At 38.5% G+C, this 127,221-nt stretch overlaps 1 protein-coding gene across 6 annotated transcripts; it reads right to left on the bottom strand.

The window, feature by feature from the left end:
* Positions 1 to 5,664: 5,664 nt before the first annotated feature.
* SLC12A2 (solute carrier family 12 member 2) lies at positions 5,665 to 69,069 on the bottom strand. 6 transcript variants are annotated; one of them, XM_061377837.1, is made up of 27 exons: positions 68,487 to 69,069; positions 50,328 to 50,447; positions 48,028 to 48,103; positions 47,348 to 47,443; positions 45,376 to 45,515; positions 43,530 to 43,640; positions 40,551 to 40,659; positions 39,962 to 40,089; positions 39,789 to 39,873; positions 35,230 to 35,378; positions 31,557 to 31,664; positions 30,464 to 30,587; positions 28,973 to 29,074; positions 27,584 to 27,739; positions 26,162 to 26,261; positions 25,133 to 25,244; positions 22,350 to 22,490; positions 22,061 to 22,167; positions 20,052 to 20,131; positions 18,428 to 18,568; positions 15,267 to 15,314; positions 13,906 to 14,028; positions 13,625 to 13,736; positions 13,178 to 13,264; positions 10,942 to 11,077; positions 9,592 to 9,659; positions 5,665 to 8,585 (listed from the first exon to the last, which is right to left on the bottom strand). In XM_061377837.1, exons 1-27 carry the CDS (start codon positions 69,060 to 69,062, stop codon positions 8,450 to 8,452), a joined length of 3,471 nt encoding a protein of 1,156 aa, XP_061233821.1. In that variant the 5' UTR covers positions 69,063 to 69,069; the 3' UTR covers positions 5,665 to 8,449. The 6 variants fall into 6 exon arrangements, with proteins under 6 accessions (XP_061233821.1, XP_061233909.1, XP_061233500.1 ...); XM_061377925.1 differs by having other exon boundaries at positions 18,434 to 18,568; XM_061377516.1 differs by lacking the exon at positions 15,267 to 15,314.
* Positions 69,070 to 127,221: the final 58,152 nt, after the last annotated feature.

The raw sequence follows: 127,221 nt of genomic DNA, 5'->3' as shown, positions 1-127,221 counted from the left end.
CCCCATCCTGTCGCTGGGCACCAGTGGAAAGAGTCTGACACCATCCTCTTGGCACCCGCCTTTGAGGTACTTATATGCATTAAATAAGATCCTCTCTCAGTCTTCTCTTCTGCAAACAGGTTCAGCTCCTACAGTCTATCCTCATAAGACTGATGCTCCAGAATCCTGGTCATCTTTATGGCCCTCCAGTACCTCCTTGTCTTTCTTGTGCTGAGGAGCCCAGAACTGGACACAGTACTCCATATGTGGCCTCACCAGGGTTGGTAGAGGGGGAGGATCACCTCCCTTGACCTGCTGGCCACAAGGGTACACTGCCAGCTCACAGTCAACTGATCATTCACCAATACTCCCAGGTCCGACTCAGCTGAACTGCTCTCTAGAGGTCAGCCCCCAACCTGTACTGGTACTTGTGGTTCTTTATCCCCAGGTGCAGTACCCTACACTTGTCCCTGTTGAACCTCCTTATGTTTCTCTCTGCCCAATTCTACAGCCTATCAAGCTCCAACACAGCCTTCAGGTGTACCAGGCACTTCTCCCAGCCTTGTATGTTATGGACTGGAAAGGAAAAAGCTGTGTTACAGATTTGATTTTTCTTTATCAGTAAGAATTATGCCACAACATGTTTTAATGTTTGAAAGTTAGAAGTAATTATAAATGATCAATTTAAAAGTGCTTCACATTAAAAGGAAGAAAGACTTCCTAGTATTCTCTCCAGCAAAACCTTTAAATAAAGACCTTTAAAATTAACACACTCAACTATGCAATCAAAAGTAAAATGAAATTCTATATGAGGTTAGCTAAAAACCCATGTGAAAGCCCACACTATTCTGTGGCTAGCCTTGATTTCACATGTTAATACTGTAAATAGCTGTTATTGGTTGACTCCATAAAGAGTAATTTCCTTTGAGGTGCAAGCTCCTCTTGGCAGGCACTATGCTTTGACCTCCTAAAATTTCTAGGTTCCCAGTGCTTAAAATGCTTTGTTTTATTACAAGCAATAACGTTTAACTTTAGTGCTTATATTTTTGCACTGTTTTGTTTTTTTGCCCCCCCCTTTTTTTTTTTTTTTTTGTATTACCTCCAATGCTCATCAGAGCTGAGTTACATTAAATTGACCAAAATATTTATAAAACATATAGGCTAACACTGTATTATCTGGCATATTCTTTTGTACATGTATCCCATCCACTGCTTCCTGTATAATATTTTTAAAAACTGACTGTTCAAATGGTAGTCTAGGTAATCAGCAACAGCACAACAAAGATGTTTGAGGATCCTTTTGATTTTCAACACTATGGTTAAACCAACCAGCCAGGCAGCTCAATCTGAAAGAACGAATGACCATACAGGCCTGGGAGTGTGGATGTTTCAAAGCTCATCCCAGCTCTCTAAATTTCAGCCAAAGCCTGTGGAAATCCTTTTCTTCTGACTCCATTTTACCACCTGTTTGGCAGAGATAAATTTCATTGCAGAAAGCTGTTCCAAGATTTAGTTATTAGTTGTAAAACACTTCAACAGAGTGATAAAGTTATTCTCAAGCTTAATAAGCTTGAAAATGCTTAGTGCTATACTGTTCCATTCCACCAATATTTAAAATAGACAGCATCTGAATATTTGGGGATTACATAAAACTTTTATCATCTTGCTGCTACCCCTGTACTTGCAGAAGGTGGTGGAAGCTTGTTCGGTATGAAGCAAAAATACCTTACTGAAATTTTATGGATCACTCTGAAACTAGAGGGGAGATGTTGGTCTGTTTTGTTTTCTGATGTTTATTCTCTCTCTGCCTGCAGCATTTATCCTTCTGCTTTCTAGGGTTAACACAGATGGAAATAGCCACTGAGTGAGCATCACTCGGTGCTTTATGAAATGGTAGTTACTAGGTAGCAAAAAGGCTGTTTGAACTCAAGAGGCTGGATCAGTACAGATACTGTCAATATTGCTGTCAACATGGACAGTGGGATTGAGTGCACCCTCAGCAAGTTTGCTGGTGACACCAAGCTGTGTGGTTTAGTTGATACACTGGAGGGAAGGAGGGACCTTGACACGCTTGTAAGGTGAGCTGATGCCAGCCTCATGAAGTTCAACCAAACCAAGTGCAAGGTCCTGTACTTGGGTCGAAGCGATCCCAGGCACAGCTACAGGTTGGGCAGAGAAGAGATTCAGAGCAGCCCTGTGGAGAAGGACTTGGGAGTGTTGGTCGATGAGAAACTGAACATGAGCTGGCTTCAGTGTGCGCTTGCAGCCCAGAAACCTACTGTACCCTGGGCTGCATCAAAACGAGCATGACTAGCAGGTCCAAGGAGGTGATCCTGACCCTCTGCTCCCGTGAGACCCCACTTGGAGCACTGTGTGCAGTTCTGGTGTCCTCAACATAAGAAGGATATGGAGCTGTTTAAGCAAGTCCAGAAGAGGGCCATGAGGATGATTCCCATATGAAGGCAGGCTGAGAAAGTTGGGACTGTTCAGCCTGGAGAAGAGAAGGCTGCGTGGAGACCTCATAGCAGCCTTCCAGTATCTGAAGGGAGCCTACAAGGATGCTGGGGAGGGACTATTCGTTAGGGACTGTAGTGATAGGACAAGGGGTAATGGGTTAAAAATGAAACAGGGGAAGTTCAGGTTAGATATAAGAAAGAAGTTCTTTCCTGTTAGGGTGGTGAGGCACTGGAACAGGTTGTCCAAAAAGCGTTGGGCCACACGGTTTAGTGTGAGCCCCATAGCAGGGGGGGTTGGAAACTGATGATCTTAAGGTCCTTTCTAACTCTAACCATTCTATCATTCTTTGCATGGATGTTCCTGCATCTTTTATTAAAAAAAAAAACCAACAGAGTATTTTTCCCATAAATGGAGGGGGGGGGAGCAGGAGGGTTGGGAAAGGCAACTAAAATTTTCTCCAGTCCAGAGTAAAAATTATGCAAAAAAAAAAAAAAAAAAAAAAAGCCATAGAAAAAATCAAAACAAAACAAAAAAGTCCCCACGAAAGAATACTATTATGCTGATATGCGTTGTTCAAGTCACTAAATCGCCCATGAAACAGACGAACAGCCAAGACGAGTGTGTTTTGACAATTCAGTTTCCTGCATTACCTGGACTGTCGAAAGGCAATAGTGCCACCTGGCGTTACTATTTTAATTCCTAGTAACTGTCAGGAGAATGCATTTCCTATTTCCTTCACTACAAATCATGTTTTTAAAACAGGAATTTGTAATTATTACTGTGGCAGGACCCAACGGACTATGAAGATGAGGTACCAAGACCCAGAACATCACACTAGAGTTTGCTTTGGCTAGTTAGAGAATCATGGAATAGTTAGGGCTGGAAAGGACCTTAAGATCATCTAGTTCCACCCCCCCTGCCATGGGCAAGGACACCTCACACTAAACCATGTCACCCAAGGCTCTGTCCAACCTAGCCTTGAACACCGCCAGGGATGGCGCGTTCACAGCTTCCCTAAGCAACCCATTCCTGTGCCTCACCACCCTCACAGTAAACTTCTTCTGCATGTCTAACCTGAACTTCCTCTGTTTAAACGTTATCTCCTGTCCTATCGCTGCAGACCCGCTGAAGAGTCCCTCCCCAGCACCGCCGTTCAGCTGTGTGGATCAGTCTTCCCCAATCCCCACAGGGTGGGAGCACTGCTGTGAGGCCCTTCTCTCACATTCAAGTGCTACTGCCATTAGCTTCGTCTTAACGGTGTCCTTTGCAAGATTTCACTGAAACGCAATAAAACACGTTTCCAGCACCACGCATAAACACCAGCGCTCCACAAACGCATAGGCTCACCGCCACTGCAGCTCTTCCCGAGCGCTTCCGCCGGCCCGGGCCTCGCTCCCCCGGTTTAAGGACGTGACAGGAGAAGCGTCCCGATCCCCGGATCAGCCAATAAGAGGACGAGGGAGACGCCTGCAGCCAACGGAGCTGTGCGAGGGTGAGGCCATGGGCGGTGCGGGAAAAGGGCGGCAGGGCCGCGATGGGGCCCGTTCTCTTGGGAGGATGGTGGTTAAAAAGCCACGTGTAGCGCTGTCTGACATGTAAAATTCCCAGCGATTCCGTTTCCCCTCCCCGCTATACTGTGACGTGCTGATAAGCGTGACTGCACAGGCTTGCACCAGCAGTGCAGGAGGGAAGGGCGGCAGGCTGGCAGAGGGGAAAGCAGATAGCCGGAACTACAGCGCCACCCTTTTTGGACAGAGCGAGCAGACGAAGGGCGAGACTAGCAAGCAAACTGTGCTCGGAGTGCCTCGTAAACTCTCAGTTCTGAGCCTGCTGATAGCAGTAAGAACAGGGGTGTAGGCAGTCAGCTTGGGCTTGAGTTATCCTCATGAACAGGTGTAACTTCTGGGTGGGCGCCTCCTCAGAAAGTTTGATGTATATAGCCCCAGTGAATGTGAGGTTTCTCTGGCATTCTGAGATAGGCCTCTGGGTGTACATGAAATGTCTTCCCTGCTTCCGTTTGGGGAATGTGCATGCGACTGCCTTAACATTTACTCCTCGAGTTCAAAAGTGATTTCCCCCATCTTGTTTCCCCCTCTCTTAAATGCAGGCATTGGCTGCCGTCAACCTAACCTGCACTCTGAATTCTGAAAAACCTGTTCCACACCATGCTACTGAGAAGCAGAGTAGCAAGATCTGATGATACACTGGTAAGAACCCAGTTTTCACCTTGCACCGAAGGGAAGCACAGCAGTGATACTAAAGCAGAACACCATTTACTGTCTCTCTCATCCCACAGACCTGAAGCCTAGCACCTATTACAGCTGCACATAATCCTTTAGCAAATAAAAGGATCTAGGAAAACTGCTACATGCCCCCCCTTCTGCTTCTTTACAAACAGCTTACAGCCAATGCCATAGAAGTTGGCAGTGTAGTTTTTAACAAGCATTTCTTGTCCCTGATTTCCAGATCTCACTCTTGAGATTTAAATGCATGGACAAATTTAACAAATATTTAGTGAATTAAGAATGCACTAAATTAAGAATTAAACAGGGTCTGAATTCATTAGATGTTAATTTTAAAATAAAGTATCTCCTTTACCCAGCTACACTGGGAAATACCAAATGGATGAGGTTGAAAAGTTACTCAATGCTTCCAGCTACCATTTGATATCAGAAAACAACTTGCTAGAATTCATTATGATAGATTTTGCAACTAGTTGAATGTACACTAGTGGAGTTAATGCCAAATGTGGCTTACTCACAAGCATCTGAGGCTTACAAGTAATTTTCCCAACATACTTCCTCATACCCAGCGGACTACAATTTTCCAGAAGAACAGTCCACTGTATTCAGGCCAACACAGATTTTGTATGTCATAGGTACCAAAGTTTGAGATACTAACATTCCAGCTTAAGCATACCACATGTTGTGGACTGGTCTGCACTGTTTTGCAGGTCATGAGAAATTTTAAGACAGCTAAACAAGGTGTAATTCTGTTATGCAAAACAACTGCTGTTCCTAGCCCAGCAGCAGCAAACCCCCTCCCTGAGAACAAAACACTTGTCTCCTTTTAAGTTCTGCATGGTCCTAAGCAAATTCCACAATAAACCTACGTACAGATGCATACAATAAGCATATTCACCTATCAAGAACTATTTTCAGTATTAATGTTACTATAGACAGTATTCCTTATCCCCACCAATAAAAAAGGCTTTGTAAGACAAGACAGTTGTATTGAATTCACTTCCTTTTATTGCAGTGACATCCCCCTGGTACAAAGTATTAACTGCAATAATCACGTTAAACATTAGAAAAGCATTGTGTGTGACAGTTACAGTACAGTATCAAATCTTACCTCTTCAAACCAAGTGGGCCATTACCCACTAATGCTCAGATCTTTAAATTATTTTCAGTTATTTTTAAATATGCAATGTCAGAAAAAGCATATAAAAAGAATGTATATGTAAAAGGAAACCTAAATACAAGTGAACAAATAAATAATTGATTTGCTCCCGCTACAACTGTCTTTCTAAACCCATATAAAGAAATCTAATCTACAGAAGGTATGAATTGCCATGTGTAAGTGATTTCATTTTTCAAGTAATTAATGATTGGAACATACCTAATTTTGACATCAAAATCAAAAGAAGAAGTTTGGAGTGACTGCCACTAACTGACATCTTGCAAACAATTACCGTTAACTATTGAAATTTTAGTGTAGGAAATAATCTTGAAGCTTGACCCCGTGCCTAGCATTAGTGGACTTCTGAGAGTGCATGTGAAAAGCATCCTACATTACTTCACAGACTACTTTAACTATCCCCATATGCATATTTAGATATATTTTATATAATTTTTATACACATATATGCATGTATACACACACTTCATTTGGTTTCTGTGTTATAGATCACAAGCAATGTTTTCCTGAATGGGCAAAAAAAAAAAAAAAAATCTTTAAAGTAAGTGTACCTGTGCATGTATTTATTTATTTATTTTTTTTTTAAAGATAGCAGCACTAAGTCCATGCCTTACTGTCCCATCTGTTCAAAAGAATGTGACCCACAAAACAAGAAGAAACACAGCAATGATTCCACACTCACAATGTGACATCCCTTTCCCCAAAAAAACACTGTAAAACCTGTAATAGATACACTGGTAAATTTGTTCCCCACCCCCTCAACCTGGAAGGAAATAGCACTTTTACTGCAGTCTTGTCTTACAATGGCTATCGTAACAAGCTGGGTTCATGCTGGCATCAGTTATCTCACACTTAGCAGCAAAACACTTACTTGTTTTTATTATTTTTTTTTAATAAATGAAGTCATTCAATAATCTCAAATCCAACTGAAACAGCCAAAATAAAGATTTTTTGCAGTTTATCAAGAAGTTGACAACATTGTAAACTGCACTGTGTAGAGTATTTCTATCTTTAATCACAACAACTTGAAGCTCTGCTTTACCACACAACAATTACACTTTGTCCTTCAAAAGGAAGTTATATTTCAATTTGATCTTGTATTTAGCATAAAAATACACCTTTCTGTGCATCCTTAAGTGAAAGTAACTCCACCACTGGTAAACTGATCCAGTAGCATGCCCAATGCTAATATCAAAAGCTTGTGAAATGTTTTTAGGTAATCCTTTCTATCCAAAATATATTAGGAATTTAAAAAATAGTTCACATTAGGACCTTTATACAAAGGCTTAAGTGAATTTTCTTGTGTAGGTGTTCATAGTAGACTAAATTATAAAGTTTTTAAAATATGCAATGAAAAGGGCATACAAGATTGGCAGTTTCTTTAGTGAACATAGAAAATGTATAAAGTGGGATGTATGGAAGAGACCTAAATGGCTAGACAATCAAACCTGAGTATTATTTAATAAAAATAAATGTATTTTCTGACAACTGAACGAATTGACCTAAAAACATCTCCCCTAGTAACTAGTGGTCCTTTTAACCATTTGTTGAAAAATGCGAGAACTGTAGCTTTTACATTTTATATTGGATAGCAAGTTTTCACATAGTGTTTACTGTTTTCTGTTAGATAGCATCACATTGCTTATATTATCCCCATTCAAGCCTTAAATTTTGTTTCAAAGTAAGTTTGAAAGTGACACCAAAACACAATAGGCCAAGAAGTAGGACAGGTCTTTTTCTTCTACTTTGTACTAAGAGCCTCAGACAGCAAGATGAATTTGGCTTCACACTGGAGCTACAAAGCTCTAGACACACCTTTGCCAAAGTAGCTAATGTTAGCCATATATCTCAGTAGTACACATTGTCAAATTTGAGAAAAGGATTCTCTGCTAGTAGGAACTAATTTTATTTTAACACTTACAAAATTTAGTAGCACAAAGTCTTGACAATCACATCATAAAATTGTGTTAATACAACTGACCTGCCCTAATTCTGACCTTTAAATCTAACAGATATCATAATAAAAACAAAAAAAAAAATCTGACAATAGAAAACATACAGTATTAAGAACTAATATCTTGATGGAAGACTGAAAAGCAGCATTCAGTTTTATCGTAATATGGAAGAGACTAGAAACTAAAGGAAGTCTGATCTGAACTCTTAGCTGAAGGCAGATTTTTGACATTCTATATAAATTTACAAAATACAATGTATGGATGAGATTTGGTTAATTTCAGAAGGCACCTCAAGGCTAAAAGGCTTTTATAAATCTATAATACTTTTATTGATCAAAAATAAAACATTTTATTGCTGCTATTCAAATAGCAAACAAAAAGCTTGTCTTGTTCTTCAGTCTAACAAGGAATCCTCCCCCATTAAGCAAGATTACAGAAAATACAGAATAAAACTGAAGATGTCACACCTTTAGAAATACAGCAACTTCCCTTGTGTGCTTTCAAGTCAGTGAAATAGTGAAAGAAGAGTCACTTTTTGCCTTTGTGATGTCAATAAACTATAGATCATATATATGTAAGTCACTCTCCACTGTACACTGAAGTACCATTTCATCATAGCTGTCCCATGTGCAGAACTCTTAGGAATAGAAGGTAAGAACACTCTGATGATTCCCACGAACAAGAAGAATTGGTGGCAGATCCTTAGACAGTGCTTCCAACCAGGCCATGTACAGCGCACTAGAAACTGCACCTTTTCGTGCAACTGGCAAACTCCTACAATTCACAAAGAAAAAAAGCATTCAACAATTAGAGAAACCTGGTGGAGTACAAGTCATGCCACGTAAACATAAAAGTATGACTGTGCAAAGAGGGAGATGCAAAATTAAATTTCCTAACCTTTTCAGTTTTTCTTTTACTTCCCCTCCCCCTGCCCCAGAATTCAGTTAATGGGTTGAGAGCTCCTATCCTAAGCACCACAGGCCTTTACATCTAATTACCCCTCACTTACGGCCTCTTACCACCATTTTATATTCAGGAAGTTCATGGAAAATTCTCCTCAGTTAAAGACATTTTCTTGAAAAACTCATCAAAATTTTAAAAACTAGCCGTATTATTTTTTTTTTTTCCCTGCCGTGTTGGTGCAATCTAACATTCTTTCTCACAGCCCTTCCAAAACATGCATACATTTCTCTTAAAAAAACCCTACTGTTTATTTGCCCTACTCAAACTTCACTTGTAATACTACTTCATGAAGTGATGATCCTGAAGAAAAACACAGCAAGGATTTTATTTATAATAACATTTTAGTGTGAGGTGTCCCTGCACATGGCAGGGGGTTGGAACTAGGTGATCTTAAGGTCCTTTCCAATCTTAACTATTCTGTGATTCTAAGGAAACCTAACAATCTTCATTCTGCTTGTTTACACCAAAAACAATTCCATGAAAATCCATCAGCAGGATGAAATTTAACTTTTAACTAGACAGATTTCCTAGAAAAAAAATCTGAATGGAAGGACAGGAAAGAAAGGGGAATATCTGGCATGCAGAAGAGGAATGTAAGAATCCTGACCACCCACTATAAATGTGGAGTTAATCTAAAACTACACAGGCCATTTTTCAGTTATTAGTATAGTATCTCCATATGTCTAACAAATATTTCCAGCACTGAAACCTTGAGTATTTCTGTACTTTAGTGTCAAGGCACCAGTTTTTTCCTAACCTATATTTACACATTACAGTTCTGTATCAATTAGGATAACAGTACACATCATTTACTTACATGACAATTATGTTAGCTGTACTTGAATGCTCTTGTAGCAACTCATTTAGCCTAATCTGGCGGTAAGTCTGTAATTAAAATGAAACTTGTTAAGAAGATCTTTTATATAAAAGTACAAGAATTTTATTTATTCAAAAAAAAAAGAAAAACAGTTATGATGAATTGGTACGAGTCACTTGGAGGAAGCATGTACTTCCACCTCAGTCTGGCAACCTGTCCACTGTTCCAAACCACCTATGACTGCAAGGCTGGGAGGAAAGAAAGCAGTAAGCTTAAACTTTGGAAATAAGCCAAGTACTGTGAAAGTCTAAAGTAGTTACTCTAATAATGGTACCACCCTCCATAGCTCCTGTAAGCAAGAACCCCTTATATACTCTCTTTAAGGTTCTTTTAACTGTATCCTGGAAGCTTACAGTTACAGAAACTTAGAGAAGTGAAGTCCTGATTCCATCTCCATGGTAGGCCTACCCTGTCTTAACATTTCAGGTAGCTTCCTCAGTAGTGTTCTGCTCTTATGTCAACTAACTTCCTAGCGAAAACTTTGAGGTAACCATTTCTAATAGTTCTTTTATTCTCAAATAAGCTGAAGTCTAGTTAGCCTGCGGCTAGTGTCTGAGGAAACAATTAAGCTATTAGCAGACAGAATAAATCACTTCAGTTACTCACTGAAATTAGTTTTGGCAGTGTTTATAGACATGAGGAACAACAAAGCATCGAGCAGGTCATTAACCATAAATTAACTGTACTTCATAAAATTCCCACTCTCCCCCAACCCCTTGGTAATTTGCAGTTAAGAGATTCCCATTTCCTCTCTACTGCAAATCCTCACAGAAGTTGTAAAACCCATACAGGAAAGAAAAAAGATGTGTGGAATATATTCAAAACCATCTTGAAGATACTGAGATTACTGAAACTTTAACCAGTCTTTTTTTTCAGTTACCTGTCTGTATCTGAATCCTGTTACAAAATGCTACCCGAGTCTCCTCTACAGATGCAATTTAAAAGGAGTACCTCTGATGCCTCTACAGTGCATGACTACTTGGGGAAAATGGCAAACTTTTAATTGCTCGTTAACACCACAACCAGATGTGGTATGTTTGGTTAAAAAAAAAAAGAAAAGAAAAAGTCAGGTGAATATAAACTATTATACTAAATAAAGGCATTTAGACCTTCCCCTTCCCAGAAGGCAGAAATGATTCTTTTTCTTTTTTTGCAAAGCACATAAATGGTTTTAAATGCCGCTTTCCATCAGCTATGCGTAAAAACAACTATGGAATAGATAATTACAAGCATGAACTCACTGATTTTACACCCACAAATGAAGTAGGATAAAAAAATTAAATACAGAACCTTTGTTTTATAAAGCTCAAGTTCATTATCTGTTATCCTCCATGGTTCATCCTCCTTCATTTTATCTGCAACTTCTTGTTCTTTATCATCTTCATGAAGTCTGAAGGGCTCTATCATTTCTTCAAAAGCTGCAATACTGGAACGAGTAAGTTGAACCATATTAGAACAGATATGAGTCTGTGTCAGCGATGACTTTCATGGCATCGGGAAGTTTTATTACCATGTAAAAATAAAGTGAACTGAAATCTGTTCATTGCCAACTGCAATTAGAACATCAATCAGGTATTTATATATGCACACATAATTCAACAATTAGGGACATCTGTAGGAGCTTTCACTCTTCATCATGCAATAAAAAGTTTTATCCAGTTTAAAAATAAAAAACCCAAACAACTTTTGGTAAAGAGTTTTACTGCAATTTTGAAAATTGAGGACTTGAGTAGCAGTAGCTTCAGAATTAAATTTGAAAGATAAGTTTACATGTCACACTAAAAAGAAATAGCTATCAAGTTTCATGCTAGTGCCATTAGGATTTTGGCTTTGATGTTTTTATTCTGTTTTTTAACCTTTGCAATACAGTCCTAGAGCCACACTCAAATGCAACCAACCACAGCCATCTTGTTTTCCTGCTGCAGTTGTTAGAATATGAGATGCTACTTTGACTTTACTTGAACTTTAGCAAAAACTTTGGAAGAAAACCTTACGAAGACTGAAGAGGCATTTGTTTCTACTAGAAAGAACAACTTACCTTACTTTCTCTACCAACATTAAGATACTTGAACAGCAAACAAGGCTGCCACACGTTATGGAAGTAACTTTTCTTTCAATAGACCCAGCATGTGAGATGTGAGAAAAACAAGATTTTTACCTATACATAATGAAATGTACGTTTTGCATCCAATGAAGTAACTGCATTTTGATGCTATCTGAATGGGGTTTTCTTATATAGATGACAAGGTATTGCCAGTGTTCTGTGTTTGCAAATTACAGTGTGGCAAGTTTAACAGACATTAAAGAACACTTCTTAGGATAAATTGTAATACCAGTATGTGTAACATGTTAGCTTCTGTCTAGTTAAACACTCCCCACATGCCCATTTTGTGAGGTGTTCCTGCTCCTCCAGGAAACCCCACACACTGCTTAAAAAAAAATATTTTTTTTCTACGCTTGGTGCTCTTTACTGAATTTACGGTGACTTCACCTTCATTAAAAGGGAAAAAACAAATGTGATCTGCTATTTTTTGCCTGAACAAAAAGGAAAAGTAGTGACAATATCCTATTACATAACATTGCAACCTAAATCATCTTCCTCTGCTTTCCTTACAGCTATTATTTATGCCAACTAGCATCTTACACAGGTTTTGGATATATTGTGGGGAATGTACCCACAGAGATAGAAAAAATGCTCTGAGAAGAAATAACTTATGGATCACCTCTACGAAATAAAAATAACAACATGTAATTCTACTAGCTCAACTTTTTATGCATAAATATGTGCTACCTTGTAAGTTTTTCACACTGAAAAATAGCAGGCTCCCAAGAGCTAAGACATCCCAAAAGCATCAGAGTGGCAGGAGTAGTCTAGTGTTCTAATTGATTGATATACTCTATACACTTAAGAAAAAGGACTGAAAGCAGAGTAAAAAAGAATGCATACTAGCCTTTACCATTCACATAAGTTGCAAACAAGTATTTTCTAATTTGCATGACGAGAAATTATTCAGTCATATGCAAATCCACATAAAAGATAGTTTTACAGCTTCAACGCAATAAAGATGACTTGAATGGAAAGGAGGATAATATTTTTTCATCTCACATATGCTGTTACATGTTTGTACTGAAAGCCATCTGTAATTTAATGTTTCTTAAAGTTGAAAATCAGAAATATCACATAGCTATTTGAAGACCAAGCTTTTTTACATTAAAACTATGGCTCCAAGTAAGATAAAGGCCATTTAATTTTTTTGTGAGCATTTCTCTTTCACTACAGACAAACTGGATTCTTGTAACTGTATTTTTCTAATTTTAGTATTACAGTCTAAGGGCCAGAGAATTTAAAAAATACAAAATTCTTTGTTCTTGGATGTTGGGTTTATTTCCCTTGTTTTTGTGAACTACTGCATGTCACAGGAACTACTCTGATCAAAACTGACACGTATGAAAGAATGAAGTAATCAAAATTCATGAATGAATCAAGTATTCAGGAAACAAAGAAGCTGAATTTTCCGAGACTTACTTTTCTTTCTTTGGCTTAGTATTAATATCCCCAAGAACCATAATGTCCGAGAAGTCTATCCGAAACTTGCTGAGCAAAGTAGCCATCCTGTATCAAGAAAACAAGCCTTTATGTATGATCAGAGTTTTAATTATTTCACAGGGTTAAATAAATAGGTGTTTGGTTGTAAAAATTAAGAGCTCTTCCTTAAAAGACAAATTCAGAAAATATTTGAAAAAGAGAACGTTAATGTCAGACAGTGCTGCTGCAAATAAATTACTTTAACTTGACATTTCTCATTTCAAAACAATCTGTGGGAAAACAAACTTTTTTTTGGAAAAAGGGAACAGAATATGATTACAACTCAGCTAAAGAACAACTGAAAGAAGGCTACTAGGCACAGAAAGCCATGTCCTACGTAACATGATCTATTAGCATTATGAATTAAAATTTTAAAGGTAAACTTACGCTCTTCTGTCATGATCAATCCTGTTTATTTTTCCACCAATGAACACTCTGATCCTACAGTCTTTCCACTTCTTCTTGGTTGTAAGAAGATATGGAATCAACAATGTCAAACCTGCAGTTTGACCAGAATTTGGGAATGATTCAGGAAACATTGCATTGTGTTTAATAGCACAAATTTCTAATTTATGTATGAACTGATTGAAAGATATCTATTAGCAATTAATTAAAAGGTAACTTCAGTAATTTTTTAACATTTATTTTTAAAGTAGAAAGCACATTACCTCCATCGTCAAAGAGCCACCAGACATCTATATTGCTTTTGCCTTGTTTCTTCTGGAATTGAGTACTAGCATCAAGAAGTCTTTGGTCAGTCAGATTTAAAGGAGAAGACTGGATCTTTGAATCTGGCAAAAAAAAGTATGATAAAATTGAAGTGTTTTACTTAGTCACTCAGAAATTCATCAAATGCAACTTCTGAGTATTTTGTGGTATCTCTGAGTTTAAGTAGTAACTTTCTTCCCCCCCCCCCAACTTGAATCCAAATTTTCATTGAATGGATATATATTGAACTGCATTTAGGAAACTTGCAAAATCGTAACAGTAGCTGAAGATGTAAATCCAAGGTCATTTAGCAGACATTTGACAAATAAAGGCTCTGTAAGTTACACTCATCTGCCTGCACAATTTAACTAACTTTTCATACCTATTTCAGAGTATTAAGTCATGCACTGTTTCTACCTCTTGAATATGATGAAACTTGTAAAACCATGTAGATACTAATTTACATGTAAATACCATGTCTTAAGCACTTATCTTCCTTCTTTAAATTCATTTTTCTTCAATCATATGGTGAAACAAAAGCTAGTTCTGCATATTGGAATTCTGTCTTTTGCAACAAGTACTGTTTTGCATCTGGCAAGATCATGAACCACGATATAAACTATTTTGCATAGCAAAGTTATTGGATTTGATAAGAACAAGACAACAGTGGCATTCTGAATTAGATTAATACAGGTACATATATTTTTTAAGAAACTAAAGGAAAAAATTAACCCCTTTCTCTTAAATAAAACTTGAGTTTGAACAAGAGCCAGGAGCTTGATACTCATCTCAGTCATTACTTTATTGGGAATTTTTAAATTTACATCTGTGACTGATTTATGTTTACTTTACTGCATACTGGGACTTCTTCCAAACTCCATCTGCATTTTGTGCTTCAAGATGTAATCTCACTTTACATCATTAAAACCCAACAGCTTCTAGCTGTTGAAATAGTGAAGAAAATAACAAAAAAGTTATTAACAAAAAAGCTCCTCAATACATTTCAAATGTTACTTAACAACAGAAGTTCAAAATCTTAAGATATAAGCAAAATTCTTTCTCAGTAAGTAGCAACTCCATCTGGGAATTACCACAAAGTTGCATTTTTTCACAGTCAAATCCCAAAAGACGAAGCATATTCCACAGCAGACATGAAGAAATAATATTGCAAAGTTGATATTTTCCTCTCTTTCATTTAGGTATATATATGTATTTATTTTTATATACATATGTGTGTGTGTATAGAAAGGAATACAAAAGGAAAACTGAAATTAATAATGCAAAAGAATGATTTAACACAAAAAAGGTGGAAAATGCCTGCCTTTTTTCAACAGAGGTTGTGCTGGAGTCTTTCCATCCTCGTCCTCCTCTGGAAGATTTTTAAAGATACAAAATAAAAATGTTAATTTTGATGTTAGTGAAAGCGCTACTAATGTACACAAAAAACAGAAAATAAAGATGTAGAATGAAATGGATTTTCATACAAAGAAAATAACACAAATGCAGACTACCAGATCCTCAGATTTATTTGTACTCACACTGCTCATTTAACTACTATGGAATCATAGAATACTTAAGGTTGGAAAGGACCTTAAGATCATCTAGTTCCAACACCCCTGGCATGGGCAGAGACACCTCCCACTAAACCATGTCACCCAAGGCTCTGTTCAACCTCGCCTTGAACACCACCAGGGTTGGAGCATTCATCATTTCCCTGGGCAACCCATTCCAGTGCCTCACCACCTTTGCAGTAAAGAACTTCCTCCTTATATCCAATCTAAACTTCTCCTGTTTAAGTTTTAACTCATTACCCTTGTCCTATCACTACAGTCCCTACTGAAGTCCCTCCCAACCCCAGCATTCTTATTAGACCCCTTCAGATACTGGAAGGCTGCTATAAGGTCTCCACACACTCTTCTATTCTCCAGGTTGGACAGGCCCAACATTCTCAGCCTGTCTACATAGGGGAGGTGATCCAGTCCCCAGATCATCCTCATGGCCCTCCTCTGGACTTGTCCCAACAGTTCCCTGTTCTTTTTATGCTGAGGACACCACAACTGTACACAGTACTCCCAAGTGAGGTCTCACAAGAGCAGAGTAAAGGGGCAGGATCACCTCCTTTGACCTGCTGGTCACGATCCATTTGACGCAGCCCAGGATACAGTTGGCTTTCTGGGCTCCAAATGCACACTGAAGCCAGCTCATGTTCATTTTCTCATTGACCAACACCCCCAAGTCCTTCTCTGCAGGGCTGCTCTGAATCTCTTCTCCCCTCAACCTGTAGCTGTGCCTGGGATTTCCCAGACCCAGGTGTAGGACCTTGCACTTGCCATGGTTAAAATTCATAAGGTTGGCATCAGCCCACCTCACAAGCGTGTCAAGGTCCCTCTGGATGGCATTCCTTCACTCCAGTATATCAACCAAACCACACAGCTTGGTGTCATAGGCAAACTTGCTGAGGGCACATTCAATCCCACTGTCCATGTCAGCGACAAAGATGCTGAACAAGACCGTTCCCAACACGATCCCTGAGGGACACCACTCATGACTGGTCTCCAGCTAGACACTGAGCCATTGACCACAACTCTTTGCATGAGGCCATCCAGGCGGTTCTTTATCCACCAAGTGTTCCACCTACCAAACTGATGTCTCTCCAATCTAGAGACAAGGATGTCGTGTGGGACAGTGTCAAACGCCCTGTACAAGTCCACGTAGATGACATCAACCGCTCTACCCCGTCCATCAGTTCTGCAGCCCCATCACAGAAGGCCACCAAATTGGTCAGGCATGACTGCCACTTAGTGAAGCCGTGCTGGCTGTCACCAAGCACCTTGTTGGTTTTCATGTGCCTTAGCATGCCTTCCAGGAGAATCTGCTCCAAGATTTTGCCAGGCACAGAGGTGAGACTGACTGGTCTGTAATTCCCTGGGTCATCCATTTTCCCCTTCTTGAAAATGGGGGTTATATTTCCCTTTTTCCAGTCGTCGGGAACTTCACCTGACTGCCATGATTTTTCAAATATGATGGCCAGTGGCTTAGCAACTTCATTTGCCAGCTCCTTCAGGACCCGTGGATGGATTTCATCAGGTCCCATGGACTTGTGCACATTCAGGTTCTTAAGATGGTCTCGAACCAGATCCTCTCCTACAGTGGGCCTAAGGTCTTCATTCTCACAGTCCCTGCATCTGCCTTCCAAGACTTGGGTGGTGTGGTCAGAGCTTTTCCCAGTGACAAATGAGGCAAAGAAGTCATTCAGAACCTCAGCCTTCTCCAAATCCAGGGTAGCCAGTTCTCCTGATAGCTTCCAGAGAGGGCTCACATTGTCCCTAGTCTATCTTTTATTCACCACGTACCTATAGAATCCCTTCCTGTTATCCTTAACATCCCTAGTGAAGTTTAATTCTAACTGGGCCTTAGCTTTCCTAACCTGGTCCCTAGCTTCCCGGACAACATCCCTGTGTTCTTCCCAGGCCACTTGTCCTTGCTTCCACCTTTTATAAGCCTCTTTTTCCCCCCTTTAAGTTTCCTCAGCAGCATCTTATCCTTCCAAGGAGGTCTCCTGGCCCTTCTGCCATGCTTCCTTATAGTTAGGACACAAGACTCCTGAGCTTGCAGTATCAACCTTTAACATCAACAAAGAGTCTTGGGCCCCCCTGGCCTCTAGGGCTATTATCACATGGAACCTTAGTAAGCAGGTTCCTGAAGAGGCCAAAGTCTGCTCTCCTGAAGTCCAGGTCAGTGAGCTTGCTGCATGCTCTTGTCGCTGTCCTGAGGATCTTGAACTCAACCATCTCATGATCGCTACAACCAAGGCTGCCCTGAAGCTTCATTATTTCAAATCAGCCCTTCTCTGTTGGTGAGCACAAGGTCAAGCATGGCAGTTCTCCTTGCTGGCTCCTCTGAAGTAACTATTAAGTCACTCTGAGCTTTTATTTTAAAAATAAGAGGAAAATTAGTTATTGTCATGTCAAAATATCGCAAATTGTATGTGTCAGCTATCATGGGTATAATACTCTGGCCTAAGGTGAAAAAATCTTCATAAATTTATCAGTCTTCAAATCACACTTAAATGTACAGATGTGTAGCATGATTCTCAAGCAATTTTTAATGCTTAACTCATTAACAAAGAAAAACTATGGCATGTCATTGTCTACTCCCTGTTTTATTTAAGGGACAAGATGTAGATTTATTCTACACACTAGAAGCTCTGAACCAAAGAACTTTAGTGCTTAGATATCATAGAATCATAGAATAGTAAGGGTTGGAAAGGACCCTAAGATCATCTAGTTCCAGCCCCCCTGCCATGGGGAGGGACACCTCTCACTGAACCATGTCGTATCAACAGCTAGAAAAGCATGACACTTCTATTCCACACAGAAAACTGCCTTAAATAGTTCCCTGGTGAGGGGATAGAGAACCTGAAGACAGAATGAAAGAGAGAAACGGTGAGAATTGAAAATTCATTGCTAACTAGCAAGTTACCTTTACGTGAAGTGGAAGTTCTTTCACTAAATGATGGAGCAAAAGCTATAGAAGTGTCTGTCTCTGCCTTCTTGCTATAATCCACTTTTACTATGACATCCTTGGTACATGGAGATTTTTCTTGGGATGACAGCAATTCTTCTTTGAGAAAGCACAGAGATACATTTTAAACAATTTAATTTTCCAAATGGTATCATTACAGGTGTGAGACAATACAGAGATACTTCACAGTGGGTTAACCTCTACTGCAATTCTTATACCTTGGCAAAGAAAGGCAAAGAAAAATTTTAAAAAGGCAGAAAACCACCAGAAAGTCTTGTGTGAACTGCTTCAGAGTACAGACAGACTCCTCCTCTGAGCAAAGTTGTAATTTCCTGCTACTTTCTTCCCAGATTTTTTGCTACTGATTGCATTACCACAGGCTGAACATAAACCAGAGCTAGGTAATACCAAAAAAATATAACCAGGAGGAAAAAAAATTACTTGCAAAATATTTTCCATTTCTACTCTAACTCCAAGAGGAAGATGAACCTCAGACAAGGCCCAGACCAAGTATGTTCACACAGCTAAGATTTTTTTCCAGGTTTGGCTTCAGTGGAGCTACTTGTTAGCTGTCACATTTAAAGCAAACTCACAGTCCCCAGAGGATGTTAAGAAGCTTCTGACATCTTGGTGCTTCATTCCTCAATGTTCTCAGCACTGTTGTTTTCACACTAAGCTCTTTGCCATTTTGTCATACCTATGCCCTACTGCACAGAGTGGCAGGCTCTCTGGTTCTCTCCAAATCCTAAGACATTTGTGTACTTCCAATGAAGGAACAACTCTCCCCTCTTTCGAGAGGATGCCCCCCTACAGAGCTTGTGTCACAAGTGTTCTTCATTGTGCAGCGCTGTAGGGAGCAAGCTACAAACAAATTAGATACTATCAATTCAGCAGACAGTTGCTGCCAAAGCTCACAGGCTGTCTCCATTATTCTGCTTGAAATTTTACTAAAATTATATCATTTGCCTTCAGATCACTACTACGAAACATAACCAAGGCTTCTATATGGAAAACAAAGCCTTTCCAAACTTGAAAATGGACTACTGCTGAGGCTTCTCTCCTAGTGCATGTAGGGGTTGGCAACCTACACCAGACCCACAGCACTCTTGGATCATGCAACATTTGTGATTTTCATCGTTGTCAGACTCGAGTCCAAATACTTCATATCAATTTGCCAGCCTGTTTGTTTCAGTAAATTGTAAATATTTGGGAAGAAACTATATGCAGCTTATGAATACAGAAATTTGAAACACATCGAAAACAAAGTTCTGTCACTATACGCGGGCAGTTTTACATGCCTTTTACATTTCTAGCTTGCTTCTTTCAATGATTTTTACTCTGTAAAGACAACTGTTGTTTTAGTTTCTTGTGTATTTTTTTTTTTTGGATGGGTTTTTTTTGTTGTGTGGTGTTTTTTTTAGGGGGGGTGTTTACCTAATGCTGTGTTCATTTTCGTGTGGTCTTCTGTTTTGGGTCTTGTTTTGTTGGGTTTTTTTTATTTATTTACTTATTTTCATTTAGTATTTTCAGAAAGCAGTATTAAAAAGCTAATTAGAAGCAGAGGAAACAAAATAAATCTTACCTTGGCCCTGAAGGTGAGAAATGTCCAGGCCCTCCTTTAGGCGGATGACAACTACCCCATACTGAATGTCAAAGGCATCACTGAACAAAAGGAACAAAAATAAAGCATTTTCACCTTTTTCTTTTACAAAAAGCTACTTTACACACCCTCTCTGAAGAAACTCCAGTGATTAAATACTGCCATTTAAACTACCAAATCATAAATGTGTGTTACAATCTCAGTTTACATTCCAGACTATCAACTGCATTAGTGAACTGAATCCCATATCCTGAAAAGCAAGGCAGATCAATTCCCTCTCCATCTCTCCCCTGTAAACAGCAATTCAATAAAAGAAACGCTAACAGGGCAATCAAGTTCTTAATGAAGGATGACCAGATACACTGAGAAATCTAAACTTCTCTCTCCCCATAAAAAAGAGACATATTTTGACTAGATCTTATTGATCTGAGAATTAAAACTTTAACACGAGTTTCCAAAACATTTGGGTATTAAACACACTTACAAAGTTGTAATACAGAATCAAAGTAGCTATAATATGCCTATTCCCATTATATCCAATGGGAAAGGAACTTGCCCCTTTAAAAAAATAAAATAAAAGAAAATATTATTACCTTATAAAACAGCAAAAAGCCTGAACAAATCACTGAGTGAAAATGGAGCAAAATGAAGAACAAAAAAACCCTCAAGAAACACAACAGAAAAACATGAACTTAACCATATCATACAGTCTGCAAGTTATCAATCATCAGTCCTTTAAATACAAATACCTTATTACAAACAATAAATCAGAGAACTTCCTCCCATGTCATTTCCACAGACAGAAATTTCACAAGATTTCACTCATTTAGAAGTAGTAAGACTTGATTAGAAATGTTCAAAGTGTCAATATATTCTATTATGCAAGAAAATTTGAGGTTGATAATAAAAGAATGTTTTGTCCATTAGTGAACATTTAAAATTAATTAATTAATTTGTTAAATCTGTACAGATTAGATGTGTTTAGTTGTCTATTGTGTGCTTTAGGAACTTAAAATTTTCCAGAGATTCTCCAGAAACATGCTTGACCTACAGTTATTACCTCCTGAGGTTTCTCTTTTGGGATGTGGAGAACCACATGACTTGTTGGCCTTAATACGTCTTTCAGCACAAGCCATTCCAAAATAAAATAAGAAAAAAAAAGAAAAACCAAGAACTAACCAACATGTTTCCTTATTTTTCACTGCATTTGATGCTCTGGCTTCTCCCAAGGAACAGGTATGATTCTTTTCTCTTAACGAATTTAAGGAATTATTTGCTTTTCTTTTCTAATCTCTCCCTATAATCCCTCCATCCTGTTTCTTTCAAACGCACAGTAAGTGAAAATTGTAAAGCACAAATGAAGCAGGTTAAGCAGCATTTAAGGAAAAACAAAAAAGTCTTTTGTGTAAGCACAGGAAGCAAGCTTTGGTTTTCTTAAGTGTTTGTAGTACATATTATTCTTGAAGTTTTTCAGCCAGAACTGGTATTTCAGTACTGTCAAATTACACTAGGACTTCCTTCCCCATCTCCCTTTTGGCTACTGTATTATTTTGTGAGTCAGTGCTTGTAAGTAGAATATTTCTTGTATGTGACAGCAAGGGTTTAATAAAGATAAGGGCTTCAGCATAAGAACTGATTTATTTTTCACTACACTTAATTTGTACAGAAGTAGTGTAGGAAAAACCCTGCTTTAAAACCATGCTTCAAAGACTGGCGCATAAGATAATAGGTTCATCTGTGCAGATTCTTAAACCTCAGACCACTGCTGCAACACTTTCTAAACACAAAAAGTTATTATATAGAAATAGAATCTTTTTGGAGTATAAAAACTTACTAATTTCTGTATCAGAAGAAAACAAAGTATTGGAGGCTGCTAGATCAGCAATATGGAAAATCTGAGTCTACATGGGACTTCACACAACTGAGATCACCTCATTACTGAACGTACTGAAATGAAACATAAGAGCTACAGCTCCACATTCTCTGCTTACTGGAATAAATTGATGTAGGTTTCAACATCTCTCATGTCACTTTGTCTCCAGTTTTTCTTAAATCCAACAACAAGGGTGTTAGGTCTCATCCTACCCAGGCCAGCAGCCTAAGAAGAATAAAAATAAAGGTTCTATTATTTTCTTAAACTGAAAAAAGTGTTTTTATTATACATGTACTTATTATATAATTATGAAAAATGAAAATACTTCTAAGTATGAAAACACTTCAAATTTTGATTTTCATCACTTCCTTTAAAAAAAATAATTAAAAATTGAAGGAGAGGTGTACCTGCATTAAGTACTGTCCTCCATCCCGCAAGTCCTCTGCATGCACTGGAGCATAGAAGGCCTTCATCTTGTTTTTAATTAGCCATCGCTGATATTTAGCCAAGTCAGTTGACAGTTCTTTCATGGCTTGCCTCCGAGGACCCTTTGAAATAAGGAAATAAAAATGAGAGAGAACAAGAATTACAAGTAGTAATAAAGCCCCACCCCACCAGAATCCAATTCAAGCTTGAAGAAACTCAGAACATGTTTCCAGACTATAAAAAAACCCAACAAAAAAATAACAAACAAAAAAAAAAAACCCACAAACCAACAAAAAAACACAAAAAAAAATATTAAAAATTAGTCATTAGCAGCAGCAGAGTGAAACAGATTCTGATTTTCAGGAGGAGGGTTGCTGAAACTTGCCCAATCTTGTTCCTGCAGGACACAGCCCATTTCCTTAGCAGGTGGCACAAGCTTGTTCACTCACACCCTCCTCCTTAATCCCACCCTCCCCAGGCAGGACGGGTAGGAGAACTGAAAGAATGTAAATCCCACAGGTTGAGATAAAAGGCTAAAAAGCCCTTGGCCAGGGTAAGCACTGCTCAGTAGCAACTAAAGCAGTGGTGTGTTTCAGCATTGTTCTCTGACTAAAGCCAAAACACAGCATTGTACCAGCTACTAGAAAAAAAAACAAACTTTATCCCAGTAAAAACGAGGACAGTCCTCCACAGTGTAACAGTTTTAAAAACAAATGGCTTTGTAATGAAATATACACATATATAGCATGATTTAATATTAAGCTTTATGGGGATATTTGTTTTAAGCTGTACAAGCATGCCTCTGTGTGTAAATAATCCTAATCAGAAAGCCTTTGTCACAGGAGTGTCACTTCTGCAGTTTTATGTTGCAGTCAAAGTAATCTCCTCATTAAGTACTTTCTTTTTATTACTTCCATCAGGATGAATCATTGTGCTCCTCCTATACATCAAAATCCAGAATGAGGTATAATCAAGAACAGAGTAGCCCAGTTCTTGCAGTAAGATAGAGTTTACAAGAGGATAAAGACTGAACAAATGGTCAGCAGCCCTGAGGAGAAAGACTTTGGGGCACTGGTTGATGAGAAGCTCAACATGACCCAGCATGTGCGCTTGCAGTCCAGAAAGCCAACCGTATGCTGGGCTACATTCAAAGGAGCATGGCCAGCAGGTCAAGGGAAGTTATTCTCCCCTCGCTTGGCTCTCATGAGACTGCCCCCGGAATACTGCGTACAGTAGTTCTGGTATCCCCAACACAAGAGGAATGTGAACCAAATGGCTAGTGAAGAATGAGATAGTGTCTCCCTTTGTGTAAGAAAGCAATTTTAAATAAAGATAGCATATCTTCCCAGAAAATCTTAAATTTCTTTCCTACAAGAAGGGTAATGATAGCTTATTCTTTTGAAAGCCAGTAATTCCATCTACGGTAGCTTACCTCTCTAGTATTACTCAAGTTTCTGGCCTTCACACTCACTGAAATTTTAAGTTTGTACAGTTAGGAATTAAAAATAATTGATTTTTCTAAAGACAAAACAGGACCATAGTTGCCTCACAAAATGCAGGTTCTGTATATTGCATTAACTTGATTTGGCCTTATCTGTTCATTAGGTCATAAGCAAGTCAGATTTAACAAGTGTGGTTAAATTTTGATGTATTTAAGCGTAACCAATCCTTTCATTTAAAGTTACACTTGCTTAAATGTTCTTAGTGATTTGACAGAAATTAGGTCTTAAGATAGGAAGCTAAACTACACATTCCAAAATTTATCAGAAATCCAACAGCCTTTCTGTAACTAACCGAAAATTTGGTACAGAACATGCTAGGACAGCCACCTTGTATCACAGTTCAGACAACTCATAACAAGCGCAACACTGAAGAGCATTTACTCGAAGCTTGCTTCCTTTTCCCCACCCCAAAACCTCTACAGGCTGCTGTAGAAGATAAGTCTTTTTTAAAGTAGTAAAAACTGCTAAAATTACATCCTTGCACAACACCCCTCACAAACCTCAACCCCCAAAACCCCACACCTCATAACCTGAGAAAGAACAGGGGAAGTCAGTTAAATACTAAAGGCTGGGCAGAAAGGTAATAGGAAAAGAAATACCTGTTGGCATTACTGTTTCACCTGCCAATGAAATGAATCTGGTAATGAAGGAATAAAAATCTACATGAAATGTTGAGAGCTAATCTGCTGGCTGAGCTAGTTGAATTTCCTGCTCAATTAAGTTTATTTTAGCCCTGGATTTTTAAGAAACCTATAGAGATTATCAATTTCCTTGAAATGGTAACACCGAGAGGAAATCTAGCTGTATACTGCACATCATTTTGACCAACTGTTCTGTTCAAAGAATGAAAGAGAACATGAGACTGTATTACACAAGGACAGAAAGACACTCAGGCTGTAATCTAATGTTCACTTTACTCCTATAAAGCTTTCTAAGCATTTAAGCATCAAATGACCAAAGGTACTAATTTTGCAAAGTTTCCCCTGTGGTATACTAACTGGAATAGTGATAACCCATACATGAGTGGATCGTACCACAGTATATCTGGTTTTGCACTTCTCCATATTTAAGACACTTTCTTCTAAAAAACCAACCAACGAACCAACCAAAATAATACCCCAAACACAACCAAACAAACAAAAAAAAAATTCACCAAAAAACCCCACACAAACAAGAACCACAAACAGGTTAAAAAAAAAAAAGCCAGAAAAAAAAAAACCCTACACAAAACCATAAATAAAGTACAGATGGAATAGACTTACCATATGTACATGGCCACAGATCATCAAACCCACATTCTTGGTGAAAGCATGGACAAGGTGAAGCAAAGCTGGACGTGCACTTGGAGCACCTGTCATAATTAAGCACTGAGGTCTAGAATTGTGAATAGAGAAGGAAAAATAAAATGTTGCAATTCATTTCGTCTGGAGTTGTGGGTTTTTTTATTAACAGAATGAAGTTTCTTCTAAATATAGGCCATATGAACATAACTGTCACTGGAAAGGCAGCAACCTCATCTACTTTTACAATACTGTATTAAGTAAAGATTGATTAAAGTTGGGTCTAACTTTCCAGCTAGATCTATGGTGTGTCCAGTCAGGGACTGGACAAGACCACATGATAAGGTCACATTCAGTCTATGATTCTATTTAATTGGAGAAATTAGTTTAAGTCAATACTTTTTGTTAAATTTTTTGGAAGCATCTTTCTTCTACAATAGCTTAATTCCAGAAAAGTGGTGTAAATATTATAGGATTGAAAACTGCCTCCTTCAGTAGGACCTTCCTGAGTACCCAAGCTGGCAAGACAACAAATCAGTTTTCCAGTTGTGTGAAAAACACTTGCATAGCCTATTTACCCTTACTGGAGTGCCATGAGAGAATACGCGTAATGTGAAATAGCTGGTGTTGAGGACAATGCATGCAGCATACACATTTTGGGAATTTTACATTAGATTGTTTTTATACCAAGCATGTAGACTGTACGCTCACGAGCAGTTTGGAGCATTAGCTCACAATTCATCAAAGAAGAATGTGGTTCATGGTTCATGATATGAAGCATGAGGCATCTGACAGTAAGCACACATCACACATAGACTTGCTTCTGACAGGCATTCTTAATCAGAAATAAACTACTAATGTAAATACGTTCAGCAGATGTCCATGGTGATAAAATTTAAAGCTGTTATAACCCACAGGAGATGAAGAGGCATATAATGGAAGCCATGACAGCAAACACTGTGATAGTACCCCACTGAATACATTTCGTATGTCTCTAATATTAACTGTTACCTAAAGTTTTTCACATGATCTTCCACTCCTGAGAGCCGAATAGAATGCTGTAGTGCATTCAAGTAAGTCAAAGCTTGGGTTGAGGATCCCCAGTTCACATCTGTTGGAAGATTTGAAGTTCCAGTAACTTAAAACTGTTAAATGTGAAACTGTATGATCACAAAATCTGTCAAATACCAACTAAAACCACAGAATAATTAAGCTATACCGTATATTCTACACAATATTAGTGAACAAGCCCTACAGCTAAGTAGAAAGTTCTATTTAAAGATAACATTTCTGTAGAAGTTTTAGCAAACAAGCTGGAGTTTGCTATTTTATAATTATAAGAAGAAAGAATTGAGGTTTCCCTCCCACAGCATTTCAAAGACTGTGTCAACTTTAGAGTCAAAAAATCCACAAAGAAACAACCGCCCCAAAAAACCCCAACCCCCTGGAGAAAAATAAGCAAAGAAAAAAAAAAAAACCAAAAAACAAAAAACCCAAAAAACAACAACAAACAACAAAACAAAACAAACAAACAAAACAAACAAAAAAAAAAAAAAAAAACAAAAGAAAAAAATGCTCCTCCCTCCTCCCCTCCCCCCAAAAAAACCCAACACAACAAAACCAAACAACAACAAAAACCCCACACTTCAGGGAAAAAAATGACGTGCTCAGTTGTTTTATATTGCATCAAAGGGAAAAGTAATTGCAAAACTCTGCCTAAACAAAGTCACATACTTTCAGTGAAAAACTGCTAATCAGTTCTGCAAGATTAATTCTACAAGGAAAGCAAAGATCCCAGTATCCTTTCTGTTTGTTCCCATATACATCTCTGAGAGCTACAATGAATTTGTCATCCAAGTACTTAATAATCTTCATAGCCCAGGATGTAGCATTTTCCTTATTTTCAAACTCAGGAACACTTTCTGGTTCCATCCTGCTCCATCTTGCACTTATGATAATACAGTGTTATTAGAAGAGGGAAGGAAGTGTAAGGATTTGTTGTTTATAGCTATAGGAAGAGTTTACTGAAAATAAAAAACAAAACCCCACGACCTCTCAAATCCCTTTTCAGTCTGGATTGATAAAGCATTCTCTTTCATTTCCTTACAAAACATAACATGCTTTCCTAGTGCCTTTGTTGCTGCAACCCAAGCTCTTTCCATATGTACCTTTTCCTCCAATTTTCATTCAAATGTTTACATCTGAGCTTATGCACCTTGATAACTTGAAGCAGGGGGAACAATAACAGTGACTATACAGGCATAATTATGTTTCATTACAACTAAAAAGCCTGAAACAGAAGTTTGAACTAGTCAGCCAAACAGTTTTCCAGTTCTCCCTCCTCTCTGACACTAAATACCTTTTTTTTTTTCCCGTCCTTTCTTCTACATCTCTCTTTTCCCCATCACAACCAAAAGAAACCCATATACACACCTGGTTTCTTGTATGTGACATAAATGTAGAGTCCAAGGACTATGACATATGTTAGAAGTGCTGCCCACCAATTAATAACAAACATCACAATGCAGCACAGAATAGCTCCAAGAAGCGAAATCCACATATTGTAGTATTTGAATGCAGGGCGCCAACCTAGGCAAAATATAAATTGAGGGATAGAAAAGAAGGCGGAAATTAATTTAATCATCACTCAAAGAGAAGGAAGGTTTGATTCCTCTTTTCCTTCCCAAATGTTCTGCATCACATTTCATATGAATGTCTGACAGTGATGTACAAAATACAGACTTTGGCACATTCATGCTTTCGATTTTCCAACACTTATAGAATGAATTCATATCTTTCTTACATGGATATGTCAATGTTCCTACCTTTGCACTCTAAAAGTTTATCTCAAATGGAAATTTTGAAGATGTTTATGTCAATGTATCTGTCAAATACAGCTACAGGAACCTTTCTGGCAATAGCTTGCCTGACGATTTCTGCTGTCAAGGGTAGTATAACACGAATTATTAGCTTATGGACTCGCTCTCTCACATACTACCGTTTCTAGTGGTGCATTTTTACTATTTTCACATGTCAAGAGATTTTCACACATGAAAGGCCAAAGGACAGATATATCTAAGTACAACTTGAATATGTCAAAATACTGGACTGTCACTGTTTTACACCCGTATTTGTCACAAGTTTATCCAAAATCAGGTGAACACACATGCACAACCCCACTAACATACCTAAGATTAACAAGTATATTACACATAGAACTGTTGTGTAAACAGACTATGCACATGTTCTTGAAAAATAATTGTATCTACCTGTTCAGCAACTTAAGAAGATTTTAAGGGCATTATTTCAGTACAAATGCATAGTGGGCTGGGCATGATACACATCTGTTCTGCAGATGGTACTAGGTGCTGGGTTTTGGTTTACTCCTGTTTGCTAACTAGCCTCCCACACCAAAGACTATAAAAATGTGGCAATACCACCTGCAATTCCAGTTTCTCATGGACTGGAAGAAGAAACATTAACAAGACATCCAAAGATGACTGAAGGATAATTCTTTAACACCATATATACAGAATTAACAAAAAACCTTCCTTCAAGAGTTTCTGAATTATCTTGTATTCCCTGAGCAAAGGTAACAAAATTAGTAGCTCCCAAACTGTACTGGATCACTCCATCTTCAAAATTTCAGAAGACCCAGGTATACACAGTACTAAGCTTATAATACAGATGCATCATGAGAATCAAATAGATACTTAGTAACTAAATTAAACTAAACACTTATTTATAGTAATACCTTTTATATTGTATTTATGCTTAAGGAAATTTCAGGCTAAACCCTCACCCCCAAAATGTAGTTCCTACCTGGAGATTTTGCAAGAGAAGCATGGAATACAGAGAAGTTAATCAAGGCATACGAGGCCAAGAAGAAGTTAGAAATAATTGGAGCAATCACATTCAGTTCAGCTGTAAAAGCAAAAACAAAGCAGGCTGTTATGAAAGATACGATGTAGATTCCAGAGTTAAAAAAAAAAAATCTGCTACAACAAACCTGTTTGCTGATGTACTCTAAAAAGCAGAAGTTCATTCTTCTTTTCCGATAGAGCTATTATGTTAATGGTCTCTTATTAGCTATGTTATCTTCTAATAGAAAGTGTAACTTTCCATTTAAAAATTTAACATTTTTCCACACTATTAAGTGTTTCAGGACTGCCACTTACGAAGCACTACGTGCTTCCTCAAAATAATTTATTGAAAGGACTTCTTTCCCCACCATAGCTTTATCAAACAGCGCACTAATACACTGGGTTTTGAAGAATGTCAGAAACAGTAGACAGAGCAGTATACATATACAGTACATCTCTAGCTCAATTTTCAAGCAGCAAAGAATGAGACACTAATAAGTTTTAGAGATTATCAACCATGGTGAATGGTAGCAGCAAACGAAGTTAGTGTGAGCAATGATACAAACATGTTGTTCTACCTGCATTCTAAATAAAAAGTTTCATCAGCGGTACTAATATAGTGCATTATTACAGTCGACTACCATTGTAACAGCGATAAGTACACCCTCTTTAGTGTGAGAGCTGGAAGAACCCCATGCTCTCCTTTCCTTGAGGAGCATGGTAGAAAACGTGTGTACTCTCACCATCAACAAAGCAACCAAAATGCAGAATGTGCCATGTTAGTCTGCAAATTTCTACTTGTTGTAAGCAAGTTTCCAATCTGCTCCATAGGGACATCATGTGTATACCTGTGCCTCAAGGAGGCTTGGGGGGAAGGATCAAAGAGCAAACTGAGAGAAAAACTTTAAAAGCACTGGTACAGGACTCATGGATGGACACAGCACAATTAGTCTGCCATCTAGATAAAGCACATGTAATTCTACCAAGACTATCTTTACCTTTAGCATAGCATCATCAGCACTCATCTGTATTATTTCTAACTTAATAGAAAAATACACTTTAAAAAGCATTGTTCATGCAAGTTTGACATTTACTGAGCTGTTTGTAATTATTAAAAATATGAAATAAGCTATCATATTTACAAGATGTCACATCTCTCTACCTCAAGCAAAAGATGTATTTTCATTGACAGTATGCAGAGAGAGATACCTGCCGTTATCAAGAGAAGTACAGATTGCTACAGTTCAGTTCATATCTACTGCAGTTCTAGACATGAGTTATAGCTAGAAGAGAGGAGAAACGTAACTCTGAAAATAAAAAGATTTTAAATGCTGGCTTAGAATCAAACTGTGCATTAGACCTCAGGACACTGTTAGCAAGTCATGATATGAAACTGAATGACTCATGAAGGACAAAAGGATATTGAAATTTATCATAATTTCAAACTAACCAATTAGTATGAATCCAAGAGCAATTAAAAATGTTAGAAGATATCCTCTCAGTGGTTCGTTGTTCTTCCCATAGCCTTTAGCAAACATCTGAAATCCTGGATAAATGTTGTCCTTGCACAAAGCCTAAGAAAAAATGAAATTCCAAGAGTCAGAATGCATTTTGTTCAAACTGTATACTTACTAATGCTGTCTTCCACTGCATATTGTCTTCCTGAAAGTTTTTTTACCACCACGTACTTATTCTATTCTCAACTGTCTTGCACCTTGACACCTTCTGTTTCCAATATTCTACCCTTCAGTAATTTCTATCTAGAACAACGAATTTTGTTCTTCTGTAAGTAACTGCCTATTTTACTTAACTGGTGTCTTACAAAGAATCCTCCTTTACAGACAATGTTTTCTCAAAAAGAGAAAAGCTTTCCCAATGCATACATTAGTTCTCTGCATCAACAGTTCTGCTTCTATTCTTCAACAAAATCTCTTCTATGTTTGACTCTCTACTGAACTGCTGGGAAAGAAGATAATTACAGGACACTACAGCTGTACCCAATTAAAGAGAAGTTTTAAGACAAAAGAGTAAGATTAAATGGTTAAAAAGAAGCAAAAGCAAAATACATTCAGGAACACAAGGTAATCCGTGTAAATTATTTACATGAGAACTAGTACACAATTATTTTCACAATGCAATCCCTAAGGGACTGTGGTTCCACGGCTACAGGTTCTATTTCATGCTGTGTCCTTCTGTGATTACTCTGAGAAATGAACTGGTTTGTTCTCTTTGTATGTGCTCCACTGTCACAATAAGAAAACATCATAAAGAGGTTTGTGGACTGCTGTTAGTTACACCCCAACTAATCTCTGAACTAATCAGAAACACATCGGATCTGGAAAAAGTTCTGGTCTAGCTAACATTTATTAACAGTTAAACACTATTTTCCCATTCTAAGCAAGAGGTAAATATCAGATCAGTGTGCTGCTGTCAAATGGTATGAGCCACAACAGCAGTTTGTCAGAGTCCCCTTCCAAAAATTTTGATTCAAAAGTTGACTGTAGTTATTCTTTAAAGGATGATGGTTTTGCTTCCATCCTTACCTGGAAGATCTTGGGTGCACTCACAAGAGATGCTAATGCTGAAGACAGGGTGGCTGAAAAAATACCTGCAGAAATCAGTGGTGCAAATCCTGACACCATGCTCATTACCTGAAAGCAATATAATTATTTTATTAATAATAAAGTATACTGTAAGTATGGATGACAACATTAACTACACAAACAGAATAAAATACTATGCACTCTCCACTTAAAAGCTATCTGATTATCATGCATTCATATCAACAAATGACCTATAGACCAATCAACGTATATAAATGGATCCTAATTTCAGAACAAGAGAAGGTGGCTTTTTACACAAAGTACTATGCAACCATGTAATTGTTGCGTCAGAATAATCAATGGCATAAGTCTCCCATGGGCTCATAAAAGGATTAAAAATATGTCATGGAAGAAAAATACACTGAATTTTATTACATATTCTGACTAGCCTACCACTAGATAGCATGGTCTCAGAAAGCCCAAGTGACAAAACAACTGAATTTTGGGAAGGGTGATTGTCTTTCTTAGCATCTCCATAACTCTTAAGTTAGACTTGCTTCTTATTCAAAATCAAAAAGACAGGACAAACTTGTTTCCTGTCTCCCCAAGAACACATCCTAGGACATCTTTGTAATGCCAGTAAGTGAAATACAATATACAATTCTTGGTAGAGATGCTTAGTAAGCTAAACGTCAAAGAACAATGTTAAGACTAAAATATGTCCCAAATTAGAACAAAAGCAGCTTCTGTCTAATTGCCATATAGCCTGAAGACCATCTTCTACCATTCTACTGATTACTTCCATACCCAGCTGTGTCCAGCTTTGCCTATTTCAAGTGAAGATACAGAACTACGCATTTAAAATACAATCTTGGTTTAATAGTTACTTTCATTTACGAAAGAAAACCCTAAGCTGCTTGGAAGATAGCCAGTATTAAAGAATCTATCTTGAAAAAGCTTATGGTTTTCATTACTGGATCAAACCCAGCATGGTGCCTTTAAAGCACAATGTGTCAGAATGAGGTTCCGCATCATTTGCGCTGACTACTTGCCTCTTTCATCATCTCAACCTCGCCTACAGTATCAGGAAAAGGACTGAACGAAGGCAAGAATGATCACACAGAACCTGCATGCTACTATTATGTTACTGTCACCTGAAGATGTAAAATCTAGCTGTCAACAGCAATCTTATCTAGGTAGAAGATGCTCTCAGAAACAATATACAGGTGACTGATGAAGTTTTATTCATACTCCTAGGCTAAGCTAACAGCAAAATTCAGTGTTTTTCTTCAAAACAGACTGACAAAGACTGCTGGGTTTCTCAGTCAACTGAACCTCTAAGTTACATCAGGTTTCACTGATTAGTTCAAGGCATGTGTTGCCTAAAAAGATGGATTAAATAATTGCAGGTGCATACGATGAGAGTGAAGTAGCTGTCATAGAACCATAATGGAGAGAATTTTCTGAAGCATATCTACAGCCAATAAGAAAAAGAAGTTAGAAGAGGCGTTTTTTCACAGATGAACAAAACTAATGACACATACATTATCTCCCTTGCACCCAGGTTTAAGTTACTTTAATGATCAGCAGAAAAAGTTAGTTGTACAATCAACGGAAAAAAAAGTAAAAGCCAGTTTGTAATAACCCTACACTGTATTTCTAAAAGAGAAGTTCAGGGTGTAAAGGCTGTGCTGAAATATTTTAGAAAGAAACTTTTTCTCTAGCAACATAATAAACCAGCACAAAATAATCTTTGTAGAAGCAGCACGAAAATTTTCATCCCTGCAAGGATGGCTCAATCTATCTTCCCTGGAAGGACTCTATGGACAGAATCTGTGTGCAAGTCACCATCACTTTTCTTCCCATCCAATTTAAACATGGTTATTTTGACGCTTTCACTTTACTACACTTACATCAATTTCTTGCAATTTAGTTCTGACAATCTACTCGGATTTTACCCTTTATACATTTTCTTCATACTTCCATTTCTTTACACTACTTTTAAGTATTACATCCATTTTATAAATTTGAGAGAAATCCAAGTAAGATGTAAGTAGATAATGTTTGCCCACTTTAAAAGCTATAATGCAAGAAGACATTAGGAAGCTTCATTTAAGCTAAGAGAACAAAAGGGAAACCAATTCCAGCAGAAACCCTCCCCTCAATCCCAGCATACACACCATAATCTAAACCTCTTAACCACAAAAACCCAAGGAGCCCACATATGCTGTTAGCTACAGTACTGAGATTTTCATCCTTGTAAGAACACAGAGATGGAAGGACAGGTATCTTGTAAAAATTGCCCTGTTACCACTCGCATGCCCTGTTACAACTTCAGACAGATACTGCTATGAGCGAGATACAGACAGCTATGGAATAGTCATAGCTACTACTGATAGTGGACTCCTTATGTTTGTCTGCCATCTGCTCTTCAGACAGTTCCCTAAATTTCTAACATTTGGGATATTAAAGTATTTTGACTACAGTTTCTGTTTTTTGGTACAGCCATTGTGGAGCAGAAAAAAATGCCACATGAAAACAAGCATCAGCTTCTTTAAAGTTATATTTTTATAATGAGTATGGACAAAGCATTGCTAAACTCCCCCTCCCCCTAATTTTTTCAGATGTTTCACAACTGCCTTCCTTCGCAGAAAGGATGTTTTAGGAGAACTTTTACATTGCTTCTGAACTGGAATTTCATTTACTTTCAACTTTTATCCAAAGTTGACCAAATCCTGAATTTAGATTGCCCAAAGCTATACCTTAATCTGGGGCAGTTCCAAAGCTGAGCCTACAGAGCTTGAAAACAGATGACAGCCTGGGCACAGAAGTCATCTGATTGTGCAGAATTATTCCCACAGTAATTTGAAATGTTTCTAAATACAGACTTTTTCTAAACCAGAAAAAAGCAAAGTGTACTAATTTTACTCTACAGAATGGTCTGCACTGCAACATTATTTCAGCACGTACCAAACAGGTTTTCCACCCAGCTTTGCAGGATAGGAGTACATGTACCACATGTAAGGAGCAGATGTACCACATAATTCTAACAAAAACCCATGAGCCAGACACTTCTCTCATTAGTGGATTCCATCTTAGTCTCTAGCCAACTTTTTGTGCACATACTGGAAAAATTTATGGTAAAAGAAGTTTAAATCAATCAGCAACAAGTATGTTCTCCTTAGTTTCTTTCAAACCCTGATTACCTGTGAAGTGTAAGTTCTCGTTTTATGAAAACTGACAACAGTTTCACCATTAAAGAGGATACTGTGACAGGTAAGTAAAACATTCTTTAAAATGTCAGCATATTTTCTAAGAAACTTAGAATTAAGGAACAAGTTACTGAGAGAGGCTGCCTATGAATACTATGCATGACTACAGAACAATGAGTACATCTATCCATGCCACTGAATGATAGCATTCAGATACCTAGAAAGTTACAGTCCCACCACCCAACCTAAGCAGCTTATTCAGAAGATTAAATATTTCTATCACCTATGTATAACACCCAAAAATTCTTTACAGACATCATTCTTCTGCATACTAGCTAAAGCATACTGCTTAACTATTCCAGATAAATCACATTATTTTTAGCCTGTTTTTCTGTGGTATGCGATTCAAAAAAAGAACAAACAAAAAAGCTAGTAAACAGATTTAGGAGAAAGTTTTATACCTGGAAATTGTTCATCAGCCCATATTGACATCCTGGCTGACAGGATGAGAAATCATAGTTTAATTTGCAAGCTGCAGAAGTGCAATTCATCAGCTCTGTGACAATTGTGTCATTAACATTCCCTGTGGCATCCCGCACAACACAGGAACCTAGAGTGAACACAGTGACAAAATGAAAAAAAAAAAAAGCACGAATAGGCTGAACGTGAACTTAAGCACCTGTCAAGCTCAATTCCCTTTTTATACATACATATTCTCACAGAGCAACATTAAAATACAGTGTTTACATTTTTAACACATTTCAGTACTAAGCGCATCTTCATTGTGAGGAATAAATATAAACAAGCAAACTAATTGCTCTCTTGACTTGAATAAATCTAAATCTAGTAAGAAAGTTTTAGCACAGAGGAAAATAATGTCAATAGACTTGCAAAAGCTAACTGCATGATTATAGTTCAACATATTATTTCCAAATAATGAGTTTCCACATAGCTCTTTAAGTTGTTAGTATTATTCAACATCACTTGATTTTATAGTTTCTCTTTTTGTCAATTTTCCTAGAGGAACACGTTTTAGTAATGTATATACAACTGTATGTAGACAAGTATGTACAGTGTTGCTGTTAACTCTTTCCCACTGTTATGCTCAGACATTCAAAAAAATTAAGCAGCTTGTCATGAAAGCCTCTTGCATTTCCCGACACTGAAACAAGCCACCTCCTGTGTGGTATTTTATTTTGGTTTCTTGGTGAAAACCAAAGCTGGACAATCCCATTGCTACCACATTTTTTGCAATTAGTTTTATCACTTGAATTTATGTCTTCAATTTATCTATGATTATTTATAATTTGACTAGTCAAGAAAATGCTGAAGGCATAGCATTGCACCTCTTACATACTAAAAAAAAAACAAACCCAAAATGTACCAGAAAGCCCACAAGTCTTCTCCTTCAAGGCTTTTTTGTCTTAAAGAACAACATACTAGAGCAGACTAAATATTATTAACATTCTATGGTTTAATAGTTGAAGTAGTCAGATTGTTTGGATACCAACAAATGTTTCCAGAAAAAGGAATTAAATAAGAAGTGAGGAAGAGAGAAGTTTACAGAGCAGTATCCAATAGAATTCCCTTAATTTGGTCCTTCAGGAACTTGAATGACAGGGAGGTCCTGGGAACAGGACCACGTGACTACTGAGGACCTAGATTACTTGCAAAATGAAAAGGATACAGATGTGCTGCAAGCTTAAGTTTCTCCTCTAACAATCCCTGTTATCTATGTATTTTGTCTTTCATTAGGAAAATTAACTTCTAAATACCTACATAGCATGTTTAGATTGCTTCTGAGGTGTTACAACAGTCCACAGTGATAGCTGGTAGGTGGACATTACTTAATCCTTCCACTTCTTAGATTTATTTTTCAGTTACTTATTAGGCCAAATTGGTTCAATTTCAGTAAGAGTTTCCTATACTGATCATCTGTCATGCTTTTCTTGGGGCTATGTAGACAGGCTGGGTCTTTTTTTGGTTGTTGTTCTGTTTTAAATGAGAGTAAAAGCTCTGTATGAGAAAGTTTCTTCTTTTTAATACACAAGCATTTTCCCCAGCATTCAAGCAATATATAACGTATGTGACAATATACTTACTAGGAGAATTATTTGTAGATAACATTTTGTTGGTAGATTGGAGTGGCAGGCCCATTAAGTTGAGCAACTCATCAAATAGCTACAGTGCACTATCACAGCCCTCCTATTCCTCATTCCCTTCTCCCAAGTTCAGAGCCAGCTTGCTGGCAAGTCTTTCACACACAGAATCAAAGTACAATAGACAGGGACAATCATACTATGAACAAATTTAATGTGAGCCTTGCTATGAGAGAACGCAGAAGAGAAGCCAGCTGGGCAGGCTCCACTCTCAGCAGAAGATACCTAGATGTAAGTAAAAGTCCCAGACTTTTATGACTGATGGTTAAGTAAAACATTTTATTTATTTATGAGATTCTGGCAACATTTTCCTTAAGAACCTTTATGCCTTCTTTCCTGTAAAAATAGGAGAGGCATTTATAAACATGTTCCTGACAAAGTAAAGTTTTGCCATGTTATAAGCCTCAGGAGAACAGACCACATCTATAAAGTTACCTCCTAACTCCATACAACCAGCAAGGATTCCAGAGATGCAGCACTGAGTCCTTTAGACTGCAGTTGAGAGTGTTTAACTTCTCAGGTGCTACAAACAGATACAGTTAGCCTCTAATTAATTTTACTTTCCTGTGTACAGAGAGCATGTCATAACCCTACTCAGGAGTTATGACTCCGGGGATTTTAAGCAGAGCTTCCCTTGGTTTTAAAGCAGTAAATGTTTTTCCTTGAGATCCATCTTTCAAGAATTTTGATACAGAAGTTGGTGGTGCAGTCTTCATCATGCCACCTGTGTCTCTGCATTAGTCCTCTGCTAAAATATGGAACTGCATACTTTTTCCTCACAGCTGTTGTTTGAAATAGGCTGTCTAGCTCTAGCAGTAGGACTAGCAGTTTTCCCCTTCTGAGCCTTCTCTACTCAGCTTAACCCTCTTACTTAGTACAGAGCATGCAGATACTGAGATAAATTCAGAACACCATCTTCCCCTTCAGACATGACTACTCACTGACATTTACCAGCCTTTTCTAGGTTTTAATGACGTGCTTATCGCTACTTTGGAAATTTAGTGGGGAATAGTGTGTGGGGAAAGGAATCTGTATTTGTATTTGTCTGATCCCTGATCCAACAGCTCAAAAAAACCCTAAATTTCACTCACATTATAATCTTCTACAATAGCACTGGGCTTTTCTAACTACAAGAATTCTAAGTGTTAAGTTATAGAAGGCAACTAAGGCAGAACATGTCTGACGCATCAAACAATTCCATGTTGAGTTGGTTTTGCAAGCTGCTCCTTTTGCAGTACAAAAAATAGGTTTCTCATGTTTGAAAGACGATCAAAGTATTACATGATCAAATGAATTTTAATGAGAATTTTAATGAGCACTTCACTCTTATGTGGGTTCAAGTTTTAAAGTATTCAAATCTGGTAGCAGAGGTCTATGTGGTCAATCTATTTAGGAAATAAGCATAGGTCATTATGCTGCATGAAGCACAATCACCACAGAGGAACAATCTGGCAGAGCTACAGTAGAATGTTAGCCAAGAGGCAGACTAGCAAGATTGGTATCTTTGGAAAGGAAGTATCATTAGCAGTAAGATCAATGGTACTCTTATGAGAATTTCATTCAAAAGGCAGCACAGCTAAGATATGGCAAAGTGAAAACTGATTATTGCTGCCAGAAACTGTATACTACTACTAACATTTCTAAATCACAGGGAAGAAATATGCAAAATACTATTACAATCTTATCTTATAGAATCACTTAGGTTGGAAAAGACTTCTATGATCATCAAGGCCAAGGGTAAACCCAACACTAGCAAGTTGTTTAGATGGTGGACACACCTATGTATCTTTTATATAGCTCTAGGGACAGGACTCCACTACTTCCCTGGGCAGCCTGTTCCAAAGCTTGACCATCCTTTTGAGGAAGAAATTTTTCCTAATATCCAATCTAAACCACGCTGGCACAACTTAAGGCCATTTCCTCTTGTCCTATTGCTTGTTACTTGAGTGAAGAGGCCAACACTCAGCTCACTACAACCTCCTTTCAGGTAGTTGTAGAGAGCATTAAGGTCTCCCCTCAACCTACCTTTTGCTGAGCAACAAAAAGTTCTTAGGGTTACTAGAACAGAATTATTCTATCAGTGGGAAAAAAAAACTGGTTGACCACTGATGCTTTGGAGCAATACTGATATAGGAGCATCAAAACCCAAGGCAAATTCTACAAAGAATTTCAAACCTCTGTGGGGTGGGGAAGACCAGGAAGAGAGGTTTATACAAGACCCAGGTCAGTCTATCATTGTGCTCCTCTTTCCACATGAAAATAAAACTTTAGGAAATTGTAACATTTCTGAACATGACAACACTTCCAAAAGTGGACTGGCCAGATGAAGTCATTACTCTCTCCACTCCTTTTTACTGGCGAATTACTGCTCCTGCATCCTTACCAAAGAGCTCTTTGATCATCCCACAATTCACTTTGACTACCTGGCCATCATCATCTTCAAACCAATATAGGTGTTTGTTTCGCAAGTATTTTCTGAAAACTCACTTTTCTAATTCAGGGATTATCCCACTGTTAAATTGTAAATCTTTTAACATAAGTAACTGTAACAAACGAGGAATGATCCATAAGAAGTCTTCTGTGCTTTAGCCTGCTTCAAGCAGTCACTAGTCTTATGGAAAAAAACCCAAACAAACAAAAAAAGCCCACAAAAAAAAAATTAAAATCACTCATCTTAGGAAATTATAAAAGCAGCTGAATATTGAACCTCCAACAATAAAAATCAGAAACCGCTGGCTATTATTTTCCCACGCATGAAAGTCAATTACATAATGATTTTACATAGTGAATTACATAAACTGCACCAAAACACACCCTCAGAAAGAATGTAAAAGGAAAAGTTAAAAACATTCTCTATTTACCTACAGATACTGCAATTCCTGCGTAAACCAATGTAGTAATTAAGATGGCCAACAGCGTTCCTTTAGGTATGGCTGACTGAGGATCCTGAAAGAAAAATGTCAATGGACAGTGATGACAGAGATAAATGCATACTCAATGTTTGTGAACAGTATTTTTCTCATTCACTACTCACCGCAAGATCACCTGAGATATTTGCACCAGCAAGGATGCCAGTTGCAGCAGGGAAGAAAATAGCAAAAACAGAAAAGAAAGTTTCCTCATGTCGGAAATCTGGACCAAAATTTTCCATAAATATTTCAGCTGTAGAAAGAGATTTAAGTATATCAATATTTGTAGAGAAGCTACAGTATTAGTCCATTCCACCCATCATTAGCTCCATGAAAAAGCTGAAAGTCACAGCTGAAAGTCACAGAAAGTCACATGACCTTCTTAGAACTAAGCATAGAACATTTAGGTCCTAGCTCATCACTTCAACTCAGTCAACACAACACTTATACAGTTTTTAAAAACAGAAAAAATACAGTACCATCCAACTTTCTTAGATTTAATATAATCAGTGTTAAGTAGACAAGACCAATTTTTGGCCCCATAGCTTTAAGGACCAAAACTGTAGAAGTTTGGAAGAATCAGGGAAACAAAAAAAAAAAAGTACCTCTATACTTAAATAGGACTATAAGCTCTTTTATAGGTTTAATTTAAGTATGACAGCATATCTACTCTTTGCAAAGATACTGTTTACAACACTAACTCTTCCAACATACCTTTATAACCAAAGAAACCTTTAGGCTTCTTGCTATCCAAAGGAATAAATGTTCCAATGACAAAGTCTCCAATAGCAAGTATGAGGATCACCAGTAAGACTATCTGTGCCTGAAACATAATGATTGCAGTCAGAGAGAAGAACTTGCTCTTTTTCACAGTTCCAAACTTAAGTGTTGTATTCCAAAATTGAAATATTTATTTGATTCCAAATTCAGCTTAAGTCTTCTCACAGTTTGTTTTCCCACAAATAAATAAGGCAAACTGGAGAGAACATGTACTGGGACTTTTAATAAGGAAATAGGATAATTTGTAAGTTTAACAATCAAACCATCAAGTTATACTTCTAAAGAAGAACTACTTAAAAAAAAACTATTTGCTCTGTCAGCCTTCCAGAAGAAATGGATTTGAGTAGTTTAAAGATATTCACAAGAAGTAAATGCACACAAAACCTACAAATATTGCCTTATTAACCGCGGTTACAGTACTTAGCCTTATACCTCAGTATCCGATATTTATTTTACTGAGAATTTTATTAAATCGGAATCAAACAACTTTTGTTTGCTGTTTTATGCAATGGACTAGTTATTTTCATGTTATCAATCCTTATTTATGAAATTAAACTGCAGATTATCACAATAGCTTGTTAGTTTCTAGTTTTCTTAAAAATTTTTCACTACAACCTAGATTTTTACCCACTGTTCAATAAAACCATTATAAACCCTATACTTTGAACAAGAAGTTCAAACTATCCAATGCCTCAAAAGCATGAGTAAAAACAAATCTAGGCATTGAAGAGGTTGTCCAGGTTTTACATTTAAATGAACAACCATTTTAACTATTCTAACCATTCACGTTATCTTTTACATATTTGCTTCCTTATGAGGGCAATATATGCTAGTGGCTCAGGGGAAGCTATTTGTAGTTTGACTGTTTTTTCAGGTCTAGGATGAGAACTTAATATGTAACAGTACAGTGGCATTACTGATAATACAAAACAAAGTTTTCAGTTCACACAAACTCTTAAGGAAACAGGAAAGTACAGCAATAAACAGAACATGACAGCCAAGAGCAGAGTTAGAAGACCATCAGAAGAAACCAGTTAATGCATCATATTTACAGCTCTCCTTTGCCAAGAACAAGCAAGAGGTATAAAGGATGCAGCTGGGTGCTTGGTCTTCAGTAAGCCCAGAGAATCCATCAGGAAGTTACCACAAAGTAATTTCTGCAAGTGGATTCACCCAGTAACAAACCTGATCTTCTCCCTGAAGCTAAGAGCATTTTCTGAATATCTTCTTTACATTCAAAAGTCTCAGAGAAAGAACGGGCTTCTAAGACTTCAACACAAGGAGCTAAGCGGCAGGAGACCACAAACTCTGAAAAGCCACTTTTTAAGCAGGCTTCCCTGGAATCCCTGTCTCTCTTTTAGATCTACTTTGAAGGCATCATTATAGATTTGGGAAGTATACTCTAAGTCATGGGGAAGGCATAGTAGAACATCATAGATACTTTAATCAAAAAGGAAGCAGTAGTGCTTTGCTATGCTAAGCTGCATGTTAACACACATGAAGTGCTTGTTTGACAGGTTCAGTTGCTTAGCATCCCTCCTACCTGCCTTCCTCCATGACACAGAAACCAAGCCAACAAACCTTGTTTTTTTGCATTAAGCATAGGATTTTTGAAAGCTACCTATTTCCTAATAACACTACAACAGTACTACAGTTCGTGTTTGATACAGGAACATTAAACAGGCTATTCTACGCAAGCTACTGCTATAGAATTGCTCATGCTACAGAGCAAAAGCAAGACATTTCTTGTAACTTTAAGTTATAGCAGCTAGAGAGTTAATAACAACTAAGTAATGCAAAAGAAAAACTGAATGGTCAAGATCAAGGAGGACAGTCTTGTTTGAAGCTAGGTGCATAAAAATACCATTACAAAATGAGGTTACAGACAGCGAAGGACTATCGGAAAAATTTTTACGTTAAGTGTGCTGTTTTGATTTACAAGTACATGCCAAACTCGGCTTCTGTAGGTTCTTTTCTCCTTGTGGTAGATTTAATCTTCCGTCTTTTTTTTGTTGGGTTTTTTTTTGTTTGGGTTTTTTTAAGTTATAACACTTAAATGAAAAAGCTCCCTCAGCTGGGTGTCACTGGAAAAGATAGGAACTATTGTGAACTAAGTATTAAATGGGAAGGGAAACCAAGTAAGGCTCTTCTCAGTTGTTTTTGAGCACACTATAGGCAAATGCTCCATAAAAGGCCACCAGATGCAGGAAAAAGTCGCAAGCTACACTGACTAGTGATGCACAGCAGAAAACTAATAAGGCAACCCCCACGTTAAGATACCCTAGGATCTATATGTGCTTGTCTTCATAATCTGAGTTGACCTAAGACTGTGCAATCACAGGATGAAGTTCCCCTTCCTACACATTCATCACCACCAGTGTTCACAACTGTCCTCAGTGCTGGGCCTAGGAATTGCATCACCACTGTCTCTCTGTTTCCAAGTGAAAACAAACCAAAAGAAAGTGATCAGGAAAATAAAAATACTGGGTTTTAGTTAACAGAAGCTATGTAACTTCAGATGGGCTTCAGCTCCAGCCCTGCATTTTCCATCTGTAGAGCTCATCTGAAGTACCCAGTGAGGGAAAATTCCCATATTACTGCTCTTACCCTCTTCTGGGCAACAATGGGCTAACAAGAAAAAGTAATATCATTAACCTACTTGACAGTGTCATTACGAATAGGTTATGTGGTTTTTAAGTTCTCACAGATGCTCAAACTTCCAATGGAGTAAGGTAGTCTAAAGTCCAAATTCTGTCCAGACCAGAGAACTATTATATAAAAACTGCCTGCTGACTTCTAACATATCATGCATGCAATATTGAATGCACTAAATATATTAAAAATAAATGAAACAGCTGACATAGAAAATGGAGTTAAAATTATGAAGCAGAGAAGAAAAGTTAAGTTCCTTACTTTTGATTCCCATTCCATACCAGCAACGGATATACCCAGCAATATAACCACTGTTATAGCCCCTATGATTCTGATATCATTCATTTCATCAATCATCAGTGCTCCATTTTCCTAACAAAACAAAAAAAACACACAAAGACAAAAAAGTCATACACTTACATCAAGTATGTACATTCCCTTCTGCAGAATAGCATTTTATGGACTGTAATTTATTAACAGACTTAAACTCTATACCTCAAATATACTAATTTTAAATTCCCTCTACAGACACAAACAATTTGGGTTTTGCCTTGTTTTAAATCATTGAATCTTCTAAGTGAAAATGATCATGCCTACATATAGCCCATCCCCAGGCAGCATGGCCTGCCTTCAGCTGCCAGAGAATCAGATTAATCAGCAAGGCAACTGCACACATATTTCACTTGTTGTTTACTATTAATTCTTTTAATGTATTCCAAACTGCTTGCCATCTACAAAACTATAGTTCTTCTCAGTATTATATTTGATCAAAACATTCAACAAAAAAATAATACTTGGTTGTGTTTAAGTTAAGATACGGTTTTTGATATGTAGAACTCCTTCGGAAATGAGTGTAATATAAATGACTATCACTTAAAAGAAACAATCCAATAACAAGAATCTCAGAATTGGTGATATGGTTTAATGGTGGTCTTGGCAGTTCTGGGGTAATGGTTGGACTTAATGACCTTAAAGGTCTTTTCCAGTCTAGTTGATTCTATGATTCCATGATTCTACATCACATATCTGTACCTGACAACCTTTTGCTCAATGGCCAGGTTGGACTTTACCACAGACTGTTCAAGGAGATAGTGTGGGAAGTTTCCATTTGACACTTTTGATAATTTGTTGGATTGGCTTTGGTTGGGTGTTGGTGGTTTGGTTTTTTGTTTTGTTTTGTTTTTAACCAGAAAGCTACTGAATTACAGTAGTAATTTACTGGTCTATCAAGGTACAAGTACTGTACTGATCTATCAGGCTTGTACCTCATTCCACGTCTTTGAACTGGTCAGGACAATTGTGATGTATCAATAAAGGCTGAGGGATGAAGCCATTGAGAGCAGCCCTGCTGAAGAGGACTTCTGGATGGAAAATGCATGGTGGATGAAAGCTGGACATGAGCCGGTAATGTGCGCTTGCAGCCCAGAAAGTCAACCATACACTGGGATGCGTTAAAAGGAGTGTGGCCAGGAGGGAACTGACCCCGCCTCTATGCAACACTCTTGCGTGACACTACCTCAAGTACTGCATTCAGCTCTGGGGACCCCAGTAAGAGAAAGATATGGACCTGCTGGAATGGGTCCAGAGGAGGGAGACAGAAAATATCAGAGGGCTGGAGACCTCTCAATGAGGAAAGCCTTAGAGAGCTGGGATTGTTTAGCCTGGAGAAAAGAAAGCTCCAGGGAAGCCTTACTGTGGCCTTTCAATACTTAAAAGGAGCTTACATGGCAGATGGGGACAGACTTTTTAATAGGGCTTGCAGCGACAGGACAGGGGGTAAGAGCTAAACTAAAAAAAAAGGATTGCCAGACTACATGTAAGGGTGTTTTGTTTTTTTTTTTTTTATTAAAAGGCTGGTGAGGCACTTAATAGGTTGCCCAGGGACATGGTAGATGCCCCATCCCTGGAAACATTCAGGGTCAAGTTGGCCAGAACTCTGAGCAACCTGGTCTAGTGGAAGGTGTCCCTGCCCGTGGCAGGGGAGCTGTGCTACATGGCCTTTAAAGGTCCCTTCCAACCCAAACCATTCTATGATTTCATGAGTAGATGACAGCTAAAACTTGCATAAAGGACAGTGTAATCAATATAACCACCATCATCCATATACCTTAAGTAGCTCCACAACTGTCTCTGCAAAGCCAACAACATACATTGCTACTGCAACAGCATTGGCAAATGCAAAAATCAGACCTATGGCGCCACCAAACTCTGGTCCTAAACTTCTTGAAATTAAGTAATATGCTCCACCTGAAAAAGAAAAATGAGAGAGACAAAAATACCCTCTATGTGATAAAGTGTGAGAACAAACAGTCATTAGCAATTTAAAGTTTATACAAACAAGATGCTACTTATGTGTGCATCTTCCCTGAGGTATTAGAAAATAACCCAAAACTCAGTACTTCTGGGACAGGCATGATGAAGTTTCAGGAACATTTCAAGTTTTCAAGACACCAGTCGGAAATAATCCCCTGACTCATGCACCACATCATATTATTCAGCTATGCAACTAGTTCTGTGGTTAAAAAACAAACTGTAAAATACAAATACCAGTATTACTGGGCTTTTCATTTCAAAACACTCAAAGCATTTCTGCATAGTTCTACTATTACACATTTTCATTAGCTATAGCTCAAGAAACTGGCAAAGTAGACTGTAATAAACCCACTCAAGCTCCAAAACTCCATGACAGGGTTTTTTAAAGCTCTGTTGTTAAGGGATTTTTCTGCCCCTCAATAGACTCTCAAATCACATTGCCACTGAATTTTCAGAACTTATTCTTTGTACTCTTGAGCTTGTCAAATACAACATCTCAAACCCAACATGACAAATGGACATATTAAGTATCCACAGCATTAGAGGGAAAATTAAAAAAAAAAAAAAAAAAAGTAGCAAATACACATTCCTCTAATTTAAGGCTAAGCTTTCCAGAAGCCAGAAAATTCTCCAGCTCCAGTCTGAAGTAACTGAATGCACATTAAAAATTTGCAACAGGAGATCCTTAATTTCACTGCACTACAGTTGCTCTGCAAAACATATGTAGGTATCCAGCTTTGACGTACTTTGCAAATGAGAACGCTAACGTAAGAACAATATTACTATAAGATTTTCACAGGAACAGCTGTGATTTTGCTTTACAGTTTTCTCCATTCAGCACTTCAAGTCTTCTAATGAATTATTATTTTGCAAGAGTGACTCTAAAAGCAAAATGGCTCTCAGATGAACAAGAAAATCTGGCATGTACAATACAATTTGAAAAAGAAAAAAAAAAAAGGACATTCAGATACTAAGCTTAACATAATACTAAGATTCCTGCTGGGTCTGTTTATGATAGTGAGGTTTTTCTGTTCATTCTTAATCAAAAGAATTTTGCAAACTTCTTCTTTAATTCCACCATATTTTCTTGTAGTAGCAGTTCTGTAATGTCATGAAGCAGTCTGAGCATGTCAAAGGCACCAAATGCTTACAAAGTAATTTTGCAGGAATTGGTGATAACCACACATAAACCATGAAAGAGAATGACCGTTACCGTCAGGAAAGCTAGAGATCAAGAGTTTGAAAAAGTTCTATTGTGTATAAAGAAAAAAAATCCCAATAGAACAGGAACACAGCCATGTATGCTCTCATACAGTTGTAGCTTATCCTCCTATAGGGTGTATTTTTTCATTAGTAAATTTTATTTCAGGGCATGAACATATATAAGCACACATCCACACCCTTAAACCACCAGTGCAGATACAGGATAATATCAAGAACCTATTCATTCCTGGATACGTGCATCTCAAAATGTCTGCATTCCAAAAATTCATAATAGGCAATGTTCCTTTCGCAGTGGAAAAGCAAGCCAATATTAAAAATCTAACTGGTAAGCCATTACTGGCTTTTCATTAATTACATGTCTGCTTAATCAAATACAGAACATAGGGAAAACTCAGCTCCTCAGAAAACTAACTGTTCCTTGTATTTCATCCACACAGTTTTATCTCTAATGCTAAAATAATGGAAAATAAATTAGGTGTCATATTCAAGGTGTATGCTTCAGAGTGACAGAAGTTTTATAGGCTTTATGAAAGTAAGTTTACCTCCTCTTACAAACCCATTTGTGGCTATTGCTGAAGTAGACAGTCCTGTAATAGTCGTCACCACAGTGGCCATTCCAATAACAACAACAGATAGACCTTTTAGAAAAAAGAGTGTAAGTCCAGCAGTATTAAGGCGTAACAAATCTTCAACTAAACTTGGTTTAAAGAATTAGTCTTGCAAATACAACACTGTGTGTGGTCCCACACATTCAAGCAAAAAGCTTCTTCACTCCCCTTTTGTACAGAGAGATTTCCAAGATACAATCAAAACTGGATAAACATTATCCTTAATCAGCAGAGTAAAAGCTGTACCCTAGAGCTTCAAGAAAACACATGCCATTTGCAGATGAGGTATTTTCTGCAGTCCAAAACTAAGTTAAGCCTTCAAAGGAAACTGTAGTACATATACACAGATTTTGATAACCAGGAATTCAAATTTTATCATCAAAGTTCACTAAAGATTTACAGATGTCAATTCTAAATTACATAACTTACAACTAGATGAAAAAAGTCCAAGTAACTTCACACAGCTAAGTTTGAACAAGGGTAAATTATCTTTAAAACTGGCAATATTAAGGACATTTTCTACCTCTCTGTAAAGTGTAAGCTCAGGATCAACACTCCTTTTGGATCACACTTAAAGAGTGGCTAAAATAAAATTATAGTATTAGTGCACATACCTATGCCAGCTTGTCCTACGATCCATGAAAGTCTAATGAAGAGCATCACACCCCAAATATTTAACATACATCGTACCTAAGATAGAACAGAAATACACAGGTTAGGTCTGTTTTCAGTTTTTAATGTTGAAATTATTTTGCAGTCTTTATTCACCACTTTTCACAGTTTTACAAGAATAGTTGTTTTGAGTTTGGTTTTTTGGTCCTTTTTCTAATTAGACCTGTCTTGGTTAAAAAGAAAAAAAAAGGGAACCTAAAGATGAATAAAAACATATTACCTTGAATACAGATAATTTACAGTACTTAAGTATTTGACAACTATAGTATGTCTTAACTAAATAAAAATTTAGACCCCCAAGCTTCAGGATCCAAAATTTATACTGCAGAACATAAGTCTAAAAATAAGACTGCATAATCTAGAGAATATGAAGTCTACAACCTCACTTCAGATCTTCCAAAAATACCCCCCAAAACTGCACTAAACCAATACCCTATTAAATAATTCATTCTTTTTTTATAAAACAAGCACCTACCACACCTTCCCGCCCTACAACTTTATTTTTTTATCTTACAAAACAGCTGCACACCAACAGAATGGTCATGGTAGTATGTATTTTTTATCTCTGCATTTTAAACTCTTAGTCCTCATTAAAATACTTTACACTGTACAGAATTTAGACAGAAGACTACAAACACAACTCAGGACTCTCTTACCTGAAGAGTACGGTATCAACCCTACAAAAAGTTTAGATGGCCATTAGGACTAGAAATGAGACAAGGACCTCTCCAAAGCACAAAAGTAAATTGTTCTCAGAGATTTTGTAAGTCGTTCACAAAATGTACATCACCTGAGGTGAAGATATTCACCCAGGCAACTTACACCTACTAGGAAATACTAACTGCAACTTTGAAACCACTCAAAAAGAGATCTTTCTCCTTGAAACTTTTAAATATACTTTAGAATAAAATGGCCAGCAACTTCTATCCCGTAACTCTTTTTAATACTTTGAGTTGTTGCTTACAAAAATAACCCAATAGAGGATTTGGGTTTGGAGACATTCAAAGTCAGCTTCATATCTGCTTTAAAATGACCAACTCTGAACTTGGTTGGGGTACCTCAGTAGAAGCCTGTAATACCCGTTTCACAGCTACTACAGGCACTCTCCTTCTCCCATATGAATGAATACGGCTACTTCAAGACTTGTAAGGAAATTGCTGTTACACAGTGGAAGACTGCTGAACTAAAGCTAGATATTTTGAATGCTCAAGGTCAGTATATTTTAACCAACTGTTGCACTTGCAACCACCACTATAAATTATTTCAGCTTGGGAGAATACACATTAATCATGGTTTCTCCATTCCAAAACATTAAAAATAAGTTAATATGCACTTGTAATAAAATCCCCCATGTCACCTTTAATTTTTCACTATTCCAGATGGGGGCAGACTCAGATTTTTTTCCACCATGACTATACTGTTCAGTATTACCGGACTCTTCATTAGGGACTGTAGTGGTAGGACAAGGGGTAATGGGTTAACACTTAAACAGGGGAAGTTTAGATTGGATATAAGGAGGAAATTCTTTCCTGTTAGGGTAGTGAGGCACTGGAATAGGTTGTCCAGGGAGGTTGTGAATGCTTCATCCCTGGCAGTGTTCAAGGCTAGGTTGGATGAGGCCTTGGGTAATATGGTTTACAGCAAGGTGTCCCTGCCCATGGCAGGGGGGTTGGAACTTAATGATCTTAAGGTCCTTTCCAACCCTAACTATTCTATGATTCTATGATTAAGACTTCCACACCTTAGGAGAAGATTACTTTTTGTACCAGGTTCTACAAAATTTAAATACTTAATCTGGGTCAAGTTTTGCGAGATACTGGTAGGTACTCTGCTCAACACATTATTTTTTGTTTCCGTGAAGTGAAGCAAATAGAAATCAAGTTTTCTAACACTGCAATCCAAACTCTTACAGATCCAAGGTGAACACATATGAAGTGTATTCAATAGTTCATCTGCCTTTGTCTTTGTCACTTAAGATTCGTATTTTCTACTACATATAAATACTTACGTAATCTTTTTCCTTCTTGGAAATTATGCCATGATAACTTGAAAACTGAAGCCCTGAAGTATTTATTTCCTCAAAATTCAGTATGAGAAACCCTACCCAAAATTACGGCATTTTTCACATCTCTCATATATATAACCTTTTCTTTATACAGCACTATCATAATCCCTCTCAAGAAAAGAAGGCTAACAGAAAGATCAAATCTGTAAGAAACTGAAGTACAATAACCAAACTTACCAATACACCTTTTATCCAGCCAAACTTGACCACTCCTTTGCTATCAGGTGCATAAGAGGCAGTAGCTTCCCCAGCTGGTGTGCCTTCATCACCATTTGCATAGCCATCTTCAAAGGGCTCCTGGGGGGGGGGGGAAGAATATTAGAAAAAAAATCTTTTATGTGATTAACAGAGTAAAGGGGGCATTTAATACATTGTAAAAAAAAATCGTTTACTTGTCCAAACAGAAAAGTTAAAGAATGACACAGCAGAAGTTTTAACCTTTTATTTTCCATTCCCTGCATGAGACGTCACAAGAGATTTCAAGGTATGAAAAAAAAAAAAAACTTATACAGAAGATTTAGGTATTCTGCTTCACTCAGGGCCATTCGCTAGCAGTCAGAATAATAAATATTTTTAAGAATCAGTTCTATAGCACTAAGAAACAAACACAAGGTCTTTTAGAAATAAAAAAAAAAAAACGAAACTACAAAATTTCAAATAAAGTGACCTGTACAGCACAGGAGGCTTTACTTCTTAATCTGAAAGCATATACTGTTATACCACATGTTACTGGTCTCAGCTACAGCATTTTCTGTAGTTCAGACTTTGCTGTCATTTGATCGATTTTTCTGGAAATAAATTATTCACTTCCTGGCAAACTATTCTACTATTCATTGTAAGGTGATGCTGCTAGAAAGGAGGGTGACATTTCAGGAGAAGGAGGGAAGGTAAGTCTCTTCCCAAACACTCCTCCTTCTTTAAAATGAAGGATGACAGATGCAGTAATCATCAGTTTCATGGATGAAGACCAACTTGTGGATTTCCTTTAGAATTAAATTCTCAGCCTTACAATGCAGAAATCTTAACTGTTTGATATATTAAAATAAATGTGGGTGTAAACCATACAATCTGCATGCAGTAAAGGTGTGTGCATATACATAATGTCTCATGCTTACTTTAGAAGCAGCAGGATTTTTTTTGTCAAGCCAGGTGAACACCTGAACTTACAAACTCAATTTCCTACACTTGCTGTAACAAATCTGCAGGCAACACTCTAAGCAAAGTTTGTTAGTTATCCAAGGCAACAAGTATAAAGAGTGAACAGACTAGAAAGACGCTGAATGCCATTTGAAGAATACTATTCAACAAACCAGCTCAAGCAGTATTTGTGAAGCAGCCTGCATCCCAGAGGTCTTAGAAAACACTTAAGCAAGAGGTTCAATCCCAATGCGGTCAAAGGCAAAACTCCTATTCACTACGTAAGACACAAAATAGTCTGGACCCAATTTATGCTTTCAAGATGTATGCTTCATGATGAATGGAACCAGTAAGAAACTTTAATGTGAGAAACTTTATTAAATTGCTCCTCTTCCTGATACATTAACACCAAATATACCTTCAACACAAAGTCCAGAGGAAGTATTTATAAACAGTCATTCTGAAGGGTGTCATCTGTATCCCCTCACAATCAGCAGTAAACATAGAAAGCAGACTGAAAAAAATAATCTGATTATCTCAACCTTATCCAAAGGTCATTAGCACAGATTCACATCAGTGCTTCTCAATGACTTTGATTACAAAATTTGCTTAAAAACAGGTGCACCTGCAACACATCTGGAGATCCTGTATGGCATAAGCTTTATACCAGTAGGCAGAATCATGATCAGTTTCCAGATTGTTACCTTTCTGAGAGAGCTTTCTTAAATAATATGTTTCTCATCTCCCAAAGGGATTAGATACACGTGTTGTATACATCTGTGTATTTTTATCTGCACATGTGTGTACATATATATATACATACATGTATATCACACATCACATATGTTAAACAGAGGACAAAAAGAAATGTAACACGGAGTTACCCAGTTTGCTGAACCACAGCTCTCTGGGATACAGGAGAACTAACAGTTGTAACCTCGAGGGATTTGCACAGCCTTTGATCAATGAATATACTGATTTGCCGATTACTTATGTTCAGACACACAAAACAAATCAAGAAGTGGTGTGTGATTCATCTAGAGTGGCAAGAACATCACAACAATGTGAGGACCAAAATACAGAATTACCTTGCTGCTACATTTAAGATTTTATACAGAATGAACCCTAGCAGCTCTATTTCAAGAGGAGTAATACTGATTAACTAGTTTTAATTGAATAGATACAGCCACAAGCCGCTCACTTGCTGAGCCTAAACAAGAACTGAGGAAATGCAAAGACCTCGTATCAGGCTCCTCACCTAATTCAGACACATCTTAAAGTCACAACAAAAAAAAGTAAGCCTACAGGCTTACTGCACTACTCTGCTGCCCTTGAATACTGATCCTTCAGATGACTTTCCTAGAAATGCAAGAATAAACCTTTGAACTGTCCCTAGGTATTAAAATCTCCCTTATCAAAATTCTGCTGTTTCCAGCAGCACTGGTAAGTTTCTCCTCACTTCTCCCCACCCACCATCAGCAGCTGGGAAGAAAAAAGATACATTAAAACAAAAAACAGGTTAACAAAGATGCTCACAACCATTACAACAGATCCTCCAACCAAGGATGCAACAGTGTAATTGTGTGTTATTATTCCTTCATATGAAATTTATCTTTTCACAGAAAAGCATCACATTATACTTGGAACAAATTAAATTTTAAAGCACTACATAAAGGGACATTTACATTATCTAAGTAGGTTTTATGCTTTAGCCAAGAAACCTGCCAACAAAAAGGCATGCCATGTCTTTAATAAGAAAGAATAAAATCGTTCTTTGAAAAGACGGGTCAGGGAAGATCAAGGAAGGGCTAGAAGAAACCTACACCGTTAGGTTTTATGAGAAGGTGGAGACTATCCTACCGTCTGCTGCTAAAAGCCAATTACACTCTTCAGCACATTACCATGGCTGGCCAGGTACTGGTATGACCTGCACACATTGGCCTCCAGAGGTCACTTCCAACCTCAACCATCATGTGACAGCTACGCATTTTACTGTAGTGCTCAAACAAGCCAATAGCTCAGCCTGCTGTATTCTGGAAAGGAGATAATGGCTTGCAAATTTTGAGTTATCAGTTACCAGATCAGGTCCAAGATATGCACACTGTGAACACAACAAAGTTTTGTTCTGTTTGTCTTGTCTCTCCACACCATGCAATACTTCCTAGAAAAATATTCTGAAGCACACACAATATGTAATAACTGAAAGGTTACTGGTGGTTATCCATGTCAGTGGGTGCCCAATAAAACGGTGAGAACAGATATTACAGTGTGGGCACAGAAGTATTCCATACACAAGGCTCCAAGTTCATGCCTTTAATGTGACATTTAAAGTACACTGTGGTCTCAGCTGCAAATGAAGCAGGGATAGTATTTTTCATGCTTGTGCTCATGAGGAAACAATGCTTCTACTCAAGACACATACTGAATGGAAAAAACTGCACTAGCACTATTTTAGAACTGCAATACATGCATGATAAGATCTTCATAAGCAGTAAAAAAACCACTAACGCACTGTGGATTTGGAGGGGGTGTGACAAAAGGGAAGCAACAGTTTTAGCATTCAGATCAAAAACGCTCTTGTCAACACAACTTCGTATCAAAATAGTCTTCTATCCAATCACTCCAAAGAACGCTCAGAGTTACAGTGTTTACTTGCACTTATTAAAGGAAAAAATAAGACACATTAACATGCTGATAATTCTATCATACGCTGACAGGAATTTAGCCAAGAAACAGTTAAAACTCTGTTCCTACACAGACATTTCCATTGCTGTATCACAGTGCGCTGAAAAGTACAGATAGTCTACTATTTCATCTCCAGTAATGCATCATGACAATAAGCTATTTGTGCCAATTGTGAATAGCCTCCACATTTATTAGAACTGGATTAGTAATAAGAAAATACTTGTTAGGCAGAAGAGATCTGAGATTTTTCACACACAGCTAGAAATACACTCACATATTGAAGTTTCTCATGAGTAAAAATGGCTATTTAGTTTTACTGAGAATTCTTGATAGTAGTGTATGCCATGCAGAACGTTTATTTGTGGTGAACTTACCTAGAGCCCATCTTAAATGCAACATAATCTATACTGAACCATATGAGGCAATACCACAAAAAACACATATGAACTCTTCTGCTCTTGCTTCAAGTACTACAACATAGAATCCCCAAGTAAAGGACAGGACAACCAACAAGCCTGTTTTTAAGATTACATAATGGTTCTTCAGGCAGACTGCCTTCTTTGCAGTTTGCCTGATTTGGCATGTCCCAAGTAGTAACTTCTTTAGCTAATTGTTCTAATTGTCATTACTCTTGTGCAAAGAGAGAAGGCCAAAAAAGCACCTGAGCATTTAACATCTCCTTTTCCATCTCTCAAGTTTGACCAGTTACAGGTTTAGTACATGCCATACAGTATGAGGGCTTCTCCTTGTACAAATTCCTTAGAAAGTGTTCACAACAGTGGCTTTTTCTTGTTTTAGTAGGATACAGTACTGAAGCTGTTTCAAGTAGCTAGTACTATGAAGATGTTAAAGCAAATCAAGACCCCTATCTTACCAATCTCCAGTTTCTGTAAGGAAATATAAACATGGCATTCTGCTACATTTAAGCAAGAGAACAGCATCTTGCATTTAAAACTGCTTTGCACTTACATATTCTGATACTGACCATGGTGATCCCATTATTTAATATGCTTACTGGGGACAGAAAGTAAGGGAAACCACCTGAGAACTGTCCTTCACCAACAGATGTACCTACAAAACAATGCTGTACAGCAATGGGTCTCTGTCCTTGCCACCTACAGTCAAAGCCTCATGTAGGAAGCTTTGAGATTAGAGATGCCTGCAGTAATCACCATGGACAGTGGAACCCTTCTTCACAAGGGCTTGACACACCTTCTGCACTCCACTGTATCTTACAGCATTACTGCCAAGCTGTGCACTAATACCATAACAACTAATTGTTACCATAACAATTTATCATTTCCATTTCCCAAATATTAACTTTATTGGCATTGCCATTTTTAAGAAATCTTTTTTGTGGAAGGAAGCAACCATTAACACATACTGATCCAGATGTAGCATGGCAGCTGTCTCAACACTGGAAGAATTGTTACTTAGAGAGATTAATACTGACACTGTGCAGCAACTCTATAGCTGCACAGAGTTAAGACTACAGCTACTTAAGTACAAAATTTGACCGCACAGAAGATTTTCAGAGTTAATACAGCTTAAAATATAAATGTCAAAAGCTCTTACTCCATGTGTTTTTTGCTTTTCTAACTCTAACACACTTTAGGCAGAGTGTGGATAAAATAAAAGTGATAAAACAAAAGCAGAATTAGTGAATGTTTCACCCCAGAAGATGCCAACACTTCCCTTGATTTTTCAAGACTACAAGTCTTTTCTTGTATGAACAAGCCTTCCGCTTTCCCTTCTGTAATGAATTTCTGGATTCTTCTTCCCACCTCACCTGACATTTCTAATTATTTTGATAAAAGGCTTAAAAAGTGCTATGTATTGTATGCATGAAATAACCGCACAGAATAATCCTGCTGACATAGGCATTTACCTCTGATGAACAGAGACAACTTCTGCAAACAGTTTGTACTGGTATAAATATATTTAAGTGTGATCCTGTACTACCCAAGAATAAACCAGCTCTTAATGTTGACTGTAGGACACTAAACTCTACCAAACACATCTGTTCTTTAAATACTGCTTTTGCAACATTCTAATATTTGCAGTCATAAAATTCCCAGTCTGTGCCTAAGGGTCAGCTTTGATAAGCTGGTTAATTTATGTTTTAATGATTTTATCTAACCAGTGGTGAAAGAAGCCAAAAGCACTGAGTTTCCTTTCCAAAATATCTAGATCTCTATTGAATAGTTTTAAGCTTATTGTTGTCCAGGCACATAAAGAGTCCTGCAATTAACACTTTTATCAAGAAAAGTCTCCAATTTTATTTTCAGATTGAGAATACAAAGTATTTCAGTACTTACATATGTGATAAGAAGCTCTCACCAGACTTTAACTTGATCTGGTGACACTATTGTTTGTAACCATTTTTTCAACCAACCACTGTTGAGAATGCCTGAGGTGCTGTTGTTAACTTTGCCCTGTAGACTAATAACAAATCACAGCAAGTTTTTAATACTAAGTTTGAAAAAAATCTGGAAGGTAGGAATTTTCAAGTGGGGTTTGTATGTTTTGTGTTTTGGTTTAAGGGAAATAAACAGCTCTAAGACACTTAGTACTGTAGGTAGTAACTTTTTGAGTATCTTTGTCCATATAACACTTTTAAAGAACCGTCAGTACTGCATGGAATTTACAATTTGTATATTACTAACACTAGCAATACTGCTATTCTCTATAATGATCTGTCTCAGAAGAGCTAACCTTAAAGTTTTTTTAGATACCCTCACTGATTTCATTTATGCCAACCGTTTACTTGTGTTTCCCATTAGAACCCCAGAGCTATGCAGTACGGATATTCATATTTACCTGACTGGAACATTTCTTAAGAAAGGCAATTTGCTATTTAGACCTATCAAACGATAAAGAAGTATCTTGTTAGACGTAGGAACTGGAAACTAACACAACTGAAACTCAACTGCTATGAAATTACGTAATAAGGAAAAAACCCACATGCCTTCTACATCTCTCACTAGTTTTGAAAGCACTCTTTCTGGCCTATCCTAAAGGTTTTCAGAAAACTATCACCTTGTTACACAGCAACAGCTGAAGTTATTATAAAATCAGAAAAACAATTCTTTGAATTAAAAAAAAAAAAAATCTGCAGTACACATGACCTTCAAATACTGCATGTCATTCTAGTCCCTCCTCAAGAATCCTCTGCTGAAGTAAGGATGGCAATAGGGTTATCATGAGTTAGTATGAGAACTAAGAACTAGCATGCCCAACTCACAATAAATGCCTTGTAATAGCTCTCATTGTAACAAAGGAGCACTGAAAGAGCAAATTCTAAAACTGAAATTAGGTTATCAATTTCTGTGTCCTAATTACATCACTCATTTACATCTTAGAGCAGATGTAATAGTCTGAATCTCTGGTTCTTCAAACAGGGTGATAATCCAAACGAACACAGTTAAATTTCACTTCAAGACTTTAAGGCACAAAAAGAGAGTTGCTTCAACAGCCACCTAGAGCACTTCACAAACTCCTGATAATTTGTTAGTGAAAATTAAACTTGTTAAGTTAGTAACACAGATTCAGGTGTACAGGTTTTTCACCAGTTTGATGGGAAACCTACCATCAATGGGAAAACCCAGTCAGGAAGCAAAAGAAAACATAACAGAAGACATATTCAGGACATTTCACTCTGCCTAAACACCTTCTTAGCACTTGCTTCCTTTAAAGAACAAATTCAAAACCCACACATTTTCAGGAAGCATTGCTGGTCATTGTGCAATGGCTAGTTGTTAATAGCAGTTCAGAAAACTCAGCAATCATATTAGGTACCTTACTGCTTGGTTTTAAAACAGGAATTATAGCAAATTCGCTAATGGAGTTTATAATTCCCACTTCTTGTTTGAAGCACATGTAAAATGCTGCTACTATTACTCCAGTTCCAGTACCTTTACAACCATAATCTAAAACCACCTACTAACCCAGCTGAATGGCACCCAGCAGTTACTTGCAGCAACAAGAGATAAAATTACTCAGATCTGTTTTTAAAACTTGGGATTGATGGAATCAAACATGAACAGCTTCAACCACTGGTTACTCACCTCAGGTTTGTGGCCAAGAGAGAAAAACTTCAGTGCTTCGGCTATATTACATTGCCTACAATTATAAACATAAAATATAGCAGCAAATGCTTTTGACATCCACTTCCTGCGAGATTGCATCAAACACAGAACATTAATGTTATCTTAAACTAAAATTATTTTTTTTATTACAGCAATTTTAAACAGAGGAAATTTATAGTTACAATTAACATGTCAACTGAAGAATTAGCCAGCTACATCTCTGCCATCATCTTGTGTTTCAGTGTCTTGCAACTCAATAATGCTTTTAAACAGAAAAATTAAGTAACCTTTTTTAAATGCCATTTTTACTTTAATCTTCTTAAAGGAATAAAGAAAAAAATAAAAAAATCACTCATTCTTCCTCCCAACTCTTACAAGTTGCAGGGTCCATTATCCAGGCTGGCGAGACTGTTAATCAAGAAACTTACTCAAGCAGCTGATTTCAGCTTAGGAGAAAAATCACTGTTCTTGCAAGGTAGTATTTTTACGTAGGACAAATAGCAGCTTTGTTTATAAAGCTCACCACCACTTAACCTGTTACATGCATACAGTTTTTCTGACTGATCTCTAAGCCAACTAAGCACATGAAGTCTATGAACTTTTCTCTTTAAGGAGGTGACTGTGATCCTCTCCTTCCTAATATGGGATGGGTAACAAACTCCAGTCTGGTGGACTTGCTTGAAGAAAAAGGTTTAACATCAATTCAGAAATGAAGCAACAGCAAAACTGCCCTCACTTAAGAGTACTTTAACTCGTGAAAACTGACATAATCTGTTCTTTGAGTGATCTTAATTAATTTGATTGTCATAGCAGTATCCCATAGCCACTAACTTGCCATGTCACTTAAGTAATCCAGGCATCACAACACCGCATAATATTCCAAGGATAATCTCATCCCTTGTTCTACCTGCTTCCTCTATGGCATCACCAGGAATTTTGAGGTTTCAGACTTCAAATAAGCAAAAAAAGTTTGAATGCTTTCCTAAGCATCATATCAAAATAAAGCCTTTCTCAAGTCAATTACCAATCAGTGCCTCTGGAAACAGTGACAGTGTCAACACCGTTTGATCTCATTGTCATAACATCAGCATAGGAAGTTTAGAATCAAGTCTTTGCATCCCTAACAGAGAAGGACTAGCAGCACTTACAGAAGAAAAGTTCCAGAGGAAAGCACTGATGTCTAGATAGCTATGCAAATGATGAAATTTGAAAGCTTGCAGCCAGGAAAGTGTGACCAGATGGAATCCTTTCAAGTAGTTTTTACACGTCACAGTACCAAAATTTTATTGACTTTTGCAGGTATGCAAGAACAGTAACCTATCAGACACATAAATACCTTTTTTTTTTCCCCTCCATAAAAAAACAAGGCCAATCTGCAAAAGCATCAAGATAAACTACATCTTCACACCTTGATTCAAACATCCCTCCATAAGCACAGGATTATATGAATACTCTGGGCAAGCTGATCATGAGAATAGAGATAAATGAGAAAAGACCTCTGTTCAGCAGCTATAAAGTGTGGCTACTCCACGGCAGACCAACAATGCTTATGTCCTGGACTCACAGAAATACTGTAGGCAAAGTCAGGCCTTCCTGTCAAGGAACAGTCAACATGTTCTGCCACAACAAAAAAAAACAAAACCAAACCAAAACAAAAAGACAAAAAACACACACCAAAAAACCCCAAACCCAAAATAACAAAAAACCCACCAAAAAAATAACAAAAAAAAAAAAACACCCCACACAGAACACCCACAAAAAGAACCCACCCAAAAAACAAAACACCTAACGAAAAAAAGCACCCAACACTTTGCCAGTCTCTCCACTTTTTCTAGTTAACAGGAAATTGCACCATTTGCATCTAGTCACAAAAAAGGGAGAACCAATCCATCCAGCCTGAAAGGAAGAAACACCTGTAGTCTTATCCACTCTTCAAAAATACACCTCATTTCTGCTTTTCATGTACTGTTCCTTTCCTGCTCTCTTCAGAACCAAATTTTAATTTCCCTACTGGACCACTTTATTTGATCCTTTTCCACAAGAGCCACTGTACCATGAATGATCATTACAGTAATTATTCACTACTGTCCATGGATACTCATATTCCTTTTGATGTCCATTGGCATGAAGAGAACTCACTTCTCAGGAAAACAGATCCAGTCTCCGAACACAGGTAGTTTTCATTATTTCAAAAATGATCTTGATACATCTGTAATGGTTAGAGATCTTCTAAGTGTTCCATAGAATTTTTTGTTCTCCAGAGAGGAGATGCAGCATTTTGATCACATAAGAACTGAATTAAATCGTATTAGCAAGCCTCTTGCCTAGAAGTTGTGCTTACTCTTGTGTAGTCTGAGAGAGAGGGTGGTGAGACACTGGCACAGGCTACTCAGCAAAGCTGTGGCTGCCCCATCCCTGGAAGTGTTCAAAGCCAGGCTGGATGAGGCTTTGAGCAACCTGGTCTAGTGGAAAGTGGCCCTGTCCATGGCAGGGGAGGGTAGAACCATATGATAGTTAAGGCCCCTTCAACCCATACCATTTTATGATTCTCAATACAGTGTTCTGTAAATAACTTCAAAAGAGAATCCGTTTCAGTCTTGCTGAAGAACCTGTTATTACCACAGCAAATTCCCACATCGTCTTCACACTCCATCACCCCACCCCAAAAAAACATTCATTTGAAGCATTTTTCCTAGACACTTTACAGTTTTCATCTACTTCTGCAAGAGTTATGCACTTTTCATTCAAGAGGTGGGGGGATGTAGAGCAAGCATACCACACTATGCAGCAGTAACCTTCATAGAACTTCATATAGAAGTCTTGTTCTATATGTAGTAAACTCACAGAAAATACTATTTAACCTACTGCCTTACAACAGACTAAACAGCCCACAGAAATAGTCTTAAAAATCAATTAAGCAGTGCTGATATTTTTAACATCATGACATGAAGTGACGTATACAGCTACAGGCACATCCCCTGAGCCATCAATGAGCAGAGCTTGTACATCTGTTGGCACTTGCACTGCCACAGCACTACATTCAAACAAAAGCTGCCAAATTGCTTACAGCTCAATTGCAGTATTACTCATAATAGCCTTAGACACCTCTTTACAATGTAAACCCTCAGAATAAGCTGAAATAAACCTAGCATAACAGTTTCTTTACAGCTGAAACAGACATTTCTATTTTCTTTGAATTAAAAACAACAGTACAATCTGTAATACAAGCAGGTTAACTGAAGAAGTTAACTAGCAAAATGAAGATGCAAGAGAAGCTTCCTTATTAAAAAAGGAATTTTAGTATTTTTTTTATTTTTTTTTAATCATTGCATCCTTAAGTCAGTTAAATTTATCAGGCTCAGACAATGCATCTTAGTTTTTAATGCATAAAAAGAAATTTCAGTAAGTTTCTTTGGCCTAATCAGCATGCTGAAGTGTAGAAATAAAGACATTCCATGCGCTCGAGCTGCAAGAACTGGATAGCTTCCAAAAAACTGAAAGGCAAACAATTCCAAGTTAACTGATTGAAAAAAATTTAGCAGCAAACAAATGACCATATTGTGATTGCTATTACCTACACCAAGAAGGGGGGCAAATGCATTTGTTGTTGCCTATGAATGAATATTACATGGGGCTTTTGGAAAAAAAAATCTGAAGGATGAAACAGAAAATGTAGTACACTGTTTTGAATTACTCCAAGATACTGATCTTGCCAACCTCCTCCTCTGCAACCACGCTCTTCAAGAACGAGAATCATCTGAGATCCAATCAAATGCAGTATCTACAGGGAAAAAAGTTAGTCTGAAGACAAATTCTGCTGCACCTTCCTCTTTAATCAGTTCCAGAGAGAAGTTATTACATGCTTCCAGGCTCTGCTCTTCAACTAGTCACTGACACTAGCAGTATGTCAGCTAAGACTAGTTTATTTAAAAAAAAAAACCAACCAAACAAAAAAACACCTTCGGAACAGGCACTTCCTCCTTTCTTCCTTGGTTCCACTTTTCTGGCAAATCACAATGCCTTTTCTTCTGACATGATCGCTCAAGGCACTCATAGTGCATTGCAGCAGTCTCCAAGCAGTGCAGAAGACAGACCACTGGGATTGTGGGAAGGAAAACCTTCTTGTAATGTTAATAAACACTTTCAGAAATCTTCATACTTTATTTCATCCTTACCTCATCCATTTTTTTTTTCCATATGCAATATTAACACAGTAATACATGCAATTACTTTATAAGTAAATACACTTATTTAGGGTGCATGCTCAAAAATTCTGTTATTGATATGACTGTGCAGTCAAAACACACTGGTGCATTTGATCAGGGAACTGACTCAGCACATCCAGCACAAGACTCTGCAGTTGCAGAGTGGTGGTAGTTCTTCCTGTAAACCACATCAGCTCCCAGATCCAGCTCAAAAATACAAACATCACCACTAGAGAGCACAAAAGTTTACCCCTTTCAGCATTAGCCCACACTTCTGCTGCCAAACTACAATCTGTTAATAACACTCAGTTATTTCCAGCTTCTCTAGAACAATAAAAAAAAAAAACAAAGTAAAGAGAACAATATTAGCAGTTCGTTGAAGACAGTTTAAAGATTCCACTATTCCATACGTGTTTTGGACTAAAGACTTACCACAAAGACTAGGTAAGAGAGATTCAAGCATCAAGCAACACAAAAGTACCCAAAACATTTGGTCCTTATAACATACAGACCCTGGAGGACTGATACAACTTACTGCTGCAAGTAGAGCAGTGTATTACTTTTTTCCCTTTGCTGAGGATGTCAGTAATTAGGTGGGGTATCAGGACAGACAATTTTAGGGTTCTCCACACAAACTGAAAAAGCATAAAAACATCACTATACATGATGCTAATAAAGCCTCACCTGAGTACTGCTGCTCACTGCTTTTCAAGACTGATGGAGAAGAACAGTTATAAATTAAAAGCTTCTAGGATGTCCAAGACCACAGAGATCAAGACTAAGAGGGTTCTTCTTGGTTTACTTAAATACAATGAAATTCAGAAAGAATATTCAAGTTATGCTAACAAATACACAGGAGAGCAAGAGGAAAAAAGCTATCTGAATTAAAATCACACTGATTCAAGAACTAAGACCCAGTGATCGTAAATAAGATTCAGCAAGGTAGTAAAATGAAAGCTATCTACAAGTGGGTCTCAGCATTCAAGTGAGAGAGAGGGGAGGACGAAGTTTTTAACGACAGACCTTACATAACATGGTCAGCTAACTTGTTTATTTAATAAACTGAGCAGGTACAAACTAAGAACAGGCGTGGAAGTGGATATAAACAAATGTCAGAGGTGTAGCAGTCAATGAACATTTTCAAGAGAAAATGTTCTTTGCTAAAAAGCAGTGCCATATGCAGCCTTTTCACTGTGCTTAAGTTAAACATTTTAAGTTACTACATAAGAGGAAAAAACGCAGTGCTCAAGAAAATATAAATCAAAAACAGATAGCAAAAAAAAGACCCGGCTATCCAACTTCAATGAAATTAAACAAAACCACCATCAACTCAGCATCAAAACTATCAGTAATGTCTTCTTTCTTACTTCTGCCTCCAAATTCAGAGGACAGGTGCACGGATTTCTGTGTGGGAGTAAGCAATACTTTTAAATGCCTTTGGATTTTGTTTTGGTTTTGGGGATTTTTGGCTTGGGTCGGTTTGTTGGGTTTTTTGTTGTTGTTTTTTGGAGTGGAGGGGGAAGGGTATGGGTTTTTTGTTGTTGCTGGCTTTGTTTTTAATTTGGACAGAATGGGGCTGGTATTAAGATCTTCCTCCAAGATAACTGCCTTCTAGTCTGCTAAGAGAACCAACTAGCTCTCTCGATTATTTAACAAACAACAGAACAACACTACCAGCAGAGGGCTTCGTTCACATAACATCTAATTACCACAGCTGTAAATGACTGCACAAAAGATATACCAAATCAGAATCACTCACATATTCAAGTTCATTCTTCAAAAAAGAATAAACTCCCCAATGAAGGCAATGCTATACCTAAAAAAAGACACACATCAATGCATAGCAGTGGATTACTAAGACACTGTCCAATTCTGAGTACTTTAGAAATATTCACCTTCCAGAACCATACCAGCTATGGTGATATTGCACTGTAATTTCCTGCACTGAGGACAACAAAAACAGATGGAATGTCTTCTACAGGCTACAGCTTTGCTTACACAGACAGGTGCCAAAGTAAAACAGATATTCCTAAAAGAAGCTAGAAAAATTTAAGGAAGGCTAGGACACTTTCAATCTTGATACTGTCTGAATGAAGGTAGATCCCTTCAAGCAGGGAGGGGACAGGGCTGCAACAAAACCCTACCTACCATGATACGTAGTTTCCCTCCCACTTCTTCGTTAGTACTATCTTCTGACTTCTCCATCTCTGGAGACTAATGCTCCTGCAAAGCATTACCTTATCTAAGGAGATTAACAACTGTAGCAGCATAACCAAATTCCCTTTATCATCTCTCTAAAGCAAAGCAAGATTAATGAACACCTATTGGGTGCAGCCAATGAGGTATGATGACAAGACCCCTCACCTGAAATTTAACGTGACAGATCAAGATCAGCAGTATGCAATTCCTGCACTTGTACTGCAGCATCACCCATCTATGCTTCCAAAGCCAGTTTCAAGAACAACCACTTTCTTTTCTACTAGGAAAGCCTCTCTTGAAACGACCACATTAAACTTCAGGTGGTTAAACACCTATTCTACCAAGGCAGCAAGAGAAACCCTTGAAAAAAATAAAAAAATTAAAAAATACCCCTTCTGTATACGTATGTGGAGGAACATATATGTTCCTCCAACAAGTACTCTTCTTTGAAAACAGAATCAGTAGAAGAGTTAAACATCTGAGGCCTGTAAACAAAACTAAGGAAAAAAAACAAACAAACCCCTCTGTTCTATAATTGGCACCAGCGTCAACATTACTGTAACACTGCCTCGCATTTTAAAAGGGAAAAAATAAAATAGAATCATACAGTGGGTACGATTGGATCTACTTTCAACCCCCCTGCCACAAACAGGGACGACTCACACTAGAACATGTCACCCAAGGCTCTGTCCAACCTGGCCCTGAACACTGCCAGGGATAGAGCATTTACCCCTTCTTTAGGCAGCCTGTTCCAGTACCTCACCACCCTCATAATAAAGGGCTTCTTCCTCATATCTAACCTGAACTTCCCCTGTTTGAATCCATTACCCCCTTGTCCTATCACTACAGTCCCTAACGAAGAGTCCATCCCCAGGATCCCTATATGCCCCCTTCAGATACTGGAAGGCTGCTATGAGGTCTCTACCCAGCCTTCTCTTCCCCAAGCTGAACAGCTCCAACTTTCTCAGCCTGCCTTCACACAAGAGGTCCTTCAGTTCCCTTATTATCCTCCTCTGGACTTGCTCCAACAGTTCCATGTCCTTCTTATGTTGAGGACACTAGAAACATAGACAATACTCCAAGGGGGTCTCATGAGAGCATCACTGAGGGTCATCGCCTCCTTCAATCTGCTGGTCATGCTCCTTTTGACGTGGCCCAGGATATGGTTGGCTTTGTGGGCTGTGACCAGTTTGCAAATAGCGCAAACTTTAACTTCAAGAAGACATTGCTGCCTTCAAAGCAGTGAACCACACTGCTGATGAGCATATTTTTTGATCAGTCTTAACACAAAGTAGCTGCCAACCTTGATGTACTGGGTCAAGAAACAGGAACTAACAATAGGTCTTTACATAAGTGCAGATTTTATGAAATTGTACTTGGATGTTTACACCAGCTGCCCTACAAAGTCTCTGACATGTATGCTGTACAAATTAAGTTAGTACAAAAAAAAAAAAAACACACAGCTGAAGAGTGAGTTTTTTCAACTTCTTGAAAGTCACTGAAATATCTTCTTTAATGCATAGTATTATTCAACAGTAAAGACCACTACCATTAGTCAGCAGGACCCGAATGTCACTTTGGGAATAGAGACAATAAACCCCTGAAACACCGTGGAGAAAAGCACAATAACTTTGCGAACAGTCTTCATATGAAAGCATGGCTACGTCATGATTTAAAAGTTACCATCATTCTGTGGCCAGAAATCAGGAACAATCACAAACGTAGTGCATCTTATACTCCAGAGACTGGGAAAAACGCAGGTATCCAATGCTGTCAGTATGCATGACATACCCTTATTAAAAGCTGCTGTGCTCTCAACTTCATCTTGCAAGCTGTCCTAAGTCTTAAGTAAAAAAAAAAAATTGCTTCCCTTCTTCATATAAGCCTAAGTATTTGCTAACACATTAACTGCCTTCAGAATTAACATTCTGTGACAAAACAGCTGAGTTACTATACGGAACTTCAACCTACCTTCTGAAGTTTATACCATGGCAATTTTTTTTAATCAATACTTAAGTATAATATACAATGTAATCGAAATTAAGCATGACATCCCCCATCTTCCTGGGGGCACAGCAGACAGGACATAACTGTTTCTACCAAAAAAAAATCAAAAAAGAAAAAAATCTTCACATACACACCAATCACACTGCAGATTCTCAAATTCATTACACTTGAGATATTAAGAATTTAATTAATGCTTACAGTGAAACTGTTCTGCTAACAATCTTGCAATTAGGTCATCTACAGCTCCTCTATGCCACAATGTACAGAGAAAATTGCTTGTCATGCTTTTCCTCTTTATGAAGAAATTGCACTTTTACAAACTATAGCTCCAGATTTAGGTTCCACACTGAAATGTCTTAAAGGCGTCATAAAGAGCTTTCTCGACTGCTGCAATATAAACACACCAAAAACCTATCTGCCAAGCTTAAAAATTCAGAGAAGAGTATCTAGCAACCTGATCATCCCACTATTGGCCAGGCATCAGAAATCGGGGAAGGGGGGGGAGGGGAGTGTGTTTTCACATGTATTACGTGGTTTATTTATAGCATATCTAACTTCATGCACAAGACAGTAATTGCCAACTTCCATTCCATACTAACTTAGAAACAGAATACAGAACACCATTTAACTCCATCAGGAGGGGACCTGAAAGGCAAGAGTAATTTGCTGTCACAGTAAGTATTCTGATATTTAATCTCAGCTGTTGCAAAGAAGTATCTTTATAGCACACAAATTATTTCTATCAAAATACATGAAGAGTCTGAAAACACACACTTGAAGAATCAGCATACAAAAAAAACACACAGATCAGTGCAAACATACGGATCTGTGTAAAAATGGTGTGAAACTGGACAGTCCCAAAAAAGCACACATTTTCTCATAGAACGCTACCTATAAGGAGTGAAAGACAGGGTGAAAAAGGTTCTGTAAACACTGTACGATGTGGCCCACATGTTTGTTCATTTCCTTAAACCCGGCAGAAAAACCCACTAGGGCACAAGCTTCTTTGAGCACAGCCATATACCAAGAGGCAATTTTGAAACGGCAAGAAAGCAGCATTGCAATAGCTTGATCTAGCTTTTGTTTAGTCATGATAGTTTAATAATGATCTAAAAAATACATCAAATTACTTCCAGGTTCAGGTAAAGCTTGACTGTTAATAAAGACAGACTATGATGCAAATATGATGCAAATAAGCTTTCACTGTAGTGTCTCCAGTAACACAGTGGCTAGTCCAAAACATAAAAACCTTGACACGCGCAGCTTCAAAATTTCTTAAGCCCGGCTCATGACGCCCTTACATGCAGGGCTACTCAGCACGGCAGAAAAGACTCCTTTAAGGATATTAAGGGGGACAAGGAGCCTCAGCTGTTATCTGCTGCAGCCTTCAGCATCACGCCAAAAGGCGCTTTGGCTCGGCACTGCTTGTGCAGGGCGAGGCAAGCGTTTTCAGCTGGATGGAGGACAAACCCCTTGTCACTAGTAAAAGCAAGGGAACCCTCCTTGATTGCTTGAGGGATTTAGCATCGCAACCAAACATCTTCATTCCCCTTCCCTAATACCTCTCGCAGACTTCTTAATTCCCTATCCGAAGGCGATATGGACCGTAAGTAGAAAACCGCTGCGTCTGGAACACATCCTCTCTCCCGGTTATGCAAAAAAGCATTTACCCTGCAAGCCTACAGCTGCAGCTACCTCTCACCACCGGCACCATATCACAAAAACATACCGGGGGGCTGGGCAGGGGGAACCTCACTGCGTCATGAAAAAAAAAAAAAAAAAAAAGAAAAAAAACCGACGATGCAGGCGCAGGCGATCCGATGCATTCGCACTGTTTGCGCCTCCTCGAGGCTCACGGCGCTTTTCGCATTACCCTCCCACTGCTGCCGGCGCGCACTGAGGACCCGCACGGCCCAGCCGGGGCACAACGAGGGGTCCTAGGCCTCGACCGCCCTGCATGGAGTCTGGCCGAGAGAAGGGTGGGGAGTACCCGGGGGTTCGCAGGGGACGCTCACCTTATCCAGCTCATCGTGCAGTTCGGCCAGACTGGGCCGGATGAGCTTCTCGCCCAGGTCGGCGGCGGTGTGGCGGTAGTAGTCGATTCGGGGCACGGCGTCCATGGTGTTGTGGCCGAAGGTGCGCAAGTAGTAGGTGTTGGTGTGGGTATCATAGTAGTAGTGGTGGTGACCGCCGGAGTGGAGGCTGCCCTCGCTCATCACAGTGTCGCCGCCGTTCTGGAAACTGACATTGCCACCCTCCGAACTACCGCCCCCCGGCTCGCCAGGGCTCTCATCACCAGCCGATGGGTCCACGAAATTGACCCGAAACCTGCCCTTGGCTTCCTCACTGCCTTTCCCCGCCGCACCGCCTTCCCCGCTCGCCTTGCGGAGCTCCTCGGCCGGGCGGCCGGCGCCCTCGGCCACCAGGTCCACCTGGAAGCGGCTCTGGCTCGGCGTGGGACCCAGTGGTCTGCCCAGAGTTTCGCCGCCAGCCCCATCCTTGCTGTCCTCCGAGCGCCGCTCATCGCTTGCAGCCCCCATCACGGCGGGGCCAGCCGGCGGCTGGTGCTCCTGCTGCTGCTTGCCCTCCATACCTCTCCCTCTCTCTCTTTTCTCTCTTCCCTCTTTTCTCTCTTCTCGCCAGACAAGCAGCTCTCGCTGCTGCAGCTCCAGTGATCTGACCACCCCTCGCGACCGCGACTCCGCTGCTTTAAACCACCAACCAGCGCCAGGGGCTGCAGCGCGCCGCACACAACGCCTGGCGCCGCACACGCCCCGCCCCCTGCTGCAGCGCCAGGTGATGATGCCGCCGGTGCTGCGAACGTCCCCTCCTCCCGTCCCAACCGCGCGCTGCTTTAGCAGGACCCGTCCACGCCGTCGCCCTCCTGCTCTTCGCGGGTCCTCGCCGCCTTCGGGCTCCCGCTCGCCTACCCCCAGTCGCGCCCGCTACGCGAAAAAGCCGCCCACCGCCCTGACTGCGCCGCGCGCTGAGGAGCGGCCGCGTCGGGCGAGCCCACCGGGGCTTCAGCGGGAAGTAGCTGCGTGGGGCACGCGGCGGTGTGGGGCGGTGGAGCCGCAGAAGGAAACGTCCCCCACTGCCCTCCTCCTCCTGGCCTCTGGCGGCTAGTCCCTCCACCTGATCCCCTCTTGGTGGCGACAGGAACTTGGATGCGAAACGGCCACTGCTGCCTCCCCGTTCGCTTCCCTGCTCAGGCGAAAGCGAGATGCGGAGGGCTGCTGGCGCTGCCTGCTCTCTAAGCTCCGCCTGCTGTTGGCAGCGGCCGCGGGAGCGGCTTCCCGACCCGCCGGCAGCGCTGGCGGGGAGGGCGGCGGCGGCTCCTCCCGGCCCGAAGCATGGCCGTAGCAGCATCCGCCCCGCGGCGGCCCAGGGAAGGACGGAGCCCAGGGGTCTGGGGGGCGGGGAGGGGGGAACGACACGCAGTGCCTGGACCGGGGGGGCATCTCCGCCGCTCGCCCGTCTGTCAAAGCCTGTCAGCGCCTGTCAGCTCGCCGGCCGCCACCACCTCTCGCGAGAGGAGCAGTGGCGGTGGGGGATGAGCGGGCCGTGCCGGCTCCGCGGGCTGCGGGAATGCAAGCCGCGGGCGCGGCCGGAGGAGCGGCCTGCTGCACATGGCGGGCGAAGCGGCTTCTCGCCCCCGGCAGCTGCTTATAGCCCTCCGCTGGCAGGGTCGGTCCGCGGGATGGTGGCTAGGCGGCAGTAGGGCTCCGAGGCCCAGCCCGCCGGCCGCAACTGTGATGCTCGGTCCGTTCCGCCCTGCGGCCCCTCGCCTGCTCACAGCCCTGCAAAACCCCCAGCCCCGCTTTGAGTCGCCTCATCTTGGATCTTTGCCGTACGTCACCTAGCTGCTCCTTAGCGTTGTCCGGGTGTAAAGCGTCCGGATGTACGGCTTGGGTAAGTGCAGAGATGAGGTGTGTGCCTGCGGGTAACCCAGGACCAGAAAATTTCGGGGAAGCACAGGAAAGTTTGCCCACGGGTGCCTTGAGGGAGAAATAAACTAGGAGAGTAAAAGCAGGCGGTCTTTGAGAGCTGTTTCCAGTTTCAGCCACCACATGTCTTTCCAGTGTTCTGTAAAAGTCATTTTCTCCTCACATCATAGATCTAATGTCAGTAATAAGTATTTTTCTGTGTCCTGTGTTGCCATAGTCTCTTAAATTGTAATCTTTCTCTAAAAGCACACATGGTTTTACTTACTTAATTTAAAAAGTGCAGCTGTTGGGCATCGTCTTCCCCTTTCCCCCACCACTCCCCCTGTTTTAGTGGAGCATAAGCGTCTGGATAATCCATTAAAGCATAGGAGGTTAGCACTGAGGCTGTGAAAAAGAAACCTTGGATGCAAGAAAATTCTTCTGCTTCCACAGTAAGGAATTAGGATCCACCAATAATTTTGCATCATGTATTATCACTATACATGAAGGTCACAAAACAAACAGGGTTGGGCAGCAGTTGCCAAAACAGTTTTACCTTGTTCAGTTGCTAAAACTCATCAAGCAAACATTCACTTAAGTTAATCCTCTCAAGCAATGCCACTTACTTATTTCAAAAACATCTTGGCTGGTACTTCTTGGTTCCAGGTCTGTGTCTAGCAAACTCCCAAGTGCCAACACCCATTTTCTAACCACATCTCTACTGTCTTATTTAAATTAACAAGAAACTTGGTGACATAACCAAACAGAAAAGGACTGGAGTTAAAAAACAAATCTTGCTTTTTCTTTGCAGTTGCTTAGAGGAAGAAGTATTTAAATTTTAGGGATGTGTTTATCTGAAAGGGCTGAGGACACGAGTAGGTTGAAAACATGAGCACACTGATCCTTTCCTGTTCAAGCACTGTTTTAGAAAAAGAACAAAAAATAATATGCTTCAAAATTGTTTGAGAAATTCCTTGATGGACTCCCAAACTGAGAGCAACAGATTAAAAAAGACTGGATTTGGTAAATTCTCAGAGTGTAAGGAATAAACAAAAATCTGTGAATGAACTAGAAAATAAAAGATTAAAACATGGTGAAGTTCTTTTGTCAGGGGCAAGGACTTGAAAAACAGTGGATGATAAAGAGGACAAATCAGAATAAAGGATGTACCAAGAAAGTTATCCACTGTATCTTTTGCACAGCCAGATATAAACACTGCATGATCAACACCTGCATAGACTATCAGGTAAGGTGGAAGCAATTCAGATTTGGAAAATTATAATTTCTGTCAGTTTCCTGTATTAAATAAGCGTTGAAAGGAAAGAGCAGAGAAGCAGCTTGTGAAATCCCATATTCATAATATAGTTGGTGGTGATGGGATTGTATTGTGATGTTTGGCTATTTTACATGAGGTGTCATTCTGTATGTATGGCTAAGATAGTAATTGACCAGGTGTGTGAGGCCCACAGCCTGCCTGATGTCAGTTCCTCTTTCGCCTTTATTTGTATTATTGTAACACAATGCTCAAACATTTAATCTGTCCCACAATTCTGTGTTCCCAGAAGCCACGATCAGGTTGGCCTCACTCATGCTGAGGGAGGGCCAGAGCAGCAGTCTGAGTGAAGCAGGTGATGGATGGAGCCCTTGCACTTCTGACATCAAGAAGAGGTTCCTTCTTAGAAGAAGGAAGAGGGAACTGTGTGAGAAGAGTATGCTAACGGGAAGAAAATGTGGCACAGACAAGTCCCAAGAAGGAAGAGCACATCATCATAGTTGAAAGACAGTAGGGGCACATGATTCTGTGAGGGAGAACCTCATGGAAATGAAAGAAGAAACCCAGGGTGTATCGTTAATAGCAAATAATTTTTGTGATGTGCATCCATCAAATGTGAAATTATGCTAAATACTGTCTTTGAAGAAAGCAAAGAATTGAGGATGCTACCACAGTCCTCATGAAAAACAAGGAAATAGGGGACCCAACAATAAGAAGGCAGATAAGGAAAATGCTGTCCTCTCAAAACTGAAAGGACCAAAGAAGTTCAGAAATACTAGTGTATGGGAAACTGGCAAGAGTCAGAGGAAAATGGGCCAGACCTTCTTAAAGGTCCTAGGACTTCACATGACCTGTGAGAAGGGTGAGAGAATCTGTAACTTTAAAGGAGAATAAACAGAATGCATGCTCCAAATATGGCCAAATAATTGCCATTATTACTAAACGATACACTTTGAAGGAAAAAAAGGTAAATTAATGTTCACTTTAAACTCTAACTTAAGCATAGCACTGCTTAAAACATTAACACAGTAGAGTCTGGGTGTCACTGGTGAACGAAAGAAAAGTGTAACACATAAAAAAAGCAATAAATTACTCTAGTTCTACCTAAGATTATTTACCACAGAACCTTTAACTTTTTTCTGCTTTACAAAGTGTGGAGTGAGGAGCTGTGGAAGGTTTCAGTGTTTGTCAGAGATGCAAAAGCACTGCTGAAAATCCAAAATTTTATTTTGGTATTTAAAAAGCATGGGAATATTGAATTCATACTTATACATGTATAATAAATACATTACTGGAGAAAATACCAGATGCAGTTGGCTTAGTGCCTTACAGAGGTACCTTTCATCATCAAACACCCTTTTGGCACTGGAGGGTGTCAGAAAGGTCTATGAGGATGACTGTCGGATTTGGCGAAAGGAATTTAATGCCCATATGAACCTCCACATAAGAAGATCAGAACAGAGCAACTGCTGTGTTTGAAGAATTTGTTTAGTCCTGTAACCAGCCACCTGCAGCAGTGGCCACCAAGGAAAGACTGCCTAAGAAGAGGGTAGGCACAGGGCTTTCAGGTGCTTTTCTGGACTCCAGCATTTTGCAGCTAGGGCATGGCTAAGCAAGCCAGGGGGTCTTTCTATTCCATCAACTTGTCTGTTTTACCCCTGACATACAGCTTCCCAGTGGTGTGTGGCAGGGACTTCTGCATGTAAACATGGTGTAAGTAACTGCTTCCTTTTTCTACTTTCAACTTGCCATTTGCCAGCTTCACCTGGTACTCCATAGTGCTCATATGATACCCAATATGAAATAGTGAAAAATGCAGCCACTTTATGGAATTATGACTGTTGTGGCCATTTAGACTGCTTCCCTCTCCTGCCTTGCCTCTTTTCCAAGTAGAACTCCTAAGTTCTTGCTCCCATGGACACTGTTCCACACATTCTTGCTCCTCTCTGGTTCTGAACAAACAACTTAGTCTGTTCTCTTTCCTTTGTTTAAATTGGCTGTTTATCAAAACATGGACCTTCTGTCTTGTTTCATTGATCCTTAGTTTTCTTAAAAGCCTTTGGCAAGTGATCTTGTCATAAGTTTGTCAGAAAATCATGCCAAGTCATGTCTACTTGCCTGTGAACACCATCAGAAAACTCTGGTATACTCCCAGTCTACAAGAGCTGTGCTGTCACTCTGCAAACCATATTTGCCCATGTGTCCTCAGATTCTACCCTTTATTATAGTTTCTCATTATTTTATGATAGGTACCAGACTTAGAAGCTTGTAAATCCACAGATCTCCCCTCAAATAATAAAATATAAGCATCTACTTTCCAAAGTTCCAAAAGCTGGTTTTAAGATGCTGTGTGCCAAGAGTTAGTAATTCAGGGGTTTTGACCTTGAATTCCTCTAGACCTTATTGCAGAGTGCCCTTCAGAGTCATTGCATTGTTACTGTACAGGCAGATCCCTCCTATTCATGCATCTACCTTTTCCACAGTGCAGGCAGATAACAAGAGCTTACTTTGTCTTCTTGATAGGGCCTTGTCTTCTCTGAGTGCTCCTTTTGCATCGTCATCATCCATTGGCCTTAGATTCTTGATAGACTTGCTGTTCCAAATACATGTAAGGGGTGATTTCTTACGGTTTTGTTGGGGGTTTTTTTTCTGCATATGCTGTTCGGACAGTCATCTCAAGCTTATCATGTTTTGGTTTGGGTTTAATATACTTGGACACAGCTTCAGCTTTTTCTAGTAACTTGCCTTGTATCTGATGTTCAGTTGTGTCAGCGTTCTTTCAACCTTTCTCAAGCCATTCTTAATTGGTTTTAGAAATTTGCTTTGCTTCTCAAAAATGATTTTTCAGCAATCAAAACCCCTAAGAACCTCACTTGTTTTGGTCTGCTCTCCAGCTTTGTCTTTGACCAGCTTCCTCATTCTGTTTTGGTTTGGTTTTGGGGTTTTTTTTTCTGCTGAGCGTAGGTCTGAGAGATTTGGGGGTTTTGCATACTTTTTTGTTTCTGCAGGTCAAGCTATAGTTATTGTTGCAATGCAGTTCTTTAGTGCTAAAATTTTTGAACAGGTCATGTGTATGCACTGCTTTAAACATGAGGGTTATTTCCTGTCTTGTATATCAAGTTGCTTCTCGAAACAGTCTTTGTTAGCATCTAAAAATGTTATTTCTTTATCATGAACAAATGTCGCATTTTTTCAGTCAGTACACAGCCTGATTCTTTTTTTCTTTTGTTTGGTATATTTTTTCCTTCCGTCTTTTTTCTTTCCTGTTCCACAACAAACACTTAATGTTTGTATTCTACTACTGTACTGTTTATTGTGTCTTTTATAATTAGGGTTCATCCAAATGAGTGTTTAAGTAGTACTGTCTGTCTTTTCCCAGAAATCTGAATGAAGTCCTCACAAACACTGTATTGTCGTGTGGCAACTTACCTTTATTTGTATTATACTAATCCTAGCTTACAAGAAGAAAAGGTAATTGCAGCAACACTTCTGAAAGGCTGCCAGATAAATCCTGTGATTAAGACACTCAAAAATTAAACCCATTTGCTGGCAGCCAGATGTGGTGGTGGACCAATCTGTTTCAAGGGCCTTTCTTCTTCCAGTCATGCTTTTGAGGTGTCTGCATGTGTCCTTAATATCCCACTGCCCTAACGCAACACTGCCTTGTTTTGATTGACCTGGAAGTAATGAGTACCTACCTCCATTGATGGCTCAAATTACTTCTGATAATTGAGTATTTCTAACCTACTGTGTTTGAAAACTGGCATGTAATACAGGTTTTGGGTAACTTCTTCAAAGGACTTCAATACTTAATACTCTGTTAGCAATTTATTTTACGTAGGAGTGAGATAGAGGATATATCTCATGTCTATACAGGAATGGAAGTTTTTGCAAATGCTGTGCTTTTTTGGTAGCTGAAAAAACGATGTTCAGCGTCTACTTGAGTTCCTGAGTTTCCATGTTTAGTTTTAGGCTGCTGGTTTATCTTTAAAGTCCTGGTTTTCTTAGTATCCAAGAGACTTGCCTTTTATCGTGTGCCCATATCAGTCCAGTCAAGACCAGTGAAGCCCCACAGGCTCTAGAAGCCATTGCCAAGTTCTACATGTGACAAAGTGAGATTAAAAGTGAAGACCAGATAATTCTGGACTTTAATTATCACATATCATCCAGAGCGCTTAATATCTGACTCATACCTTTTTTTGCCCAGCATTTGCAAATTTTGCAGTGTTTATGTGGTAGAAGAAATTATTCAAAGGGGAAATGGGGCTTGTTATCGTAAACTGCCATGGTTATAGACAGATACATGAAGAATAACTTGAGAAATAGATGAATTTATTGCAGCAACTCTGAAATTGTAAATAAGCAAGCAAACAAGCAGGCTTTTTATGCAGTACAGTGCAACTTCAAGGCAAAATTTTATTCTTCATGATTTATCTTTTTTCTAGTTTTAGCCATTTTTATATGTCTCAGTCTCTAAGGAACTTTATGGTAGACAAAGTCGCAGAGTAGCACTGAGGTTCTGCTGAAATATGGACAGCCTGAATGCTCTGTAACTGTTCAGAGCAGACCATGGAGTACTGATTTTGATTCCAAGCCTTGCATGCAGATTGCAGCCAAGTAGCTCTGGACAGAGCTCACATAATCTCCCTCACCAGAGATCCTCCTATTTAATTTCACGATGAGCTAGCAACCTGTTCTGATACCTTCCTCCTGACATTCCTGCATAAACTAAGTCCATTTTGGATGATTCAGTTCTTTCTTCAGTTCATTTCTTTGCTCTCTAGAACTACGTCCAGGAAGTTGTCTCAAACATTAAACTTTCAGAGATCATTCTCCTTAAAGAGACATGAGATAGCCAGAATACTGAGGGACTGCTTTACCCTTCAGGGGTGTAGACAGTGATTTATCTCATTTTTCCTTTTCAAAGTGGTTGGTTTGTTGGTTGGTTGGTTGGTTGGTTGGTTGGTTGGTTGGTTGGTTGGTTGGTTGGTTAATTAATCGGGGGGGGTGGGAGAGGGGAGGGTAAAATAACTTCCACATCTTTGTATCCCATTCATTGTTTTCTGAACTGTATGTCCTTTGGAGCAGACACCCACTATGTAAAGAAGCCTAAGGAAGTAAGTGGGCTGGGCCACCACCCACCAGTGGCCACATACAAGATGTCTATATTTGCAGAAGCTCAAGCCAGCAAACCACATTCTACTCATAGAAATCCTTTTAGTTTAATTTTTCTTTTATTGTGACAGTCCATTCAATTATTTTTAGGTTTTTTCCTTTCATGTTCCATAAGCCCTCTGTCAAAATTGAGTGGAAGTTAGCAATCATTTATGCTGCAGTCATCATTTTGGGTTTTTTTTTTTTTCCTTACCTTTACTACTTCATTCAGCATTTGGAAAACTCTTAGGTTTGTTTTGCCTAATTATATTATTTTATCTTTTGTTTTTTTCCTGAGTTTTTACCATGGGAAAACATCTAACATTTCTAAGAAATATCCGAGCACTGTTTGTACTTACTGTTTAGCAACTGATTGATGAAGTGACAGAAGTTAAAAAAAGTGCAGGAAACAAAAGTGTAGGAAACAAAGTATGTGAGCAGATATCTTCTGCGGGACCCAAGAGCCTGGGAGAGGCAAGGCTGCTCAGCTGTGCATTGCCAGGTCCAGCCAGCAATGAAGCTGCAGGTGTGTTCCCATTAGGCAAACACACGCAGAGCACACATACACACCACACAGGTACCAGTATGTATGTGTGGGCACACAGATCAGACAGACACCCAGAGCACTCACACAGGCACAGGCAGCACGGAGGGCCTGAGCCTGCTTCCCTCTCTGGCAGGGCAGGATGGGAATCCATAAATGACTCTATGCACACATGAGTGAATGCTGTGGGTCCTTCTGGCAGGTGGCTCAGACTCTACCACACCAGCAGCTGCCCCTTAATCTGAGACTTCCCAGTTTCTGGCACCAGGGCGTACAGCCGCTGAGGCTGCTGATGGGGCGGACCATGGTGCACATGCACACGCACATGCACGCACAGACAAGCATGAACACACGTGCACACAGATGCACATGGACACAGCAGGCTGGGACTCCCTTGTCCCCACAGCTAAACCCCTTCTGTTCATCCTTAGAGACCCCTACTGGCTCCCACACACTTCACCAGCCCAGCACCACATCTGGCATGACCTTCGATGGCTCTTAGAATCATAGAATAGTTAGGGTTGGAAAGGACCTTAAAACCATCTAGTTCCAACCCCCCTCCCATGGGCAGGGACACCTCACGCTAAACCATGTCACCCAAGGCTCTGTCCAACCTAGCCTTGAACACTGCCAGGGATGGAGCGTTCACAACTTCTCTGGGCAACCTATTCCAGTGCCTCACCACGCTTACAGTAAAGAACTTCCTCCTTATATCCAATCTAACCTTCCCCTGTTTTAAGTTTTAACCCATTACCCCTTGTCCTATCACTACAGTCCCTAATGCAGAGTCTATCTCCAGCATCTTTGTAAGCCACCTTTAGATACTGAAAGGCTGCCATGAGGTCTTCACACAGCCTTCTCTTCTCTAGGCAGAACAGCTTCAACTTTCTCAGCCTATCTTCATATGTGAGGTGCTCCAGTCCCCTGATCACCGTCATGGCCCTCCTCTGGACTTGTTCCAACAGTTCTATGTCCTTTTTGTGTTGAGAACACCAGAACTGCACACAATACTCCAAGTGGGGTCTCACAAGACGGGGTAGGATCAGAGTAGAGGGGCAGGATCACCTCCTTCAACCTGCTGGTCATGCTCCTTTTGATGCAGCCCAGGATACGGCTGGCTTTCTGGACTGCAAGTGCACAATGAATCGAGCTCATGTTCATTTTCTCATCCACCAACACCCCCAAGTCCTCCTCCACAGGACTGTTCTGAATCTCTTCTCTGCCCAACCTGTAGCTGTGCCTGGGATTGCTCCAACCCAGGTTTAGGACCTTGCACTTGGCATGGTTAAACTTCGTAAGACTGGTCCCAACACGATCCCTGAGGGACACCACTTGTTACTGGTCTCCAGCTGCATGTTGAGCCATTGACCCCAACTCTTTGTGTGTGGCCATCCAGCCAGTTCTTTATCCACCGAGTGGTCCATCCATCAAATTGATGTCTCTCCACTTTAGAGACAAGGATGTCGTGTGGGACAGTGTGGAACTCTTTGCACAAGTCCAGGCAGGTGACATCAACTGCTGTATCCCTGTCCATCAGTTCTGTAGCCCCATTATAGAAGGCCACTAAATTGATCAGGCAGGATTTCCCCTTAGTGAAGCCATGCTGACTGTCACCAAGCACCTTGTTGATTTTCATGTGCCTTAGCATGCCTTCCAGGGGAATCTGCTCCAAGATTTTGCCAGGCACAGAGGTGAGACTGACTAGTCTGTAATTCCCCGGGTCATCCATTTTTCCCTTCTTGAAAATGGGGGTTATATTCCCCTTTTTCCTGGGGAAAAGCTGGGACAGGCTGTGCTGGCCAGGCACAGGCCATGGCTGATCAGCGTTCCCACTTTCCAGCTACTACCTGCCGCTGGCCCTTGCTGCCACCTTGCCTCTTGCCCAGACATCTCATAATAAATCCTATAGGATCACAAGGTGCTTTTCCCCTACTCTCGCGACATGTCCCCCAGCCCTTGTCAGCAACTGCTCACAATCCAAAATAATTTTATTTTTATTTTGTCAGATCAAAAATGAATCAAATACGTAATTTATATATACAACAACTGTTGTACATCTGGATGTTTATAACACCGTTTTCTCAAAAAACAAAACAAAACCAACCAACCAAACAAACAAAAACAAACAAAAAAAAACCAAACCAAAAATGCAGAAAAAAATAGGTAAGTCCTAGTTTTCCAAAGTAGTGTTCTACTTGTAAACAACAATCCAGAATTAGTGGAAAGTGCAGAAATTAACAGGATGACATTTTGCATTCACAGCCTCTGTAGTCCAAGTGATGCTGGCAATTTGTGTAGACTTATTTTGGTGGTTTTTAAACATGCCTGTTCAAACAATTTTTCTACCTCTCATGTTCCAAACTGTCATGATTTGCCTGTAAAGTGTAACTACTAGCTTGAGTGTTTCTTAAGGAGTTTTTTATGGTTAGTGCCATGATTACTGATGTTACTTGATCCCAGTCATATCTTAATAATACTTTCTTTGCATTATATTCATGTGCAATCACTGGACTCCATATATGTAGCACTCTATCAGCTTAAACTTGCCAAGTCTTGTATGATGACCGTATAGAGGTTAAGTCAAATTCAGTTAGATTTGAGATCTACCACTCCTCAACAGAAGTTCTAACATGCATTTTAACAAGGCTGAAAACCTGAGTAGGCACTGCCAGAGATTCTTGTGTGCTACATGTTCCTGCAATGGAAGAATTTTTCCTTCCTTTCTACTACCAGATTTATGCCAGGAAGATGGATAATAATTAATTCTAGGATGTTATTTAAGATAGTTAGAATCTAAGCAGAAGTTTGCTCCAGGCTGTCCCTGGTAGGTGCCATAAAGTTATTTGACAGAGTAAAATAACACTTAAAATTGATTAGTTCAGACTGGAGGGAGAAGTCTAATTGTTGGAATGAAAGTCTTTCTTGTTCTGATACGACAAGCTAAACGTCTCCCACATCCTAGCAGCATAACTAACGTATTCTTCAGCCACTCGTTATACTTTTTTCATGTTGTTTTATGAGTTTAGAGTTTACATGTTCAGGAAGTTGAGGTTATGGGAAAGGAAGACTGCTACTTTTATTGTATGTCACCAATATTCTCTCTTACAGGGAGGTATGGGATATAACTGTGATGCTTATGATGTTTGCTAGGCATTAGAGGATATCCTGGGTGACTGGTCAAGGAAGGTAGACCTTTACCACATCACTGAGGATGGCTGCATAGGGGACTTGTGCCCCAGCATGTTTACAGCCTTTGGAGTAGTAGCACCTAGGTGCACAGCCACTGGGAGGGAATCAAGTAAGCTTGCTGGTAAGTGGTTTTAAGAATGATTTCTCTCCTTTCATCTCCGGAATAGGAAATTAATGTGGAAACACAAGGGAACTAAGGTAGAAGAGGTTTAATGGTAGCAAAAGAGCATATTCTGACTTGAACCATTTTACAATTGGGAGAACTGAGGCATGGAAAGATGATGGCTTGAATCAGATCTGCTGTGTGAATGAATGTGTGTGAGTGCAGGTGGATATTTTGAACATACCCTCTCAGTTTTCATTTCCACGTTCTTGTTTCACCCACAAATTCATTGGGAAAATTACTAATACCAAAGGCAGTCAAATCCATTATAATCTTATGCGTGGTGTGAGCTAAAAACATAGATTTGTAGTAATGCACTTGTTTTTTCCCTTTCTTTCAATATTAGAACGTCCCTTAGAACTACAGACTGCATTACAGATATTAGTTGTAGGCCTTTTGTGTAGCTTTTTATGATATGTTGGCAGGATAAGTTGCTGCATAATTTATTGCATTCCTGAGCAATGCTAAATATTGTGGTCAAGTGTTGTGTTTGTTTTGTTAGTTTTTTTTTTTTTCTAGAGGCATTTTTGTATGTGCTTCAGAAGTCTTTAAGTGCTTAGATAAAGACTCACCTGCATCCTTTGAAGGAGTTTGTCACTAACCACTGAAAATCATTACACCCAAGTTTTATAGCCAAATGTAGCCCCATGTTTCTATATAAGGTAGAATCCAAATATTTTTCATCTTAAAATATTTAACTTTTATTCTTAGGATAAATTCAGGGTCCCTGGGAGATGAAAGGAAGTTTATTTTGATGAAAAATTTACTTGAAAAGATAGCATGTGCCTGGTACCTGAAAGTAAGCATGGATGATTCAAAGAAAAAAAATCCGAATTATGTTAACATAGCCTGATGAAAACTGCTATCATGGTGCTGCAGCAGTTAAAAAAGGGATGAAGCCATAGTAAATTGTTATAATAATACACAGTCACTCATCTCTATTTGATATCATACAGACAGCTTTAATTGATTAATCTGTGGAAAAAGCCAAACCAAACCAACCAACCAAACAGAAAAAAACAAACACAAATCCAGCAACAGACAATAGACAAAGGTTTACAGTTTTAGGGGAATAAAAGTACTCAAAAGTAGGGAAATGAGGGACTGAAGTGGCTGTGGTTCTTTAGAGAGGACTGGTAGAAGGGAACTTAGTAGATTTATGCAAAATGCTGGTCAGCAATGAAAGAGAGAAAATAGGGAGCTACGGTATGCCTTTCTACTAGAATGGCATGATCAGTAAGTTGAAAAGTAATGACACACAGCATAATTAAGTTGTTGATGCAGATTCCATAGAGTTAGATGGGTGGGAAGAAAGGAATAGCCATTCAAATGACAAAAACACCCACAGCTTCCAGGCAGATTAAAGATCCTTATCTGTTTCTATCAAAGTATAATTGAACTCTTAACAAGGATTAGAAAGAATTTATCCCCAAATGCATTAGTTGTATTAAAAGTGTATTAATTGCTACTCTGAATTTCTTCATGCTTGCTCCTGGTATTGGTCACTGCTGGAGACTGCATTTCCAGGTGATGTCTGTATTATCTCACTTTTTATAGTGCTTTTGCTCCTGGGAAAGTCCCCTATTCAGAGGCAGCTGGTGGTAAAAGTTCTCATCGGGTACCTTTATAAATTCTGTATAACTAGACTGATGGCACAGATCTGATGTAAATTTTGGCAGGAATGTTCAGTAGACAGTCTCCTCATTTGATTTTCTTCTTCCTTGAGGAAGAGTACATAAAATTCAGTCAAAACAGATACCACTTTGCTCCTGCTTTGATTCTTTAACTGGTCTGTATTTTCAAAATCTCTTGTAAAGAGTTCATTTAGACCAAGAGGTAGAACTTCTGCTGTAACTGTAGCTTGTTTCTATCCCACGTCATATTGTAAATTTGTTTTACTCAGTTTCAAAAATAGCTACTTCAGTTGTGTCAAAAACCATATGGCAAGCATCACCCCCACACATCGCAGTCCATTGTCATCACTCGTTTATGTCAAAGGGAATTAATATCATAGGCACTCCTTAATCTTTCAGAATGGGCTGGAAGGAAATGCAGTAGAAACACTTTCCTGCAGCTGTCTCTGCACATCCTCTAATTGTGAGATCTGGTTATCCTTCTCAACTAGAACATCAAAAGGCAAAAATATCTACATTTGTCCTTTTGCATTGCTCGGTATTTCTTGTTACCTCTTTACTCTGTCAGTAAAGAGTAGTTTTTCCTCCTATCCCTGTATGGTATGATCTCTTAGAAAAATATTTTTGGATTGTTTGTAATGGAAATGGTGACTGACTATTCATTACTTTTGTTTCCCTGGTTGGTTCTGTAATGACAAAACTCACAAGGTTGTTCTTTGTGTGACCAGCTACCTCCCATAGCAAATTCCTTCTTAGAAGAGAATTGCCTCCATTCTGTCACTGTCTTGTCTCATTTACAAGTGAAACTTTAAATCCCTGGTTGTTTCTCATAAAGCTATTGCTAGGTATTCTGTTTTAAATTTCTTATCATGTTTTACTTCTGTCTTTCCTCCTGGCGTTTGTCCAGTAGTACAGCTAGGGTCTTAGCAGGCTGAAAGGTATCAGTTCCCAGATGACAGTTTTCAGTACTTCCCTAGGCCACTGCCTAAAACTGCTTAGTGACCTGTAGTGTATTGAAATAAATGGAAGTATAATATAGCTATTCAACTGAATAGTGAGACACCCAGTTGAGCAAATTATGCAAGTACGTGATTATCTCCTTTCCTATTCAGCAAGGCACTGAAGAGTGTGTTTAGCATTAAACTTGTCCAGGTCCACTAAGGTCAAGCAGCTTGTTTAAGAGCCATGCCAAACAGAGGTAGATTGCTAAAAGAAATCCCTCATTAAATGTTACTTTGCAGTTTGGTACCTGGAAAAAAAAAAAAACAAGTTAAAAAATGGAAGCTAGCAAGGAGGTTTAAAGTTTTGGATTGAAATATGTCACACCTCACTGGGCATGTTTAAATATTTTCACAGAGGCTATTTATTTAGTTGCTCTTTTATTGTATAGAAGTGTATTTTGAAACTGAGTCATAACACACTGATTTACCCTGGATTTATTTTTCTAGCAACTTCATCTAAGTGTGAGCCAGAGACAGTGAACTCGGTGAAAGATCTTTTAAGATTCATACAGGGTTTTTCTGTTTGAAAACAGGTGAATGCTGGATATGGCGTTTTGGAAGGCAGTGCTTATCACTCCACCTATTCTTTGATTCCTTGTCAATAGGTTGATGAAGCGTAGACATCTCATGCATTTGACAGCTATATACAAATAAATGGTCTTGTCAATTTATCGAAAATTGTCTTGGTATCTTGGTACTAAAGAGTAGGCATTATTAAATTTATAGAAGACACTCTACAGGCCTTCCATAGTAAGATTGTCGGAAAACTTAGCAGTTCTCTGTGAATACTGAAACATTGATTTCATAATCTAATAATTTTGGATATATTCAACCTTCAGCCAGATTTCTGATGATACTTCATATTTTTTTTCTTTTCAATTAAAAACAACAACAAATACCTCGTTTTCTTCCCAAAGAAAAGGTATGACTTCTTTCAAAGAAACCAGGGTGACTTTAAAACATTGCATAATGTAATGATTTTACCACTGAGGGCAATTATATTAGAGGACAACTTTACATCAAAACTGCTTTGTTAGCTATGAATACTTTGCATAGCATCGTGCTTACATTTAAAAAAAAACAAAAACAAACAAAAAAACCCCAAAACAACCCACTCTTTTGAAAAATTATATTATTTTGGTGGATGCATGAAGATTCCTTTAAGACAACTTCCTCATAAATACAAGTAGGATCACTGAGAGTTCTGCAGTACAAATTTTGTTTTTTGTTTATCCAGTATGCACAGGAAGGAAAGGTCAGGGCCAAAGGCAGAAAGTTTAGAAATCCAGGACAAAAAGTTACAGTACATAGTATGTTTTAAATTTTTGCAGCTGTTGCCGTTCCTCTTTCTGTATTACCCAGACGTACCAAAAGTCATGTTTTAAATCTGGGTAATGTCATATTGAACATTAAACATTTGACAGTTGAAGGCGCTCCTGATTTCTTCACCTGCATTCTGATTTGGACATGGATCAAATTTCAGAAGTGTTTTTCAACAGTGGAGTCATTCTGTGCATACTGGGAAAACCACAGATAAAATATGGAATATGTTGGCTAATGTTTTCATTATTCTGTAGTGAGATTGTTTCAGTTCTAAGTTGCTTTTCTTAATCTAATTGACAAAAATGAGTAACATTGAAAACCTTGTGTAATTTAGTTTTAAAACAAAAAAAAAAAAGACAACAAAATTTTTTATCATTCTTTTAGTCCTGCCCTCTCTGTGAAACATTATAACCTCTGTTCAAATTTTTGTCAGGTTTGGAGGCTGGTTTGGTAGTAGATACCCTTTTACCTTGTTCTGAATCCGGCTAGTGTGTCTGTAAGTTGTTATCTTTATGCAGGCTTTATTTTCCTAAGATTTATTTTCTAAATATAAAATAGCACTTCTTCAAAATAATGATTTTTTCATAAGTAGCTGTAGAGGTTCATCATAACGCTATGGTAATTGAAACATATCTTAGTAATTCCTAGGCAATATGGATAAATAAGCAAGATAAAACATCAGCAATTTTGCATTAAAACTTTCCTGGAAATCCAAACTGAAAAAAAAAACGCAGAAAAGTAAGGATTCTTCATTTAACTATGCATTCATTATGACAGTTACTCTGATTTAGGCAATAAGGTATTAGAAAATTACCCATGTGCACATAACATATTTGCCCAAAATGTTATAAGCTGTGTGGCTGGTGGGGCCTCAGTCATTCTGTTATTTTCTTAATTTCACAAAAGAAATGCTGTACTTTGTTTATTCATGTCTGATAAAAACAGGTATAACTACCTTGTATGTCAACTTACTGCAGAAGATTCCAGGGTGCAAACAACCTTCAGTGAACTAAATCAAACAGACACTTCCTCAGTGGTATTCTGACTTGGGAAAAGACACAGGGAAAATTCTTTCCCGTCCCTCTCCCCATGCTTCCTGCCAGGATAAGGCTGTTCCTTTTCTTACTTTGCTTCCTCTTGCTCCCTCCCCGCAGTCAGTATGAGCCAGGTCTTTTCTTTTGCTCACCACCACCAGCCTTACATAGCCACTGGCATAAACATAACTTTTAGATGGAAAAAGCCATTTTCTGTGTATAAGTTTACTGCTTTTATTCCTCATTTCTCCTTGTGCATTGCAGGACTATTCTGAGTGCTAACTGTCCAAAGACAGCAACAGAACAGCGTCTTCCAGCACTGCCATCTGATCTGCCTGCCAGTGCCAACATCCTACACCCTCTCTGTGCCAAAGCACCTTCTCCTCCTCTTCTTATGGGAACACTAGGAACTTGCCTGTCCCTGGTGTACAAGACACTGGATTAGCCATTCAAGTTAAAGGTTAACTCCAAGAGTCTTTTAGTTTTGCAATCCCGTTCTCTGAGGATATTAGTTTATTTTACAGCACAGAAGCCTCAGTTCACATGAAGTGAATGGATCCATTCAGCTGAGGTGCCTTGTTTTCCCAGAGTCATCCTGAAATTTGTGGAAAGAACATTTCTAGAAGTCAGTTTGCCTAACCAAGGTCTAATCTCCCTTAGGAGAGTCCTAGCTCCTTCTACTAGCTATGGAGAGCAGATAGGTGAGCTGAGTTCTTAAAGTTTGTAAAATGAGGTAGCTGGCACACAAACCCAGGAGAATTTCGGAGACTGTCAGGCAGATTTTTGTCACCCAGTTTTTGAGAAGAGAGCTGCTTTGCACAAAATTCTACCCCTGGAGAATAAAACCTTTCCCTCTGGATTTACTGTGTCCAGATTTATTCTTGATTCTTCTTTTTTTCTTCTGAGAAGCAGTAATTACAGCAGCCCTGGGTTCCAGTGGCTGAAGATGACCTAGAGAGGTAAATTTGACCAAGGAGAACATACAGTGGACTGAGATCATGAGAACAATAACGGGCGTGGAAGGGAAGAAGAATGGGGTTTGAGAAGGTGTGTAATTGTTGCTGTGGAGTTAAATCAGCGGCACCAGTGACATTCATGGTATATGTCTAACCTGCTACTAAAACCTGTGAAAGTAGACTTCCCACTGAGTCCTGCTTTTCTGGTATTTAGCTTTGGTGCTCTGCCCTTGCAGAACTCATTTGAGCAGACATTTCTCTCTGTCCTACCCTCACACCACGTAGTTCTTCAGCTCCTCACATGAAAGCTTCATTGTTAGTGTTTGTTCTGCCTTTTCATATCTAGACAATCTTTCACCTAGCCAGGGCAGGTGCAATGTTGGGTTTATTCCATGCCAAAATTAGCAGATGCATGTTCCTGGATCAGTCTTTACATTCTTATCCATCTTGTCAATATGTACGTAATATGTTTTTATGATTTTTTTTTTTTTTTTTTTTTTTTTTGTACCACGAGTTGCAACATGTAAATGTTTGTATCTGCAGTGAACATGTACCTTTCAAGGACATTTTTGGAAAAAACAGCATAAGACTCCTCAAAAGACTATCTCTTGGTACACGAAAAGAACAATTAATATAATAGTACTTCTAAAACTATAATTATAATAGTTTATGGATAAGTATTAATATGTAGGTTTTAGAATATCTTGTTTTGTGGTAGCAATATTCCATGTCCTGAAGAGAGCAAATTCCACAGCGTTTGCAAGATTAAATCTTTGTTGATCTCATTTACATCTTCTTACTTTTCAAATTTTATCTTACCTTGTCTATTGTAAGCACTCATGGGGAATTAAGTATTTCATTGCCTCTTTTCTTTTCCAGGTATAGAAAGACATGGGGACTTAAAGGTGATGGTGAGACAGAGTTTGAGGTCTTTTAATACAGGCTAGCTGTTACATTCTTAGTGGTCCTAAGACAGGGGAGAAAACTGACATACTTGTGGTCCTTTTTTTTTTTTTTTTAAGTTCAACCACTTGGGTAAAGCTGAAGAGGTAAAACAAAAGCAGACATGAGCTTTTGTCAGGACTTTCTGAAATTCCACAGCTGTTATCAAAACATTGTGTAAATGTTATAGCTCCACAGTTCCAGGTTCTGGCTCGGTCTCTGATTGCGCTTGAATTGTTTCCGAGTGATCAAAAGAGAAATTAGTAGATGCCTAATAAGAAAGCTCACTTTATGTTATTTACAGTCTAGTCTAATCTCAAGACGTTTAGATAGCTGTGATAAATATACCTTTGAACTGAACCTATTCCTGAAGGATTACAGAACACTGAAGTCTATGAAAGCATTAACTGCAAATGCTGTCTCAAAATAATTAGTCTTCCACACTTCTTGAGTCCTCATGAATGGTTTCATGAAACTTAGAGGGCTACACATTGTACATTCACGTTGATATTCTGTATATATTACAGGAGAGCAGCAGTTTGTTGTAGTTTGAGAGTAGATAGTCTGAATAAAAGAAAGGGGCTTGCTGTCTTAGGTGTAAGGAGTATGGATAGGATAGAGGGGGGTTTTGTGCTTTCCAAAGCAGGTATCTGTTAATAGAAATCAGAGCCCGAAATATATCCTTTAATGTAGCCATAGGCAATTCAGAAACATAATTAACAAATAGGCAGCGGATGTCATTTGTGGTTTAGGTTGTTAATCACAGTATCTCAGTATGTTAGAGATTGGAAGGGACCTCAAAAGATCATCCAGTCCAATCCCCCTGCCGGAGCAGGAACACCTAGATAAGGTTACACAGGAACGTGTCCAGGTGGGTTAATGCCAGAAAGCTATTGTTAGTGCTGCAAAGTACTTCAATAATGTGTACTTTCGGGAATACGAAATTTTCCATGGAGTTTTTAAATGTGCTTCTTACTAAGTTTTGGTGGAAATTAGAGTAAAACATTACCATCTACATTGCTAAAAGTTAGAAATCTGCATCAGGCAAAACCTGCTTCTTTAGTGTAGCAATCACTTTGGACTGAAATACGATTTTTAGTGGTTTTTTTTTTTAATTTAAAATATGTCTAACCCTCATGAGTAATTGATAGCAAAACTAATTAATTTTAGTAGAGTAACATGAAACTAAGTGCCATATAAGTAAAGTTAATTTAAAGTGATCTATCAAAAAAACTCCCCAAAGTGAAAGAAGTCTTGTTCTATTTAATTTGTTTAATTCTGTGTAATTTTAAGGTCATTTCCCTTCAGGTGATGTAAAATTCTGTGTCAGAAGAACAGTTGCTTTGAGCAACCCATTTCAACTTATAATTTTTATACATATTCAAATTCTGTTTGACTGGATGTTTTGTTGAACAGGAATAGAATTAGTGGTGCCAGAATGGTGACATATGCTAAAGCACTTTATTGCACAGTAGGCTAAGTGGCTCTCTACAGAAATACTTATTTTAAAAGTAACAAAAGCCAGAGACAGTGCCGTCTCTTCCACATGTTCATGAAATGATAATCAGTTCCACATTTGGTTTCACCTCTGGAGTGCTGAGTTTATTTGGTTTTTACTAGAAATCTTAAAAATGGAACAAGCTATCACATGTCTAAACAAGCCACTTACAAATGTCTGTCAGACTTGGTAGGATTTTGTATGCTTTCTGCTGTGTTTTGAATATTGGGTTAGATTAGCTGTATTGCTGTGATCCAAATATGAACAATGTATTTGACATATCTTGATGAAATCTTACATACGTCAGCAGAGTTTAGCATTACACTGTCTGAGGTAAATGCAGTATTAATATTTCTATGCATTGTTACATTTTGTAATGCAGGAGTATCTTTTCTGTATGTCCAATTTCTATAAAGCAAATCACTGAATTTTGAGAGTTTATTTTTTTACATATTTCTTATGCATATCAATATATTTATAGGAACATTAGACTGCATTTTAATTATCAGACAGTAAAAGATTGTGATAATTGTGTGGATTTTTTGTATATCTTTATGAAAATATACAATATGCTGTGCAGTGATTTTCTTCTGATACAAAATGTTTAAATGTCTTCTAACTTAGCAACTAAAATATTGTGTGAATATAAGGTAATAGAAGTGTAGACACCAAGATGTGTTCATGCTTATGTCAACTGGTTGTTATGCTGGGAGCCACTAATTAAACACTTACAGAGGGAGACAAAGGAATGTACCTTAAGCTAAGATCTTCTGAAGTTGCATGTGTAGTAATATTGAGGGTGCTAAACTATTCAGAAGACAACCAATAGTAGGGGAGTGGGAAACAACACCCATAATCTGATAGTGATATTGACAATAAAATGGTTTTAGAACACTGCACTAAAGGACAGATGGTTCCCTTGCAGCCAGTTGCCAGTATCAACATTTCTATACCCATGTTAACTATCAACTGTGCTTTTCAAGCACCATTAGTCCATTCTAACTCCAAGTACATGAACAGGGACATCCAAATGCTTATGACAGCCCTGTAAACTAATAGGTACTTCTACAGAAGTAGAAGCAAGTATTCTGAAAATTTGCCTCAGCAGAAGTACGCAGCTTGCTTATTCCCATTGCAGGGACCCTTCCCAGGAGGATTAATCAAGTGTTAATATGAACGAGGTGGATCTGGAGAATCACATCACACAAGGTGTTACTGAGGATTTTTAAAGTTATCTTGGGTTATGTGGACCTATGTTAAGTAGGATGATTTAGAGTTTGCCATGCCATTTTGTTTCCACATTAACAAGATCTTTCTTATTTGAGGATATGCAGGTTTGTACACTGGTGAATAGTTTTCAGCCTAATGTTTAGGAGGTGCTGTGTTACCAGGATAGCAGTTATGCATAGCGCAGAGTGCTTGTTTGTCTTACTGGCTGGCTGGCTGAAAGCAGGGCAACGCGTACCTCTGAGAGCCTCCAAATGTGCTCCAGATACAAAGCACTAAAAAAGCAACAATATACATTTCTACGTATTTAACTTTGAACAATGATAAGTGAGGTGCTGTTCATGTTTAGTCTTTAGTCTTTACTGGAGCAAACACAATTAATAAAAAGATGAAGAGAGGCTGACATGCAAGGTACAGCAATTTCAGGCTTCATTCCCATCTTGATCCAGCACAAAGCCTTAGAATTGCTCAGGTGACTGGTACTTTTTATATATTTCATATATATATATAAAAATATATGTATATACATGCATATATATATATATATATATACACACACCTTTTCATATTTAGAAACCACCATTTGCCTTCCTAGGTCTAAAACGTTATGCAGAACCCAACCCCGTCCCTCTGAAGTGGATTATTTAGAGGCTGAAATGTACAATTCCTTAAGCCAATCTTCCTGATGTTATGTTTCCCATGTGCCAAACTGTTCACAGGTGCTGGAATCCAGAAGACACATGGAGGGGCCAGAAAGAATGAGCTGTGGGAGTTCAAAGCCAGATAACATGAGCTCCCAATGGATTTTGTTTGGATGTTGGCTGGAGTAGATGTGGCTGACTGTGCAGCTGAGTGTCACGATAACCTAATTCCTGGCACAGCTAAGGATGGGGACTTCCCAGGAGCATATATGGCTATGTGAGATAGGCTGTTATGAGTACCACAGCTGAATTATTTACAACATGAGCCCCAGGCAGCCTTTTCTTATCATTGGTACTCTTACGACATGCCCAGTAGATATTACTTAACAGTATCATGAGGGAAGACAGGTCCCTTAAAGATGAGAGACAGCAGAGGGCACATGAAGAAAACACTTGAAACTCAAGGAATACATGGAAGGAAGCCGGCATGATTAAATGATAGGTACAGGGGTTTAGCAGGTCCAGACTAAGCCTCTTGAATGATTACTGCCACCAGGAAAGGATTGAGGGCTGATTATCTTGGGAAAAAGACATGCCTATCAGCTGGATGAATCAGATTAGTCATAAGCTCCCTTCTTAAGCTTTTCTTTTAAACTCGTGCTCACTTCTGAAAGGCCATTCTTTTGAGAACCAGCTCTCCCAAATAGTGTGTAGGAACCTGAGTTCCTGGTGAAACACCGAAATGCAGAGCCTGTGAAACTGCCTGGATTTTGTGGTACAGGCTTGGGCTATCCTTAATCCCACCTGCAGACTGGAACATAAAGTCATGGATTTACAAAACAGTGCCTAAATATCTGTGTCCACGGTTTTGAATAGTAAATTACTAAAGCAGAGGTCTGAACCTATACTCAAATAGACTAACTAGAAACTTATTAGATGTTAGTGTTCTAATCTCTGAATAACAGAGTAAAATGTCCACCTATGTAATTAACTTTTCACAGGCTATACGAATGTGTAAGACCTCATCAAAAACCTATCTAGTGTCCAGTGCCCTCCCACTTAATGTTTCTCTTCGGGATGTGGCTGTATTTACACAATGCATATATTTAACTATATTGATTTGGGCTCATTTCCAAATGTTGAAAGTCATGGGAAACATAAACAAGAATCCATTTATACAAATCTGCACGTGTTTAGTGTTACACACATCCTCCAGTTGTCTTTCTTCTCAATAACATCCCAGACAAAAAAAATTACTCTGACAGGCATAAGGCAGTGTGTAAATTAACCTGACAACATGCTTGTGAAATCCTCTTAAAGCTGAAAAGCATAAAAAGGAAAGGTAAAGGGGAAGAACGGCTGCATAGTGCACTGATGAGTACTCTGCCTTTTCTGTGGCATCTAAACCCTACTCGTGTTGGAATAGATGTTCTATTTTAAAACACTAAGTAAATATTAAACTTATGCACTCTCTGTTCTATTGTTTGCATTCTTTGACATTTGGCTGCAACTCATTAAAAGTTTCTCAGATGAGGTCACTTTTTAGCAAGATGGCAGATGGCTCCAAAGTGATGCAAGCAATCAAAACTCATGAAGAAATTTTATATTCTAAATGGTTTACTGCTTCTCAGTGCACTTTTCGGGATCAAGTGACGGTAGCATGCTCCAAATTGCAAGAAGAAAAACATTGCTGCACTCTCTGCATCAGCTGAGCTCGAGGAATTAGCCTTTGTCTTGCCCTTGCCTTATAAAAAGCAGGAGAACCTCTGTCAAGCACATGCTTTTTCATAGGCTGAAAGGCTATATTGCAGAACTCACTGCTAAGGCTCTTCCTTATTAATTTTATCTGCCACCCACTTTCTAAAGGGACATGATAGCTCTCTGAAACTTTATTTTCTTTGAGTCTTTGTACATGTTTTGGTTACGTAGCCCTCAGCTTTTGCATTGTTGCCTCAGCAGGGTCATGAGTCAAAACGACAATCAGTTAACGTTTGCTTTTTTTTTTGTGTTGGTAAGTTAATGATTTGCAAAAAAATGTGTGAACTGTGTAGGTAAACTAAACCAAGTATCACACTGATTTATGGATGTCTCTGGGAATTTCATCTATGCACCCAGGACTTCCTTGAAATGGCACTGAGCACTATCATTAAACAGATCTTTGATTAAAAAATGGTTATATTCCTCTTTCTAACTCTTTGTGATATAGGCAGAATGGTCCTAATACTAACCAGAAAACAAACAAAAAATGCCAAGACATTGTGTTCTGAGCATTTTCTGGACTTTAATGTAATTAATGATAAATACCTTTAAGAAACGGTGTTTGGCCACGAAATTTTGTGAGAGGTCACAAAAGCTGTTAATTTACAGACAGATTTATTTAAATTGTTGGTAATGCAGTATTATAATATGTTTATAAATTAGGTTTACCCTCCCTCCTGTAATTCAGCAAAACTGAGTTCTAACAAAAGCTCTAATGACATCCTTCTTGAGCACCAGGCTAATGCAGATTTAGTGTCTGCAGCTTGAAAACGTGGCTTCTTCTGTAACACAGCAATTGGTTGTGCTAAATTTTGTTGAAAGACCCCATCCACAAAACAATACCAATGAAGATTTAATTATCTTCCTTTGTGACAAGTCAGTTACAAATTTCGCTTTCCCTTCTGTCCATGAAGGCCATTTAAATCTTCCAGGGAACAAAAAAGATTTGGCTTTCTTTTTCTATTCTCAGCAATTATGTATGAACTAGTTTCAGATCATCTACAAGACATGTATGGCATCTGCAATTAGAAATACTCATAAACTGTTCTCATTTGGAAATGATAGAGAAAGAAGTAAAACTTAAGCTGATGTTAAAGACTCTAAGGGTGGGGTTTATCACCCCTAACTTTAGCCATCCAGATTTGAATATCAAGTTTAAATTACTTATCTGTTCTCACATTATGCTAATCGAGAGAGATAAGCATCTCCAATACCATTTTAAGGTGGAAATCTAAGATAGATGGGAAATGCCTGTCTTTCCATTACAGAAGTCAGCTAGACGAATTTCTACGAGACACGTAACTTTCAAACCCGTAAAACTAATTTTGAAAAAATCCCAAGAAAGTACATACTCCAGAAAAGGAAAACTGTAGAAGAATTTGGCAGGGAATGCAGGGAAAGTACTGTCACCTGATTATGAGACTATGAAACTAAAGCAATAAATTAAAAAAACATTTCCTGAGACTATCCTTGAGGAGAGAAGAAACATTCTTTTACAGCTTTCTTTAATAAATACCCTGATTCCAGTTTCCAACAGTGAAGTGCTATTAGGAACTCTGTTTATCATAATACTCTGCTTTACTGTATTTTATATGTTTATTGTAGACTGAATTTTCAGTCAGTGGCTAGAGACACAATGCAGTCAACAGCTGTCAGCCTTCTGCCTTGGACTTATGGACTATGTGGAGGAGAAACCATGCTGGACAAAACTAAAAAATCCTGCATTGCCTGAAAGAGGAGCCAAGTCTGGTGTTGAAGGGCAATACGACTGACACCAGGGCTCAGCACTGGAACTAAAAAAGGGAATGCTGCAGTACTGCTTCAGTTCATTTCCTGACCAAAACAGTCATAAAATTTTTGAAGCTGTTACCTCTGGCATGGAAGGGATGGGGATAGCAATAAAAGCATCATATAGTTTGAAAATATATTAGCTTATCTTATTTTTTCTGTACCTTCTCAGTTCCTAACTTCAGAGACGTTCCAAAGAGGCTTTTGGATCTAGACAGACTCCCTATGACTTCTACTGCTTGTTTCCTGCCTTCCACTTTCTCTGAGATCCTAGCTTGTAATCTGCTATCCTCCTACAGTTCCTTATGGCACTGTCTCAGTGATATCCAAAAATACATATGTTCCATAAAGAAACCACATATTTCCTTGGAACTGACACTGGTACCCTGGGTCTTGCTAGACTGCACCTTTGACTCATTAATTTCCTTCCAGACCAGTTCTTTTCCAATATAATGATCCAGGTTCAATAAGTCGTTTGGACAGTTGCTTTAGCCCAATCTGTGCCAAATTACAGAGCTCAAGTAGAGCTGAAGCTTGAGGTAGTCTGGTTGGTTTTTCCCTGTTTATGAATTATTGCACATGGTGATCATTTCCTTAAAGTGCCCTATGAAATTACAAGAAAATTACTTCACAGATACACTAAGGTGTGTTTTGGACACACCTGGGTATTAGATTCTTTCCCCGCTTATCTCCTTTTAGCAGTTCTCAGGGCTTCATAGCATATTCAAAGTCACAGTTGGGTTGTTTGTGCATAACTTGCAACAGACTGCATTTCCTATTGCCAATGTTTTATAATGTAGAATGGTACTGATCAAAGATGCACAGAAACCTGATGTGGAGTTGTAGAGGAGTTTTGAGCCTTTTCATATTTCCTCTAGTTTCAGACACTATTCTCAGTTTCCTTTGGCATTATGCATGCAGACAAGCACACTAATACATTTATTACATAACTGTTCAGAAATGCTCCTGTTTCACAGGAAAGATGCATCTCATTCACACACCTTATGCAAACAAGATATAAATTGCTACACAAGTGAGGACAGGCAGCGTTATGCTTGAGAAGGCTATGCAGGTGAAGTCGTCATGGCCCTTCTCTGTGCCAGACAGCGAAACCCTCCCTTTGGCTTGTTTTGCTCTCTTTCTTGGACTCACAAAACACTGCTTCTTCATCACTAATGGGGAAGCATTGTGCAGCTGGAAACAGCACCCCCTTCATGTTCAAGGTTGCTTTGACCCCTGCTGAATGTGCTCTTATGCCTCAGATTAGGTGTCAACTGGACAGTTTTTAAAGAGCTAACCCAAATGACGTGAATCACATGAATAAGCATATGGGTTAGCTTAAGCTCTTGTAAACCCTTATCACCCTCGTGTTTGCCATGATCTGAATGCAGCTGTAGGAAAGCAAACTGCTCAGCAACTAACAGGATGAATGAACTATGGCTGATGCTTGGGGTTTGGTGTTTAAAAAGATACATATTCTTCCAGCTGGACACTTCACACAGCTGGGGCATATAAGCAGTTTGTCCCAGCTGCAGATCTGTAGTGAAACCACAAGGTTTTTTTTCCTCAGCTGGGGTATCTGTCCTCTCAATAACCCTTTTGCAAAGCCTCTGAGTAATTAGGAATTGAAAGACCGCTATTGGCTGGTGAATTTGTGGAAAAGCTACTGGGGTGAATAGGGAGGCACGAGATATGATTATGTTTTGACAAGAGACTGGACTGTGATAATTCCCGAAGCTTTTCTTTTAGTTAATACCTAAGCGACAGGAGCTGAAACAGATATTCAGACACTGAAAGACTTTAATTACAGTCTAATAAGCACTTTTCTTCAGGAGAGCACTAGGGCAACGAATACTTGTCTTAGCCATCAGTGGAGTTGTAAGTGATGAATATTAGCACAGGCTATATTCTCAGAAAGGAACACACAAATTGAGAGAGGAGCAATCTTCATTAGTTCACTATTCTTGTTAGTTCATTATTTCTAATTTCTTTAATTTTTCTAAGGAAGCTTCTATATGCAGCAGAAGATATACTATCTAACTTGAATTAAGTAAACTTAACATTTAAGTCAATCGATGGAGAATAGGCATAGCAGGTACAATGCAGACAGCTGCATTTGCCTATGCCTTTGCTATTCCCTTTCCCTCTGTTTAACTCTGGTACTTTTCCTGTAATGCTCCTCACTGCAGGGCAGCTTAGGAGTGTTTTGGCAGGGAACAGTCTGCTTATTCTCCCTGGAGACTGCACAGAGATCATACATAAATCCTGTTGGAGTTCTTAACCCTTATATGTAACTGACAGCTTTAATCTTCCGCATTACTAAATTCAAGCAAGAGGCAGTGCCAGTGCGCAGAGCAAAGGCACACATGTTTAAGTTAGTGGGTAGCCAGTCACACATGCTGTCATATTGTTTGAGACAGTGTCATAATTAATACTTACAGTAGAAATGTGTCACTGAACTTCCTTTCCCTAAAGAATTCCTTTGTTTAATCATTCCACCCCCTTTTCCCTAAAATTATTATTTGTCTTATGTGCCTTCCCCTCTACCTTTTCCTCTTGGCATAACTGTCACCTCTTTAATGCCTTCTACTGCTAGAGGGAATGAAGTGCCAATACTAATTATTACGGCATAGTGATATGTGAATGCTGATGATCTTGCAGAAAAAAGGACATGATGGCCTGTTAAGCCAATCAAGTCAACTGATTAGATGATAGAAAGTTCTGTGCAAATCTTTTTCCCAGGTAGCTAATTAACATATACGTGAGGAACCTACCCTTCTCACTTATCTTCAAACCAGTATGGTTATGATACTATTCCAGTAATATTTTTCACTGCCACAGCACTGCTGCACATACATTTCAGAGCATTTTAATGCATGAGGAAACATTTATCCTGGATGTAAACCAGAGAAAATAAATTAGGTGTTCCAAGTAGCGTATAATTTTAGTGCTGCAGTTAGGGAGAAGACTGTTGTCTCCTATCTTCTTGTCACACAAGTCCAAAGCTGCAAGAACCATTCGTGAAAGCTACTTGAATGCTGACGTATAATGCTTGGGGTTTTTCCACTGTTTTAGCATGCTTGGCATTAGTGGTGGACTGACTATGTGTTTCTGAGAATGACAGAACACTGTCTTTTTTAGTTTACAGGGAGGTTTTCTGCCTCTTTTACATAAGGATTGCTTTCACAGCACTGATTGCTTAAGGCAAGTGCTATCTAAATGTGTTTTTATGTATGCAGTCATGAGGCATGTTTTGCAACTTTCTGTCAGAATCCAATAAATATACAGCAATTAAAAGAGAGATTATGAGAACCTAGTAGGCAGGCAAACAAGTTTCTGAAAAGGACACTTTCCACACTGAAATATTTGCCAGCATAATTTTTAGAAGAATCCATTGGTTCATAAAGTGCGGTGAGGCTCCATTGTCTGTTAGATACCATAAAAGCACATTCTATTGAAAGCTGAGAACCAGAAACAACATGTCAAAATTGGTAAAGTGGTCATAAGGCTAGGTGTGACAATTTTACCAAAGTCCCAGTATTTCATTTGAGCATATGATACCCTCTGATTATCAGTCAAAAAATAAATCTGAACATCATGACGTTTAACCAACTCAAGTTCCTTTAGTGACAAGCAAGGCTGTCAGTCAGTAGAACCAAGTGAGGGAGCAATAAGTGGTATAGCTGTAAATCTGGCCCTCCCAGCTACTACACAGATCAGCTAAGAGATAATTTCAAGTGAAGGGTTTATCACCCATAGTATGCACAGGGAAAACATGCAAAGAAAGCATCTACTCCTGATTCTATGAAAACTGTCTAAAGCAAAGTTCCCAACAACAGTAAAGATGTAGGAGAATATAGGGTTCTCCAGCTTTCATCAAAAAAACTAAATGATGCTTTTTTTAGTATGATTCAGTATCCGCTACAGCTGTAAGTCATCTATACTGAGCATAGGGTTCTCAGAGTTAGGCTTGATTCTCTGTGCCTGTCTCTACTGTTCATGAGGAGTTACTGATGGGAAATTGCCAAGCAGGTCCAGTAGCTCAGTGGCAGTGACATTTTAAGTACTTTGAGAATATTTCATTCATATTCACTTAGGACTCATAACCCAAATTTGAATTCCAGTCTGCAGAAACATGAGCAATCCACCATGTACCAAAATAGCAGTGATTTTCTATGAATTTCTTAGTTTTCTCAGTAATGTATATGTTATTAGGAAAGTGTCTTCTACCTCTTTTAAGGATTTTAAGCTCTTACTAGAAAAACAGTAGTAAATGGTATATTATATGCTGTGAATAACAAGGTTCTTGCAACATGAAGGCAAAGGATATCAAACAGGAACTCCAGAAAATTATTAAGATATTTAAGATACAGATATATATTTATAAAGGACAGTTGTTTCCAGGTTGTGTGTAAGTGGTTTTGGATATTATCCAGGATAACTCGGTTTGTCTGGCTTTTCTGAGTTTGTGACATCTGAAGTGACGTAAATATGAGTTAAAATCATAACAAGCCACTGCTGCTTTTTAAGGTCTCCAATGTGCCTTACCACACTTACTTCCCCTGAAGCAGCACTAGTGCCTCTAAGATGCTTTTTTTTCTTTCATTAAGCAGCTGACTAATATGACAGTCTTCAGTCAGAAATATTGTTTGCACATGGAGAGCACCAATGCAAGCTATCAAATCAGTCCTTTTTCTTATCCTAGAATCTTGGACCTCAGTTCACTGAGCTTTCTGAAGGTGCATAGGTTGCTCTCAGCTCATAAGGACCTTTTATAGCAAAACCAAAAACTATTATTCAATAAATGCCTCTCCATCCATATAACCAGAATAAGAGGGGGAAAAAAATAATAATGTGAGAAGTATTTCAGTCCACATACACCTCTTAACTTTCTTCAGAAAAAATCTAAAAGTAATAATATTGCTTGTGACTCTCAAGGTGGGAAGTTCTCTGACCAAAAATGTTAAACCACAGCATTATCCTCAGTATTTATCCACAGTATTTATGGTTTTAAACTTAAACAGGGGAAGTTCAGGTTAAATGTAAGGAAAAAGTTCTTTACTGTGAGGGTGGTGAGGCCCTGGAATGAACAGGTTGCCCAAGGGTACTGTGAATGCTCTACCCCTGGCTGTGTTTAAAGCCAGGTTGGACAGAGCCTTGGGCGACATGGTCTGGTGTGAGGTGTCCCTGCTCACTGCAGAGGGATTGGAACTAGATGATCTTAAGGTCCTTTCCAACCCTAACTATGATTCTATGGTTGTATGGTTCTACGATTCTATTAATATTTCCAGGATCCATAACTTAGTGTTATGAGATAAATTTCCATAAAATGTTCTTACTCTTCTACACCATGATACAAACACTGACATCATGGAGAAGCTATTTCTTTAACATCTTCTGACAGATAATTATCCCATCTGAACAATGACCATGAAAAATTAAATGTGTTCATCTCACTTTATTCAACAGGGAGTCTGACGGAGTTACAGAGTTTGGAATTCAGTTCCTGAGATAACAATGTTGGGAGAGAATTTTAAAAAAAAATTGAGTTAAATATTTAATTCCCACTCCGTCTTTTAAGGTATCACTAAAATCCCTGTCAAAAAGGGCTTAAAAGGGCAAAAGACTGAAAATTGTATTTCTGTGTTATTGCTGTAAGTTTCACAGATTAAATGGACCATGGAAATGGTCCTTCTGAGGGTGTATCTACAAAACTGCGAAATGATTTGCTGAAGCAAATGTTGAAACAGGTTGGTCTCATCTGTACTGATGCAGAAATAACTGTGTTTCAGGCTTCATCTGTAATAAATACTCATGTGGAACTGAGGTAGACTTTAAAACACAAAATTCAACCTCGCCCTTCCTCCCTCTGCTTTGTTTCAAGCACAGCCATTTCTGGTGTACTCCCTGGGTTGGAAGAAAACCAAAGGTTGTTTTTGGAGCTTTTGCCTTGAAATGTTTCTGTCCTTCCCTAGCTCCTTTTCCTCTTTTTAATGTCCTGTCTGCAGTGAAACAAGAAGCCCAAAAGGCTGACAGTTTCTGAAACAGGTGGTGGTTGTGATAAAGGCCTGGTATGCCGTATATCAGCAAACTGTAACGTGCCTTAAGTCAGACATGCAACTGCTTTTAATATTTGAGATTAAAAAAAAATCTGTGTTGGTCTTTTGCGTGTAAGGACTTCAAAGGAATGTAAAAGAAACAAAACTGTTCAGCACATGTGAAATGTGAATTTAAGACAGCAGATGGGCTTTTCAGCGGGTTCATTAAGATGTTAATAGAGCAGTGCTATTTATCTTTTCAACACTCTCCATATTCTGTACATCAGGAATCCAGCTCCCAGTTAGTTAGACAAAAACCATTTTTAACCGTGTGTCTATTCAAGCTACCAAATAATGTAAAGTGAAAGAACTGTCTCTAGCCCCAGAAATGGAAAGCTGTGTAGGATGCTGGAGAAATGGCAGTGTTTGGAGAGAAATTTTAAAAGCGTTAGGAAACATATAATGTTATCCTTGCTCTTCTTATTTTTACTCCTGAAACAAAAAAACAGAAAAAAGGTACAATAGACTTGCAGAGAATCTGCCTGCAGTGCTTACATTTTTAAGATGACAGTAGTGCGCTCTCTACTATGTCACTATGGGGTGAAAGAAGACCTGACAGAGCTAGGCTGCTGCTCTGCTGCAAGGGAAGCTGTACTTTAATTCACCTGAGCACCAAGAGAGGACATTCTGGAGAACTCTTCTGGAGCCTGCATACTCCTGCAAGGTCATTTGAAGCTATTAATAAAATACATTGCTTTTCTGTCGCTGAGTTTATACTAAATAGGATGGCAGTTGCCTCTACAGAGGTGATTTGTAGAATGAGTCAGGCACATTTTCTGAATGGTAACTGTCAGCCAATTTCATCTTTATTTCAGAAAGATACTTTTTTTTTTTTTTCTCCTTACAGAACAGAAATCTAGAAGGCAAGTACCGAAACAGGAATAAATGTGAGGTAATTATGAATTTGATACAGAAGAGGTAGCAAAGAAAAAAGCAGAACCAAGGAACTCATTAAAAAAAACAAAGTAACAGTGTGTGCTATGCTAACACTGTAGATTTGGAGCATCCCAAACACACTGCAGTTCCACAGTAGCCACCCACTTGATGGGTGTCAGTGTTATCACTTTATATAGGGACACCACTGAAGAGCCCTCCTCTTTGCAGATGAAGGCAACGTGTAGTTCATGTTGAGTATCTCAAGATTTTTCATAATTACGTTAGTTCATAATTACGTTATATTCTAGAAACTCCAGACGTGTAACTGCAGTGGTTAAAAAAAAAAAAAAAGAGAAGGATTTTTGTAGAAAATCCTGACTTTCATTCCAGAATGCTATGATTATTGTAATGCAAATTAAGTTTTCTACTTTTTCCTTTCTCCTTTGCTAATAAGTGTGACAGAATAGGTAACTCCCAAGCTATAAAAATACCTGAATACTACATTACATTGGCTTCGGGGGAAAAAGAGTAATGGGATGAGACAAAAAGAGAAAAAAGACAGAAGCAAAATATATCTGACAACTCATTTCTAGTTAAGTTTCAAAAATCTCATTTATTAGTGAAAAAGTTTTTGTCAAACCATCTAATTTCCCTAAAACTACCAAAACTAGAAATCCTTATTTCCTCCCCTGGGTTTAATCATCTTGCCTGTCAATTTATCACAATAGCAGATATTCTAAAACCGAAGACCCAGTCTGCCGTATTTGTTTCATGCTATGTGAAAGAGAGGTCAGATTGAATGTCAGCTGTGAATCAAGGCCTTCAAGTATGTACTTCTCTTCCTTTCTGCAGAATACCAAAAGGAAAGCTTGATTTGTGGAGGACTGTATATTAATTCTAAGTGGCTGGCTTCCTGGGCATACCTCACTCAGCCATGTACAGCCATTGTGTTCTCTGTAATGAAACCCACAGTGATGATATTTGGAAAGTTAATACAGCCAAGCAATGAAGCCATTGATTCCCATCCAAGAACTTAATCAACAGGACACATTTTCTTCAACTGTGATGTCTCACAAATTAATTAATGCAATTAAAGATTCTTGTGTGTTGAAAATGTGCTTTCTTATTTACAGGCTAAAGCCAAACACTTTCAACCAGAACAGATGATTTGCGCCGCCAATCTGGGACATGGTTAACCCAGTGCTTAGACACTGAAAATAAATGCCATTCTAATAACATCCTGTGCCAGGGGGTCAAGAAGAATATCACTTTTTTTTTTTTTGAGTCAGGAGTTACCTTAATTCCAGAAGCACAATGCATTGTAGTCCTGAGTAAAAAAGAAAGCATAATAAAACACGAAGCCCCATCTTTTGTGAATCACAGATTCACTTTGTTTTTCTGTCTTAATTTTGTGGAAAATTCATGTTGCCACACTTACTTTCTCCTTAAACGGACAAAAGGCCAAAGAAAACCTAAGGGATTTTCAGTTATATTTTTTGCTGTTTTTACCAGCTGCACAGATTTGCCTCGTTTACCTTTCATGAGAAATGTAACTATAATGCAAGGTAAACCAGCTGCAGTAATTTGAGAGTTAACTGCTAGCACATGTTGTAGAACTCATACAATACTACTCATACTAACATAAGCTTTTGAACCTGCCATCAGTTTTTTCTGGCTTTTTTTTGTAACAAGCATGGATAAGCATCTTTTAATTAGTTATCTATAAAACAGCTTAATGTATTTTGAGTTGTTGTTGACACGAGATGGCCTGTAACAGCTCTGTTATTTAGGTGGGACAGTCTGAGCTTCTGTGTGTTGTCATATTTGCAAAGTCCAGACAGACATAATTATTATATATCAAGAAAAAGGTGCAGTAAGGAAAAGTCAGAGCAATCTGGTCTAGTGAAAGGGCACAGTTAGTGTCCTTGGCTGTGGGAGGGTGGTGAGAACTAGATGATTTGTAAGGTCCTTTCTAACCCAAACCGTTCTGTGACTTTATGACATAAACACATTAAGATAGTGTACAGTTGGCTATATAGCAATTACGTACCACAATTTTGCTATGACTGGATCTTCACGATTGTCTCAGGTTAGACCAGAGGGTTTTCAGTGGACACACTGTTTCTTACTATGTTTGCACAATATATAACAGAGTAAGATCACAATCCTGCTTGAAGTCCTCAGACACTGCTATAATATTTTAAAAAACCCAAACACCACTATAAGCAAAGATGAATCAACAAACTGTACCAGTGCTTATTAATATAATTAAAACTACAATATGGCTCTGTTCCCCCCTCCCTTGTCAACACCCTTTTTTAGCTTTATACAGTTGTTGGGATGATCAGCTGGCTAAAATGTCTATATAGCTTTTAAATTAAACTGGTAAAGGTGGAAATCCAAAGGTGAAAAGAGAAGCCTGGCACCTATGGCAGTTACGACTCAGAGATGTTTATAAATGGAAATTATCCAATTTCAAAGGAGCCTTAGAGAAATGGTTCTAACCAGTAGGTTTTCAACAATTAACACCTAAGAAGGCATACATATGGGACCAGTGGGACCTGAAAATCAGAGATTTGAACTGGATTTGGCTGACAAGATTCAGGCTGGTGAGACTTCAAAGGATTAAATAAATTCTGTTCTCTATTGAAGAGAAATATGAAGAATACCTGACCTTTAAATTGAAAGCTGTACCCATTTTGCTCAATCCCGTGTCCTGAAAGTTCACATAGTGGTAGGAGCATACTCTTAAATGTATTTGTTGAAAAGCTGATTCTTTTCTTCCTTTTTCTTCTCATTAATTAATTAGTTATATTGATCTTCTATTGTTTCAGCTACCTGACTGAAGGACTAGCATTGTCCATTGCATTAATTTTAGGAGAAGAGTTTGTGAAATACCTAAACAGCTATTTCAGAGACCTGGACTTAGGCTCTATACAATTGTATTTACGCCCAGATGTACATACAAGTGTACATTAAATAATTTTCAGTATTTAGGAGTCATAGATCACAGAAATAGAGGTGCTAGCTTAGGTAAGTGTATTCAAACTCAGTTATCAAAATAATATGTATTTCTAGTAATCCATAGGCAGTCATTAGAGTCAGTTTTCAACTGCGTTCCAGTGATGAATAACAAGCCTAATAGCAGAACTAATTTATAAGTATTATCCAAAACTAAAAAGTCCAACATCTGAAATGTTTATTTAACAAATAGTAAATCTGTACCAAAATACATAATGCATACATTACTTAGCTAGTATAATATAGTAGTAGTAGTCTTTCAAGCTACAAGAAAGCTAGTCTTGCTATATAACTTCCTGCAACTAGTCAAAGGAGGGTGAAAAATCAAGCAAAAAAAAGTTTCAGGGGAAAAAACCCCCACTTTTGTATTCATGGAACCTGAATGTCACCTTGAATAATATGACAATATGAAACCAATGCTGGCCAAGTCACATTTTCACAGACCCCATACATTTCATGCATTCTGGGGCTAAACCTCAAAACACATGGAGTCTGATCTGCAGTAGACTTGAGCAATGATGGTTGCAGTTAAAGCCAAGAGTTAGACTTTTCAATGATGTATTACATGCTAAACATTCTGAAAAGAAAAAAAAAAATATTATATGTTCAGTGTTATAAACCTATCAATTCTGAATTAATTTTATTGTTTTCCTATCCTCCTCACCCTCCCCAATTAGGAGGAAGGTATTATTAAGCAACATTTATAAACAACCAAAAGGCATCTCGTTAATGGTAATAAGTGCCCAAAGATGAACTAGTCATATTGAAAACTTGCAAGAGCAGATAGTCACAGGACCTTGGATGGTGATTAAATGACATTAAAATAAGTCCTAAAAACATGAGACTATGTTGTGGTTTAAGCCCTATCTCCCCTCCTTTCTCCCCCCCCCCCCCCGCCCCCCCCGCCCTGCTCCTGGTGGGGTGGGGAGGGAAATGAAAGAATGTAACTCCCACTGGTTGAGATAAGCGCAGTCCAGTAACTAAGGTATAACACAAACCACTGCTGCTACCACCAATAATAATAATCATAAGGGAAATAACAAGGGAAGAGAATACAACCGCTCATCACCTGCCAACCGATACCCAGCCTGACCCGAGCAGTGATCTAACCCTTCCAGGTAACTGCCCCCAGTTTATATAGTGAGCATGACGTGCTGTGTTATGGAATACCTCTTTGGCTAGTTTGGGTCAGGTGTCCTGTCTCTGCTTCCTCCCGGCTTCCCCTCCTCCCTGGCAGAGCATGAGGGTCAGAAAGTCCTTGGTCAGAGTAAACATGACTTAGCAACAATTAAAAGCATCAGTGTTATCAGCGTTGTTCCCAGGCCAAAAGTCAAAACCACAGCACTGTACCAGCTACTGAGAAGGAGAAAAATGACTGCTACTGCTGAACCCAGGACAGACTCTTTAAGGAAAATCTAGGAGGAAATTAATCTTTCTGTATGTACAGTATAATTTCAGCGGTGAGCAGAATATAATGCAGATATCTCACACCAAATGATCAGATAACCATACTGGCTGGCTATTAATTTTGCAATCACCAGGCATTCTGGGAACTGTGAAAGAAGGGATTGAGCTGTTCTGATATGAAAACACTCTAAGTACTTATTTTCAATGAATAATTTTCTAAGGGAACACAGACTACCTGAAGTACAGTTTACATACCTAAAATACTTTTGGCAGTTTTAGAAAGACTGAGATAAACTAAGAAGAGTACAAAAAACCAGTCAGGGTAATTTTCTTCTTGTTTTGCCAAATCACAATCTGGGACCGTTACACAATGGAAGGTAGTTATTCTGTCGCAGTCAGAGTTGGAGATATTTTTAGGCAAAAGCAGCTCTGGATTTAAATATGCATGTAACTCAATTATTGATGCTGCTTTTGGGGAGCAGTGGCAAATGTAATTTAGTAGTTTAACTTAAGAAGACCTATGTTAACAAAACAAAACCATCATTATTCATCTGTGTAACCTTTCTCTTAGTATATAGGCATGTATTGTTTCTTAAAGCTTGGACTGGCTGTTGGACTGAATTATTTAGTGCTGACATATGTGTACCTGAGGAGTGCAATAAAAAGAAATTAAAGGTACTCTGTGGAAAAAAGCCTCTGTAAGTGAGATTTGATTGACGTGTACTTTTCCCAAATATATCTCAATCCATTCTCAATCTGTACGGCATAATTTACAGTCTGGCTTTCTTCCTCCATTTCTCCTGATAGTGGAGTGGTCAGGGAATTATCACCTTTTCAAAGAGCTTGCTTTGTCAAGAATAATGGTTTAGAGCTGTGGATGGTAGCTGCTCTCTTGGGGCTAAGAGAAAGAGATGTTCCCAATTGATTTAATTGAAAGGAATTTTGGAGTTATAAACTGACCTGTAAAATGGAAATAAAGATGGCAGACTGGATCTGATTACTGCTAAAGGGCTGATTTTTGAAGTGAATTACAATACTTTAATTGAAAAAGATGCATGCTCCTTCTATCTTCCAAATCTGGGAAAAGGCTTTAAAAACAGCTGCTATCTGCAGCATGGACACTAGTCTACCCAGAGAAGCTGAGCAACTTTTCTGTAGGGCAGTAATGACTCTACTGCTACTACACTAGTAAAACTTGCTGTATGGAAAATGTAGGTTTGTTGTTTGTTTTCTTTTGGTTTTTCCATAATTATAGTATGTGGAAAACCAAGTCCATTCTTTCTGTTTTCATATTCCTAGAACCATCAAATAATACAATCATTTAGGTTGGAAAAGACCCTTAAGATCATCAAGTCTAACCATAAACCTAACACAAGTCTGCCATGTCCCTAAGCACCACATATATACATCTTTTAAATACTTCCAGGGTTGATGACTCTGCCACTTCCCTGTGCAGCCTGATCCAATGCTTGATAAGCCTTTCAGAAATCAAATTTTTCCTAACATCCAATCTAAACCACCCCTGGTGCAACTTGAGGCCATTTCCTCTTGTGCAATTGCTTGTTACTTGCGTGGAGACCAACACTCAGCTCACTACAACCTCCTTTCAGGTTGTTGTAGAGCAAGAAGGTCTCCCCTCAGCCTCCTTTTCTCCAGGCTTAACAGCCCTAGATTCCTCATGCTCCTCATGGGCTTGTGCTTTAGACCATTCACCATCTTCACTGCCCTTCTTCGGACACACTCCAGCACCTCGATATTTCTCTTGTAGTGAGGGGCCCAAAACTGAGCAGAGTATCTGAGGTGCAGCTTCATCAGTGCTGAGTACAGGGGGATGATCACTGCCGCGTCCCTGCTGGCCACGCTGTTGCTGATACAAGCCAAGATGCTGTTGGCTTTTTTGACCACTTGGGCACAAGCTGGCTCATGTTCAGCAGCAGTCAGCCAACACCCCCACTCCCTTTTCTACCCTTCAGCTTTCCAGCCACTCTTCCCCAAGCCTGTAGTGTTTCATGGGGTTGTTGTGACCCAAGCACTGAGCCTTGTTAAACCTCATACCGTTTGCCACAGCCCATCAATCCAAACTGTACAGATCCCTCTGCAGAGCCTCCCCATCCTCCAGCAGATCAACACTGCCACCCAACTTGGTGTCATCTGCAAATTTCTATTTTAGAACTGAGAGTTTCTTTCAATTTTTTAGCAAAAAAAAAAACAAACAACCAAACAAAACACCATCAAAGGTATCCTCAGTGTTCCTCTGACCTTCATCCACCTGAAACTGCTGACTATAAAGCAACTTTTCCCAGTTGAGCTTAGCAAGAGTCTCACAGACTCTCTAATGTCTCTTGGATACTGAGGAGGAGGAGAAAGTTGAGAATGCAGGAAGACATCCATCTCATGTACTGCCACGTGTGAATGGCAAGTCATCTGAAAAGAATGAACCGGATGATGCTATTGAAATCTTCTTTCCCTCAACTCAGAAGCCATTTCTTTGAAATACCTAAGTTTAAACAATGTTACTTAGTGATTCTGTGTCCTGATACCTTTCTTAGGGTAAGTGGGAGAGTATAAAGTTGTGGGTTGTTTTTTTTTTTCATCCTCAAACTTGCTGCTACACTTTTAACTCTCCTTATTTTCTGCATTTTATTTATCAAGATAAAGCTTGAAAAGAAGTAAATATTCTTTTCATGAACCTTTGGATTCCTGCTAACGTGAAACTGTAGGCACTACATACCAACTATTGTTATTCTGCTTAACATATGAAAATGCATCTGTGTAGCATATCAAAAGCTCCTGAAGCAGCTTTAGGAAATCTTTTCTGTGCAGTGCTGTTGATATTTCCAAAGAATTTCAGAAGCAAAGCAAATCGCTTATTCAAGTTTTATTCAGTGGCTGCATCAAGGAGTCTTTAATATACAGAGTAAAGCCACAGTTTCTCTCCTTTTCCTGTTTTACCCATTGGTGCCTAGCACTAACATTGTAAGACAAAGCTGGTATGCAGCTAAGAAGGAAGTTAGGAATTTATGATTTGTAACTCGTATTGATACATTTCCATTTCCTTTCTCCACCTCGGGATTAAAAAAAAATGTTTTGGACAATTTTTTAGATGCTCGTAAGATAGCTATTTTTTCCTGAGGTTCCTGACTCATTTCCTATCTTCCTGTAAATAATTTTACCCAAGAATTTGTCATCCAGCATTCTTCAGTTTGTTTACATTTGGAACATTGTGATACGCTAAGGCTTGAGTCTAAAGAGATAATTAATATTTACAGATTCTTTCTAAAGTATTCTATTCCATATGCTTTTCTGAAACTGAGTAATTCAGTCCTTGAAATGTGATGTACTTAATGAACCTTTTGGTATATATCAAGATAGGGATTGCGTCTGCTCACTTGGCTTACTGCCAACGCTGTCAGAAAGGAAATGATGGAAAATAAAAGCCTACACTGTAGGGTTTAACTAAGGTCGTAGGTGCATTTAAGAGCCGACAATGATATGGAAGATAAGCACAGTTTTGATTATATGTGTGTATGGATACAATTTTTTTTTAAGGAAGTGCACATTTGGAGGCTGATCCTATTTGATCTAGAGACACCAACAATGTTGCTTTACAGCGTTTTAAAGGAAAATGCAAAGCATGTAAAATTTCCTGCAGAGGAATACAAATGTTGCCAATATTTTTCTTTTGTGATAAATACCTGTCAGAAATGTAATTACATGTTTTAAAGAATTACACATTAAAGGCAGCTTTTAGAAATAGAAAGTAAATCAAATGCAAAATACTGCCTTCTGTGCTTTTTATATTTTAGTCCTCCGTGTTTTATTTAGGAAAAACTGCCCCAAAGAAGTTAGTATCTTATTCAGGATCACACCATATCACATTTACTGCCTTGGCTTCTGCTGTATATCAAAACCCTTGCAAGACTGCTGCATCAATATTGACCATTATAGGCAACAAGACCCTTCAGAGCTACTAGAGGAAGTAATTCCAGTTCAGATATGATAAAGCAACGATGGACCTGCTTTAATTTACCCAGGAATTGGCTTTACCTCTGTCGTTGCCCAGATGGAGCTGAAAAGCAAGAAGGTAGCTTTGGACCAGCGCCTTGCATCCTATGCTTTAGTTTAACCAGATGTATGAGAGTGGTCTTTAGTATAGAGGCCTCATTTAAAATACAGACATGTTTTCTTACAGTCCAGATTCTTAAAAGTAATTTCTTTAAATTAGAAATGTCAACAAAGACATCTAAATCAACCTCACAGTTGAAAAGAGAAGGGACCTTATTTTCTGCGTCTCTGTTGATCTTATTTTGGAAATTGCTTGCGCATGACTGATACCAAATCCACCCAGAATAAACCTGATAATTCTGATTAATTCAGAGGATGATGGTATTTGAATAAAGCACAAGTACAGATTGCCAGCAATGTCATTAGTTTTAGAAAATGCATCTCTAAAACATGGCAAAGTTTGAAAGCGTGCAGACTTAACTCACCTCTCTGCATTTAAAGTACAATGGTAACAAAAATCAGAGATTAGATCACAGAGAATATAGAAATACCAGCATGCCTCACCTGAATTAGAAAAATGCTACACTTTATATCAGCCTCAAACCCGATTGGATTTTACTAAAATGCAACAGCTGTCAATTAAAGAGAAAAACAAAAAAGAACAAAACAGGCTCAGCACAGCTACAATCATAACAAACAATGACCTTGGCTTATATCTCGTAGCCATGGTAGCAACTGAAAGGATTCTTCCCACAGTGTGTTAGGAGGAGGGTTTTAATCGCTGTTTCCCATGGCTGGATGCCTCAACGACGAAGCAAGGCTGAAAAAAAGAGTTCCACAGTAAAGGAGGTTATTCTGAGGCACAAGATGAAGTGTGATCACACTACAGGAATTTTGTGTCAGTCCTGTAGGGAATATGGCTACTGTAGAGGCTCTGCTTGCAGCTACTTTTGGAGTCATAAAACTGCACCTGTAAATGATGGTGAAGTTTATAATTATTGATATTGTTATTGATATTTACAAAGGAACAGAATCATCTATATGTGAGAAGGTTTTTCAGTGTTAACTGCTAGTTTGAGCTGGGTATCAAATCAAAGTCAAAATTCTGGAGTGTGTTCTTAATCTGACTTTTGGAATTTTCTTTGTGCCCCTTTCATTACGTGTATAACAGGACTGCTCCTGCTCTCTACTTACAGGAATGTGGAAAAAACAGTTCATCCCTTTCAAAACCAAAAAAGTTCGAGGAGGCTTTTCTGAGTTTCTCCCTGCAGGTAAAATGAATGGCTCACTCCTTTAAGTCACTTAGCTGCTGCATTTTTATCTCATTTCCTTAGGAGATGCAGAAAGCACAAGTACAATGCGATCCACTTGATTACAATGTTCATAGATGCCAAAGAAAATACGAAAAATGGGAAAATAGCAACTGGGAGTTGCATAGAAGTTACATAACATTAAATGTAGGATTCACTTCTGTTCCAAAAGATCAAAGCACCTATATTTAGGCCAGGTCTAATATAGTTAGGCTACAATACTGTATATACCACAAGTTAGATTAGGTTCTGTGATGCACATGTTCTGCTTAAAATGCCTACACCCTTTTCCAGTCACCTCAGACCCAGTTTCAGAAACCTCCCCTTAGCCTTTTGCAGGGAAGCTCAGGAGGAATCTGTGTGTCTCTGTGGCTTTATTCTCAATAGTCCTTCATGTGTGTGTATGGGAAGTGCCTCAAGGCTCCATCATGTAAAATACCTGACTTGGTTATTTTGTCATCTGCTGCCCTATTTAATTAAACTCTGGGGCCTTCCTCTTTCCATTGGACGCAGGGCTTCATGTAAGCACTTGACTGAAGTCAGTACCAGCAATAGGCAGAATTTTCTACTTACGGTTGCTCTGCCACAAGGCCTTCCTCCTAGCGCATTGTAAAGCTTCTCACTTAACCTTCTTGGCAGAATAAATTAGTAAGGTCACACTAAATACCAGGTTTAACTGGACTGAATTCCATAGCAGCCTCTCAAGCTGCAGTCCTCCAGCCTCTGAGAAGGGAAGCTGCCAGCAAGAAACAAGGAGCAAAGTTCTGGCTGCACTCTAACTGCAAACAGGAGAAAATCCGATGTGTAATATGTACAAAGAAATGGCTACTTGCATGGAATCTTTTAAATAACCCTAAAATATATAAGAATAAATACATTAAATAAATTCAGCTCCATTTATTGTAAAGGGAAGCCTTTACATAATTGAAAGTTTTTGTGTACGAGGCTTCCCCCACTGATTTTGCTAGATAAGCATAAAGCAGTCAAATTTAGAGTATCGGTGCAGTGTAGCAAAATGGAGGAGAGAAATGGGGCCTTCCTTATTATCCTGAGGGATAAGGGTAGCTGTCACCAAAAGCACAGAGTGAATAAACATGCACTGTTGAGGATCCCTCCTGTTTGGAAAAGTATTTGGCATTTAGTGTACCATCAGTGACAGAGCACTGCAATCACCGTGAAAAATGCAGTGATGCTTGCAAAAATTAAAAAAAAAATAAAATAAAGGAACAAGCAGTGTCAGTGTTGTCTTTTCAAGCTCTACAGAGAAGCACAGGAACAACATTGGATGCCTAAAATAAGAACAGAGATCACTAACATCACTTAGTAATAATACTTTCCCAGGAAAGTCACAACTTCCAGTAAATGCCATTCCAAGGGCTCCTCTGGTATATTTAATAGACCTTGTTGGATTTTTCTTTTGTTCAGTTTGTATTTTTGAATACATGAAAATTTTCATCTTTCCTCATTTCCTGTGACAAGAAGTTATCTAACCTACCTACCTCCCTTTTATTTTAGCTGAACCTGCCAGATTCTAATTTTGTTAGACATTTCCTAATTCTTGAAGAGGCAATGAGCAGTCCTTGCCTAGTTGCCTTTTTCCCCTCCTTAGTGATTTTATGGACCACTGTCCAGGTCCCTTTCCACCTTTTCAAAGTAAGGAGCTCCAGTGTATGTGTTCTTACCTCCATGCCAGTCCTGCTGGTGGATCATCTGCTCTGCTTGGATTGCATGAACATTTTCTTGTCCTACTGCTTTTTAATATGGAACATGCAGAGGTATGTACAGAATTCAGTGTACGGCAACTGCTGGCTTCACATGGTGCCACCATGATGCTTTCTGTAATAGCAGGGGTGAAAGGGAGAAGGATGGGAGGAGAAGGCTAATAATCCTGATTGTTTATTTTTAAACTCACTTCTATGATACCCAGTTCCTGGATTCTGACTGGCTGAGAGGTTAATGAGTGAGTAAACAATGCCACTTCCAAATGTTCTCCATTTAAAACTGGTTTTACAGCCAGTCTTGCAGGACCTAGCTAGGCAGGACTATGCATTGCCAGTGGAGCAAAATACTGTGAAAGCTAATGAAAGGTCAAAGAATTTGGCTTAATTCCTTATTGGGAAATGCACAGTGAGTCTGTAGTAACTGTTGTCAGCACTTGGGGGTGGGTGGTCTCCTGAGAATGGAAGCTGCATGGAAATTTCCATGTTTGGGGCAAAGAAGGAAAAGAAGGAAGAGGGACTTATTGCCTTATAAGACATGTGGCCAAGAGGGGAGTGTCCATAGTGACTGCTGTGTGTGGTGCGTGACTCTAGTGACTGAAGTGGAAATAATTTCAAGTGTAGTAGAGGTAAACTGGGAAATCATCATTCATTCCAAGCGCTGTTAATATTCCATTAGTACTTTCAGGTTTAAAACACAAAGTACAGCAAAAACATAACTTTATGAACTTCATGTGGGGAAAAGTTCACAGAGAGACATGTCCTGCAAATTGCAAGATTATTGCAGACCCACAAAGACTAGCAGGAATAAAGTTCTCACTTCACGAGAGTTGTGGGTTCAGTTAGCATTACACCTTCCAATTATTAATAACATTGGGCAAAAACATCTGTCTGAGCTTTTCTTCTTGCCAGAGTTAAAAAATAAAACATAAATATCGTTCTGTATATACATGATTTATAGTTACATTGTTTTAATTGGAAGAAATGATAGCGTAGACTTTTCAATCACTTGTATTTGATAGCAATGCTTAAGCATTTAAATGTTAAACCACCTTTTATTTTCTATAATTACCTGCTAGAGGTTGTAGCACTCATACCAACTGCTTCATTTTTCCCATTCTGTAGCTTGAATTGACCCATTTGTTGCTTAAATTAGTAACCATGTGCTATAAAAGAAAAAGCAGAAAGAAATCAGGTTTTTTTTCTGTAGAGAGGACTTATTATTTATTGAAAGCCTATATTAATATTTATCTATGTGTTGTTATTTAAGGTAGTAGCGTATCTAAAGATTACATAAGTAAGCGGAACTTGAAAAATCTCAGCATATCACATTAATTTAAAGATAAATGTCAGCTTTTGAAAATCCCATTGAGACTTCTATCCACGTCTTGAGTCATTTCAGTGACTTAAAACCAAAAGTAACAACTTTGTGTGATAATTGCCTTGAAGAAAACCCAGCAATATATCTGGCTAAAGAATGGATTGTTTAAGCCACCATGCTGGCTATTCTGTTGACAGTTCTAAGGAGATGCCTACTTTTGTACATACAACAGTGAGGAAACTACACATACAGAAAATTACTGCAATTACCTGTGATGAGGTGTGCTGTGAAGATTTATAGCCAACTGTCCAGCAGCCTAGATTTACAGACTGACGTGCCTCTCATGAAATAGCAACAGCAGACAGTGAGATGGGAGCCACACATGCCCACCCAAAATAGCTGCAGTCTGACCATAGCTGAGCAGGGTGAGCTAGTGAGAAAAACAGGGCCCACCAAGAATCTAGAAATCATCAGACAAATGGAAGGCAACATTTACCTGGCAAGTCCAGTCTGCAAGTTGAGGAAGAACTTGTATGCAAGTCAGGTAATGAGCGTGTCACCTGGGCTAAGCTTAAACAGGGCTTCTGCGATAATGCTTGCGTTTTGGAGGCTGGATGCCTGGTGAGGCTGGTGAGGGCAATTAAGGCTTCAAGACCCTTTCCTGTTCTAGACAGGTTTACGAGAACTCATTCTGAAGCCCCATGTCCTCTGTGCAGCAAACTGAACCCCACCACCACCAAAAAAGGACATATAAACCTCCCAATAATTGTTACTACATACCACGTATACAAGTATTTGCTCTTCTGTCCTTCCTGGGCACAGAAAGTGTATTAGAAAAAGGGGAAATTTTACATCAGCTTCAAAAGTCCCACGGTCAGGCCCTGTTTCCTTATGATAAATACCTGAAATCGAGTAAATAATGTAGTAAAATAATCCATACCGTCAATGCTGAGCAGATATCCACCAATATGAATCTGGAGGTTTGCATACAAGCAGTTCATTTTACAAACATCAAAGCAATTGTTAGGTCTTCTCTTCCTTTCTAAGTTGCTTTTCTACTTTCTCACAACTGACTCATTATACTTGTCTTTAGCAGGAACAAAAACATAGTAAAGTGAAAAGTTATTTGTATCCTTGTACAAACATCTCCTTTCAATGACATATTCTTTTAAAATGAACAATATTTTTTATTGAAGGCTTAGGAAAAGTTTAATCATTTACTTTTTCCATAGTCCTCACACACATCTGGCAACCTGTTTTACAACTTTAGTATTAATGACAATGGTCATTTTTCAACTCAGACAACAGCTTCAAAGTTTCAGGGATTCATAGACCATCCCTATTTTACTTGCTTGTATGTCTCAACTGCTTTTCCCACATATCCTCCCCACATACCATTTATTTGGTTACATTTTTTGAAAATTGGGCTTTATTGTTATGTTTAACTCAAGAGAAATAGTTGTTATGAGTAACTTATTTACCACGTCACTGATAAAACACTCTCATTCTCACTCTCACTTTCAGTCCCTTGTAGCAACTTGGAATGAAAGTAATATGATAAACATTCCAATCAAAAGCCAATATTGATGAAAAGACTTTTTTTTTCCCGAAAGGATCATAGCTATGTTGCTGTAGTTTAGACCTACTGCCAAAGACTTTTCTGTGCAATGTTTCCATTTGAGATTTTCTTTCTTCAAGTGCTGAAAAATAGTTATTAGCATGTAAGTATGTATGGGATGATCTCATCTCACACTAAACATTTCTGAGGAAAAGAAATATAAAAAAGGAATATATACATATATATGTATTATATATAATACACTAAATGATTAAGAGTAGAGCGCAATCAGAATGATTGCTTGGCCTAAATGGAGAAAACCTCCAGTAGTGTGTTCAGGTATTTATGCCTGTGAAATAAAATAGTGGTAGATCTGCAGAAGTGTTCAGCTTAACTTTCAAGCTGAATTCCTTGTGAATACTTTTAAAGATATTTTCTAAACATCCTTCTTGTTTGAAATTTGTGTTTTCTACAGGAACTGTACAATTGGAACGGTTTATTCTGTGGGGTTTTCTAACTGTATATGCTTACTGAATGTTTAGCTAGCCTTGCTGAAATTTTCTTGAAGAAAGCAGATAGTACACTAAACTCTATGGCAGAAACAATTCACAACTCAAAAACTCATGCATTTTGTTTCTAAATCAAAAGAAAAACAGAACCATTTTTCCATGTAGGTAGGATGTTTCTTTCATATAACTGCTCCAAAGAGATTTCAATGTTTTTAGCTCCAAAGGAGGAGTGATGTTTAAGGGTACCAAATTCCTCATAGGATCATGTCATCACATAGACTATACTGCGTATATAGGATGCTAGCTAATAAGCAGTGCGATATGATGCTAGTTTGGATACTTTGAAAAGTGCCATGCTTCTGGATTTGGTAACTAACCATAAAGAAAAAGCAGCTACAGAATTTGTATGCAAGTAGGGAATGCAACCAGTTTAGACTCTATTTTGCATCAGAAAACACTTACAATAAAGGGTATGCATACAAAAAAGCAACTGACTCAAAGCTCACTGAAGGCAAAGGGTTTAACATTGATGCTTAAACTCTTTGTTTCATCCAGATCTAGGTGATAACTAGCAATAATCCAGTAATTTAAAAAAATTAAATGTTGCACTTCAGTATTTTTATAGGTGTGCTGTACAAAAGGCAGACAGAGGCTGCTCTGGGCAGTTCCTCAGCTCTCCCACAGTTGGATTATTTCTCATGGGAAGCATGGAAGACAGGGCTTTCAGAGCATGTCAGAAAGGGGCTCTTTCCCTGCTTCATAACTGACTGCCTGTGTAACCTTACTCAAGTCATAATCTTTTTATCTGCCAAGGAAGGATATTAATGCTCATTTGTCTTTGTAAATTACCTAGAAATGCAATGATCTGTTTGCTGTGTACGTTTCACTTACTTTGGGTCACAGTTATTCAAGACTCCCAGTAAAATCAATACAAGATCCATTAAATTAAGTTGGAGTTTATAGCCTTTTATTAGTATGAGTATATGCATATAATGTTATTAAAGTGGCTTTGGAAAATAATGCTTTATCACTCCAGAAGGAGACATGCTGACTCTGTAATAGCTTTTACTCTCCTGTGAATTTACTAAATTCTCACATGACTACAAGGTGTTTGTTCTGTGACTAACTGAAGTTACTCATTGCTTTATGCAAGATTATAAATCTTGCTAATTATTACAGTTTATGAATTCTTTGTTTCTGTAACAAGCTTAGTTATGGCTTGTTAGAAAGTTCGTTTCAAGCTTATTAATAATTTCATATGTCTAGAAAGATAAACTGGATCTACGTAAGTATTTTACTTCAGTAAATGGGAAATATTTCATTTGGATTTCAAATCCCTTTGAAACATTGTAAGAAATTTCAACAGCAAGTAATTACTTTGAAATTATCAGTAAAATTTACATTTAAAATATTGAATAATTTTTAAAATGTTTTCCGTTTTTTATTTTTACCAGAAATATTAGATCACAGATGCTGTAACTGCTTTAACAAAGAAGTTTCTGTCACAACAGATTTCTCTAGTGGAAAATCAATTACATATTTTTCCTACAACCCTGACTTTGATTCTATACAGTATCAGCAGTCTCAAAGTCCAGAAGGGTCAATGGGCATTATGGATGTATCATCTCATGGCATGTGACAAAATTAAATTGTCACATGAATGGGATCCTTTCAGTGGTTTGATATCTCTTAATGTACTTCTTCATACAGCTCACTTTCTGTGCCCTAAAGTTTAGATAGACAGAATCTATCTGAACACACTTCATTGTACTGTGATTAAATAGCCCAGTAAATGAAATAAGTTATGGTTCTCAAAGAAGCTATAGACTGGGAAAAAAAAACCTTAAATATAATAATAAGTGGCAGTTGGAAGAGACTGCACACAAGTCTCTAGGAGAGACTATAGATTCTGCAGGAGAAAGTCTTCAGCATCTGGAATCTTTATTGTAGAAAAAGTACATTTAAACTGTTGTGAAAAAGAATTGCTATCTCTCAAGGTAAAAGCTACCCTTACAGATTGCAGAGTATGAACATGATTTCGTAATTTAGTCTGTTTTATACTACCACTAAGCAATAGATCATATAAGAATCAAAAGTCTTCCCTGAGCCCACTGGCATATACAAAAAGACCTTGCTTTGCAAGGGGTAAAATGCCTCCCCTTTCCTCTGCCTTGAGCTGCTGATGAACTGCGGTCAGGACCATACCTCTGCCCAGCTTGTGGGATTTAATCTCCCAGGAAGGTGAAGAATAGTGCTTAGACGGCAACTCTGACCAACCCATAACATTTGTAAGGCTGTTGGTCAGCTCACAGGCATTCTGTACAAGGGTCAGTCACAGTGTGGTTTTAGATTTCTTGACATTTTTCTTTCCCTTTTAAAAAATCTCCACTCCCCAAGGTTTATTCTCCACCGTCCTGTCTGAGCAAGGTGGAACATTAATTGGTATTTCTATTTACTTTTTTAGCCAACTACATACGTAAGAAATTACAGATGTTGTGCTTTCTCGTGTAGTTTTGTAATCTTAACATCCTTAGGGAATTTGCCCACTTGACTGGATTTATCCTGCTGTGTTTTGCCTAGGTTGTCTTTTGTAGTGTTATAAACATTACAAAGTGTTAATGAAATGTGTTCCAGACAAAAATAAAAAGCAACAGCAACAAAATTGAGAGAATATCTAAAGAAACTTTCCAGGCTAATTTATTACATGGCAATAGTTTTTTAGTCAGTTCAATAACTAGGACTCCCAAAGAGAAACACATAGTTTGATGTTTCCTCCTTTAAATGCAGTTGCTTAGTAACTTTGAACTCTAGTATTTCTGTTTATTTTTCTCTAATGAGTGTGGCTGCTGCATTCTTTCCAGTTTAACCGATACTGCTTGTCTCCCTCATCCAAGGTTATTCATAGTTTGCTAATTATATGATTAAACTTATCATTAAGGCTCCATTTTCTGATTTGGCTTTCAAATGTGTTGGTTTTCTATTACTAAATGATATAACGAAGCAGGGAAAAGTCGTATTTATTGCTGGGAAACATATGATTGTACCTTTTGCTTCTGAGAATTGTGTGCACATTAGCCGATTTTCCATCACATTGTACACTCAGTAATTTCAGTTAAGAAAGTCCTAGTTCTTAGAAGTTTCCATGAAATTTATCCTGACATTATTGCGGTTTGGTAATTTTGTTAAATAGTTTAAAAGATTTTAGCAGCCAAAATAGCCTTGGACTTAAAATATTTGCCAGCTGCTTTCACCTTTCTCTGAAGCTTGTTCCAGCTGCTTCATCTTCTCATGCTACAATGAAACTTTAGTAGATGACACCAGAATAAAACAAAGCCTAACATTTCTCTCCCCCACTGGCCTAAGATCTCTACAGGGCTGTTCTGTCATGCTATACTTTAAAATGAACTTTAAAAAGGGACCGTTCAATTTTAATTTCACTTGGCAGAAGTGAGACATTTCCCTTCTTTCTACTCATTTGTTACTCATATTCTGAGAAAAGTAAAAAAACAGGTTAAAGAATTGCAACCAATGCAGACATGTGTAGGTTTCTGCTTGAAAACCTCTGAATTTAAACTTACACCAGCTGTATCTATCTGAAGAGTTCTAATTCTCTTTTATCTGAATTTTTTTACCACTGAATATTTTTATACCAAGTATGTGAAGACAGATTGCTATCTCAGCTTCAAACAGCTAACAGCTATGATGACACTCACAGAGAGGAATTTGGAATAGAGCTTGAGAATCTCTGGGACTTACCAAAGAATGAGTTTGAATATCTGATGATTTATTAGCTTCTTGAACAATGAAAACTGCTAATATCTTCAAATCCAGTATCCAACCTTTTTCCATGCTGTTGAGAATCATCCCTTCTCCCAGCTCCTGAAAATTATGTAGAACAAAATGGGGAAGACAGTGGAAGGAAAACATGAAATGTACTAAGCACAGGATTCACAGAAATTATATATCCTAAAGTTCAGAAAAAAATACACATTGAAAAATAATTGCTGCAAGTGTTCTGATAGCTACATACAGTAGATGTGACTGAAGGCCTGATTTTTAAAAGGATTTAAACAGCTAAACTAATGGGAGTGAAACAATCTTTTGTCTCCCCACCCCCCTTTCCCCTTCCCCTCCCCCCAGCACAATCTGGCAAGTCATCTTGTTACTCAACAGTAGTAACTCTTCTGACACATTCTAGGTCAAATCAATTTCTCAGGTCAAAGTTATGGGGGAACAAACAGGATATGACAACTGAGGCAGGTTGTAATCTTGTGAATGGAGGAGACAACTACCATAGAATAGAACTATTGCACGTTTTGGGTTGGAAGAAACTTTTAGAAATCATGTAGTCCAACCCCCCTCTTTTCCCCTCCCATGGACAGGTACATTTTTCAGTAGACCAGGTTGCTCAAAAGCCCCTCCAAACTAACACGGAACACATTCAATGGTGGGGCATCAACAGCTTCTCTGGGCAACCTGCTCCAGTGTCTCACCACTCTTATGATAAAAAGATGTCTTCCTTCCATTTAATCTCAATTTACCCTCTTTCAATTTAAAACCATTGCCCCTTGTTCTGTCACTGGAGACCTCAGTAAAATGTCTTTTTCCACCTCTTTCATAAGCTCCCTTTATATATAGAAAGGCCACACTCCTCCAGGCTCAACAGCTGCAGTTCTCGCTCTCAGCTTGTCTTTATAGGAGAGGTGCTCCATGCCTCTGATCATCTTCATGGCCCTCCTCTGGACTTGCTCCAACAGCTCCATGTCTTTCTTGTATGGGGGGCTCCAGAGCTGAATGCAGTGCTATAGGCGGGGTCTTGCCAGAGTGGAGTAGATAGGTAGAGCCACCTCCCTTGACCTGCTAGCCACGTTCCTACTGATGCAGCCCAGCGTAAGGCTGGCTTTCTGGGCTGCAAGGGCACACTACTGGGTCATGTCCAATATTTCATCTGTCAGTATCAAGTCTTCCTACATCTTGAACGCCTTGACATCCCGTATTTTTGTTTAATATGGGTAAATCTTCCTATTAAGAGAAATGTAAGTATGATCACTACGAATTAAGTACTATTTAGCATGAAAAAGAGAAAATCATTGATTTGCATACAGAAAAGGGGTTTTGTCTGATAAAGTTGTTTAACAGCCTCTGAGCCCTTTCCCTCCTTTTTAAGGAAAATTACATAATTATTACTGTGGATATTAATTCATAATACTGCTACTTGCATTATTAGAATATATGGGAGTTCCAAGGTATGAAGCAAATTTTCAATAAGGCTATTACTGTGCAAACATAAGCAAAAAGAGATCTGAGTCCAAACTAAAGGACAACATAAAGAATTTTCTTCCTGATGTTGTGATAGATTTGGTGTCTTGCTATTTATGGATATTATAGAAACATTATTTGTTCTCTGATATTATCAGTCCATATATTCTTCAGAAGAAGATGGCAATAATATAAGGTAGGAGTCCTTCCTTGTGACACAGCAAGTAATTAACACTGCAGTGTACTATGAAAAATATTTCCATCCAATGTTTAAAACAAGTTGCTATTCAGAAGACCAAGTAATCGCTACTGCGGGGCTCTAAATTTCTCAGTAGCTTCTGTTGTACTCTGCCAAGTAACTTTAAAAACTAGCATCCTCACTAATCAAACACTTAACCAGTATTGCTTCCACTGCTTTAGACTTTTTTAGTTTTGCAGTGAAGACACATCAGTGGTTTTCTGTGGGCATTACTGTGTGTACTGGATTTGAAAGTAGGTAACTTCCTGTAGCATTTTGTACCAGAGAAATATAGCAGTATGTGATAAAATCCTTGCATGTTGATGATAAAACAGTATGTGATGTTTCGTTTAGGTTGCTAGCAGTGCTAAGCAAGTGTTCATCCCCCATCACAGCTTGCTCAGTAATGCAACTTAGGCGGCACACAGAGGTCATTTGTATTTCTTCTAGGTCAATTCATGCCTAACCTCTGCAGAATCTCCATATCAAATTCATAATAAACACTTTCAAAATTTCATTACTGTGGGCACCACTGATGTAAATTACTGATATTGCCACTTCACCTCTTAAAAATAAGACTAGCCTTAGTGGTCTAGTATTCCTGCTGGTTCCTTTTGCTAAAATAACTCATTTCCATAGTGCAGAATTTCTTGTTACTGAAAGCTTGCATTTTTTTCTGCTGATCACATTGTGAATCTAACTGTAAGATATTTGGATATATGGGTAATTCACAAAGTGCACTAACATTATAATCATAAATGAAATTCTTAATATGTTTCATTTTGCTTACCTATAAAAGCAAACCAGTCCAGTTCCTTAGACTGCCTCAGTGCGAACAGATCCACATAAAACTTTCTCCAGGAAAGAGAAATAATGGAACATGCATGAGGATTTTTTGGCTTTTTTTGTGTATTTTTTTATCTTCCATGTAAGAAACAGTTGTGTCTCATGAGTCTGTGTGCATACTTGAGAATTTTTTTACGTTACACATTTCAAAATAGCTTTTCATTGTGCATTTTATTGTGTAATAAAATTTTATTTTATTACAAAAATGCATAGTAATGCAGAAGAATAATTAAGTAATAAGTACTCCTACAGCATCAAACTGCTAGAAAGCTAAATTACAACGACCTGACTCAGTTCTCTGCCAAAGAAAAATAATAAGAAAAAAAAAGACATAGAGTGCTGATTTGTGAAAGTAAACTTTTAAAATGAAAAAAAAAAAAGGAAATGGAAAATCATTTATAATCACTGCTATTTCCACACAGAGCATTCAATGGTTTCATAATACTGCCATATTGGATATATGATATATCTTAGGATGCATTAAATATCTTGGCTTCACTGAAGTTACTGTATGTTTCAAAACACATGTTCTGTGTTAGCTCTTACTCACTCAAAGTTTCATGTTAGAAGAGATTTTGAGAGGCTACACACTGGATTAAAGAGTCTCCTCTACCAGAGAAACTACAAATAGAGAGGCATAGCTAGCTGTACCACTTTCTTAAAATGACTCAAAGCATAAGGTTGCAAACTGAGAGGCAAGAATGTATTTTACTGTTCTTAAGACCAGCAGTTACAGTGCAAATCGGTTTAGGTTCTAAGCATTCTGAATGTACTCTGAAAGTGAAAAGGAAGTCAGAACTCATACTAAGGACTTTTTAGGAATTGTTCTTAGTACCTCACTTAGACTTCCACTGAAACCAATGAAAATATTTCCTCAAACAGCTTACAGTGGTTCTGTATTGAGCTAGCTTGGCACCCTAAAGCTCTACATTCTTCTGACTTTTAACCCCAAATACTTTTTTTCCTCACGCAGTTATGCTCAGAACAAAGTTATGGTAGTAATGACTCACAAAAGAGAAGAGTAAGGAAAGAGAAGCAAGACATGAAAGCAACCAAACCATAATGGAAAAGGGTCTGTATTTCCAAGGACATCATGAAGGTGAGAAAGGAGGAGCTGCCTGATTAAAAGATACAACATCAGAAAAAAACACAACATCACTACCTCCTCACCAGATAAATTCTCTTCCTTTAGATCCTTTAGTGTCTGGGTTCTCAGACCTGTTACTCTGGTTTTGTCTTTCTCATTACTTTTTGTTAATTAAAAAAAAGATAAGATGATGTTCAAAAACAAGCTGTCAGGCAGGCTGTTGTAGGAATGCACAGCCTAAATCCAGCTCCTCTGGTGTCCCAGGAATTAACTCTTTAGTCAAAAAATACAGAACCTCGAAGCTTGTCAAGTGTAATCAATTCTATTCTGCCTTTCAGAAAAGACTCCTGCTCTCCAAATACCCCTGCCTGCACATTTCTCAGTTTGCTTCCTCAGTGGAAGCTGCAAGCGAAGTCAAGTTTAATGGGTCTATTAACATCATAAAGCTGTAGGATTTCAGATTTTTCAAAATATGTGTATTTTACTATTGGTGATCTTGTTTTGTCCCAAAAGAGTTTTAAATTTTTTCAAACAGGACAATTGTAACTCAGGTACTTTGGGAATCACCAGCAATAATGCACATAAGAAAATATTATGGCAAGGGTTCAAAAGGAAATCTTCCTCTTCAGAAAAGTCCTCTAAAATCTGTGCAGTGTGAGCAGGGAGAATCTCATTATTCCAAGATTTTTGGAAGGCACTATATGAAGTAAAATTTTGGAATTACATTGGGCTACGCCCTACCTTTTTCTTTGAAAAATATTGTTCTGAAGCTCAGATAAAGAATGAACAGAAAGTAGGAGAAGCAACAGAGTATTTTCTATGGAACTCCCTGTTATCTACAGCAAAAGGGAAGATGGTGAAACTGCATGCATCTCCTCTCTGGGGAGCACTGATTCCCATAACGTCACTGTGTAGCTTTCAGGCTTCAAATGAAGCTTGGAGCAGCTGCTTTCTCTGCTCAAACAGCATCAGCATGTTGACCTACACTGTATCAGTACACATCTACAAAAGCAAGTTAAGCTGATTTTGTGTTCCACATAGCCTCTTGGCCCCGCATGAGACATAAGCAGTAGATTTGAAGCCTAGGTTTTCAGGAATATAAGTTAAATGAAACCTGCTAAAAATATGAGTTGATGATTGGTGCCTGTCCAATGTAATCCAAACCAGGAATACCCTAAAATCATATGGAAGCCCCTCTGACTTTGAAAACATATATTGCTGCATTGTCCATGGTTAGGAAAAATTTACCCTGTGACTCCTACTCAAAGACCTTTCCACCTGCATCTGTGGACATGTTATTGCAGAAAGACGATCCATGTTTTAAATCCTTAGAGATTCTCAGCACCATGAGAAATTTACTTTCCTGTTATTTTCCATGTTGTCTAAATAAATGTTGCGTTTTTCCTTACTCAGCATGCTAAATCCCATATCCTGTTTCCCAAGTCTGACTCTGAAAAGCTGTGGACTTCCAAGTGCTTACTGCTGTCTGAGAATTTGGTTGTTGTGAACAAGTATTTCCCAAGTTCTTTACCAAATTTCCTTCAATTAAAGAACTTCAAGGAATATTATAGCAGGGCTTCCACATCATACTTAGGTTATATGCTGTGAGTGGTAGTCATGCACCTGAAATCCCTGAAAGTATACTAGTTAACACAAGAGCAGGGAAAGGCATATATGTTAATTTCATTTTCTTGTATTCATTTTTCAGTCAGCCTCTTTTTCCCAACTCCAATACCGTGTCCACTCGTCATCATTCTCCTCTTACACACTCAACCTCTTGTCCCTTTCTAGGTTCACTGAATTTGGGATGTGTCTCTCAGTCATCATCTCGCTACGCTACTACCATGCTAACTTTTCCCATTCTGATGAGCTTGTGCTCCCTACTTCATCCTGTCTTGATCTGCCTTTTGCTCCCTGAGCAGAAAAGATTAAGTAGTGAGACTACTGATGTATATGGAACAGGCACTAATGTTGATGACCCGTCAACAATAGGTGCTTGTTCAAAGAGATTTACCCCGTGGCTCAAGGCTGCATACTTGCAGCTGCAACCTGCCACCACTTGCCGCCATGTAATGGATCTACAAGTAACAGATTCTTACACTCTGGCATAGCAAAAGGAATAATGTAAAGTTAGTTTAATATTCACCTCAGCTATCATTTTTATTCTTTTCTCCTTGCCTTTTCTCTTACACCAATGTCCTGGGTTGGGGTTAAACCTTGACAACCAAGAAATTAATTTCTCAGAAAAGAAGAAAAGGAAAAAACCCAAACACCCTAATAACCATAAGTCCCCACATGCCCCGGTGACATTAAATTCTTCTTTTTTTTTTTTTTTTTTATTCCCCTGCTGTCTTCACATACGCCTTCAGGATCATGATTAGCATAGAGTAGGAAAAACCAGTCTAGCTTTGAACTAGTAATGTTAGCTATTGTAAATCACTTACAATAGCATAGAATTCAATGTCAATGAGAAAAGTACCCCAAAACTGAGCAAATGGTTGACTGGATAGACTATGCTGCCACAGCTAAACTGCTAGAGGGAATGTCTCAGCTGTGGAGAGCTTTGCACTCTAACCATCAGAAATAGAAAGTGTAGTGAAGAGAAGGTGTGAGCGTTTTGACATTACCAGATTACACAAGTTGGTGTATAGATAGCCAGCAAATATATTTTCTACTGCAGATAAGAACAAAATAATTTGCAGGCTACAATAGCTCTCACTGTAGAAGGAAGACTTATGCAAATTGGTGGATAAATGAATAAGATAAATATTCACTTGAAAAAAATTTATAATCCAAATAGTGAAAAAAGTGTGGATACATTTATCCCACATGTGTATATGAATGCATACTTAATTTGCAAATGTAATTGTAGTGATTGTATATGCAGATGTACAAGCAAATTACACAGTAACTTGCTACAGGCATGCATAAATAAACACATCTCAGTATCACTAATTTGTTCATGTAATATATACATGAAATGCAAATGCAGTCTTGAAAACTTGCTTGAACTAGATGGTAGCGGACTGTTAATTCAGTCTACACAAGGGCTACCTTTTACTTTGTGCTTTATTTTCAGAAAATTAAGACTTGTTTTGTAAACAGCGGATAGGTTATCCAGTGTGTGTATTGTCTATTCTAAAATGGAAATAAGAATGAAGCCATACAGGTACATAGACGACTTTGGCCCATTCATGCACAAGGATACAAAAGAGCTCCTGTGAGCTTTTGCATCTAGCAGCGTACTGCAACACAGCATGCTTCAAGTTTGTTTCTGATACAAGACTGACTAGACTGTGGAGCGTAGTCATAGTAGGAGATTTATGCTGCTCCTGACCTTGTGTAGAAGACTGCATACACATAAGAACGTACCAAAGTAACAAAGACTTGTTTTTCCCTTAAAGCAGATTATTGCTAGATTTCTTTTACTCCAATATAAGTAAGAA

Source organism: Neopsephotus bourkii, unplaced genomic scaffold, assembly GCF_033783945.1.
Source record: "Neopsephotus bourkii isolate Nb327-2 ecotype Australia unplaced genomic scaffold, CSIRO-AGI_Nbou_v1 NB_30, whole genome shotgun sequence".
Lineage (NCBI taxonomy): Eukaryota > Metazoa > Chordata > Aves > Psittaciformes > Psittacidae > Neopsephotus > Neopsephotus bourkii.
This window is presented reverse-complemented; position numbering and strand designations above follow the sequence as displayed.

Bases quoted from the DNA above. Each gene is read 5' to 3' on its own strand.
- SLC12A2 (XM_061377837.1), bottom strand. From the start codon at position 69,062: ATGGAGGGCAAGCAGCAGCAGGAGCACCAGCCGCCGGCTGGCCCCGCC. The intron at 45,516-47,347 runs GTAAACTTACTT...TTTCTTTTTCAG, and splicing joins AAATGGGTTTGTAAGAGGAG to GTGGAGCATATTACTTAATT. The intron at 40,090-40,550 runs GTATGTTGGAAG...CTCTTTCTACAG, and splicing joins AGGTTTCTTTGGTTATAAAG to CTGAAATATTTATGGAAAAT.